Below are 138588 nucleotides of genomic sequence, written 5' to 3' on the forward strand. Positions count from 1 at the left end.
AGATCTATGTAGAAGACCCTTCCCTCAGGAACACAAAGAAGGGGGATTTTGGTATAAAGCAAGAAAATAGGATTTCTAAATGTAAGTCTGCGTTTCCCAAACAGCCTTATAAGACACATGCTTATATAATGTTTTACTATGTGTCAGGAATAGTTCAGCTGCTTTACAAGTATTAATTCATTGCCCTCGTAACAACTGTATGAGGTAGGTGTTATTTTCCCAGTTTACAGTTAGGGGAACTGAGCCACAAAGAGGTTATGCAACTTGCCGAGAAAGTCACACAGGCACATGGATGACTTTAAGCCCTGGCATTGCAGTGGGGAAAAACTATTCTACAAAAATTAGTGAAGAGAGCCCATCTAAAATGCCTTCTTTTGACAAAGGTTTTGGGTATCATAATAAGGACTTTAAACTTAGGTGACAACACTGTCATCCATGATGAGATACCTAAGCCTCACTTCCCAGGTGACCTCAGATCTTGTGAGCAGCCTCACTGGGGTCCTCCTCGAGGCAGTTCCTGTTAAGCTGCTCTTCTTTTCTTGCTTCCTTTCTTTTGACAAAGATCTGCTGAGCATCAACCATGCACCAGGCACAGTGCTAGGTCACCAGGCATAGTGCTAGGTGCTGGGGACACCAAGATAATTATAAACAAGTTGTAGGCTCGAGAGGTTCACAGTCTAGGGGTGAAAGTGGAGAAGTGAACCAATGGTCACATACATCCAAAAGAAAGGGATCTGCAAGGGTATCCCTGCCTTTCTTCACAGAAGTGAGCCTCACTTTCTCTAACTCAGAACTGGAGCCAGCACACTGAATTACAAGTGAGGCAAGTGCCACAATCTGTCCACTGACAAAGCTAAGCAGGGTGCCATTTGTTCTTTGTCTTTCTCCCTCCTTCACCACATCTCCCTGGTCTCTCCCTCTTCTTTTAACTTCTTGTCCTTCTTCCCTTCTTTTTTCCTATCGTTTTGCTTTTCTCTTAGTTATCTGCAGACCTTTTTCCAGGGCCTATCCCAAGCACTTTTTCTCTGAGCCTACCTGTCTTGTTAGTATTTTTAGACATCCAAAGGTAAGTCAAAGAATGGGTTGGGAAACACTGACCCAGATCTTGTCAAACTCATAACAGGTTATTTTGCCTCGTTACACCAGAATTTCCTGCCTCCTTGTGACCTCGATAGTGAAATGAACATCCCAACATGCTCCCTGGTTCCAATTCATTGTGGCTGGCATTGCTAACATGAGGAGCATTTCAGGGAGAAAAAGATCAGAGTAGGTACCAGAGGTGAGGAAGAGCAGAGTCTGGGCAACCTGCCTCCTGCCTTTGGCCCCAAAATGCCCTCTCTGCACTAGAACCCTACTCCCTTGACAAAGCCCAGATGGTGTTACTGGGAAAAGTGTAGCAGCCAGAGGGTACAGAGAAAGTGCTTTGTTTGGGGCTCTGAGAAAGGGGACTAAGGAAGCTGATGGTGAGAAAGATGAACAGACTGTCCTCCTACTTAATGCTGGTTGTTACCCAGTTACACGCCTGTAAAGAAAGCATCTTTAAAGAGAAGACCTTAATCACAATAACTTTCTTGCTTCTCTTTCATTAACTATCATTCTATCCCCCTTCTCCCTAAGAGACTTAAAGTACTGTCATTTTCAGAGTTCAGTTATTTCTAGGTCTTTTAGTGATTTTGCTTCTTGCTTTCAATTCATTGGAAGGCAGTGAAACCAGATGGCTCTGCCTCCCTTTCTGCTGCTTTGCAGAACTGGTTCTTTGCCTTCCTTTGTTTCCTTGCCTTCCTTTGTTTCATCGGCTTATCTGTCCAGAAATCCATCCATCAAACATTTATTGTGCTTATACTTTATGCAAAGCTCTCGGATGGCTACTCTGGAGGACACAAAGATGCAGAAGACACACTCAGTGCTTTCAGGAACTTACAATCTGTGGAGGAGACACATTTAAACATAATAAAATAAATACAGACACAGAAGAGATTTTGTGGAACTTACATTGACTTTTCTCTTTACCATTTTAGAAATGATATGGTTCTTTAAAAACAAGCCTCCTACATTCTGATGCTTTTTTCTCTGCTATGAGCTCCAGGAAGGCCGAGTTGATCCTTTAAGGAAAGAGTTTGTCACAGGCCAAGAGACAGGAATAGACTTTGGAATCAGGATGGACACCTCCAACCCCAAGATTTCAATCAGCAGAACAACATATGCCTGGGTCAGAATCAGGTCTGGCTCCATGCCAGACCTTAAAACCAATAGATATACATAATCCAGAGCATAGTAGCAGAAGCAACATTTCCTTCTCCAGGATTCCTTTGCACAAGTTACTGCCCTTTCCTCAAGAGCCTAACAGTCAAGAGCATCCAAAAGTCATGACACACTCATCCTTTTAAGAATTTTGTCACTGGGGGGGCGCCTGGGTGGCACAGTCGGTTAAGGGTCCGACTTCAGCCAGGTCACGATCTCGCGGTCCGGGAGTTCGAGCCCCGCGTCGGGCTCTGGGCTGATGGCTCAGAGCCTGGAGCCTGTTTCCGATTCTGTGTCTCCCTCTCTCTCTGCCCCTCCCCCGTTCATGCTCTGTCTCTCTCTGTCCCCAAAATAAATAAACGTTGAAAAAAAATTTAAAAAAAAAAAGAATTTTGTCACTGGATTATCTGGTTTGGGGTAAAAGACTTAGGAAAGGAGCTGGTGAAGAGTGGGGGTGGGTACACAGAGTAAACAATAGATTTGGGAACAGTATCTGGGGGCTGTCATGATATTTGGCACATAGTTTTTAAACCAAATGACAAAAAAAGGAAAATTCAGGGTAGATTCTCCATCTCTTCAATCAAGTCTATCAAAGGTTACAAAATCATTCTAGGTAAAATGGATAATAGAAGTTTCTATATAGTGGAGTTCAAAATATGGACCCCAAAATATCCTTTAACTAGGGGATCAGTCCATTCCATTTGGGGGTGTTCAAGACTCTACCTGAGTCTTGAAAGATGAATAATTCACAAGGTGCACAAAGTGGAGAAAGAAATTCTAGATAGAAGAGGGATGGAGGTGTGGAAGTGCCAAGTGATGGGACTGACGGTATAGTCGCAGAGAGAGTGAGAAGGCTAGAGGGATTGCCAGGTTTAGAGGATGCATAGTCCACATAAGTGAGTGATAGACTTCTAGAGGTGACATACTAGAATGAAAGAAGCTAAAGCCCAACCACAGGACCCGCCACCATGGGGGGGAAGAGTCAAGGGTCTCCAGAGTTTTCTCTCTCCACTGGGGCAGGTGTTTCTGGGATAGAAAGCTGCACAGGGAGACCACAGAAGAATCTGTTACAAATGTGAGTTTGGCAGAAGATCTACTTGGAACCTGGGCTGAGCCAGTGGCAACTCTGGTGGCTGCTTCGTGTCCACTCCCTTGGTGGTTCACAGAGGCTTCTCTGTTCCTCTCCTCTGCAGCACGGGACTATAATTTCTAGAGACTTGTTTGGGGAGACATTTCTTATTTATTAAGGGGTTGTTTGGACAGCATACAAACAGCACAGGTGGAAGCTACAAACCCACACACAGAATAAGTTATGACATTTGTATTTAAAAGTAAACAATAGAGGAATCTGTGCTACCAGGAGGGCTTCCCAGTCCAGTGTCCGGAGATTCCCGAGGTGTCGGCAGCCCTGAGCGTTCAGGATAAATCTTCTGGGAGAGATTTGGAACCAAGTGCCCCTGCTCCAAGCTTTTCTAATGAGGCCCAAACTCCTGCACACAAATCTGTATACACAAAGACGGACACACAGTGGGTGGGGGCAGGGGACGGCCTGTAAACAACAATCGCTTAAAGCAAAGTGGACCCACCAGTGCTTTCCCTGTGGCACTGGTGGTGGTTAAGTTCCTGGCACTCACTCTTCACCAACTCCCTGGCTCCCTTGGGAGGTGCGGGTGGGCCCCTGGGGCAGTGAGAAGTGGAGGGCTGCTACCTGAGGCCAGGAACCCAGTTTTGTGATCTGGAACTGCAGGGTGAGCATCTCTCAGCTTCCCTACACTACCCTTGCTTTACCGTCTGGCCTGCCAAGTGCTGCCAGACTCTCTCAGGAGAATGAGTGAAGAGATGTGTCCTCAGGGAAATCTGCCAACCTGGAGTCCCATGAACTGAGGGCAAGTCACGCACGAGCCACTCTCTAGCAGTGTGATGTCTGGGGAAGTGACCTCAGTTCTCTAAACTGCAAATTCCCCATCTGTAAAATGGGAACGAGAGCACCTACTGCACAGGGATATCATAAGGAATTACTGAAATTTTATATTGCCGAGGACCATGCCAGACTCAAGTTAAATATTCAAAGCCTATTTTCTTTCCTGCCTCTCCCCCATTTCTTCCTTTGTATTTTCCCATCTTCTATTTCCAGGTTTATGTAGCTGTTGGTGGTCATGTAATTCCAATGGCCCCCAAAATACCTCTTGGCAAATAGGACCTCTCCTACCCCATCAGAAACCATCATTGTGTGATCCTACACCCCCAGTACAAAACTGTACCCCTGGTAGAGTCAAAGGGAAGGGCCACAGGGACCAGGAGACAGTCTGGGCCTCTGGTGTTATCCGAGGTCAGGAGTGAGATCTGGGTAGCCTATGGGCACATAGAGATCTGACAGTCTCAGGGATGATGGTGAGATGCCATAATGGTGGAAACACATGTACACCAAATAGTGGTGTAAAGGTGGCTCTGAGCCGAGGCTGGCCAGAAGCTGGAAATTAGGGTGGTGGTGTTCACAAGCTTCAGCAGAAGTAAAACCATCCCCTGCCAAGAGTGGGGCACCCAAGAACATAAGAGACCTATCTTCTTAGCAGGCCTGTCCATCAGAAGGCCAGTTTGATTGGTCGCTGTCTACAACTCTGGTTCTGCAGAAATTTTCCTTCCATGTTTCCATCTGTATAGTCCATATAGTGACCCACCTAGTATATATTAAGAGTTTTGTAGAATACAGGCTGACCAGGACAGAAAACCCTCTGTTCTCACTTAGCACCTTTTATCGAGAAGTTATCTTTTATGGTCACTGGAGTCTTTTATAGGAATGCTGTGAGGTAGTAACAAGATAGGCAATCCCCCTCATTTTATAGATCAAGAAGTGCTGAAGGTAACACAGTACTCAAGTGAGCATAGCTGAAACATGGTAAAAGCTTGATCAGTTCAGGGCACTGGTCTGTTCCCTAAAGGCCAGAACTGGCCTTCCTCCTACAGGCGTTGGTATGGCTTGTCCTGGACCAACCTCTATATCCACACCCACTCTGCTGCTTTTCACACCAGTGTGGGTTTCAAGTCCTCTTTGAAGTTCACAATAGGCTTTGAGTGGGCCCACAGCTTTTCCCAGGAAGCCAGCCCCCCAGCAGGGTCAGGGTCACTGTCTGATGAGCCACTGTCACTGGAATCAGAGGAGCTCTGGAAGCAGATTTCACAGTAGGGCCGGTGGCAGTGGCAGAAGAACTCATCTGAACTGCTGGACTCAGTGTCAAGGTAGTTGCATGGAGAAGACATGGATGGACGGTCTGGGAATCCCAGGGACAGCAGCTGCCGCTGCTCAGGCACGTCTGGTGAAGCTCTGGGTAGGTGTGGGGCGGCAGGACGCTGTGCTTGGTCAGAGCCAGAAGGCTGGTGAGCAAAGGCTGCCTGGCTCCCTCTGGTACCCTGGGGCTCTGTCTGGCTTTGTTTGCTGCCCTCCAGGGTGCCCGGCTTGCCTTGTGGATCTGGGAATAGTGAAGGCTTCCTGGAAGAGGGTTTTGGTGCCCTGGAACCAGCAGTTTGGGGATCCAGGCAGAGACTGTCCCTATTCTGCACATTGAGCCCACCACGTGCCCCAGATACAGTCCTATTTGCCCGATGCCCCACATATGAGGGTATAGAGCCTGGAAAGTGTGAGCGAGCCCGCAGTGCTGCCCGCCTTCTCCTCACCATGTACGGGCTGAAGCCCAGCTCCTTGGAGAGGGGAATCTTCTGGGGGTTCTTCCAGGGCTGCTGTGTATAAGATGGGGAAGAGGGGAGAGGAGCCTCAGGGCCCAGGCCCAGATCTTGCAGGACTTCCTGAAGCTTCTCCCTGATCACTGAATTGACCCTTGACAGCCGCTTTTGGGGCTCCTCTGAGTTCTCCAGCTGCCCTTGTCTCTGGGGAACAGGGCCTTCTCCACCTGGTATGACACTCTGGTGGGGGTTCATGGGTACTTGGTCTCTTCTTTCTGTACCTCGGCTTTGCTCAGGCTGTGGCTTCTGGCTGCAGCCCAAATTTAAATGACCAGAAAAGTCTTTGAAGTTAGAAATTTTTTCCTTCTGCCCTGAGGAGGAGCTGGTGTCTTTCACAGCCCCCTCCAGGCTTTGTACACTTGAAGAGGGCACTGAGGTGCTCTGGGAGTCCTGGGCAACTATACTGGTATCATTCTGAGAGTCAGAGAGGCATTCCAAAGGCCCTTGAGCTACCAGGCTGTGGGCAGAGGCTGCAGTCAGGCTGTTCTTGCTGTGGGAAGAGGTGGGAGGGACGGCCCACTCTGGGGGGTCGAAGGTACACTCAGCCGACATCAGCCTCACTAGCTTCTCTTTGGCGTTGTTTACTTGTTCCTGCAGGCTTTCAATCATAGCATTTTTCTGTGAAATAAAAGCAAAACCATCAATAAAGGATGCCTCTGAGGGTTTTTACACTGTTTTCCACGGCGGCAAAAGAGTGGTATCAGAACCTTGCTTTAAATCCCAGTTCCTCTGTGTATTGGCTTGTGATCTTAAGCTCTGAGGAGGTAGCTCCATGAGGTGAAATGAGTTGATGTGAGTGAAGTGCTTAGCACAATAACTGACAAATGGTGCTCAACAAATGTGGCATCGTCTGTGGGAAGAGGTCGGAGGAGGCATAGCATTAGCTTTTTGTTGGCTGCTGCAGCACCCTCTCCCCTTTCCTCAGAGCTCAGGGGGTCAGGTCAACCTGCAAAACACCAGTCTGAATAATGTTTGAGATGGCCCAACTCTAGGTTTGTCACACTTTCATATAACACAGACAAATTTCAGGCGTATCTCAAGGGGATGAATGAATGAGGAAATAAGTATTTGCCTCTTGCTAAACAGACTAGAAAACTGGAAGAACAGAGAGAAGAGTGGAGAATCCTGAACCAAAGAGATAAGACTAGAGTTGGAGGGGGGTGTGCTACAAGAATTTCAGGATGGTGTTATCACCTCCTTTGGCTGGACCTTGGGGGTGGGAGCCAAAGCTACCATGTGGCACCATCAGCTGTCTGTATCTGCTAAAGAAGTGCAGGCACCAGAATTATTAAAGAAGCTTTTTATTTTGTTATGTGTTGTTTAAAGAGAATAGTTGGGACCAGATCCCTGACAGCTTGATTTAGTAGATCTAGAATGGAGCCCAGAAGATGAATCAGACTGGGGCAGTTCCACTGCTGAGCTGCCTACCTGCTGCATGGCTGTTAGTTGGTCAACAGGCTATTCCCAGGAGAGCTGGCAGTTGAGAGCTGCAGAGGCGTGCCCGTTCTAGCGGCAAGATCAGGGGCCGTGAAGTGGGAGGGAGGGGTGGTGGAGGGTGTGCCCCGAGCATCCTCTGGTGGTACAGCAGGTGATCGTCTAGCTCAGACCTATGTCCACCTGATGAAATTTCTGATGTTCAAAGGTAGCAGAGCACAAAAGAGAGCTGATGGGGCAGATGATGGTCAAGGGTTTAGGGGGTAATAACACAAACACTGAATTCTAGGAAGTGTTTGTCCAAATACCAAAATACTGCCTCTTTATTGCTATCTTCTTTAAAAGCTGAGGGTGAGCATCTGGACGTCCATATACTACGCCCTACAAATAGAAGAATACTTACTTTCTTTAGGCTCCCTGAAACAAGTTGCCTATGGACTGAACTGGTGGTTTTTTTCCTCAAGTTGATATGGGAGAGTTGCCCAGAAGTGACCCTTTAAGGGAGAAGCAACTTAAGTAAACGAGTCCAGCAACAGCCCTCTGGCAGCAACTCCGAGCAGACCTCCTGTTCCCTACTTATAAGCAGGAGGGTGATTTTCCGAATATTGGTACTCCAGTTTCATCCTGGGTTAGTCTACTTCTTTTATCATCCGGAGAGAGTCCAGGATCAGTGAGTAACTGGTGAATAAGCAGAAAGGATTCGCAGCTGAGTGCCTGCCTTCCCATCCTCCCTGTGCTCACCTGCAGAGTGGTAAGGCAGGGGTGTAGCTGGGCAAGTAGATGACTCAAGGACTCACCAGAAGCGGAGTAGATGAGTAACAAGGCGACATTCATTCAGGCTCTTCATGATATCTGGGTGGTGCCAGAAATCTCTCTGAGGATCTCACAGGTGTGACTAAGCTGGCTGCACAGAAGGGACCCCAACCCTCTTCCTCCTCACCATCCCCTCCCCCTGAAGCCCACCAGGCACATTCTCATACTACCTTCAGGAGGTCTCTACTCCCCCACAGGTAGGGGGAAGCCACCAGCTGATGACAGCTACCCCAGCAAGTAAACTCTGAATGCTGACTTTTTGTGCCTTATCCATAAATTTCTTTGAGTGTAGAAAAACAGGGTAAACATTGAGTTGGGAGGAATACTTTTCTCCCAGCAAACCAAACATCTGAAGCTGGCTGGTGACAGATTTAGAAACGTCAGCCTAAACAGTAAATTTCCCTTGTTCCAGAAAAGGAAGTGGGGCTCTGTCTTCTCCACGGCTGCATACTAATTAAAGGCATGGTGTGAGGCACTGCCACTGTGAGACCAAAATCTGACTTACCATGGCAGCTACATTTAAATGAACTTATTAATTATTGCTTTTGGCATATCTGGGGAAGCAAAACATCCACAGGTGTGTTCCATAGGGTGCAGGCCATAAGGAGAAATGGAGTCACACTCTTGTTTCTATGGTTCAAGGAAGTAAACTAGTAGGTGAATTTCCTCTGCTGTAGTGTGTAGAAGGGAGGTCCTTCAGCCTCCAAGAAGGTTCTATCTGCTGGTCTTTCCACAGCCTGGCAAGCCAGTGATGCATGCTGCTCAAACAGCCTCTGGGGGACCTCTAGCCATACAGTCAAGGGGGGGCAAGAGTGAGAAGATTGTAGGAAAGTAAGAGGAGGACACAAGGTGACAGATGGGGCTACGTAAGAGGGACCTGCAACCAAGGAGCATGGAGTAGGGGTCTGTGCACATATGGAGGCGGGAGGGATACTTGTGTTTATTGACCAGGCAGTGCTGGAACTGGAGATTCAGATACTGGAAGCTCTCTGGGCTTGTGAAGAGGCCTGGGGACAGGATGCTTGTTCTCAGGCCTGTTCTGGGAAAGATGTTCCAGGTGTAGGGCACTGAGGGGAGGAGGCCAGGATTTTTACTGCCTCTGCATCTGCTTTCTATTAGGGCCCTCCCTCCGCAGACTCAAGACATCTTTTTGGAAAGAGCAGATTCAGTTACTGCGTGGGAAACAGGGTAGTGTGGCAGAAATACAAAAAGCACGTCACAAATTACCATAAGGCTAAAGAGTCAGGCCACTTGGCTGTTCCAACATTAGCTGATTGTGAATAAAAACCATCCTGGATGTTCTCGCCAAGTTTCTAGCCTTCTGTTTAGCTGGACAAAAAATGCTTCTTTGAAGACCTCGCAGAGTATCAAAGGCAATGCTACTCCCTTGCCAGGTAGGAAGAAATCTGGCTTTGAAATAAAGTCCTGAATACCTCATAAATAGTAAAAATATGGAGAAGTATTACTCTGATGGATTGAAAAGCTCCAAACCAAGAGTGTGGAGGGAGGGAACAGAGAAGCACAGGCAGCAGGTGCTGGAGGACATTAATCCCTTCCCTGGTTGTGTTTCTTGGGTCCCCATCACATCATCCTCTCATGCATGGACAGCTGAGACCCAGGTGTCAGTCCAGTTACAAACAAGTGTAGTTTCCCACACAGCACCTACTCAGGCATGTTCTGTACTGAAAATAATACGAAATATAATTTTGTTAGAGCAAAAAACTAATTCCTCTGGGTCCTGTGTCTCCTTTCCGGGGCAGTGCAGCCTCAAGCTTTTCCAGGTGCTTTCTTCAAGCACACATTACACTGCCCTATTCTGGGAGAGGTGCCAAGCCTGGCTCAAGAACAGAAGGAAAAAGGGCTTGGGTTTGCCCAGTCCTCCCTTGGTGCTACTATGATATTTAGAGGCCCCATTAAGTTCTCTGTCCCTGCAACTCTTGATCTCAGGGTTGTGAGTTCAAGCCTCACATTGGGTGTAGAGATTACTTAAAAATAAAATCTTGAGCAAATAAATAAATAAACAAACAAATAAGCCCTCTACCCCATTTTTAGACACTGATTGACTTTCTGGGTTGGTAAAATGATTGCAATCTCTAGTTCAAACCTGGAAAGGACAGTAATGGGCCTCATAAGATCTTGGAAATGAGGGCACTACTCTAAGAGAGAATGTGTCATACAGAAAAAGGTAGGATCCACTACGACTCATGGCCTTTACAACACTGTTCCCCTGCTTGGAATGTTTTTCCCTGCACCTGTACTTAACCTTCAGCTCTCAGCTAAGAGCATCTTTTCTGAACATTTTAATTAGGTTCCCTTACCCTCACTACCCATTATTCTGTCTTACCACTCTTATTTCTTCCTTCATAATTCTTATCACAATTTATAATTATACATTTACTTGATCAACATTGACTTCCTCCAATAGACTGAGATCCATGAGGGTAGGGACTATATTTGTTTAGTTCATCGGCATTTTGCACAATGCCTGGCACACACTAGGCCGATGAATGAATGTAGTGGGTAAGCTGAGTGTCTGCAATGGGTGGGTCCCTGGGGAAATGCTGTTTTTTGTTTTCTGGTTTTTTTTTTGCCTGGGGCTGAGGGAAGTGGACGTGGCTAGGAAGTGGGGGAACGGAGGGCTAAGAAAGAATGTTAGCAATGAGACCTCTGGGGCCCACCACTGCATGACTGGAGTTCTTCCTGACAGAGAATCCACCAGGCAGAGGTCTAGCTTACTTCTGTGAGGAGTCTGTCCATGGAGTTTTTCTCTCCTCTAGTGTGGCAATTCTGCTCCTCACCATACTGCATATGGAAGCTTTTTCTGGGAGTGCTGAAATATTTGGCCATGCGTCTGATTGTTTGGTTTTCCTCTTCAAATGCCTTCCACTGTTTCAGCTGTTAAATAAAAGAACACATGTTATTTATTTAGTTACACTCCCAGAAACACATTCTCTCACTCTTTTTCAAAAATATCAAGGAATTACAGTGTCACAGATATGTACATATGTGTAAACTATTCTCTACTCAAAATGTACTTTACTCTGGCAAGTTCATAAACGGTAATGACAGAAAGTATAGAGAATGTTGAGGTCATTATTGCTTTAAAAAATGCCAAAGAAAGAAGCTGACAAGTAGATAAAATTGAATAATCTCAGCTTGCCCCATCTACCTGCCTGTTAGTGGACTGGTCAAGGCAAACCAGAGTTGAAATATACTTCTAGAGCCATATTCTCAAGCCAGAATTTAGGAGCTCTAATAGGGTTAAGCAGTCTAAACATTATATGTTTCAAATGAAACTGCTTTTGGTGGTAAGTAGCTGTTCTTAATTATTCTCATTTTTGGAGTAATAATGGTGTACTTACTGCTCCTGCCGGAAGACTTCTAACCCAAGTCAATAATCAAGTCTCATCCAGATAGAAAACCACAAATGTCAATAAAAACCCATAGAAATGATAGAACATTAGGTCTGAGATCTGACTGTCCTTTTTACTTGACAAATGAGGAAAGACTCAGAAGGAGTATGACCTCTCAAGGCCCTCCAGCTAGTTAGCAGCCCAGCCACAGCTGTAAGCAGGGCACCGTGCCACACCGCATGTCCTCAAGCACAGCTGATGAAGACAGAGACTGTTAACGTGGGGGTTCTAGGGAAAGTTTTTCAGGAGAAACTGGTTTTGAGAAACTATCTGGAAGCCTGGGCTGGTCTAATTTAATAGGGATGGAAGGGAATAGGGGCACTGTCTAGGGCCTTTGGGATACTGTTGCCATGTGGCAAATGCCGGTAACAGGAAGGCCAGGGGAGACCACAGTGCTCAACGCTTCTCTTTCTCCCTTAAGGAATTCTCCTAATGGAGAGTCCTGGTGATGTACACTGGGCACTTTGGTACCCTGGCTCTAGAAATGATGCTGAGGGGTCTGTGGGTAGCCTCACAGGGATCCTGGAATTTATTTGCTACCTCGCCAGACATTTATTAAGCTCTGCCTATGGAGTGTAACCCAAATGTGGTAAAGCTGAAAGGATTTAAAATTCCGCCATCAACTACAATACATTCTCACCCAAGTCTTGGATTCTCTGTTGATTCAGCATGAGTCCTTCATGGTATCAGGGGTCTGTGTGATATGTGCTGGGTCAGGCTAGGACCCTCCCCTTATATGCCCTTCTCAAAGTCCCCTTCCCCAGGGTTCTGTCAGCTAACCTTGATACTCAGGAGTTATTGGAGCCTGGCACCACAGGGTGACTCTATGGTCTTGAGTGGATAGAGCTGACCTCTAGTGTTATTCTCCCAGCACTCACCCTAGCAGTGCTGCAAGTATCTCTGTTCCTTCTCGGGCCCCCCTTGTTTTCTTAGCAGTATAGCTAAGTATAGCTTTTCCTTTCTGTCCCGTACCACCTCCTCTCTGCAGGGCTGCTGGAAGAATTGCTCAACATTGGTGTAAGGGCACCTCCAGGGCTTCTGGTCTGCCTCACACTAAGCTGGCTGGGTGGGGCCAGGGTGCCCCTTGACTAAATCCTCCTGTCTTCTGTGGAGATCCTGGTCGTTAGGACTTGACCCTTCTGGCTTTCTGAAATATGGCTACAAATGGCCCTCAGGTCACAATTTCAGGACCTCTCCATGGCACTTCCTCTAGGGGACAAGCATTTTCTTGTTTTCTCAGCCTCCGAGCTATGTGGGTGTAGTAGGCTGAATAATGCTTCCCCAAAGATGTTCCCCTCCTAATCTATGGAACGTGTGAATATGTTACTGTACACAGCAAAAGGGATTTGGTAAATGTGATTGAGTTAAGGTTTTTGAAAAGGGAAGATTATTCTGGATTATCTGGGCAAGGCCAATGTAATCACCAGAGACCCTCTAAGAGGAAGGTAAGAGAGTCCGAATAAGAGATGTGACCATAGAAGCAGAGGTCAGAAAGAGAGAGATTTGAAGACACCACACTGCTGGCTCTAAAGATGGAAGAAGCAGCCACGAGTCAAAGAATGAAGGCAGCCTCTAGAAGCTAGAAAAGGCATGGAAACAGATTCTCCCCTAGACCTTCCAGAAGGAACACACACCTATTGACATCTTGATTTTAGTCAAATATGACCCGTTTCAGATTTCTAACCTCCAGGGTTATTAAGATAATAAATTTATATTGCTTTGAGCTACTAGATTTGTAATAATTTGTTACAGCAGCAATAGGAAACTAAAACATTAGGAATTGGGATTAACTCTCAATTTCTAATAGGCAAACCAGGGCCTTCAGAAGCTCACCCCATGTGCCTCTCTCACCTCCTCTACTCTCCCCTTGTTTCAGTTTGTGCTTCAAAAAGTGCAAGGTACAGGGGCACCTGGGTGGCTCAGTAGGCTGAGTGTCTGACTTCAGCTCAGGACATGATCTCATGGCTCATGAGTTTGAGCCCTGCATCGGGCACCCTACTGTCAGCACAGAGCCTGCTTCGGATCCTCTGTCCCCCTCTCTCTCTGCCCCTCTCCTGCTCATGCTCTCTTTCTCAAAAATGAATAAACACTTTTTTTTTTTTAAGTGCAAAGTGCAGAAGTGTTATGGTGCTCCAAACATACCCTTTTCTCTCTCATGTACATCTGCCCCTGGGCATGATGTCCCCCCTCTAAAATGCCACCCACTGTCCTTCCCCAGTCTGCTCAGTGAACTGTTACTCCTCCTTTAAGACTGGGCCCAAACACCCCCAAATTCTGAGAAGGTATCACTGAGTTCCCAGACTGAGGCACCCCTTACTCAGCATTATGTAACATGCCTTCCTCAAACACCTAACACATGTATTATAAATCCTTTCACATCTGCTCCTACTAGACTCAGAGGTCGGGCCCCATGTGTTTAGCTACATGTTTCCTGCAGCTAATAAGTGGATGGACAGATACATGAGTAAATGAAGGAAGTTTTCTTTTACAAAGTTCATCCATTTAGTAGGGGCGCTGGGATGTATACAGATAATGATAAGGCAGTGTAGAAATTCCTAAATACCTTCATTCAGGAGCAGATGAAACACTTCAGGGATTCAGATGAAAAAACAATGTCCTATCTCAGGACTCACCTGCCTCTCAGAGCCAGAGGGATGGAGGGGGGAGATGTGTGTAAGGATGGGTCACGTTCAGGTCACAAAAGTACAGGCTAGCTCATTGCTGGTGATGACTTCAGTGTTTGGCATAAACACTTAGGCATTTCCTGAGGGCCTGTGTAGAGTGCTCTTTGGTCCACTTGCCTCTTCAGTAACGTCAGCCATTTCACTCAGCTCTCTAGCGCCACCTAGCCGCCCGTGAGGTATCTGTGCCTTTCCTTCCATAAGCCCCTCCCATCAGTCCAGTCTGAAGGTTTAGCTGCAAGCAGCAGTTTACCTCCTTGCTGCCTCCCCTCCCCATATAGCTCTCCTCACAAACCTTTTCCAGATTTGTTCAGCTGTCCTATTTTCCCGGGAATACACGGTGCTGGTCTCACAGGGAGAATCTTTCTTCTACCAAAGGCCAGAGGGGAAAATCAATTCAGAGGCACACAAAAAGCTGACAAGCCTCAGTTACTTTTATATTTTCAAAAAGAATCTACCTCCTAAACCTAAAATACAGTAAACTATAAAATACATTTTTTTTAGTCATGGTCAGCTCAAGAGGAGATAAAGCATGAGACAGAAAATAGAAGAGGAAAGACAGAGTAAGAGAATGGAAACTCAAGACAGCTAGGAAGAAAAGGGGGAGTGAGACAGAGAGACAGAAAGAGAAAGGCAGACGCTGCCTGTCCACCCAGTTCCTGTACCCCCCAATAACTCAATTTCCACTCCCACTTCAACAAACCAAGTGCTTGTTGCTTAGATCAAACCTGGAAGTTAGATTCCAAACCGAACCTTGTCCTGCATGTTTATGTCTGTGATGGGAGTGTACCTAAAGATTACCACTGAGGCTTCAAACACCAAAGAGAGTGGAAGTCTTGCATCTGAGACTTAGGCTTCAAAAGGGACAGAGGTGAGTGTAGAGAGGGAAGATACAAGTAGGGCCATATCATGGAGGTTGCAGATTCACTGTATTTTCAGATAGAGGTCTTGTTTAGATCAGAAAGGCTGTCCTCTAATAGTTCTTGGTGATTACTTCTGTCCCTAATTAATCTTGTTGTCTTTCAGAGATTCTTATTAGCTCTAAATTGTATCCCAGGTCTGTTCTCCGTATTTTCTTAACTGGCCTCTCATTTTTTAACATCTCCTTGTTTTCTGCTTCCTTAAATTAATTCACTAATTCAATATTTTGCCATATCCAACTGTCTATTCAATGCTTTTATTGGGATGTTAAGTTTAACAGAATATTTTTCATCCTTATTCAGTATTTCATGATCTAAGATTATGTCCTTTTCATGATGGTTCACTTTAGTTGAAAAGAGGCAGTATCCTTTGAATCCTGTTGCTGAGACAGATCAGAGCTCTTCTAAAAACTATTTTACTTCAGAGGATGACAGCTTCTCCAAGTCTTCAGAAGTTTGTAGTCCCGTTCTTGTGAACTGCAGAATCTCTTCATAGGTCCTTTCCTCCTAAATTTATAGTCTTACATGAGAAGAGCTATAGTTTCCTAGTATAGTATATATATTCTCTTTGCTTTTCACTCATGGTCACAATATGGCTGCCATAGCTCCAGACATCACAAACATTCAAGGTAGGAAGAAAGTAGACTAGGTGATGCCAGCCATGCCTCTGGCTTTTTTAGGAAAGCAAAAGCATTCTCAAAAGCCTTCCAGAAAACCTTTACTGTTCAAAATGGTATTACATGTGTACCACTAGTTATAAGGGAGGTTGGCAAAGCAAGTGTTGAGCTCTTTCAGCCTATATAGTGGAGGTGAGCAAGGAAGAAAGGGGTTAGCAATGGATGGATGGGTTACCAATCAACAACACTGGCCACAGAGCCTAAGGGGTGGGCTACACAAAAGATGCCTGCCCACTCTCCTTTCCCCATCTCCCAGAAGGGAACAGCCCTTGTTTTTCATAGCCCTTTTCTGCCAAATCCCAGACAAATAAGCTGGAGCACTCATGGTTTCCTTCAATCTAGTTCTTATAACATAGAGATTCAGCAAAAATCCCCCTGGTTTCTAGTACAGATGCAGTACCCATCCTTGGTTTTTAGTGCTGCTGCTACAGATTTTCCGTATTTGTTTATTCTGCAGAATATTTTAATGAGAATTTACGAAAGGGAAGAAGACTATGCCTGTGTCGGATCATCGTGCCCCAAAGTGCAGTCGTAACTCTACCTCAGCCAACACTTTAATTATCAGTTAGCTCCCTCATGAAGTCATTCATAGTCAACTTCAAGCTGCAAAGGGAATCAAGATAGGGTCTAAAGGGAGTAGAGGGATGAGATAGGCCTCGGGGAAGAAAAGGAGATATAGAGTGAAACAGGACAGGTGCCTAATGCCAAGTTCATTAACTCAGATATATGTGGCTCAGTGGTACCCTAGGGCATAACATGAATAATTTAACATCGCTTTCAGAGTCTATGAATTCCTTCTCCTTTCCCTCTGACTCCTTTTCTTTCTCTTTGCTGTCTGGATATTTCTGCTTCTATCTTCCTCCCTCATTTGATATTTTTTCTTAGCCCCCATACTATGAAACACATTTTTATTCAGTTTTTATCTCTCCTTATTGTAAAAAGAAATGATCCATATTTTCTTCTAATAAAAAAAAGAAAAGGCACTTTAAATTGCATAAATTCCCAAATGAGTTTTTCCTCTGTGATTCTGCAATCTCAGATAGGAAAGAAAGGTTCCTCATTCCAGGCTAGTGAAAGAAATGACGTTACCAAGGTGAAGAGGGGACTGGGGATGAGTGTGAGGTTGACTGGAGGCTAAGTGGAAAGGCAGGTCCGTGAGGCAGCCTGTCAGGGGTGCACACATGCTGCCGTGGCTGCCAGCCCCTAGGGCCTGCCCTCCTTGCTGACTGGGAGCAGAGCTGTCCCCTTTAGGGGAGCAAGGAAGGAAAGACAGAGAGAGCCAGCTCTCACTGGGAATCTGCCCTCCTCTGACTCTCCAAGAAATGGTACCCAAAAGTGTCAGTAGAAAACAAAGTGAGCAGTTTATCATGCCCAGTGAAGCCTGTGGAATGACAACAAGGACTGGCCTGCCACATTCTCCTTAGAGCATACCTGGGGAATGAAGATGAAGCAGTTGATTGTGGTTGTGCAAACAAAGATACCTCCAGATGTGAGTCCAAAGACCAGGTTGGGCCAGGAGTGCAAGTATCTGGTGACCACAAACAGAAGCCCAGCGGCCACTACTACGAGGTTGACCCCAACCATGATGGTTAAAGACTGATTCACAGGAGGAGAGCTGACGTGGTCAGTCAGGCCAGCCAGGTAGGCACCATATAGCAGCAGCAGGCCCTGGAGATGGAGAAGAGAACCAGGGGCTGAGAGGAGTGGAGTAACAGGCTTGGTGTCAAAGAGCAGTAGGGTTGGGCCCAACTTCCTCACCTTTAAAATAGGGATAATACTCTGGTTTCTCTTCAGATCGCATAAATATTTCACCTTTTACTAAAATAGGGATAATAAAACCTACTTCAAAGGGTTGCTATGAAGACATACTAGGTAGGATAGCACATGGGAAGACCTTTAAGGCAGCCCTTACACACCTAGCAGGTGCTAAATGTTATTTTCCTCCTCTTCACTGAGAATTGGTTTATTGGAGGTCAGCAAGTCAGCTATCAGACAGGACTCTGCTGGGACAAGGCACATGACAGGAAGCCCACAGGACAGGCTGCTGGGCACTAAGAGGGCACTGGGCACATGGTGCTGTTGGTGGTGATGATTACCACATCAATTGTGTGGTTCTGTGCTACATGGAACTGAGGGGCATGTATCAGCTGAAATAGCCCTGTGGTCTGCTTGTCAAGCCATGTGCCGAGGCAGGGGCAGTGCCCTGAGGACTTTTTTTTTTTTTTTTTTTTTTTTTTCTAATTTTCCCAAAGGCACCATCTGCTTGCCAAGCCCTGCACCTGCAAGATTGCATCTGTCTAGAAGGGATGCCTTTTTCTAATTTACACAAAGGATCTCTATAGGCTAGCAGCGGCTCTGTGCCAGTGGGTGTTTGTGGGAGATGGAAGAAGAGAACAAAGGCAGGCTGGGACCTAAGCAAGACTGTGGAGCAGGCACAGGCACTAAAGGTTTCATCTATACCCTTCATCCTCTGTGTGACATTCCCTGCCCCCTCCCCCCTCCAGGAACCCAGTGCCCTATTCTTTCCTCTTTCCCATGAATATAAAACTGCTCTCAGATCTCTCATTTGTACTACACAGAAAATTACTCACAGCACGTTAAAGGGTTGTTTCTCCTAGAATGAGCTGTATTTTAAACAGAAATCAAAGCTTTAATCAGCAATACATAATGTATAGATTCAACATATGTTCTCCTGACTATGTGCAAAATATCATGTTAGGTGCAGGGTAGCCAAAGGTGTTACAAAGAGGAATAAATCATGGTCTTGGCTTTCAAGAAGCGCAGTCTGATAGAAAGATTTAAATGTCCGTGTTTTGTCACACAGAATGTGAAGATGCCATGGGGAATGAGATGGGGGTGGGAAGTATCGATATTCAGAGGGAGAACTAATAATGAAAGCAAGGTCAGGTATCAGCAAGGTACCTGCCAGTGACTGCAATTGCACGACCTGACCAACTCCATCTTCAAGGACAGCCCAAGGATAATTTTTTGGAGGACTGGCTACGCCCACAGTGAAGGATTCAAAATGGCAGGGATGCCTTCTGGGTGCCCCTAATGCCCTGTGTTTCAAAAGGGGCCTGAGGGCCAAAGATGGTCACCCTGAGATCTTCAATGACCAGAGGACACATAAGTCAGGCCAGTGGGACCTGGGTTTTGTGTAACGGATACCATCAGGTGGCATCTAGCAGATTGGATCATTAGTAATTTAATCAAAACTAAATGAAATTAATTCTATGATTTTGAAATGTTCAAATCTCATCTATTAACATGTTTTAATTCCATTAAAACTCTTGCCATAAGGGAATGAGGTATGAATAAAGCCTCTCTATATCCATGACTTGTGTTTGAGTGAATCATACCCAAAACTTGGATGTCATTGGCATTCACTGCTGAGAAGTGGGGTGGGGATAGTTTCCAGGCTCAGGTAGGGGGTCCTGAAACTTGATGTGAAGATTTAAGTCATCCTCAGGAACTGCTCATTGGCCAGGGAGCCCATGGAGGGCTGGCTCAGTCAGTTTCCTGACGCTCAGCACTATTTCCCCCTTTTCTTTCTTTGTCCTTCAGAAAGATATTACAGTGAAATAAAATGGAAATGGGATTATATAAAAGGCAATGGAGAAAATAAATCAAGTTGAGTCACAAAGTGAGCTGCTGTGGGGGAAGTGCTGAGTTTCTGTTGTGGGGAGGACATGTTCTTCTATGGGGCTCAAGGAATCAAGAGAGGCACTGTGTTTTCAGAACTGTCCAGGGGGCAGTGAAAGATTAATAATAATAGTATCTATCATTTATTGAGCTCTTCCCATGGGCCAGGAGTGGTTGAAAACTCTTTTTTAAAAATGTTTTTTATTTATTTTTGAGAGAGAGAGAGTGTGTGTGTGCACATGTGCGCAAGCAGGGGAGGGGCAGAGAGAGAGGGGGACAGAGGACCCGAAACAGGCTCTGTGCTGATAGCAGAGAGCCAGATGAGGGGTTTGAACCCACAAACCTGTGAGATCATGACCTGAGCTGAAGTCAGACCCTCAAACCACTGTTCAGCCCCGGCTGAACATTCTCATCATGCACTAACTCTTTTGAAACTCTGAACAGTTCTGAGAGGATATTATCATCATCCCCACTTTATGTATGAGGGGACCCAGGCTTGGAAAGGTTAAATGAGGTTCAGGGTCAGCTAGGAAGGGATTGAGTCAGAATTCAAACCCTGTTCAGTCGTATTCTGAAGTTCATTTTCTTAACTATTAGCAAGAAACTAGAGATCAAGAACTGTTTACGTCTCAGTGTTCTCTTTTATTTATTTTTTAATGTTTATTTATTTTTGAGAGAGTGAGACAGAGCATGAGTGGGGGAGGGCCAGCGAGAGGGAGACACAGAATCAGAAGCAGGATCCAGGCTCTGAGCTGTCAGCACAGAGCCCCACGTGGGGCTCAAACCACAAACGGTGAAAACATGACCTGAGCCTAAGTTGGACGCCCAACCAACTGAGCCACCGAGGCACCCTCCAGTGTTCTCTTTTAAAAACATTTCTACCAGGGGCACCTGGGTGGCTCAGTCTGAGAGATGACTCTTGATTTCAGCTCAGGTCATGATCCCACAGTTGGTGGGATGGAGCCCCTCATAGAACTCCAAGATGGTAGTGTGGGTGGAACCTGTTTGGGATTCTCTCTCTCCTCTCTACCCTTCCCCCCACTCTCTCTCTCTCAAAAACAAAACAAAACCAAAAATAAAAAAACTCATTTCTATCAATGTAATATGTGCATATAATCAAAAAGCAACATTTCCCTATCCAACTCTGCCCATTCCCGGACCCATTTCTCAGAAGCAACCACTTGAATGCTTTCCTAGTGGTAAAATGAGTAAAGTTTACCTTTAAAGACCACATATTTCTTTAAAAGTTTCTTCTCCTCTGCCAGCAATCAGTCAACCAGGCCTCTCTGTCCTGAGAATCAACAGGCAGTCTCTTGCCACCCAGGGCTTGCCCTGTTCTTTGAAATAGGCCTGCCCACACCCCTCATAGCCAGATTCTCTGTTTCTCCAGGCTGAAAACCAGTTACTAGGATAGTTGGTTCTAAGAACCTCCTTTACTGTCCTGTGTAGGTATTCTGTACCTGTGGAAGTAACGCCCTACTTTTGCCATCTAACAGAGACAAATGAGGCTAATGTGGGAAATCGAGGGCAGTCTGGGGACACTTCGAGGCAGCTGGAACCACTTAAAGGACACCGTGGATGTTGCCATCTATCTTAGGGGCCAGCTCTGCTTCCAGTCAGAGTGAGAAAGGTCAGTGGAAGGCAGCAGGATGCCTTGACTCAAATCTTGAAAAAAACCCAAGAGGGCACTCAAGAGAAAAAATAAAGCTGGATACAATGTCTCCTCATAATTTCCCTTGCAGAGAGTTGGGGAGAAAACTGGTATTGCTAAATCAATTAAAAAATCAGACCAAGAAATGGGAGAAACAGTGGTTGTATTCCATATGATCTGGGAAAAACTGAATGAGGGAGACTAAATAGAGTTGGAAAAGTGACCCCAAGACAAATAAAAAGTAGAGAAATGATAAGGGTCATGATTTTATATCAACAGAGGTCTCCTTGGAGTTCAAGATTCTTTGCAGAAATCACCTTGTTAATTCCTGTGATTCCCTTTTCACATGTATTTTGTTTGTGACAGGGTGTATCCCAAGGACATGTGGTTACCAACCTTGCATACCAAAACAAGAGCAATCCAGACATCAGAGTACCGGGAAGCACAGAAGTGTGTGCTGGTCAGAGAGCAGGACACGTCTCTCCCTGTCACCTAGGAAGGACACAGAGTCAGGACTGAGGGAACCCACAATTACCAGGAACACACAGGAGATCTCTGTGAACATCCTGGAGTGTGACTTCTATGATTTCCCCCTTAATATGTAAAAACTCTAACATATAGGTGACTCCATTAGAATCCAAATGCAAGTTGACTATGGGTTAAAGGAGAAGACGATAAAGTCTGGCTGACATATGGATACTTGGTAGTGGTGGGGTTTACTCCCCAGTTAATGCTTTGCTACCACAGTGACTCAAACTAGTGTATCAGCAAAATTACAAAGGATTTCACATCATGTTTCTGCTATTTGTTAACAGTTGAAACTGTAAATATTAAATCTACAATGTCAAGAGTCCACTGTATTCTTCACCCCTTGTGAGGCTGGAGACATATAATACTTCCTGTTGACTGAACACTCTGTACTAGGCACAGTTGAGCCCTTTACCTGCATTGTTTCACTTAATCTTCACCACAGCCCTATGAAATAGGAAGTAATATCATCACCATTTTGCCTATGAGGAAATAGAGCCTTAGCGAGGTTAAATGACTTTCCCAAGGTCACATGGCTGGTAGGTGGGATTTGAATGAGGGCTCACTGACTCCACAGACCATCTCAAAATACTACCTTTACTTCTCAACAATTAGGGGAAGGTAACTTCCTGTAGCTGAAAGTCTCACTACTGATAATGTGGACGTGAAAGCAGAGATAACTGCCAGGCAGTTCCAGTGTGCCAACATCTCAGTAGATGCCATTGGAAGACATGTGGAGCAGGAGCAGTGGGAGGCAGCACACACTACAGACGAGGGGCAGGGCATTCACAGCAGCCACGGATCCTAATTCTCCCTCCTTTTGGGTCATTTAACTGCTTGTTAATGTTAACTGCTTGGGAGGATGACCCCAGTGTACCCACAGAAGCCAGTCCTCCCAGCTCAGGAACTAGATTCTCCAGCGATTGGGCCCCTCACCGTCATACTGACACCGAGAATCTGGAGGCACTGGATGGGATCAGTCAGCACCCACGTCACAAGCAGGATCACGTCTGCTATCACCAGGGCTGCCACCAACCCCAGTAGCTGCAGGTCTTTGATTATCTGCAAAAGAGTCAAGGTCATAATTTTCCTTTGCTTGCTGGCTATACAACACAGGGACTGGAGTACCCTATGTGCTCTGAGCTAAAGGCTCCAGGGTCAGCCCTCCCAGGGGGCTTCCTATCCAGCCATTAAAGATGAAACACACACTAAAGATGCGCTATGGTATTATGTCCATATCACCACCTTCACCATTAAACATCTTCATTTGTTTATTTTTTCCATATCCTGCCTTTCCCACAATGGATTAAGGGGTCTTATAAAATGAACATACTATTATTTCTATATATGTTGATATGAGCATATAGAGAGATATGGAAGTTTTCACATAAAACTGTAAACAACCACTAACCTGGAGGATACGATTAAAAGATAAGGGTGGTGGAAGAGAGATTACTATCATTTTCTTTATATGTATATGAATCATTTGACTTACTACAAAGAGGATGTGTTACTTTTGTAACTAGAGAAATAAAATTAATAAAGTATATGTACTGTAACAAGATGAAAAATTGAAAAAATATCAGGGAAAAGAGAAAATATGGAGACTTAGGATGAAAGGCCAGGTGAGGAGAGTACACAGCCTTCATGAATTGGGGCAGAAATATGGATCTGAGTTTTTGACAGCCAATGAAAAGAAGGAAGTACAACCAGTTACATGATTCATGGTGTTTGTAAGATAAAAACCAGTTGCTTCATCAAACTGCTCAAAACCAGTGATAATAAACAAATCTTCAAATCAACCAGCAAAAAAGACACAGTATGTGTAGAGGAACAAAGATAAGGATGGCATCAGATTTCCTATCAGATACAAGGCCAAGTGAGAAGACAGTGGAGTGAAAACTTCAAAATACTGAAAGAAGAAAAGAAAGCCTCAACCTATAATTCTATATCTAGCAAAAGCAGCCTTCTGAAACAAAGGGGAAATTAAGACTTTTTCAGACAAACAAAAGTTGAAAGAATTCAGCATTAGCACACCTGCATGAGAATGTTAATATTCTTACAGCAAAAGGAAGATGATACCAGATGAAAATATGGATCTATATAAGGAAATATGACCTTCATGGAAAAGTATGTGTTAATTTTAATTATTTAAATATCTTTAAAATATAACCGTTCAAACAAAAATTAGTAACAATTGTGTGGGGCTTATAACATATGTAGAAGTAAAAACAACACAAAGATCAGGAGAGGGAGAAATGGAAGCATGCTATTGAGAGACACTTATACTATATATGTGAATGCCAATTATAGCATTTTGCACACATCTTCCAAAACTGAAGAGGAGGGTAAACTTCCTAATTCATACTATAAGGCTGGTATTACCCTACACCAAAGCCAGAAAAATATTTTATAAGAAAAATAAAGCTACAGAACAACACCCCTTAAGAACATGAGTATAGGGGCGCCTGGGTGGCTCAGTTGGCTAAGTGTTGGACTCTTGGTTTCAACTCCAGTCATGGTTTCACAGTTTGTGAGTTCAAGCCCTGTATTGGGCTGGAGCCTGCTTGGAAGTCTCTCTCTCTTTCTCTCTGGCCCTCCCCTACTCTCTCTCTCTCAAAATAAATAAACTTTCAAAAAATTTTAAAAAGAAAAAAAAAGAACATGAGTACACACATTATAAACAAAATTTTATGAAGAGGAGGACAACAATATAAGAAGAGGATTATATATCATGACCAAGTGGAGTTTGTCTCAGGAATACAGGATTGGTTTGAGATCCTAAAATCATTTCATGTAATTCACCATATTAACTAAAACAATTTGAAAAAAATATGATCAATAGACACATAAAAAGCATTTGACAGAACCCAACATCAATTCTTTATTAAAACCCAGAAAAATGTGAATAGAAGGGAACTTCCCCAACTAGATAAAGGAAATCTACAATACATCTATAGCTAACATACTTAGTTTTGAAATACTGAATGCTTTCCCCACAAGGTCAAGAAAAATTCAAGGTTGTCTGTACTCTGCATTTCTTTTTTTTTTTTTTTAATGTTTATTTATTTTGAGAGAGAGGGAGAGGAAGAGCATGAGTGGGGAAGGGGCAGAGAGAGAGGGAGACAGAGAATCCCAAGCAGGCTCCAGGCTGTCAGTGCAGAGCCCGAGGTGGGCCAAAATCAAGAGTCAGACACTTAATCGACTGAGCCACCCAGGCACCCTAGCAGTCAGCACTTCTATTGAACATTGTACTGGTATTTCTAGACAGTGCCATCATACAGAAGATTGGAAAGAAACTGTCTTTATTCATAGATGATATGATCATCTATGTTGAAAATCTGAAAGATCTACAAAAAAGCTAATGGGAGCAATATATAGCTTAGGAAGGTTGGAGCAAAGAAGATCAGCATATGAAAATCAGTTGTATTTCTATATATTAGCAACAAAAAATCAGGAAGTGAAATAAAAAACAATAACACATATAATAGCATAAAAATACTTAGGAGTAAATCCTATAGAAGGTGTGAAAGACCTTCACTGAAAACTATAAAAAATTATTGATAAAAATTAGAAAAGACCTTAATAAATGAAGAAATATACTGTGTTCATGGGTTAAAAAACACAACATTGTTAAGAAGTTAGTTCTCCACAATTTGTTCTATAGATTCAATACATCTCAATCAAAATCCCAGCAGAAATTGGCAGAAACTGGCAAACCAAGTGAAAAATTCATATGGAAATTCAAAGGACCTAGATTTGAATAAACATATTAATATGCAAAAAAATTAACTTTGATTCATATTCACACCATATTCCAAAATTAACTCAAAATGGATCATATGCCTAAATGTAAAAACTAAAATTCTAAAACTTCTAGAAGTAAACACAGGAGAAACTTTTTGAGGCCTTAGGTTAGGCAAACATTTCTTAGATCTGATACCAAAATGTGATCCATAAAAGAACAAATTGGTAAACTGGATATCATCAAAATTAGAAATGTCTTTTCTTTGAAAGATACTCTTAAGTGAATGAAAAAAAGCACACAAAAAATTGGAAGAAAATCTTTGCAAAGCATATGTATTTGCTGACAGAATTGTATCCAGAATAGAAAAAGAACTCTCAAAACTCAATAATAAAAGGATGCCTGGGTAGCTCAGTCGGTTTATACCTGACTTCAGCTCAGGTATAGATCTCTTGGTTCAGTTTGTGGGTTTGAGCCCTCGGCATTGGGCTCTCTACTGTCAGCACAGAGCCTGCTTCGCATCCTCTGTCCCCCTCTCTCCCTGCCCCTCCCCAGTTTGCACGCGCCCGCGTTCTCTCTCTTAAAAATAAACATTTAAAAAACCCCTCAATAATAAGAAAACAAACAACTAAAGTTTTTAAAAAATGGGTAAAAGATTTGAACAGATATTTCACCAAAGAAGACATATGGATAGCAAATAACCATGTTTAAAAGATGCTCAACATTGCATTAAGGAAATGCAAATTAAAAATACTATGAGATACTACTATTCACATGTATTAGAATGACTACAAAGAACAACCAAGTCACATGTTGGCAAAGATGTAGAAATGAAGGACTCTCATACACTGCTGGTGGGAATGTAATAGGTACAACCATTTGGGGAAATAGCCAATTTTTTTAAAAGTTAAAAATACACTTACCATATGACCCACCCATTCTACTCTTAGGTTTTTAAGCAAGAAAAATGAAAACATATGCCTACACAAAGACTTACACAACAATGTTCATAGCAGATTTACTTTCAATAGCCCAAAACTGGAAAAAACCCCAAACATCTATCAACAGATGAATGGATAAACAAACTGTATGTCTACACATTGGACTATTACTCAGCAATAACACAAATAGAACCACTGGTGCATGCAATAATATGTATGAATCTTAAAACAATTATGCCAAGTAAAAGTAAAATAATTATAACAGGTAAAAAAAAAAGAGTACATACTGTATTATTCCATTTATATAAAATTTTGGAAAAATGCAAACTAGTCTATAGTGACAAAAAGCAAATCAATAGTTGCCCAGGAATAGGAATGGATATAAGGATGGACAGGAGAGGGAGATATCAAAGATTCATGAGGAAACTTCTGCAGATTTTACGCAACATTTCATGAGTGTATACATATGTCAAAACTTATCAAATCATATAGTTTAAATATATGCAGTTCATTGCATGTCAATTATGCCTCAATAAAACAATTTTTTAAATAAAAAGGAATGTGTGTTCTAGAGGTACAGATGAATTTCTTGTCCTTTAGGCAATTTTTTTCATATTATGGTTACTCACAGCTGAGCTTTTCGTAAGTATTTACCATGATTCAATAATGTTTGCAAAAAAAAAGAAATCATTGCAGAGAAGTAAACTCCAACTGAGTGATATACTGGGTCTGGGTAGGGCCTATAGCTCAAGGGTTTGATGATCAGGCTTTGAGGTTTGGGCAGAGAAGCTGATAAAATGGGGAAATGTTGTCAGGATGACTTCTGATGTCAGGGACATCTAGGTCATTTGGCTCGCACATAGCTTCTAGGGTGGATTCTATCTGCTGAATGGGTGTCCTCTTTCTTGCTCACTGCTCCAAGCCCATCCTTCTTAGTGCAGAGAATGGCATTTGGCATGGAGAACACCTGGGTTCCAGTGAAGGAAAAAGCTCTCCTTACTCACTACAGCTTCCCTGTAATCACTCTCCCTCACTCCATTTTCAGCTCACACTTGTGCCAAACAACAGTCTCTCTGGGCATCTTGTTCTCCCTCTCACTGGTGCCAGATGTTGGCCAGCTCACACAGTACCAGCAGTACCATGGCTTGGGGTGCATATGAAGCAGAACTATGTTCAAAGACCTATCTCCCAAGAGCACTGACACATGGCCTTCCAGGCTTGGGGACTTAGGAGGCCATACCACTCCAGGGTTTGAAATGAGAAGCAGGAACTACAGATTGCCATATAAGAGCCAGACCCATTAATCTGACACAAACTTCTCTAGCTAATAATCAATAATAAAGTTGCTGTTTGTAATCAAGTTGTGTCTACTTGCTGCTTACTCACCACTCTCTTGTCCGGGACCCTCTGGGTAAACACCTTGTAGAGTCGCCAGCTCTTCCCCAGAATGGGGCCAAACACAAGGGAGGTCCCAATGCACAGCATGGATAGTCTTATCTACAGGGAAAAGGGACAGAAGCAAGAGGCATGAGAGGGATCTTAATTGTTCTCCACATTCTACTCTGCAAAGCTTCAGTCCACACAGGGCACGGGACAGATGTGGACTTCACTAAGCAATACACAATGATCACCTCTGAGAGTACCCATTCAGAGGATAAAGGTAACCACCACCTATAGGAGATGCTGATTTAAAAAGATATCAAAAGTTGAACATTTTTCTCAAAACAAAAACTTAAGATTTAACCCACCTGAATGAGAGTTTCCATTGAGCCTCCCGCTAAAGCATCTCGATCTTGAATCCCGAAGAGGTAAACGCTACTGTAAGTCAGACAACTCCCAAGTAAGGTCACGATGTTCAGGTTGGGACTGGACATCTTCACAATCCTAGAGCGAATCAGGAAGAAGGACACTTACAGCCATGACCCTTTGCCCTGGGAGTGAACAGAGTTTCCCCACCAGTATAATCTCCAATGCAACCTCAGAGTGAAGGACCACTGGGAAGACACTTCTTTATAGCCCTGTAAAAAATTGTTATGATGTATTTAAATTTATTTTCTAAAGGAACTAAATTCTGGCATTTCTTGCTTATATAACTCCAAGTCTTTTAAAAGAAGGCCAACTTCCAGGTCACGATCTCGCGGTCCGGGAGTTCGAGCCCCGCGTCGGGCTCTGGGCTGATGGCTCAGAGCCTGGAGCCTGTTTCCGATTCTGTGTCTCCCTCTCTCTCTGCCCCTCCCCCGTTCATGCTCTGTCTCTCTCTGTCCCAAAAATAAATAAACATTGAAAAAAAAATATTAAAAAAAAAAAAGGCGGCCAACTTCTAAAAAACAGGTGGTATTAGGGAAGAGTTAAGATTTCTCCATGAAATTTCTGGTTGCTAAGATACTGCTACATTCAGGCAAGTGAATGAATAACTAACAGGTAGATACCTAACGAGATACAGTTTGGAGCCTTTAGAAGTGAGCTGGTAAACCACCGTTTGGAAAAGGTTTGGGATTTTTTTCATACACGATTTATTTGATATATACAATTGCTTTCCCTTTCTCTGACTGACTGAAAGAGAAAAAGGAAGCAAGGACTGAAAGCAGGAACTTTGAGAAGGCTCTTTTGTCAAATAGTTTTAAATGAGTTTACAGAACAATTCAAAGATTAGAGGGAGGTATGGCCAACCAGGGTCTCAGACATACCCTGGGCACCAACAGAGGCTCACGACAAGGTAAAAATGTGTGAAGTGGTTAACCTAAGGGGAAAACCAAGCTTACTCTGGACAGTGACTGATAACAATTAAGAAGTAAGGTAACTGTACTTAAGACTTTTAGTCTAAATAATGTATTCTACATAAATTCAATATTTCTATTAATAGTCACTTGATAATTATACTTAGTTATATTTTAATTTTAAAATAATAACTGAGGAGGAAAGCATTCTTATCTTTGTATCTGGATTACCTGGCTGGCCACTTTAAAGTCCAGAGTCAAGGCAAAACCAGCTACTTAGTGCAGCCTACTTTAACAACAGGCAAAGTACTCAGAGGCATTAGACAGTTTGGCAGTGCTAGACTTGCAAACATCGTAACTAACAATGGCCCAGCTTGATTATTTCGTGACTAGTGGCATAATTACATCCACACACACAAAACACCAAACCATCGCCCTGAATCTCAGGTCCCAAGTACAGACATCATAGGCCAATAAGTCCAGTTGAGCTTTACCCTGTCTTGTAGAAAAAACCTTGATTGTTTTTCTTCCTCTAAAAATGGGAACAAGTTTCATGTATTCCCCTTATAAAATGGGGACAAGAATAATACATGCCTCTCCCCCCACCAAAGAGTGGTGAGAATTCATTGAGGTAATAAAGCAAAGTGTGACACAGGACCTGGCACAGAGTAAGCTTATTGCTAACATTAGCTGATGATATTAATCTCACTGTCTTCATGCTTTAGAAACCTACAAATCACCTTTTCCTCTCCTATTTATCAACTATACCCAATCAATTGCCAATTTCTTTCACTTGAGATTTCAAAATCCTTATGCGTGGTCCCTCTCCATTCCTGCTACTACATGCACCCAGGATACAATCATGTTAGGAGCAATGGAAATGGAGACAGGTGGTGTGACAGATGGGAATCCTGGCTGTGCCAATCACAGCTGCATGACTTTGGGCAAGTCATTTACTCTAGCTTCCTGTTTCCTCATCTGTGTAGATAATATTATCCTTCATAGCCACCCACAAATTATTGCAAAGAGCAAATGAGGTATGTGGCAAACTCTCTTGAAAATTCTAAGGTGATGCAAAAGTATTAATTTTTAGATTTTTGGTGTAACATTTAGCTCTCTGTATCACCAATTTTTTCCTGTCCTAATACATTCTGCATATTACTTTCAGACCTATTTCTTAAAATACTACTTTCATCACTTAGGAAGAGAGCTACACATATACAGATCAATTTTGTTTACCTTAAGCCTCCTGTATACAAATTTAAAATCTAGCCCCTATCCTATCTATCCACTCATGTCATCATGTTTTCAAATTATAGACTTATGGACAGTAATCTTCATTAGTTTCTTTGGCTCTTCCCAGAAGAAGGGGAATTATGGGGTGAATATTGACTGCAAAAGTAAGAACAGTGTTAACCATCAGCTTCATAATGCATTTATTAATTAATAACTTAAACAGACCAGTGCTGGCACTGCTTTAGAAAAGGGGCCACCGCTGACCTGGGACTAGCTATTTGGTTCAGTCAAAAGCCTATGCAGTGGTACGACCACTAGTAGACTCTTCGAAGTCCAATAACTGAGGCTATTCTTCCCCATGGCTACACATAAGCATGAGCCATGAATATATGATGCTGACGTCCTTACCAAGCAGCTGCCCAAGTTTCATAGTCACACATGTCTGTATTGTTCAGATCACGGATGGGTTTGGGTAGGTTTCTTTCTTCATTCTTTTCTGGGACCATTTTATTTGAACACCGCTCTACAATCAGATCTTCTTTGTGTAATTCAGTACTGCATGAAACCCTGATTTAGAATCCCCTCCCTCCTGATTTAGTTAGGAGGAGCCCAATTTAGTTATTTTTTGACAAAATGTGCATTACATAATCCTCACATCTCAGAAGTTGATGCAAATTCATTTTCTAAATGGACGTTATGGACTTATATATGTATATTTTTATATTTTTTGTAAAAAATTTTTACTTAAAACTTGCATCAGAAAAAAAATGAATGGAAGATGGTTTACCTATTTTGTTTGGCAAAGTTAACACCTGTGAAGTTACTGAAAGGTGAAATCATCTATTCAGCAGATGAATTATGTATGTCTGAGGAATGTCTTTGCTACTTGAATAAGAATTCAAGCACCAATGTCACTTATATTTTACTGTTGAACTAAAATATGAAACCCACACATGCTGAATCTTTTAATCACCCACAAACACATACTTTCCACAAAACAAGACAATTTAAATATTATATACTTAATTATAAATATCTAGTCCCTTTGAGATTACCTATGTTGCGTTTATGAAGAGATAAAAACTTAGACTGTGTTACTAGCACTCAGAAACAAGGTGGGTTTTTTTTTTAAGGATTGTATAGTTATCTCATTATCTTTTCTCTTCATTTATTAATTGGTAAAGACTAGAACTTTCTTGATGTTTCTATTCTCGAGTAAGTCTCAATACAAAGATAAATATCCATCTGTATTTGTATAAACCTGGATTATAATTTTAATACTCTTTAATGAATTCTGATGCTTAAGTGACATCCACCAGCTCACAGGTTTGATATATGTATTTTTAATGTTTATCTAGTTTTGAAAGAGAGAGAGAGAGAGAGAGAGAGAGAGAGAGAGTGGGGGGAGGAGCAGAGAGAGAGGGAGACAGAGGATCCAAAGCAAGTTCTGTGCTGATAGCAGAGAGCCTAGTGCAGGGCTTGAACTCATGAATCACAGGTATGATATATATTTTTAAGTTTATTTATTTATTTTGAGAGAGGGACAGACAGACAGAACAAGTAGGGGAGGGCCAGAGAGAGAGGGAGAGAGAATCTCAAACAGGCTCCACACTGACAACATGCAGCCTGATGCAGGGCTCAAACCCACGATCCATGAGATGATGACCTGAGCCGAAACCAAGAGTCAGACGTTTAACCGACTGAGCCATCCAGGCACCCCACAGGTATGATATTTTAAAAGTCTTTATCAAATATTGGTTTCTGAATTTAGAGGTTTATTATAACTGCTATGGAGGACTGACTGGTCATCCTACTCTCTCTTCTTAATTATGGTTAAGAACTGAGTTTGGAAACATGGCTTGCAAATGGGACTGAGCGTACTTCTTGTGGCTATTAGAAAATTTTCCTAAAATGTGACAGGGCCATGGCTTCTAAAATGCTATATGAATTGATATAAATGATGTCAGTAAGCTTTAAACAAACCAAGTATAAATGTCTTTCCAAAAACAATTTTTAATAAAACAATTAAGATTAAATCATGAGAATTCGTTGAATTTCTTTTTCGATTCACTATTTTGGACCCATGTTACAGTGGGGTTATAAATCAATCTCATCTGGATATGTTCCAAACAGCTTTATCATTATGTTTTCTGGTTTGATTTAGCAAACACAATCATTTTGCTACCATGCTTATTTCTAATGTTTTAGGTTCAAAATCTAAACCCAATTCAAATTCTGCACATCTCAAAGCAATATCTGTGTGACTTCTAACCACTTATATTCTAACTCAGCATCATAATGGTGAGAGAAGACTGGCCCTGTCCCCTCCTCTCCTGTCTGGGCTACCATTCTAGGTGACCATCCTAGGAGCTTTCATTGACCTTTCAACCTCCAGAGTTCTAAATTCTTTGATCATAATGACTTCACTTTATTCCACTTTTAGATACCCACCCCCAGGGTCACACCCTGAGTGTTATGATCATTAAGAATGATTCCACCTCAGAAATTTTGAAAACTGACATCCCCCTCTTTGATCTCAATGTATCCAAAACCAAACTCTTAGTCTTCTCCCTTGACCTGTTCTTCCCACATTCTTCCCCAGTTCAGATAATGGCAATTCCATCTTTCTATTTGGTTGGACCCAAAATCTTGAAGTCATCTTTGATTCTTGCTCACCACCCACATCCAATCTGTCATGAAATCCTATTGGCTCTATCCTTGAAATACATCCAAAATCCAACTTCTTACCACCTCTGCTACCACCACCCTGATCAAAGTCTGACTTTGCATTTCTCATTTGGATTATTACAATAGCCTCCTAATTGGTCTTGCTGCTTCAACTTTGGACCCTTCCTAAGTCTATTTTCAACACAGCAGTCACAACAATCCATTAAAGGTAAAGCAGACCATGTCATTTCTCTGTTCAGAAGTCATCTGACTCAGAGGAAAAGTCAAAGTCTTTACCAGAGTGTACAAGTTATATTTTTGGCCCTCATTATCTATCTCATTTCCTGCTTCTTCCCTTTGCCCACTCCACCCCACACAGGCCTCCTTGCTATTCCTTGAAAACACCAGGCACTCAAAACTTCAAGGTTTTGAAGTGGGTGTTCTCCCGCTATAGAATATTCTAATTCATATATTTCCATGACTCATTCCCTCTTTCCTTTTATGTCTTTGTTCAAGTGTTACCCTCTCAATCAGGGCTACAACCCCATTTAAAATCTCACTCTTTTGCCTGGGTGGCTCAGTTGGTTGAGCGTCCAACTTCAACTCAGGTCATGATCTCACAGTTCATGAGTTCAAGCCCCACGTTGGGCTCTGTGCTGACAGCGTGGAGCCTGGAGACTGTTTCCAATTCTGTCTCCCTCTCTCTCTGCCCCTAACCCACTTGCATTCTGTCTCTGTCTGTCTCAAAAATAAACATTAAAAAAAATAAAAAAAAAGATTTTAAAATCGCACTCTTTCTCAGAATTCCAAATCTTTCTTATCCTGTTCTAGTCTATCTCCATCCCACCATAGTACTTTTTACTTTCTAAGGTATTACACAATTTTATTTTTATTTAAAAATTTATTTAAATTCAAGTTAGTTAATACATAGTGTAATAATGGTTTCAGGAATAGAATTTAGTGATTCATCACTTACATATAACACTCAGTGCTCATCCCAACAAGTGTCCTCCTTAATGCCCATCACCCATTTAGCCCATCCCCCTACCACACACCTCCCCTCCAGCAACCCTTAGTTTGTTCTTTGTATTTAAGAGTCTCTTATGGTTTGCCTCCCTCTCTGTTTTTATCTTATTTTTCCTCCCTTCCCCTATGTTCGTCTGTTTTGTATGTTAAATTCCACATATAAGTGAAATCAGATGATATTTGTCTTTCTCTTGACTTATTTCACTTAGCATAATACATTCTAGTTCCCATCCACGTTGCTGCAAATGGCAAGATTTCATTCTTTTTGATTGCTGAGTAATATTCATTTTATATATATACATATACATATATATACATACATACATATATATATGTGTATATATATATATACACACACACATATATATATATGTATGTTGTATGTATGTATGTATGTAGTTGTTTATCATCTTCTCCTCCCCACTGGAATGGGTCATGATGTACTCCCAGTACTAGAACAGTACCTAGCATATTGAAAACACTCAGTAAATACTTCATGAATGAATGAATAAGTCCCCTATCCTCTAGCCCTTTCATATGCTCACTTCTAATGCACTTGCTTGTTGACAGCCTACAGACCTCCATTTCCCTGTCTCTTCAGCTTCCTCACAGTCTCCTTTCTCGGCCCAATGTGAAACCTCTGGTTGGTCATCTGAACTGTTCTCTGAGCAACACCCACTTCCTTTTCCAAACAAGCTCCTTTGCTGCATCTGCCTGACAGAACTCCCATCAAAATTTCAATCGATTGTTTTCCTTTATATCCAAGCAGCTGGGTGTTGGGGGAGAAAATTATGTAACCTTGTAGACTGTTGCCACCAAAACCAATAGCCTCCAACACCAATCAGCAGGGCTAACTGTACTACCAGCTAACGTTTTTATTTGTTCTATGAGGTACTCTTTAACGTTTTGTGAGTGACCCACCTCATTAGTTTTAAAGAAATAAGAGCACATATCTGTCTGGATGATTTCTCAGTCTAGGTTTGGTGCCCTCCTCTATGGCTTTATAATACCCCAGGGTATATATGCATCAGTACAATTGTCATGTTATATTACTAGCTTTTTATGTTTGTCTCACTAGACAGTTTCTACCCCTCAAAAGCTGGGCTGTTTCTTACTCATCCGTATCTCAGCTCCTAGCATAGTCTTTGCAAAATGGCAAGTAATCCATAACCTTTTGTTGAATTAATGAATGAATTCATTAATAGATATGAAAGGCCCATCACTTCTTCCTTTCTTTGTTCTCTTCCCTAATCTCATTTTTCCTTGGCAATGCTCTCCTCTGTTAGGCAGAAGGATGAGGTTCTCATCCTCCCAAAAGTATGCCAAATGGCTCTAAAGCAGCAGAGATCTCTGACAGAGGGAGAGTCAAGATTTGGTTCAATGTCTGTGTGTTAAGACAAGAGGGTACATTCTGGGTTATGGTAGGAGTTTTAGATAGCCCCTCCTTGAATGGCTAAGAACTTCACAGCATTACTAAATACAAAAGGGCCAAGATATTTTGGTTGCTGTGGACATCCACAGACACTGGTTTTTGACAAATCTACACATCACAAACCATCACTGAAAAGCCTTGTCATTTGGGTGATCTATTCCTTTGCTTCCCCACTCAGCATGGTGCTGAGGAAGTCTAAAAATAAACGAGAGAAAGAATCCTAACAGGATGCTTGTGAAGCTTTTTGTGCTCCCATTCTCTTTGTTTCTAGGAAAGTGCAGCGTCTTGGGGATGTATATATTCATATATGCACACACACATGTGTTTACTTGTCTCCAATGAAATCAGGCCACTTGAAAGATTTCCTTCCATTGGCTGAAATCTTCCTGGAGAATTCCCCCAGGAAATGCTTTTGTCCAATATGTCTCTTACATCATGTGTCGAGGGCTATGTAGGCCCAGTGATATGATGACAGCCCTTGTCAAGCAGTTGACAAATGAGACCTCATCTTCACGACCACACAGATTACAGTCTCAGCTGACATCTGCTCAGAGGTTAACAACATGCATCCCATTTCCTGGCTTCAGAAAATCTGCTGATCTTGGACTGATTTGCTGCTTGCAGCTAGGCTAGGATGCATGCCTTCTCTTCACATGCTTGCAGCCACTAAATTATGTTTTGTAGCAAGCTAAAACTCTCAGCCCTGCTTCTTGTTCAGGATGGGCCTTGCCACTCTAAATTTGCCTGCTTTCCTCCAGTTGTAGTGTCTGCGTCATTTTGTTTTACATGGGGAGAGTGAACTCCTATCTCCTATTTTGTCAGCTCAGGCCTACAGCTGCTGAAGCTGGAGATGAACTGGAAGAACAAAGACATTCTGCCTGCAGGACAGCTGCATGATTAGTGGTGGTTGCACTTGCTGAAATCTACATTCCCTTCCTGCTCTTCCCTTCTCAGCTTATTGCAGAGACAAGTTTCTTTTCCCTACTACTGGCTTATTAATAAGCCAGTTACACTTTGTATTTCTGCCTCTCTACCTTAAGCAGGAACAACAGGCTGACCTGGTTATCAGAGAGGCTTTAGAATTTACATCCCAATCAATCAGTCCCCCAGTCAATCAATCAATCATCGAAATATTTAACTATTAAATGCAAAAGAAAACTTGCTAATGATCCTGCCCCCAAGTTACCCTTTAGCAGATTACCTCAGTGTTTGGATGTTTTGTGAGTCCAAACAAACACTTAGTGATCTTCCTGTGTCAAACATTAATTCAACAATTTCTAAATATCTATTTGTTAAAGTATTAAGAAGAACTGAAGATAGGAAGGCAAATATGATATAATTTCTGTCCTCAGCTCACTTGGACACCATCTCTCTGGTTTCCATATTTTTCACTACAATGACAATTTCTTTTTGTTCTTCCTTTTCTCTTTTAAAATAGAATAAAAATTTAATATTAGCAGTTGTTTTCTCAGTATCCACTGGGTCATTTAACAAAATCTATGTATATGAATGTATGTAGATATTTATATGTGAATATGCATATAGATTTCTAGTGAACAAATTTCAGAATATATAGCTCTCCTAGTCTATATAAATAGGCCTAAGGATCAATTTTTAAAAATACATCCTTGCAAATATTTTTAAAGCTAAAATGCAGAAATTTAGATATAAGACCAAATGCCCATTATTTCATTTTACCAGCACACATTTAGGACAGTAGTGAAAAAGCATATAGATAAATTCAAGATAAGCTGGTGATAAGAGGGGGAAAAGAGCCCTCAAGGGTACCCTTACTAGAAAGGAGCTTGTAGGGGCACTCGGGTGGCTCAGTCAGTTGAGCATCTGACTTTGGCTCAGGTTATGATATCACGGTTTGTGAGTTCAAGCTCCATATTGGGCTCTCTGCTGTCAGTGTAGAGCCCACTTGGGATCCTCTGTCCCTGCCTCTCTCTGCCCTTCCCTCGCTCATGCTCGCTCTCTCTCTCTCCAAAACATAAATCACCATTAAAAAAAAAGAAAAGAGCTTGAATGGCTTTAATGAGGAGTAATATGGCCACATTCCACATCAATTTTTTAAAAAATTAGTTTCTAAATATATTTTTGCCATGACTCATGCAATTGTAACATATTTTAAATGTGTTTTTATTTTATTTTATTTTTTAATGTTCACTTATTTATTTTTAAGAAAGAGAGGGAGATGGGGCACCTGGGTGGCTCAGTCGGTTGGGCGTCCGGCTTTGGCTCAGGTCATGATCTCACGGTCCGTGAGTTCGAGCCCCGCGTCGGGCTCTGTGCTGACAGCTCAGAGCCTGGAGCCCATTTCAGATTCTGTGTCTCCCTCTCTCTCTGCCCCTCCCCTGTTCATGCTCTGTATCTCTCTGTCTCAAAAATAAATAAATGTTAAAAAAAAATTAAAAAAAAAAGAGAGAGGGAGAGAGGGCATGGGGGAGGGGCAGAGAAAGTGAGAGAGAATCTCACGCAGGCTCTGCACTGTCAGCACAGGGCTCCATGTGGGGCTCCATGCAGGGTTCATGAACCAGGAATCGTGACCTGAGCCGAAATTGAGAGTCCGATTCTTAACTGAGCCACCCAGGTGCCCTTTAAATGCATTTTTTAAATGCCGGGGGTGGGGGCGGGTGGAAACCACTAGAAACACAAAAATCGTCTTCACTCATATAACCTCAGACCCACCCTACAGTGTAGGCCTGTGTTGTAATTTATAAAGCAGTGATTTCAGCTTCCTTTCTCCCCTCAGCTTTGGGAGAAGGCCTTGCCTGGGCCAATCCCTAGCAGGAGACTTGCAGCACTTCACAAAGGGCACAGCAGATGCCCTGATTTTAAGTAGAGCATAAAGCACAAGCACAATTGGCCCCATAAAACACCCAATAATGGGAGAGAAACTATAAACCAGAACACTATCATCTACCAGGTAACATGTACATTGATGTCTTTGAGGCATAAAACATTTGCCTGCCATGCTGGGAAGGTTTCCTTTCCCTCTTCCCCTCCTTTCTGGTCCTCAGGATTGTGGCAGGAGAACTTTGGGCCTGAGTGAGTCTGAGAGGAATCCTGACCAACTCTGCTGCTGGAATCATTCCCCACTGGGCCAGAATCTGGGAAGAATTCATGATGCTGGGACTGGGTTTTACCTAGCTTTACCTATCAGCACCTTCTACAGGGCCCTGAACCTAGTGGACACTTACTGTTTGTTATCCTGGATAAATCATTAGACTTAAAAGGCTCTTAGAAGTCCTGTACTTAAAAGAGATAAAAGGGAGACTGCTAGCAAGGTGCGATCTGCTTGCTCCCCACCACTCTGTCCCCACAAATTGCCTAGGACAGGATTGGCGTCTAAGGGTCATGAGAAACACCACTTAAACCAGTGATTGCCCCTGACTTTCTCATTTTACAATGACAGGATCTGCATGCAGTTTTACAGCCAGATGGGGACCACAATGGGACAGCTAATGCAGATGTCCTGATTCCTGGTTTCCTCCTATGTTCCTTCACTTCCCCCCTGGATTACCCTGGCCACCTGGGACCCTGTGTCCATCCTACTGATAATGAACTTCTGCTAGGGGCCTTTTTGATCCTGGTTTCTAATGTCCAGCAGCAGCACTGGGGGCCAAGCATTTTCACCTGCCTCCTCAACTGAGGCTCCTCAAAGGTGCCATTTGCTAGCATTTATCATCAAGAGGACAAAGAGGAAATCCTGAGTTCTCTGCAGTGCCTTCTGCTGGGCTCTGCCTGCCCTTTTCAATTCTGAGTGCTGGCCTGGACCTTGGACGTTGGCAGGGCTCCCTTCATGGCTCCTGGCTTTACCTACTGGCTGGAATCCCAGACTGCATTCTTGCCACAACTGGCTTTGGGCTTTTGGTTTCCAACACTGCCAAAAGTCTTCAAGTCTTAGCCCCAGAATGGCCTGGAAGTGTCTGCCCTAGGCTGTGACAAGAGTTGTGTATTCTATCCTGTAATCTGTCATGAAAGGAACAACTATTAGATAATCTGTGTGTTTAAGCAGCTTTCGTGGATTAACACTGAGGCTAACATGACGCAGTGGGAAAAGCATGGGCTTTTCCAAGTAGACAGACTAGACCAACTAGCTATGTATGGTGGGTGATTTGCTTAACCATGCTCAGGTGGTTTCTTTATCTGAAAATGGGGAAAATAATATTTATCCTCGTGAGTTCTATAAAGGTCAGAGATAACGTATCTAAAACAAAAAGCACATAAGAGGCCTGTAATAGAAAGTAACAACCACGAATTTTAAGTTAAATTGTCTGAATTTACACATATAGGGACTAAATGCTGATTTTAAGATGAGTTTGAAGTACTGAAGGATCCTGAAATACATCTGCTTATCAAAAATTACATTGTAGTCAGAATCATCTGAATGCATGTGTTTTCTATTCCTTAGAATATTGACAATGATATGGAATAATTTATAAGAGTGGCCAACATTGACTATACTTAATATTTGCTAGGCAGTTGCTAAGGGCTCTACACACCCCATTGAATGCAATCACAGAATTCTGAGATATATAGTATCATAACTCCTATTTTTAAATAGGGAAATGAGATTCAGCAAAGTTCAATAAAGCGATCTAGTCACATGCCTAGTGAGTGATGGGGCTGAGATCTGAAGTGGAGTTTGATTCCAGAGCCTGGGTTCTTATGCCATTTAATCTTTCACTGCTGACACACTTCACCTCTTGTGAACATTGTTAAGGAGTAACGCTTATCCCCCTCTCTCTGCTTTCTCACCAAGGTCTATTGAAGAAAGGTTTTTCCTACCTCTCTCTCCATGTGGGAAACTGCTGAGGACAAAGTTTTCACCTCCCTCTCCACCCCAGTACCCGCCCCCCTCCAACCTCCCAGGTAACAGGGGTGAGCACTCAGACTAGAGAGAGGCTAACAGGCCTGGACCAAGTTCTACCAAAAGGTCTCCAAGGTAGGAATCTCCACTCCTCTCTTCTCCTTCCTCACCTCTACCAGAGGTAGAGCTCTACAAGAGCTCTCTCTGCACCACTCCCTGGTCCCCATTTTAGCATCATGTCAAGTAGCGCTTTCTAATTTGGCTTTCACCCCAAATCCTTTCCGCAAAAAACCTTTTTATTTTGACATTATCTGAGACTCATAAGAAGTTGCAAAACAGTTTCAACCTTCACCCAGCTTTCTCCAAAGACAACCTCTTACATAACTAGATTACATTTACCAAAACCAGGAAATTGACAGTGGTGCAATGCTATTAACTATAGACTCTATTTGAGTTTCTCCAGTTTTTACATGTGCTCTGTGTATATGTGCACATGTGTATAGTTCTATTAAATTTATAATACATAGAGATGAATGCAACTACCACCATAATTAGGATGCTAAACTGTTTCAACGTGCAAACAAAACAAAACTGGTATCAAATTATCCCTTTATAGTCACACCCTTCACCCAACTATGACCTCTGGCAACCTCTCATCTGTTATTTATCACTATAAATTTGTCTCTTGAGAATACAATATAAATAGAAGCACACAGTGTGTAACCTCTTGAGCTTGGCTTCTTTTGTTCAGCATAATGCCCTTGAGATTCAGCCAAGTTGTTGCAAAGTAATAATAGCTTGTTCCTTTTTATTGTTGGGTAGTTTTCCATTATATGGATGCACCACAGTTTGTTTATCCATTCACCTGTTGAAGGATGTTTGTGTTGTTTCTATTTTCTGATTATTACAAATAAAGCTGCTGTAAACATTTGTTTTTGTGTTTTAATTTCTGTAGGATAAAACACCCAGGAGTACTATTCCTGAATTGCACAGTGAGCATATGTTTGATTTTATACAAATCTGCCAAACTTTTTTCCAAAGTAACCACCATTTTACATACCCATCAGCAATGTACGATACATCCAGTTTCTCTGCATCCTTGCTGACACTTGGTATTGTCAGTATATGTCAGTATATGTGCTTTTGGCTTGTGTGACACATGTAAGCCTTTAAGAGTAAAAACATCATTTGATTATTCAGTCCTGTGTATTTGTATGCACTCTAACTGGACCAAATCCTGGAGGGGATGGAGTATGTTTTAGGCTCCGAATTCTTATCAAGCACCTCCTATGTGCCAGGCCCCTTGGCAGGTGATAGGAAATATTGTATTTGACTTGAGGACCCAATTTATAGTAGAGGAGATGGATAAGTGTATAGGTAAGTATAATTATGAAACCATGTGGTAAGTTATACAGGTATATGTAAAGTGCTATGGGGATTGCTAAAGGAACTGTTCCTTAGAAAGGTGGTTCTGAGATTTTAGCATTGGTAAGAATCACCTGAAGAGCTTGTTAAAGTACAGATATGGTCATGATCCCCTAGAGTTTCAGATTCAGTAAGGTCTAGGGTAGGACCCCAAGAATTTCTATTTCTTTTTTTTTTTTTAATTTTAATTTTAATTTATTTTATTTTTTATTTTTTTTTCTGAAATTTATTGACAAATTGGTTTCCATACAACACCCAGTGCTCATCCCAAAAGGTGCCCTCCTCAATACCCATCACCCACCCTCTCCTCCCTCCCACCCCCCATCAACCCTCAGTTTGTTCTCAGTTTTTAACAGTCTCTTATGCTTTGGCTCTCTCCCATTCTAACCTCTTTTTTTTTTTTCCTTCCCCTCCCCCATGGGTTCCTGTTAAGTTTCTCAGGATCCACATAAGAGTGAAACCATATGGTATCTGTCTTTCTCTGTATGGCTTATTTCACTTAGCATCACACTCTCCAGTTCCATCCACATTGCTACAAAAGGCCATAGTTCATTTTTTCTCATTGCCACATAATATTCCATTGTGTATATAAACCACAATTTCTTTATCCATTCATCAGTTGATGGACATTTAGGCTCTTTCCATAATTTGGCTATTGTTGAGAGTGCTGCTATGAACATTGGGGTACAAGTGGCCCTATGCATCAGTGCTCCTGTATCCCTTGGATAAATTCCTAGCAGTGCTATTGCTGGGTCATAGGGTAGGTCTATTTTTAATTTTCTGAGGAACCTCCACACTGCTTTCCAGAGCGGCTGCACCAATTTGCATTCCCACCAACAGTGCAAGAGGGTTCCCGTTTCTCCACATCCTCTCCAGCATCTATAGTCTCCTGATTTGTTCATTTTGGCCACTCTGACTGGCGTGAGGTGATACCTGAGTGTGGTTTTGATTTGTATTTCCCTGATAAGGAGCGACGCTGAACATCTTTTCATGTGCCTGTTGGCCATCCGGATGTCTTCTTTAGAGAAGTGTCTATTCATGTTTTCTGCCCATTTCTTCACTGGGTTATTTGTTTTTTGGGTGTGGAGTTTGGTGAGCTCTTTATAGATTTTGGAGACTAGCCCTTTGTCCGATATGTCATTTGCGAATATCTTTTCCCATTCCATTGGTTGCCTTTTAGTTTTGTTGGTTGTTTCCTTTGCTGTGCAGAAGCTTTTTATCTTCATAAGGTCCCAGTAATTCACTTTTGCTTTTAATTCCCTTGCCTTTGGGGATGTGTCGAGGAAGAGATTGCTACGGCTGAGGTCAGAGAGGTCTTTTCCTGCTTTCTCCTCTAGGGTTTTGATGGTTTCCTGTCTCACATTTAGGTCCTTTATCCATTTTGAGTTTATTTTTGTGAATGGTATGAGAAAGTGGTCTAGTTTCAACCTTCTGCATGTTGCTGTCCAGTTCTCCCAGCACCATTTGTTAAAGAGGCTGTCTTTTTTCCATTGGATGTTCTTTCCTGCTTTGTCAAAGATGAGTTGGCCATACGTTTGTGGGTCTAGTTCTGGGGTTTCTATTCTATTCCATTGGTCTATGTGTCTGTTTTTGTGCCAATACCATGCTGTATTGATGATGACAGCTTTGTAGTAGAGGCTAAAGTCTGGGATTGTGATGCCTCCTGCTTTGGTCTTCTTCTTCAAAATTCCTTTGGCTATTCGGGGCCTTTTGTGGTTCCATATGAATTTTAGGATTGCTTGTTCTAGTTTCCAGAAGAATGCTGGTGCAATTTTGATTGGGATTGCATTGAATGTGTAGATAGCTTTGGGTAGTATTGACATTTTGACAATATTTATTTTTCCAATCCATGAGCAGGGAATGTCTTTCCATTTCTTTAAATCTTCTTCAATTTCCTTCATAAGCTTTCTATAGTTTTCAGCATACAGATCCTTTACATCTTTGGTTAGATTTATTCCTAGGTATTTCATGCTTCTTGGTGCAATTGTGAATGGGATCAGTTTCTTTATTTGTCTTTCTGTTGCTTCATTGTTAGTGTATAAGAATGCAACTGATTTCTGTACATTGATTTTGTATCCTGCAACTTTGCTGAATTCCTGTATCAGTTCTAGCAGACTTTTGGTGGAGTCTATCGGATTTTCCATGTATAATATCATGTCATCTGCAAAAAGCGAAAGCTTGACTTCATCTTTGCCAATTTTGATGCCTTTGATTTCCTTTTGTTGTCTGATTGCTGATGCTAGAACTTCCAGCACTATGTTAAACAGCAGCGGTGAGAGTGGGCATCCTTGTCGTGTTCCTGATCTCAGGGAAAAAGCTTTCAGTTTTTCCCCGTTGAGGATGATGTTAGCTGTGGGCTTTTCATAAATGGCTTTTATGATCTGTAAGTATGTTCCTTCTATCCCGACTTTCTCAAGGGTTTTTATTAAGAAAGGGTGCTGGATTTTGTCGAAGGCCTTTTCTGCATCGATTGACAGGATCATATGGTTCTTCTCTCTTTTTTTGTTAATGTGATGTATCACGTTGATTGATTTGTGAATGTTGAACCAGCCCTGCATCCCAGGAATGAATCCCACTTGATCATGGTGAATAATTCTTTTTATATGCCGTTGAATTCGATTTGCTAGTATCTTATTGAGAATTTTTGCATCCATATTCATCAGGGATATTGGCCTGGAGTTCTCTTTTTTGACTGGGTCTCTGTCTGGTTTAGGAATCAAAGTAATACTGGCTTCATAGAATGAGTCTGGAAGTTTTCCTTCCCTTTCTATTTCTTGGAATAGCTTGAGAAGGATAGGTATTATCTCTGCTTTAAACGTCTGGTAGAACTCCCCTGGGAAGCCATCTGGTCCTGGACTCTTATTTGTTGGGAGATTTTTGATAACCAATTCAATTTCTTCGCTGGTTATGGGTCTGTTCAAGCTTTCTATTTCCTCCTGATTGAGTTGGAAGAGTGTGGGTGTTCAGGAATTTGTCCATTTCTTCCAGGTTGTCCAATTGGTTGGCATATAAGTTTTCATAGTATTCCCTGATAACTGTTTGTATCTCTGAGGGATTGGTTGTAATAATTCCATTTTCATTCATGATTTTATCTATTTGGGTCATCTCCCTTTTCTTTTTGAGAAGCCTGGCTAGAGGTTTGTCAATTTTGTTTATTTTTTCAAAAAACCAACTCTTGGTTTCGTTGATCTGCTCTACAGTTTTTTTAGTTTCTATATTGTTTATTTCTGCTCTGATCTTTATTATTTCTCTTCTTCTGCTGGGCTTAGGCTGCCTTTGCTGTTCTGCTTCTAGTTCCTTTAGGTGTGCTGTTAGATTTTGTATTTGGGATTTTTCTTGTTTCTTGAGATAGGCCTGGATTGCAATGTATTTTCCTCTCAGGACTGCCTTTGCTGCGTCCCAAAGTGTTTGGATTGTTGTATTTTCATTTTCGTTTGTTTCCATATATTTTTTAATTTCTTCTCTAATTGCCTGGTTGACCCACTCATTCGTTAGTAGGGTGTTCTTTAACCTCCATGCTTTTGGAGGTTTTCCAGACTTTTTTCTGTGGTTGATTTCAAGCTTCATAGCATTGTGGTCTGAAAGTAAGCATGGTATAATTTCAATTCTTGTAAACTTATGAAGGGCTGTTTTGTGACCCAGTATATGATCTATCTTGGAGAATGTTCCATGTGCACTCGAGAAGAAAGTATATTCTGTTGCTTTGGGATGCAGAGTTCTAAATATATCTGTCAAGTCCATCTGATCCAATGTCTCATTCAGGGCCCTTGTTTCTTTATTGACCGTGTGTCTAGATGATCTATCCATTTCTGTAAGTGGTATATTAAAGTCCCCTGCAATTACCACATTCTTATCAATAAGGTTGCTTATGTTTATGAGTAATTGTTTTATATATTTGGGGGCTCCGGTATTCGGTGCATAGACATTTATAATTGTTAGCTCTTCCTGATGGATAGACCCTGTAACTATTATATAATGTCCTTCTTCATCTCTTGTTACAGCCTTTAATTTAAAGTCTAGTTTGTCTGATATAAGTATGGCTACTCCAGCTTTCTTTTGGCTTCCAGTTGCATGATAAATAGTTCTCCATCCCCTCACTCTCAATCTAAAGGTGTCCTCAGGTCTAAAATGAGTCTCTTGTAGACAGCAAATAGATGGGTCTTGTTTTTTTATCCATTCTGATACCCTATGTCTTTTGGTTGGCGCATTTAATCCATTTACATTCAGTGTTATTATAGAAAGATACGGGTTTAGAGTCATTGTGATGTCTGTATGTTTTATGCTTATAGTGATGTCTCTGGGACTTTGTCTCACAGGGTCCCCCTTAGGATCTCTTGTAGGGCTGGTTTAGTGGTGACAAATTCCTTCAGTTTTTGTTTGTTTGGGAAGACCTTTATCTCTCCTTCTATTCTAAATGACAGACTTGCTGGATAAAGGATTCTTGGCTGCATATTTTTTCTGTCTAGCACCCTGAAAATCTCGTGCCAATTCTTTCTGGCCTGCCAAGTTTCAAAAGAGAGATCAGTCACGAGTCTTACAGGTCTCCCTTTATATGTGAGGGCACGTTTACCCCTTGCTGCTTTCAGAATTTTCTCTTTATCCTTGTATTTTGCCAGTTTCACTATGATATGTCGTGCAGAAGATCGATTCAAGTTACGTCTGAAGGGAGTTCTCTGTGCCTCTTGGATTTCAATGCCTTTTTCCTTCCCCAGTTCAGGGAAGTTCTCAGCTATTATTTCTTCAAGTACCCCTTCAGCACCTTTCCCTCTCTCTTCCTCCTCTGGGATACCAATTATGCGTATATTATTTCTTTTTAGTGTATCACTTAATTGTCTAATTTTCCCCTCATACTCCTGGATTTTTTTATCTCTCTTTTTCTCAGCTTCCTCTTTTTCCATAACTTTATCTTCTAGTTCACCTATTCTCTCCTCTGCCTCTTCAAGCCGAGCTGTGGTGGTTTCCATTTTGTTATGCATTTCGTTTAAAGCGTTTTTCAGCTCCTCGTGACTGTTCCTTAGTCCCTTGATCTCTGTAGCAAGAGATTCTCTGCTGTCCTGTATACTGTTTTCAAGCCCAGCGATTAATTTTATGACTATTATTCTAAATTCACTTTCTGTTATATTATTTAAATCCTTTTTGATCAGCTCATTAGCTGTTGTTATTTCCTGGAGATTCTTCTGAGGGGAGTTCTTCCGCTTGGTCATTTTGGGTAGTCCCTGTCGTGGTGAGGGACCTGCAGGGCACTTCCCCTGTGCTGTGGTGTATACCTGGGGTTGGTGGGCGGGGCCGCAGTCAGACCTGATGTCTGCCCCCAGCCCACCGCTGGGGCCACAGTCAGACTGGTGTGTGCCTTCTCTTCCCCTCTCCTAGGGGTGGGATTCACTGTGGGATGGTGTGGCTCGTCTGGGCTACTTGCACCCTGACAGGCTTGTGATGCTGGGGATCTGGCATATTAGCTGGGGTGGGTAGGCAAGGCGCTCGGGGGCAGGAGGGGCAGGCTTAGATCGCTTCTCCTTAGGTGATCCACTTCAGGAGGGGCCCTGTGGCAGCGGGAGGGAGTCAGATCCGCTGCCGGAGGTTTGGTCCGCGGAAGCGCAGAGTTGGGTGTTTGCGCAGAGCGAGCAAGTTCCCTGGCAGGAACCGGTTCCCTTTGGGATTTCGGCTGGGGGATGGGCGGGGGAGATGGCGCTGGCGAGCGCCTTTGTTCCCCACCAAACTGAGCTCTGTTGTCAGGGGGCTCAGCAGCTCTCCCTCCCTTTGTCCTCCAGCCTTCCCGCTTTCTGAGCAGAGCTGTTAACTTATGACCTCCCAGACGCTAAGTCGCGCTTGTTGTCGGAACACAGTCCGTCAGGCCCCTCCGCTTTTGCAAGCCAGACTCGGGGGCTCTGCTTGGCCAGCGAGCCGCCCCTCCGCCCCGGCTCCCTCCCGCCAGTCCGTGGAGCGCGCACCGCCTCGCCGCCCTTCCTACCCTCTTCCGTGGGCCTCTCGTTTGCGTTTGGCTCCGGCGACTCTGTTCTGCTAATCCTCTGGCGGTTTTCTGGGTTATTTAGGCAGGTGTAGATGGAATCTAAGTGATCAGCAGGACGTGCGGTGAGCCCAGCGTCCTCCTAAGCCGCCATCTTGCCGCAACTCCAAGAATTTCTATTTCTAACAAGTTCCCAGATGATACTGATGCTGCTGGCCCAGGGCCCACATTTTGATGGAGAAGAATTTGTCTTAAAGTATGAATAGGAGTTTGTGAGGTGCAAAATGAGAAGAGTCATGAAACAAGGAAGAACATGAACAAAGATATGGTGATAAAAGTATGTGGTATGCTTGAGAAACAGCTATTACCTTATATAATGAAAGCACAAGTTACTTTAAAAGGAATAACCAAGGGGAAAAAAAAGGTTAGAGAGGGACAGAGCCAACACATAAGAGACTCTTAAAAACTGAGAACAAACAGGGTTGATGGGGGGTGGGAGGGAGGAGAGGAGGGGTGATGGGTATTGAGGAGGGCACCTTTTGGGATGAGCACTGGGTGTTGTATGGAAACCAATTTGACAATAAATTTCATATTTTAAAAAAAAGGGATAAGCAGAAATTGTAGATTAGAGCCAAACTACAAAAGATCTTAAATGGTTATCTAAGGAGTTGTATAAGCAGTAGAAGTTTATGTTTGAAAACCAGGTCTGCATTTGTAAAAAAAAAAAAAATGCTGGAAAGAGAGTAGTAGCTACATTGGAAATGGGCTAGACTAACTAGGGGGCTACTGCAGTAACCCAGATGAAAAGTAGATCAGGGCTACACTTGGGCAATGGAGATGGGCAACAGAGGACAGATTAAGAGACATCTGAGAAGTTAAATATCTGAGATTTGGTGACTAACTGGATGTGTAGGGAGACAAAGGAAAGCAGAATGAGGAATGTATGGAGGGTAGTGCTATTAACTGAGATAGAAACTACACAGAGGTAGAACAATATTAATGGTAAGGTTTGAGTCTGGTTTTTGGTTATGGAATCTGAATTGACTAAAGAATGTCAATCTCACAGTATCAACTGTGAAGTCAGAAAAAGGGATTTGAAAGAGGCGGGGCATGGGGATATGTTGTAAGAGGGATTAAGACTAGGTCAGGGGTATAGCATAAAACGTGAATGAAGACTGGAACTCAGGGTGATATCAACATTAAATGGGTAGGTGGAGTGCAGGAGCCAATGGAAGCAGCTGATAGGAAGCAGAAACATTTATGTATGGTAAAGCTAATAAAAGAGAAGATTTCAGAAAGGAGCAATAGAGGAGATGGTTAAGTGTTATATGGATTGAGGCTAAATAGGATGAAGTCTAAAAAGAGATCAATTAATTTAATGACCTGAGTAAGGGTCATTTCAGTGGAATCAGGGCATGGCTTGAAGAATGAATTGGAGATGAGAAAGTGGAGGTGGCTAGTGAAGACTACTTTTTTTTTTTTAATGTTTATTTATTTTTGAGAGACAGAGAGACAGAGTGTGAGCAGGTAAGGGGCAGAGAGAGAGAGAGGGAGATACGGAATCTGAAGCAGGCTCCAGGCTCTGAGCTGTCAGCACACAGCCTGACTCTGGGCCTGAACTCATGAACCGTGAGATCATGACCTGAACCGAAGTCAAACGCCTAATTGACTGAGCCACCCAGGTGCCCCAAGACCAATTTTTAAGATGGTTGGTGGTAAGAGGATGGTGAGGTATGGCCAATACCAATAATCTGTCCTGGAGGACTTCTAAAGTCTCAAGAGTAACACCAACAGTTTCCAGCAATTACTCAGTATTCATTTGTCTACCTGACTTGAAATATGCAAAACACAGAAAACTATTTGATCAACTTCTAATGAATTCATAGGGGATGAATTCCGGTGTTGTAATCACTCTGGTTTCTTCCTCAATAAATTTAGAGGCGCATGATTAGTTTAGTCTCATTGTCTTTTGGTTTCTGACCACTCCCTGAGCCCTACTATTAGCAAGAGATTCCACGGTTATTCTAGCTTCTCCCTTTTAATGGATTTAGACAATCCCTTTATGTATTTTGGACTCTCTTCAAAGGTGCTTCTCAAAGTCTTTTTTCCTATTTCATACCTAACCCGACAAACTCTGTGGGCTCCCTGCTTTCCTCTGGGGAGCTTTTTACATTCTTTGAAAGATGTCATTTTCCCTCCACTGTGACTGTCACATTTTTAAGTGCTTGGATTTTTCTTTTTTATTCTCAGTTACTCTTTCCCTATACTTCCAATAAAGTCTCTTAAAATAGTCTCCAATATCCTTCTGACTTTCAAAAGCCTAAATTTCAATTTTCTGCTAGTTAATACTCACATTTTGTCATAGTTTCTTTTTGAACATTGAATAGTTGAGATGCATTTTCTGGGATTATGGATTTAATTGTGTCATGATTAGTCACATTTATTGGCTCACGTGTGGTTACCTCCTAAGACCTACTCCTAGTCACTAGGCAAGAACCAAGCCAGGACATTTTCTCTAAATGTTGCTGGCTTAAAACTTCCTGTGATAGGAAAAATCCGATTTAAAAAAAAGTCATTAAAAAGCTCACCTCTACCTTTTGACCTGATTAGGCTTTTTATAATTCATATTTAGTTAAATTTCTGTTTTAAGTTTGTTTGTTTGTTTGTTTGTTTAGAGAGAAAGAGAGAGAGAGAGGGAGAGCACATGTGTGCACATGTGTATGGGGGGAGGGGAAGAAAGAGAGGGAGAGAGAGAATCCCAAGCAGGCTGTGAGCCATCAGCACGGAGCCCCATGCAGGCTTGATCTCATGAATCATGAGATCATGACCTGAACCAAATCAAGAGTTGGATGCTTAGCCAACTGAGCCACCCAGGAGCCCCTAGTTCAATTTCTAATACTTGGCCTAATTTCTAAGTTTCTAAGTGTTCAGCATTTCTATATTGGTATCATCAGCTTGGTCATATAGTCTATTAGACTGATTCTCAAACATTAGAATTCCCTGCAGAATTTTTTTTTAAATGCTGCTGGTGTTCTACCCCTAGATATTTTGATTTAGCTGGTGTAGGGTGAAGCATGGGTATTTTTAAAAGCTCCTGAGAGATTCTAATGTGAACCAACTTTGAGAAATCGTTGGTTTAAGTATATTTCTAATTAAAATAATAAGTTTAAAAATTGAAAAAGTATTTAGGGGTGGCTCAGTTGGTTAAGCATTCACTTTGGCTCAGGTCATAATTTCATGGTTTGTGAGTTTGAGCCCTGCATCAGGATCAGCACTGGCAGTGCAGAGCCTGCTTGGTATTCTCTCTCTCCCTCTCTCTCTGCCCCTCCCCCAATCATGCTTTCTCTGTCTCTCAGAATAAATACACTTAAAAAAATGTCAAAGGATTTGAATAAATATTTTTTCCAAAGAAAACATACAAATGACCAAAACGTACATGAAAAAATGTCCAACATTATTAGCTATCAGGGAAATGCAAACTGAAACCACAATGAATTGAGTAAAATCAAAACCACAAAACCACATTACATCCATTAGGATGGTAACAATAAAAAAGACAGATAATAATAAGTGTTGACAATGATGTGGAGAAATTGAAACCCTCATACACTGCAGGTGAGATTGTAAAAAGATAGAGCCACTTTGTAAAACAGTTCAGCACTTATATAAATACATTATAACCTAACAATTCCACCTCCAGGTGTACATACCCAAGATAAAGGACAACACATGTCCACACAAAAACTTGTACATGAATTTTCATAGTAGCATATTATTCATAATGGCTAAAAAAGTGGAAACAATCAAATACCTGCCAACTTATGAATGAAAAAACAAAATATAGAATACCCATTTAATGGAACATTATACAGCCATAAAAATGAATGAAGTATTATCTCCTACTACAACATGGATGCACTTTGTAATCATTATGCTAAGATAATGCTAAGTGAAATAGGCCAGACACCAAGGGCCACATGTTGTGTAATTCCAATGATATGTATGGTCCAGATTAGGCAAATCTATAGAGGCAGAAAATAAGGCCTCATGTTATATAATTCCAGTTGTATGTATGGCCCAGATTAGGCAAATCTATATAGGCAGAAAAGAGACCAGGAGTTGCTAGAGGCTTGCAAGGAGGAAGGAATGGGGAGAGACTGCTAATGGGTATGAGGTTTCTTTTTTGGGGTAATGAATGATCTGGAATTGGACAGTGGTGATGATTGCCCAATCTTGTGAATGAAATAAAAACTACTGAATTATATACTTTAAAATGTGAGTTTCATGGTATGTGAATTATATAGCAAAAGAAAAAGAGAACAAGTATATTCCCATTATTATCTTATATATCTAAGAAATGCTTACCCATAGAGATTTGAGTAAGACTCCCTTTGCCAATAACATTTCTATTGTCCTACTGTTTGTTGTAAGTCTCACACAAAACTAAGTCACCTCCTCCCTTTTCTTCTGAGAATCTAAAGTCAAGAGTAAAGTCTCATAATGTACCAGAATAAAACATCTGGCTTTGGTCATATAAGGAATATAAATAAATTCTAGAGAAGGAAAAGTGGAATGGCAGGGTCTTTATTGAATGAGGATAGATCATTCTGCAGCCTGGAAAGGGGAAGGCCAATGGGGATGTGAAAAAACTTACAAAATCATTAAGAGATCTTGAGTAAGGCAAAATGAAATCCTGGAATACTTGAAAGAGAAGATATCAAAGATTCAGATATGCAAATTGGGACATGAAAAATAAAGTAACAAGGTCACAAAACAGGCAGTGATTTAAGAACGATCATTATCTCCTAAGAGATGGTATGGGCAATAAAAAATAGGAAATGGTCCTGTAATAGATTATATGATCAAAATGAGTTATTACTAATAGGAGTTTTTCTTTCTTTGTCTTTAAAATTAAAAAAAAATATTAATTGTGGCAAAATACAGTAAAATTACATACAATAAAATAACCATAAAAATTATGATCCTAACCATTTTTAAGTGTACAGTTCATTAGTATTAAGCATATTCATATTGTTGTGCAACCAATCTCCAGAACTTTTTCATTTTGCAAAACAGAAACTCTATACCCATTAAACAACAATTAACTGAACATTAACTGAAACTCTGTACCCATTAAACAATAATTCCCCATTTCTCCCTCTCCCCAGTACATGGCAACCACCATTCTATTTTCCATTTCTTTGAATCTGATTATGCTAGATACCACATATAAGTGAATTCATACAGTATTTATCTTTTGTGATTGGCTTATTTCACTTAATATAAAGTCCTCAAGTTTCATCCATGATGTAGCATGTGTCAGAACTTCCTTCCATTTTAAGCCTGAATAATATTCCATTATATGTATATAGTACGTTGTGTTTATCTATTTATCTGTTGATGGACATTTGGTTTACTTGTTTCTCTTTACCTGAGAGGTGGACCCAATCACTAAGATTGACATCTAGAGGATTAACCTATCTTCTTTTCTTTTTAGGTTTATTTATTCTGAGAGAGACAGAGAGTGAGAGTGAGAGAGACAGAGAGAGAGAGAGAGAGAGAGAGAGAGAGAGAGAGAATGAATTACCGTGTGTGCATGCACATGAGTTGGGGAGGGGCACAGAGAAAGAACCCCAAGCAAGCTCCATGCTGTCAGCACAGAGTCTGACACGGGGCTCAATCTCATGAGCTGTGAGATAATGACCCGAGCCGAAGTCAAGAGTCAGACACTTAAACTACTGAGCCACACAGGCACCCTCCCTGTTTTTTAAATATCTATCTTCTCTTAATAAGGTGCTTGGTATTACTATCAGAGACAGAAACACTGTCAGAATTGGGACTCAAATTGTGGCTGAAGAAGTTATGCCAGAGGAGTTTGAATTCAGGAGCCCAGGCCATAAGATTAAGACACATAAGCCAGATACTGAGAGCATCAAAGTAAAGGCCGTAGTGGTAATTTAGGGATTGAACATACGAGGATGTCTAAAACCAGATCATTCTGAGGAAGAGTCAATAAAGAAATAAATTGAGAGAGAGAATCAAGCAAGGTCAGAGAGTGCACAAAATAAGCAGAAATCCCAGTGAGTGAGGGATTGGTATCAGAGAGATGCAGGCTAATGTACATGTCTAAGACTGAGGTCTAGGATTCTGGCAGGCAGTGGGCCACCAGAAAGGAATAGACTCTGAATAGTCACTGGCTGCTCACCCCCCCACCCCCAACCCTCTGAACCAGAGCATGCTGACCTGATAAAGGGGGAGAATAGAAACAGATAGACCAGGCCCTAGAAATTTATACTAAATTTAGAGGTAACTCCCAATATCCAAAAGGGCGTGGCTACTTTGATATCCATCCCTGCTGGTGTATCTTTAGGGGTTAGATTTGGTGAGGCTGCACGGATATCTATGTAGCAGGGATTCTTGGGGTCTAGAGAGTGTTAATTATGTTCTGAAGGTTGTAGTGGGGCCTGCTATAAAATGAATTTAGTACTAATTTAGAACACTTATTTTCATGTGCCTAGGGCCAAAGTATGCCCAGATTCTGGGAGTGGCACTAAACTGATAGTTGGGAGTTAAGGGGGGCTGGTTGCAAAAAGAAGAGTTTAGAGTTTAGAAGACAGTTCTTTGTAATTGTAGGACATTGATCTAATATGAAATTTCTCAAGATGGGAAATAATTTCTCAAGGAGTTACATAAACAATATTACCAGTCTTTTTTTCTTTTCTATTTTTCTTCTTTTAAAGAGTTCAGAGGAAGGGCGCCTGGGTGGCTCAGTCGGTTAAGCATCCGACTTTGGCTCAGGTCATGATCTCACGGTCTGTGAGTTCAAGCCCCGCGTCGGGCTCTGTGCTGACAGCTCAGAGCCTGGTGCCCATTTCGGATTCTGTGTCTCCCTCTCTCTCTGCCTCTCCCCTGTTCATGCTCTGTCTCTCTCTGTCTCAAAAATAAATAAACGTTAAAAAAAATTAAAAAAAAAAGAGTTCAGAGGAAAATCAATGAAGATAGCAATCTTTCTGGGGCAAAATATTTAGCATTACAAGTTTAAAATGTAAATTTTATATATGAATTCAATAAGGAATACATTTAAACCTTGCATTGCCACATAATCATCTATTTTGTGGAAAACAATAAAAATGATACACTTTTCCAATATGTGTCCATTAAAACCAAAAGGTTAAGTTTTACTTCTTCCTTTATTGACAACTTTGGATGCATTTTTAGGTTTTGGTTCCCAAAGGGCATTTGTCGGGGCACCTGGGTGGCTCAGTTGGTTAAGCGTCCAACTTTGTCTCAGGTCATGATCTCATGATTTGTGAGACTAAGCCCTGCATCAGGCTCTTTACTGTCAACACAGAGCCTGCTTCGGATCCTCTGTCCCCACCTCTCTCTGCCCCTCCCCCGCTTGCCTGCACTCTCTTTCTCACACTCTCTCTCTTGCTCTGTCTGTCAAAAATAAATAAACACCAAAGGACATTTTTCACAAATCTTGAAGCTGCATCTCGGTCCAGCTTGCCAGCCTTCCTCTTCTCTGCTATTTTCTTGACTCTGTTCATGTACAGTCTAGGTACAGATGTGTAGGAAAAAACAACATGTTTCTATAAAATTATATTCACGGATAAGCTTCTAAAATTTGCCAGTTCTTCTGTGCTGAGGCATGTTTTCTAGCAAACAAAATACACTAATAAATCTAACAGGGCAGAAAGGCAGTGGGGGACAGCTGCAGCCACAGCATCCAGGAGTGACAATGATTAATTCCTAAATCTGCTCAGTCAGATAGAAACAAAGGTCAGTGTGCATAGATTACAATCCTGAGCCTCACCTCCTCCCAACACACACACACACACACACACACACACACACACACACACACACATGAAAGAATAGCATCTTTCACCACTGAAATGGTAGAATTCAAAATGCCTGAAAAACGTTTACCATCTGACACACCCCCCTTCCCAAAAAGCAAGCTTTTTAGTGGGATGAAGATGGAATAAGGCATAGAATAGGATAAAAAACTGATTAATATCATGATACTTTCTAATCTTGTTAGCACCCAAATTATGTGAAATTTTGATGCTCAGCTACATTTATGAAAGCAAAGGAAACCAGAAAACTTAATAAATCTTGATGCAGTAATCTGGGCAAAGTAAGAAAGGCTATTATGGTGAAGCAGTTGAACACAGGTGGACATTTGATATTATGTAAAGAAGATATTTGGGAGCTGACACTATCCTCATGTTCAACAACCCTCTGAATATATGACTACTACCTATTCATGATTCTTATAATTGTAGATCCCTGACAGGTTGAACATTTCTGTTTTTGTTTAATAATCTTGGGTTAGGAAAGGCATTTTTAAGTGTACAAATTATAAATATTTAGTTCAATTATCACAAAGGATATATCTATGTAACTATCACCAGCATTAAGAAAGAAAACATCACATCGAGGGATGCAGAAGGGCATTATATCATAATCAAGGGGTCTATAGACCAAGAAGACCTAACAATTGTAAACATTTATGTGCCAAATGTGAAAGCACCCATATATATAAATCAATTAATCACAAACATAAAGACACTCATCGATAGTAATACCATAATAGTAGGAGACTTCAACACCCCACTCACAACAATGGACAGATCATCTAATCAAAAAATCAAAAAGGAAACAATGGCTTTGAATGACACACTGGACCATTCAGAACATTTCATCCTAAAGCAGCAGAACATACATTCTTCTCCAATGCACATGGAACGTTCTCCAGAATAGACCATATATTGGGACAGAAATCAGCCCCAAGTAATTACATAAAGATCGAGATCATACCGTGCATATTTTCAGACCACAACATTATGAAACTTGAAATCAACCACAAGAAAAAATTTGGAAAGGTAACAAATACTTGGAGACTGAAGAACACCCTACTAAGGAATGAATGGGCTAGCAAGCAGTTAAAGAGGAAATTAAAAAGTATATGGAAGTCAGTAAAAATGATAGCACCACAACCCAAAACTTCTGGGATGCAGCAAAGACAGTCATAAGAGGAAAGTATATAGCAATCCAGGCCTTCCTAAAGAAGGAAGAAAGATCTCAGATACACAACCTAACCTTACACCTTAAGGAGCTGGAAGAAGAACAGCAATTAAAACCCCAAACCAGCAGAAGACAGGAAATAATAAAGATTAGAGCAGAAATTAATACTATTGAAACAACAACAACAACAAAACCCAGTAAAACAGATCAATGAAACCAGAAGCTGGTTCTTTGAAAGAATTAACAAAATTCACAAACCACTAGCCAGTCTGATCAAGAAGAAAAAGGAAAGGACCCAAATAAGTAAAATCAAGAATGAAAGAGGAGAGATCACAACCAACACAACAGAAATAAAAACAATAATAAGAGAATATTACGAGCAATTATATGTCAATAAAATGGGCAATCTGGAAGAAATGGACAAATTCCTAGAAAAATATACACTACCAAAACTGAAACAGGAAGAAATAAAAAATCTGAACAGACCCATAACCAGTAAGGAAATCGAATTAGTAATCAAAAACTTGCCAAAATACAAGAGTCCAGGGCCAGATGGCTTTCTAGGGGAATTCTACCAAACATTTAAGGAAGAATTAACACCTATTCTCTTGAAACTGTTCCAAAAAATAGAAATGGAAGGAAAACTTCCAAATTCTTTCTATGAAGCCAGCATTACCTTGATTCCAAAACCAGACAGAGACCCCACTAAAAAGGAGAACTATAGACCAATTTCCCTGATGAACATGGATGCAAAAATCCTCAACAAGATATTAGCCAACTGGATCCAACAATACATTAAAAAAATTATTCACCATAACCAAGTGGGATTTACACCTGGGATGCAGGGCTGGTTGAATATCTGCAAAAACAATTAACGTGATTCATCACATCAATAAAAGAAAGGACAAGAACCATATGATCCTCTCAATAGAGGCAGAGAAAGCATTTGACAAAATACAGCATCATAAAAACCCTCAAGAAAGTAGGGACAGAAGGAGCATACCTCGACATCATAAAAGCCATATATGAACGACCCAACACTAATATCATCCTCAATGGGGAAAAACTGAGAGCTTTCCCCCTAAGGTCAGGAACAAGACAGGGATGTCCACTCCCACCACTGTTATTCAACACAGTATTGGAAGTCTTAGCCTCTGCAATCAGACAACACAAAGAAATAAAAGGCATCCAAATTGGCCAGGAGGAGGTCAAATTTTCACTCTTCGCAGATGACATGATACTCCATATGGAAAACCCAAAAGATTCCACCAAAAAGCTGCCAGAACTGATTCATGAATTCAGAAAAGTTGCAGGATATAAAATCAATGCACAGATATCGATTGCTTTCCTATACGCCAACAATGAAGTGACAGAAAGAGAAATCAAGGAACCGATCCCATTTACAGTTGCACCAAAAACCACAAAATACCTAGGAATAAATCTAACCAAAGAGGTGAAAAGTCTATACACTGAAAACTATAGAAAGGTTATGAAAGAAATTGAAGAAGACTCAAAGAAATGGAAAAAGATTCCATGCTCCTGGATAGGAAGAAAAAATATTGTTAAAATGTCAATACTACCCAAAGCAATCTACATATTCAATGCAATCCCTATCAAAGTAACACCAGCATTCTTCACAGAGCTAGAACAAATAATCCTAAAATTTGTATGGAACCAGAAAAGACCCCGAATAGCCAAAGCAATCTTGAAAAAGAAAACCAAAGCAGGAGGCATTACAATCCCAGACTTCAACCAGCTATACTACAAAGCTGTAATCATCAAGACAATATGGTACTGGAACAAGAACAGACACTCAGATCCATGGAATAGAACAGAGAACCCAGAAATGGACCCACAAACGTATGGCCAACTAATCTTTGACAAAGCAGGAAAGAATATCCAATGGAATAAAGACAGTCTCTTCAGCAAGTGATACTGGGAAAACTGGACAGTGACATGCAGAAGAATGAACCTGGACCACTTTCTTACACCATACACAAAAATAAACTCAAAATGGATGAAAGACCTCAATGTAAGACAGGAAGCCATCAAAATCCTCGAGGGGAAAGCAGGCAAAAACCTCTTTGATCTTGCCTGCAGCAACTTCTTATTCAACACGTCTCCAGAGGCAAGGGAAACAAAAGCAAAAATGAACTACTGGGACCTCATCAAAATAAAAAGCTTCTGCACAGCAAAGGAAACAATCAGCAAAACTAAAAGGTGACCGACAGAATGGGAGAAGATATTTGCAAATGACATATCAAATAAAGGGTTAGTATCCAAAATCTATAAAGAACTTATCAAACTCAACACCCAAAAAACAAATAATCCAGTGAAGAAATGGGCAAAAGACATGAATAGACACTTTTCCAAAGAAGACCTCCAGATGGCCAACCAACACATGAAAAAATGCTCAACATCACGCATCATCAGGGAAATACAAATCAAAACCACAATGAGATACCACCTTATACCTGTCAGAATGGCTAACATTAACAACTCAGGCAACAATAGATGTTGGTGAGGATGCAGAGAAAGAGGATCTCTTTTGCATTGTGGTGGCAATGCAAGCTGGTGCAGCCACTCTGGAAAACAGTATGGAGGTTCCTCAAAAAACTAAAAATAGAACTACCTTATGACCCAGCAATTGCACTACTAGGCATTTATCCACAGGATACAGGTGTGCTGTTTTGAAGGGATACATGTACCTCATGTTTACAGCAGCACTATCAACAATAGCTAAAGTATGGAAAGAGCTCAAATGTCCATCGATGGATGAATGGATAAAGAAGATATATATATGTGTATATATATATATACACACATATATATATGTATATATATATATACACATATATATGTGTGTATGTATATATATGTATATGTATGTGTGTATATATATATATATATATATATATATACATATATATATACACACACACACATACATACATACATACATACATACATACAATGGAGTATTACTCGGCAATCAGAATGAAATCTGGCCATTTGCAACTACATGGATGGAACTGGAGGGTATTATGCTAAGTGAAATTAGTCAGAGAAAGACAAAAATCATATGACTTCACTCATATGAGGACTTTAAGAGACAAAACAGATGAACATAAGGGAAGGGAAACAAAAATAATATAAAAACAGGGAGGGGGACAAAACAGAAGAGACTCATAAATATGGAAAACAAATTGAGGGTTACTGGAGGGGTTGTGGGAGGGGGGATGGGCTAAAAGGGTAAGGGGAATTAAGGAATCTACTCCTGAAATAATTGTTTCACTATATGCTAACTAATTTGGATGTAAGTTTTAAAGCATAAAAAATTAAATTAAAAAGAAAGAAAGAAAACATTACACCATCTCAAAATCTCCACTCACAATCATTATTCTTTTTCCCTAAAGGCAAACCACTATCTTGACTTTCAACACTATACTTTAGTTATGCTTGGTTTTGAATTTTATAGATGATCCATATAGCACATGCTCCTTTGTGGATGGCTTTTAAATTTGATGTTTGTGAGATTCTTCTGGAACTTGTCATTTTCGTTGCTGTATAGTATTCCATTGCAAGAATATACCAAGATTTATTTATTCTTTCTACTACTGAAAGACATTTGGGGTGATTACAAATAATATTACTGTGAATATTCTTTATACAACTCTTGGTACAAACGTGCTTACAATTCTCCTGGGTATAATTTAGAAGTGGATTTGCTGGCTCATAAGATATATGTGTTGTTAATTTTAAAGATAAGTCAAATTATTTTCCAGAGTGGTTGTACAAATTTGTACCAATGAGAATTTCATAGCTTCATATCCTTAACATTTTAAATTTAAAATTTTAAGCCATTTATTGTAAATCTCATAGTTTTTTTTTAAATGTTTTTTAATGTTTATTTATTTTTGAGACAGGGAGAGACAGCATGAATGGGGGAGGGTCAGAGAGAGAGGGAGACACAGAATCCGAAACAGGCTCCAGGCTCTGAGCTGTCAGCACAGAGCCCGACGCGGGGCTCGAACTCACGGACCGCGAGATCATGACCTGAGCTGAAGTCGGACGCTTAACCGACTGAGCCACCCAGGCACCCCGTAAATCTCATAGTTTTAATTTGCTTTTTCTCAGCCCTAAGCAACCACTCATCTACTTTCTGTCTCTATAGATTTATCTATTATGGACATTTCATATTTGGAACTATACAATTTATAGTCTTTTGTGATTGTCTTCTTTCACTTAACATAATGGTTTCAAGGTTGGTCCATGTTGTAGTATGAATCAGGGTTTCCTTTTTTTTTTTTAATTGTTGAATAACATTTCATTACATGGATATAGCATTTCATTAATCCATTCATCAGTTGAGGGACATTTGGATTGTTTCTGCTTTTGGCCTATTATGAATGCTGCTGTGAACATCCATGTACAAGTTTTTGTGTGAACATATGTTTTCATTTTCTTGAGTATGTACTTAAGCATCTAATTCCTTGCTCATATTGTAATTCTGCATTTAACATTTGGAGGAACTGCCAAATTATTTTCTGTATCAGTTGCACCATTTTACATTCCCACCAGCAGTATATGAGGTTCCAATTTCTCCACTTCCTTGCAAACAGTTGTTTTTCCTCTGCCTTTTAAAATTCTAGCCATGTTAGGGGGGCATTAAGTGATATCTCATTGTGGTTTTGATTTGCATTTCTCTCACGGCTAATGATATCAAACATCTTTTTATGTCCCTATTCACCATTTATAGATCTTCTTTGGAGAAAACACTATTCAAATTCTTTGCTCATTTTAAAACTGGTTATTTGTCTTTGTATTATTGACTTGTAAGCATTCTTTATATATTCTAGATACAAGTCCCTTATAAGAACTATGATTTGAAAATATTTTCTCCCATTCTGTGAGTTATTTTAGTTTTCTTAATTGTGTTTTGAAGCACATAATTTTTAATTTGGATGACATTGAATGTATTTTTCTTTTGCTGCTTGTGTTTTTAGCACCATTTACTGATGTCTTCTTGATAAAAAGAAATTTTTATTTTATATTTTGACTATTAGCAATAGTGCCATAAAGTCTTTTTTTTTTAAATTTTTTTAATGTTTATTTATTTTTGAGAGAAAGAGAGAGAGCGTGCAGGAGTAGGGGAGGGACAGAGAGAGACAGGGAGACACAGAATCTGAAGCTGGCTCCAGGCTCTGAGCTGTCAGCACAGAGCCCAATGCAGGGCTCGAACTCATGAACCATGAGATCATGACCTGAGCCAAAGTCAGATGCTTAATCAACTGACCCACCCGGGTGCCCCGGTGCCATAAAAAAATCTTAAGCAACTGACCTTTGCATTTACAGTAAACCTATCTATTCTCACCACAATGTCCATGATATAAAAGTGAGAATTTTTTCTAGAAACTATTAAAAAATAGTGCTGTCTCTGTTGATAAACTGGTATGTATCTTCCTTTCAGATGTTTCATTTTTTTAGGAAACTCAAAGATAATTTTTAAAACTTTTATTGAAGAAAAATAAACATAAAGTGTATATAAGTATAAAATTCAGTGTATTTTTGAAAACGGACACACCTGTGTAACCAGCATCAGGTTAAGAAATGAGCAAGCACTACCAGTGTTCCAGAAGGCTTCCTCTTGCTCCCTTCTCATCATCTCCCTCAACCTCCAGGGTAACTATGATCTGGACTTCTAATATCATAGATTAAATTTGTATCATTTTGTACTTCATATAAGTAGAACCATGAAGAGTCTAATCTTTGTGCCTGGTTTCTTTTGCTTGACATTATTTCTCTGAGTCATCTGTATTGTTGCATGTAGTTATAGATTGTTTATTCTTATGGTTGGATAGTGGGCAATCATTAAATATACCATGATGTGTTTAGACACTAAACTATTGATGGGCAGTTAAGGAGTTTATAGTTTGGGCCTATCAGAAATAGTTCTGTCCAGAAAATTCTAGAACATGTATTTCAGTGAATATATGTATGCAATTTTTGCTAGAATTGCTGTGACTTAGGGTATGAATATGTTGTTTCGTAGATTCTGTTTTTTGAAATGATTATTACATTGTATACTCCCACAACAATGCATGAGAATTCCAGATGTTCCCCATCCTTCCCAACACTTGGTTTTGTCTTTTTTTTTTTTTAATTGTAGACATTCTAGTGACTATGCAGTATTATCTCACTGTGGCTGTACTTTGCATTTCCCTGATGACCAATGAAGTCGAACACTTGTTCACTTGTTTATTGGCTATCTGGATATATTTTTTAATAAAGTGGCTGTTCATACCTTTTGCTCATTAAAAACAATTGTGTTCTCTGTGCCTTTCCTATCTGTTTGTAGTCCTTTATTCTGGATAAAAATCCTTTGATGACATATGCATTGTAAATATATTCTCCATTCTACGGCTTGCTTTTTCCTCTCTTGGTGATGTTTTTTAGTGAACAGAAGATATTCTTAACATTTACATAGAACAATTTAACAATCTTTCCTTTTATGAATAGTGCTTTTGTATTCTATTTAAGACATTTTTCCGTCCTAAGTTTATGAAGATATTCTCCTATATTATTTTTCTGAAGTTCATTGTTTGACTTTTGCATTTTGATCTATAGTCCACCAGCAGATGATTTTACTGAGGTTAGATTCAAGTTGCATTTTCCCCCCCATATGGACAGCCAACTGACTCAGCACCATTTATTAAAACGTTCCCATACACACTTGGCCCTTTCTGGATTCTCTCTATTCTGCTCCGTTGGGTCTGTCTTACCCCAAAAGCATACTTAGCATGTATTAATTACTAGCTTTTTAATAAATCTTAATATCCCAAAGTGGAAATCCTCTCACCTTGTCCATTTTTTTTTCCAGACTATTTTTGGCCCTTTGAATCTCCATGTATATTTGAGAATCAGCTTATTGAGTTTCACCAGAAAAGGAAAAAGTTGGATATTTATTGTAATTATAATGAATCCATATATCAATCTGGGGAGAAATTATATCTACACAATATTGAGTCTTCTATTCTATAAGCATTATATATCTTTTATTTATTTAGAACTTCTTTAACTTCTCTCAAAAATGTATTATTACTTTATATGTAGAGATACTGCATATCTTTTCCTAGTGTGTTAATAGAGTTCAATCAGAGAATAGAATCAGTAGGTGATATGTCACAGGCAATTGGCTTATGCCATTTTGAGGGCTACTTAAGCTGTCTTAAACTCCACTTCTAGCTATTTCTGTTCTTGAATTAAAGTACCCAAGGAACATGACTTTATTTAAGGGAGTGCTACAGGCACCTTTTCAAGTGTCTATTCTCAATAAAAGGTCTATTCTCAATAAAACAGCCAGTTTTCCTGTTAAAAGTAAGTCAGGTCATATCATGTCATTCCTCAGTTCCAAATCTCACAATGGCTCCCTGTAACACTTGGAGTAATGCCCAAGTCATTACATTGACCTACAAAACCTTACATGAGTTGGCCCCTGTTACCTCTCAGACCTCATCTTTTCCTACTCTTTGCTTCATTTACTCAGCTCCAGCCACAATGGCCTCCTTGCTTTTCCCTGAACACTAGGTATGCTCCATCCTCATGACCTTTGCATATTCTTTTCCCTCTGCATGGAATGGTCTTCACCTCATGCCTTGCTTCTTATGCCTTTCAAATTCATACTCAAATGTTACCTTCTCAGTGAGTCCTTCCCTGACCAAACTCTAAAATAGCAGCTACCACCCTGATATTCCCCATTCACTTTCCCTGTTTTACTTTTCTTTCCTGCACTTGTCATGAACATTCCATATATTTGACAGTTCACTTTACTATTTTGTTTATTGCCTGCTCACTTTTGTAGCAAAGCAAGGTCTACAAGGGAAGGGATTTTTTGGCTACTCGAGAAGGCTTTCTAAAAATACAGCACTCTGTTGCCAATAGGGCATCAAAAGCAGACAGATTTTAATGGTATGAGAAGACAAAAAGGATAGTTTAGAATGAGACCCCACAACAAGAAGCAATGGGAAACTGAGGCTCTGGATGTAATTCCTTGGGCTTCTGTGGGAAACAAACACCATGAAAGAGAAAAGGACGATGGAAAGCAATTGCTTACTTGTGACATAATTTTATGTAGAATTGCTACTGTATTAAAGTTAAAGGATGGAAACATCCATCTTCTAAGAACTTACCTTTATTGTCATAGTCTATATTCTAGCCCATTTAATTTGATCATTCAGGAAACATGGAGTATAGTCCAGGCACAATGGAGATACAGAGATGAATAAGATGTGGTCTTAAACTCAAGGAGCTCATTATCTGCTAAGAAAGATAGTGCTCTTCTTCCAATCCAGGAAGCTGTGATGGGTCAATAATGTGTTTAACTCCACAATGGGTGCACAAAGCAGGAGTGTGTCAACTTCATCTAGGGGTCACAGTGATTTAGGACTGACTACAGGATGGACAAACAGCGTCAGAGGGCTGTGTAGAAAATAATCTTACCCATTAACCCTGATCCTCATTAACTTATGCTGAATCACCCCTATTTCATCTTCCAGCCTGTACCTAATAAAATCGCATCTCTGTTTATAATCCTAGATCTTGCCACCTTATTTCTGTTCCTCACCTCTTTTTCAGCACCATTCCTGCATGCCAGTGGCTTTTGATTTCATGATATACCATTTACTTTTGGCTCTATGCTCAATTTTTTGGAAGTGATGGCAGACACCTTTTTTCCCCCCAACCGTGAACCTTAGCTTTCTTTTTGGATAAGTTCTTGCAATATCTACTCCTGTCTCTGCCTCACTTCACTCCTTGGCCCTGCAAACCTCTCCCCAAATCAGCTATATGGGTGGCATTTATTCTAGGCCTGACTGGCTCTTCCTTCTTGGCCAGTAACCATCAAACTAAGGATTGTAGAGAAGATACCAGAAATCTTTGTAGGGCACAGTATCAGTGCAAATTTTCTCATAGCCAACAAGATCAGTATTGTTTTCCTTTCTTCCCTGTCACCTTCCCTTCAGCTCCAATTACTCAAGCCACAAAGAGGGCAGACTTGAAACAATCAATATGAAAAGAGCATAGCTATGCCTGCAGCAAGGCATTCTTTTTTTGAAAAGCTATTTTAAAAAAAGTCCCAGGATGTATTTTTTGGACTTGTTCATGTTTTTCCACCTAGGTAATACATTTGAAGCTCCCAGGAACACTTAAATTACATTTTACACAGAATCCTGAGCACAGTAGGTGTTCAGCTCAGCAAATATTTACTGAAGTAACATCTCCACCCAGACAAAGACCAGGACTGTTATGACTCACTATAAAAGTGGGGAATCCCCCAGATTCAGATTCCTCTCCTTTCATGGCAGCCTCCTGTCTGTTCAAGCTTCCATATGGGCTCTGCATCATCCTCACAGGAGTTGGGGGCATGGGAACCAGCACAAACGCAACATGAAGCTCTGACTAGAGCTTTTGCCATGAATAATGAAGTACTCTGTCTCTGAGCCTCTTATGTCTTTTGCTAGCATCTATAAGATAGTAACAGGTTAACTTGTTAACCTCCAAGTAGAGCAAAAGCTCATCCCTACACAATTCTTATTCTTCAAATTTCTTGATTTCCCAGGAAATAAAATGCAAGATATTCAGGATTATTGGGCAAATGACACTTTCAATTCTGAGAAATAACAATAGGTAAATAACAACTAATATCTATACTCCTTATTGCAAGTGACAGTGAGATAAGCTCTTGGAATAAAAGTCCTTTAATTGAACAAGTTTAGCTTCACACAGAATTTCTGACATTGTCCTTATTTTCTGCATTACATAAGAGGCATGAGGAGATCCTCTGGACCTGAAATATCTACTTTGCTCCAAGTTAAGTGATTCTGGTCCTTATTGAACTACAAGAGGAATCTAGAAAAAAAAGAATGTATTCTCTCATAATAGTCATTCATATCTAGCACAGTTATCATATGGGTTTTAGGTCACCTAGCAGAGCCCTTTGAAGGACACCAGATATGGTGTACTTTTTTCCTTCATGAGAACCTTCTCAGAAAAAATAAGAATGTTTGTAGACTACATTTTGAAATAGCTGTATCAGGGGCGCCTGGGTGGCGCAGTCGGTTAAGCGTCCGACTTCAGCCAGGTCACGATCTCGCGGTCCGTGAGTTCGAGCCCCGCGTCAGGCTCTGGGCTGATGGCTCCGAGCCTGGAGCCTGTTTCCGATTCTGTGTCTCCCTCTCTCTCTGCCCCTCCCCTGTTCATGCTCTGTCTCTCTCTGTCCCAAAAATAAATAAAAACGTTAAAAAAAAATTAAAAAAAAAAAGAAATAGCTGTATCAAATACAACTGCCATGTAATAAACTGTACATAATTAAGGTACAGGATTTGGTAAGTTTTGATATATGTATATATCAGTGAAATACTTACCACAATCCAGGTAATGAACATATCCATCATCCCCCAAAGTTTCTACATGTCCCTTTGTAGTTCCTCCTTCCTGCTCATCGGTGCCACCTCCCACCCATCTGCAGGTAACCACTCATCTGATTTCTGTCACCACAGATTAATTAACAACAGGTCGGTTTAATTTTCTAGAATTTTTTATAATTCAATTATATGGTATGCAACTTTTTTTTTTTGCCTGGCTTCTTTTCCTCAGAATAATTATTTTGAGATTCATTCATGCTGTCCCAAGTATCAGTAATTCGTTTTGTTTTTTTTTTTTTTACTGGATAAAACCATTTTATGAACTGAGCAACTACTTGACCTAGTCAGTTTTTAAAAATTGTAGCCATTGTAATAAGTGTGCAGTGGCATTTAATTGTGGTTTAAATTTGCTTTTCCCTAATGACTAAATGGTGTTGACAATCTCTTTTCATATGCGTATTTGCCATTCATGTGTACTCTTTTTTGAAGTGTCTCTTCAAATTTTTCACTCATTTGAAAAACTGGATTATTGTTTTCTTATTATTGAATTCTCAGTAACCTGGATATAAGTTTTTATTAGATACATGATTTGCAAATATTTTCTTTCAGTCTGTTTCTTTCTCTCGTTTTCTTAAGATTTTCTTTAGAAGAGGGTTTAAATTTTTATTGTCCAATTTATCAATGTTTTCTTTTATGGTTTATGCTCTTAGTGTTATATCTATAAAATCTTTGCTTATTCCAAAGTCACAACATTTTTCTTATATTTTCTTAGACAAGTTTTACAGTTTTAGGTTTGATAGATCTATGATCCATTTTGAGTTAATTTCTGAATGTGGTGCAAGATATAGATCAGTTCATTTTTGCATGTGGATATCCAATTGTGCCAGGGCCATTTTTTGAAAAGATTGTCCCTTCTCTACTGACTTGCTTTTGTACCTTTGTTGAAAAGCTGTTTCCCTTATATATGTAGGTTATTTCTGAATGCTATTCTGTTTTATTGATATATATGTCTATTTCTATCTAGTACCAAACTACCTTCATTACTATAGATTTATAATAAGTCTTAAAATCAGGTGTCCTCCAACTTTATTCTTTTATTTATTCTTTTTTTTTTCTTTCCAAGATTTCATTTAAATTTAAATTAGCTAACATATACTGTAATATTGGTTTCAGGAGTAGAATTTATTCTATTTTATAAAGTTGTTTTGGCTATTCTATGTCCTCCATATTTCTGCATTAATTTTAGAACTAGCTTGTCAATTTATACAAAAAAATGCCAGCTAGGGTTGTGACTGTAATTGGGCTTAGTCTATAGATCAATTAAGAGAGAATTAACAATATTGAATCTTTCAACCCATGAGCATGGTATTTCTCCATTTATTTAAGATTTAATTTCTCTTAGCAGTTTTATAGTTTTCAGCATGTAAGTATTTCACATTATTTCTTAGATTAGCAATGTTTTGTAGTTTTCAGTATACAAGTATTACACATTGTTAGATTTATCCCTAAAGATTTCTTATTTTTGGTGCTATTATAAACGGCATTGCATTTATTTTCACTTCTCAATTTTCTGGTTTTAGTATTTAGAAATACAGTTGATTTTTATACCTTGATCTTGTAAACTGCAACCTTGCTAAACTCATTTATTAGTTCTAGTAGTTCTTTAAAGAATAGATTCTATTGAATTTTTTACATACACAACCAGGTAACTTCTATTTATTTTTCTTAATCTTAATTACACTGGCTAAAATCTCCATTGTTGAACAAAAGTTGTGAGAGTGGACATCTCGCTTTGTTTCTGATCTTAATGGGAAAACAATCAGTCTTTTACCATTAAAAAATGGTGTTAGCTATAGGTTTTTCATAGATGTACTTTGTTAGGTTGAAGTTCTCTTTTATTCCTGGTTTGTTGAGACTTTATCAGGAAAGTATGTTAAATCTTTTTCAAAATGCCTTTTCTCTGTCTAGAAAGATAATCATTGTTTTATGTTGGTCAATATGGTGAATTTTATTGATTGATCTTTGGATGTTAAATCAACCTTGTATTCCTGAGATAAATCTCACTTTGTCATGATGTATTATCCTTTTGATATTTCACTGGACTCAATTTGCCAAAATTTTGTTTAGAATTTTGGATCTATGGTCATGAGGAGTATTAACTTATAGGGCTTTTTTTCCTCTAATGTCTTTATTAGGTTTTGATATCAGGGTAATGCTGTCCTCATAGAATGAGTTGGGAATGGTCCATTATTTTCAGTATTTCAGAAGATTTTCTGTAAAGCTGATAACATTTCTTCAACAATACAGGCACAGATTAGCTGGGTGCCTCTGGCTCAGGATCTCTCACAAGGATGCAGTCACTGGGCCAGCCATTGCTGCAGTCCTCCAAGGTTCAAGTTGGGTAAAATAAGCTTACAAGCTTATTGCTATTAGCAGGCCTCAGAAGATTTGTTTTCAAGTTTATTAACATGGCTGTTAGTGAGCCTCAGTCATTGCTGGGTTCAGACTAGAAATATCAGTGCCTTGCCATGTGGGCCTCTCCATAGGGCAGCTCACACAACAAGACAGGTGGCCTCCCTCAGAGTGAGCAAGTGAAAGGGTGAGAGAGATCCAAGAAGGAAGCCACAGTCTTTTGGTAACCTTATCCTAAAAGTGATATCACATTAATAAGCGCATCAGTAAGTCCAGCCCATATTCAGTGAGAGGGGATTTCACAAGAGTGTGACTATCAGGAAGCAGAAATCATTGCAGAACATGTTAGAGACTCCCTACAATAGTTGTTCTCACCATTACATTATCTTCCTAATATTAGGTGATGTCACCTCTACCTTCCTTATTTGGGTAATATCTTCTTTTTTTCCCTCTGATCATTTGAATTAGCGGTTTGGTCAATTTTATTGATTTCCATAAAGAGTTTTGGTTTCATGCTGTTTTCTGATTTGTTTTGTTTTCTATTTCATCAATTTCCACTTTCATTTTTATTATTTCCTTTCTTCTACTTATAATAGGTTTCATTTGCTCTTTTTTGTTGTTTCATAAAGTAGATCTTTCTTCTTTTCCAATATGGAGTTTAGTGCTATAATTTTCCCATAAGTACTGCTTTAATGGCATCCAACAAATGTTGATATGTTGGTATTTACATTTTCACTCAGTTGAAAATACTTTCTAGTTTCTCTTTTGATTTCTTCTTGGACCATGAGTTACTTTAAAGTGCTCTATTTAGTTCCCAAATATTTCAAAATTTTCTAGAGTTCTTTCTGTTATGGATTTCTAATTCAATTCTATTGTAGTCAGAGAACATACTCTGTATGAACTGAATCCTTTTAAATTTAATAAGACTTTTTCTATGGCCTAGAATATGATCTATCTTGGTAAATGTACCATGTGTACTTGAAAAGAATGTGTATTCTGCTGCAGTTGGATGTAGGATTACATAAATGTCAATTAGGTCAAGTTGGTTGATAGTGTTGTCCAAGACTTCTATATCTTTACTGATTTTCTCTTGTAGACTACATTTTAAAATTTTACCAAAAATGTAATATCTGCAACTGAACTTGACCATTACCATTATATTTATTAACATATTTAAAAAATATTTTTCTTCCTCTGGCACTACACACATACACACAATCACAAATTTAGAGGCCACAAAACTGAAATGAAATGAAGCATCTAACTGTGATGCTGTACCTTTGAACAAATTTTATTATTGAAGAAAGCACTTTAAAACTGGGTTATTTTATCTTTCCTTGTCTGAACTTGTAAGCTACTTAATTGCAAAATGTGTTTTATTCACAGTGCCTCTTAATATTTTATTCTTTATCCCAAGTCATGCTCCCACTGCAAACAAGACAGCAGCAAAATCTTTAATGGAATGAAAGAAATATATGTGTTTCTACTATAACACTGTTTACAAGTGTTCCTATTTTAACAGGATATATAAATGCTTTAAAAACCTTGCATTCTACAAAACTGTGCATAAAAATAATGGATTATGGGAAAAATTGTATGGGGTCATAGCAGTTGAAACATATTTAACTTTGCAACCAAAATAATAATAAAAATAATAATTATCCAATTAAAATACTAGTTACTCAGCAAATGTCCATTACCATTTGTACCAGGATTACAGTTGATTTTTGCAACCTGAAATCTACAAGATGTAGGTACTTGAGGGCATTCACCTCCAATAGGTAACATTGTCATCTAAATTAAAAATCTGTTCTGGATCTTTGCTTTCTTCAACAATCAATTATTTTTAAACACATAGGAAATATCTCTCTACTTCTCCATCTACTCCTCCAATTTTATCAGATAGCTTCATAACATAGGAAGTACACCAGTTCTTGAAGCCATTAAACTAGTTTCTTCGCTTAAGTCTTCCTTCTTTAATTGTAGGAAGGCTTGCCCCTATATGCTTTAAACCCTTAATGTTCTGGGGGAAAATAACATATGAACCAATGATATTATTTTCTAATTTGCCAATTGGTTACTAATTTGCACTGTAGAAATATGTTGCAGCTGAAAAGACTGTACTCTGTAATTCTCTAACTTTGAAATGCATGATTTTCCCAGACATTCTCCTGGCAGCAGCTACTATTGGGATTTAAATATCTGTCTTCCCAGGATCACTGAAAATATATTTTCTGAGCACCTACAATGTTCAGAGTCTGTTCTGAATGATGGACACAGTGGTGAGCATGACAAAGTCCCTGTATTCATAGACTGTATATTCTGGTGGGGGATACAGACAATAAACAGGCAAATCAATAAATACAGTAATATCAGAGAGTTATACTTGCTATGAAGAAAATAAAACAGGGTGATAATATATGGAATGAGACATTGGGGCTGGATGGCCATTCTGTAGACAGACCACTTTGAATAGAATGATCAGGGAAGAGGTGGTATTTGATCGCCTGGGTGGCTTAGTCGTTTAAGCATCTGACTTCGGCTCGGGTCATGAAATCATGGTTCATGGGTTTGAGCCCCACATTGGGCTCTGTGCTGACAGCTTGGAGCCTGTTTCAGTCTTTGTGTCTCCCTCTCTCTCTGCCCCTTCCCTGCTTGCACTCTCTCTCTCTTTCAAAAATGAATAAACACTAAAAATTTTCTAAAAAATATATAGAGAGGTGTCATTTGAGCCAAGGACTATAAGATGAGAAGGAACTAGTCACAGGAAGATCTGGAGAAAACTGTCAGGCAGTGGGGATATAAAGAAACAGTAAGTGAAAGGCCTTGAGAAGGGAGTAAGTTTAGTGTATTTGAGGAACAGAATGAAAAGTGTCTAGGGCAGCATTAGGGGCATACTCAGCTCAGAGTGCCACTAGTCACTGCCATACTCTGGTTGACACAGCAGGTCAAGTCACTGTTGTTTAACAATTCCATGTCCTGCATGCCTCAAATGGCCAGTGGTGCCCCAAAATGCCTCCTAGACAAATCCAACTGACTGACCCTCAGCCGAGAGCCAAACCCAAGCAATGGAGCGCATTTGATCACCACAAAGTGTCACACTGGAGTGGTGCCAAACAAGTTTGACCTCTCTGAGAGAGCTGTTGAAATCTGATGTGGGCTCCATCCAGAATTCAGCTGTGGGCCACGGAGAGAGAGCTGGAAAGGGCTTCTCAGGTGGCAGCCTGAGACAGTGGGGGCAGGATGAGAATAAAGAGTAATGATGTGGGAGAGATGGAGTGGGCCCCGAGGGAAGGATCGAATAGCAGTGAAGGCAGAATTTTGCAAGTCCCTTCAAAAACAGTCTTCATTTGGTTTTCTTTTGCCAGCCTTGGGAGTCCTGGACACTTACTCTGATGAGCCAGTGACTTTCTAACCAGCCGGAACTATCTAACAGAACAGCCAGGTAGTAGGGCTTCACTATTTTTTCAGAAACCTTATCCCACTTAGGCTGTTTTCAACTTTAGTTTGCCATATACAAAATAACTAATTTTATCAGAAGGATCATAATTTCCTTTATGAGGAGAGACTCTTCATTCTCCTCTTTGGATATCCTTGTCGTAGTTGCCACAATACTGGACTAGATCTTTCTCTTCAAGAGGAAATTATACTGCAAGGCCAGGACAATTTCAGGGGAACTTTTCAGATAGCTTAATGCCACAGTAGGAGATAAACTTTGCTGATACCACCTAGCAGCTCACAATGCCAAAATGATACCAACCCTCTGGGTTTCACGATTCAGGCTATGGGGGATGAGAAACTAGGTATGGGGCTGCTTACCTGTTATTCCTGCAGCGAATTGTGAAGCCAAGAAAGAAGACTATCAAAAGAAGTCCACAGCTGAGAAAGGTCCAAACAACACCCAAGAGAACAGGAGATAATGAGGAAATGGTCTTACTGCTATAATGGGAAGAGGTCTGAGAACAGAATAAAGAGAAGGTGTTAGGAATGAAGGCTCTTTTACAGACCAAACACAAACTGTCCCATCATCCCCAAAGCCAGGAAATACATGTCCTGCATAAGCATTTCCTCCTTCTGTTCCACCTCCCCCTCCTCCTCCTCCTCCTCATCACCACTACCACTGCACCACCACCACTAACAACAACAACAACAACAACAACAACAACAACAACATGTATATTGAACAGCCCTGATACCTCATGGCTGCTCACTTACAATTGTCCTGCAGAGATCATGAAGAGGACTCCGATCCAGCTCCTGGCCAGGAAAACTGTCACACAATTCGGAGCAGTTTATTTCAGGCTCCATGACATCACATGCCCCTTTTGGTGTGTGCTTATTCACAGTCTTGGTTATCTGCCGGTGGGTAACCAGCAGATCTTAGACTAAAACACAAAAACAATTCAAATCTTTTCTTCAGAGGCACCATTTTGGAGCTGGCTCTTGGCTCAGAATCTGGGATGAAAACAACCCATTCAGGTGGAAGTAAAAGGCTATTTCACTAGGCTCGTTCATCAGACACCTTCCAGGCTCTCTTTGTGCCCTGATGCCAGTGCATACCATGTGAGGCAAGAGTGGGCATCCTGGTAACCATTAGATTACACAAAGTGATGATTCTGGCTTGCCACCAGATGGCAGTCACTGCTCCAAGTACTCTCACACAGGTCCAGAAGGAAAGGAAGCCAATTAAACCTGTTAACAAACAAATATTTATGTATTACATATATAAAAACAAATATATAATACAAATTATAAATATATTATATGTTAATATATAATATATAAATGGTTTATTATAGAAGTTTAAGAATATTATTTTATACATTTTAATTATAGTTATATTTTTATTTTATATAGGTATTTTATCATGTATAACAAAGGTTTAGCATATATTTAAATAAATATATTTTTAAGCTTCTATAATAAAAACACTTCAAAAACAAAGACAAAGGTCATCTAACAATTTATAGATATAAAATTCTACAGTCTCTTTTCAGATCCTTTATTTGGCTCAGCACTATAATAACTTTAATTTAAACATGTGAGGCTCATCTTCCTTTTTTTCCCTACTAGGAAATCCCCTGCCCTTCCAAGATTTTTCCACGCAGCTGATGGCTTAAGCTGTGTCTGATCCTGAGTGGCAGTGGACTCAGGTGCCCCATGCTGTCTGCATGAAATGTCTTTCAGTCGCTGGAGTTCTTGTTCACTTAGTGAGTGGAGGAACATTCTATATCCAGGCAGCTGGGGTCTCAGAACAATACACAAGCCTTTTGCCAAGAGTTTTTTTTGTTCGTTTGTTTTCAAACTATTAGACTATGAGAAGTAGGAGAGTCTATTCAGGTAATAGGGAGAGAAACTGAGGAGTTGTAGGAATTCCCACAGAGTGAATCAGTGGCCAGAGGATGGTGTTATTTCTCTTAGAAGATGCCTGCAATATGAATACTGTGATCTGAAAAGAAGCTCAATTTACAGAACAAAAGCAGAAATGCAGGAAGGCTCAAATTAGCCTCAGAAGAAAAGGTAGACAAGTCCCTAATTCTTTAAAGCAATCTACCCCTTGATAGCGAAAACAGATTAGAAATTTTACCAGTGGGAATTTAAAAAAGGGTGCCACTTTTGCTTTGTGTTTCTGAAACAGCTTAGTACAGTTTTCTTTTATTGTGGAGGAAAATTGGAACAGGAAAAAAAATCAATTATTATTATTTCAATAGCCACTGAGTATAGGATTTGTATTTAAGCCAGAACAATGTGACAGGTGTAGAATGCCATCTTTGGATTCTGCATGCTTAGGCATGAACAATATAGCACCAGGTGCCGCCCATTCATTGGCCTCTCATATGTTCCTGAATTATTTACCAGGTTCATCACAATGAAATCCCAAGAGAACTAAAAGCTACTTCTCCTATCAAGACATTTAAATTCTTGTACAGACTGTCAGTTTACTGAATGCAAAATTAAGAACTAAATATAAAAACATGGCTATTTGCATCATAATTTGGTTAAAATTTTATTGCTGAAAAAACTATTTATTTCCTTTTCCTCTTTTTAAAGTTAGACATACCCTATTGTGTCTTCTAGCATAGAGCAATATTGTAAGTCACAGGGAGGACTATATATCTGATGGACTGAAAGATTTATTTTTCACATATTGCCCTTTTAACAATACTGGCAAATAAACACATTTATATTTGAACCATTATTAAGTCTATGTTTGTGTATCCTACGTCTATAGAAGTACACATCAGCGTGTGTGTGTGTGTGTGTGTGTGTGTGTGTATAACCTCATTTGTTCTTACCACAACAGTGCCATGTGAGGTAAACACACCATACCTCATTTTTAAATAAGGAAATTGAAGAGTAAAGAACCTGCAGAGGCAGCACTTGAACACAGGAGTTTACATTTCAAGGTCAATGTCTACCTAGTGTATACCCTGCATGGGGCAAACTCTCTAAACAGGCCTCTCCCAAGAAGACACCAAATGGCCTGGTGAGTTTCTTCATGTTTAGTTCCCTGAGCTTCACTTCCAGAAGCTCCCTGGAGTATGGCACACAATAGTGTCTCTATGCCAGTAGTTCTCAACTGAAGCAATTTTGCACTTCCAGAGGATATCTGACAATGTCTGGAGACATTATGGTTGTCCAAACTGAGAAGACGGAACTACTGACATCTAGTAGGTAGAGGCCAGGGTTTCTGCTACACATCCCACAATTCATAATATAGTCCAAACGACAAAAAATTATCCTTCTCAAAATGCCAATAACGCTAAAGTTAAGAAACCCTGGTCAACATTGTGGATCCTAGAAGTGCTAACAATGTTAAGCTTATATCATCTTTGGGAGATTCTGTGAACATGACAGGGTAGTCCATCTAAATATAAATTTCCTAGGGGATAAATTCCCCTTTGGTTCCCTTGGACAGACTGAACTCACTGGCATGGAACTTTGAATGCTAGCCCCCCATTCAATCCATGGATATCCAGTGTAGGAACTTTATATACCATGATACTGGGCTCTGTCACGGGGCAAGCATTCAACTCCAATGTTAGCACACATTCAGAGATTCACACATGAGGAGCTGGTGAAACAGTGAATGGCTTAGTCACTGAGAGGAGAGTTGAATGATTTCAAAAACAGTTGAGTGGGAAACTGGGTGGGGAATAGTGTGTCAAACAGGGTAATGGTGAGTGACTTGACAAGACAGATACAGGATCTAAGGCACAAAGAGAAAGATCTGCCAGGCTCCTCCAAGAGCACCACCCCCCACACAGTCTTTAGAGGTAAATTGTCTAGGTCACAGACAGTAGCAAATCCAAGACCATGCATGGTGGGGCTTACAGTTTATTTGACAGATTACAGAGTCCTGCCCAATGATTAGGATCAGAAAAACAGATATTGCATTAGCTACACTGTTACCAAGTATAAGTCTTTTATAGGTTCATTACACTGAATGGTACCATATCTTTTCATAAAATCTCTCCTATTCTTCTATACATTATTTCTGGCTATTGAAAAACTAGTTCTACAACTACTGTCTTTTAAAAAGTTGTTTTGGGGGCGCCTGGGTGGCGCAGTCGGTTAAGCGTCCGACTTCAGCCAGGTCACGATCTCGCGGTCCGTGAGTTCCAGCCCCGCGTCAGGCTCTGGGCTGATGGCTCAGAGCCTGGAGCCTGTTTCCGATTCTGTGTCTCCCTCTCTCTCTGCCCCTCCCCCGTTCATGCTCTGTCTCTCTCTGTCCCAAAAATAAATAAACGTTGAAAAAAAAAAATTAAAAAAAAAAAAATAAAATAAAAAGTTGTTTTGCAGTTGGTAGGACTTCTGCTTCTGTTCATGAAGAATTAACTGCTACAGGAATTGTCTTCCTACTGTAAACAGTTTTAAAACTAGACAAAATATATGAAACTGTTCTTTTTAGACACTGGATAGCAGATATCATAGAACTATGGAAAACAAATGAGGTGAACCCTACAATTGACTGACATATATAAAACTAAATATAAAAAATATTATTTCAATGATTATAATTGGCCCTAAGTTACTGCCTGGAGGCAGTTTCCAGGTCATATCCCAAGGAAGGAAACCCAAATAGAGCCTAGGTCTTGCTTATGTAAGGAGAATAGATTGGAGTTTGGGGAGGTCAAGGCAGATAGAATTTGTTAAGGCAGAGGAACAAAGATGGAGATACAAAGAGAGAGAGGGCTTTGGAAATCTGCAGGGTATGTCCTCAGTCTTTCTCTGAGTACTGAACTAGGCATGAATGAGAGGAAACCACTTGAAATGGAAGACATAACCACTGGTAGGCAGTAGCTTAACAACTCTAGGAGCTCACACAGAGTTGGGAATACTTTGTGTTCCCACCAACCAGAATGGAGAAACCTCATAATATATGACATTCAATAGAATGACATTCAATAGAATGACCTTCAATAGAATCCTCAGTAAGGTCATATCTTAGTAGTGGAACTAGTCTACCACTACTAGAAGCGACTACTACTAGAAGCTACTCTACTCTAGGTACTACTGAGCTCTAGTCTAGTCTTTTGGGAGGACCTGCCCTAATAATGCTTAAAAGAAAGCTTCAAAAGGATCAAACTGATGCACAAAAAAGTGAACTGCATTCCAGAACACAACCCAATTCCCTTTAAAGGAATACAAGATCCATCACTCAAAAACATAAAATTCAAATGTCCATCTTCCAATACTAAATCACCATACATGCAAAGAAGCAGAAAAAATATGACCTGTAACCATACATTTAAAAAAATCAATAAAAACAAATACAGAAATGATATTATTAGCACACAAGGACCTTAAAACAACTATTATATCATCAAAGATGCAAAACATAACATAATCAAAATGAGGAGAGAAATCAACAATATAGAAAAGGCCCAAATAGAATTATAGAAATAAAAATATAATTCTGAAATTAAAAATACAATAGATTAGACACTAAAAAACAAACGTTGCTTAACTTAAAAGCAAAGCAATACAAATTATCCAAAATGAAGCACAGAGTGAAAAGCAATTAATACAAATGGACACAGCCTCAGTGATGTATGGAACGATAGGAAGTGGTCTAATATACATGTAATTGGATTCCAGGGGATAAAGGAAGGAGAACAGAAAAAAAAATATTTGAAAGAAATAATAATCAAAATTTTTTCACATTTGATGATAAGTATATACCTAGAGATCCAAGAAACTCAACCAAAATAAAGCAGAATAAACATTAAAACACACATACACATACTAATGCACCTTATAATGAAATTACTGAAAACTGGCAATAAAGATAAAATCTAATATGCAGCCAGATGATGTACAGAGGAATAACAGTAAGACTTAAAACAGATTTCTCATATGAAATTATGTAAATCAGAAGAAAACTGAAGAACATCTTTTTTTTTTTTTTTTCAACGTTTATTTATTTTTGGGACAGAGAGAGACAGAGCATGAACGGGGGAGGGGCAGAGAGAGAGGGAGACACAGAATGGGAAACAGGCTCCAGGCTCTGAGCCATCAGCCCAGAGCCTGAGGCGGGGCTCGAGCTCACGGACCGCGAGATCGTGACCTGGCTGAAGTCGGACGCTTAACCGACTGCGCCACCCAGGCGCCCCTGAAGAACATCTTAAAGTAATAAAAGAAAAATAAAGTGAACCCAGAATACAATACCCAGTGAAAACGTGTTTCACTGAAAAGGTAAAATAAAGACATTTATTTGTGAGATAAAGAAAATTGCTTAGCATAATACATTCTAGTTCCATCCATGTCATTGAAAATGGCAAGATTTTATTTTTTTTAAGTTTATTTATTTATTTTGAGGCAGAGAAAGCACAAATCAGGTAAGGATAGAGAAAGAGGGAGACAGAGAGAATCCCAAGCAGACTATGCGCTGTGAGCACAGAGCCAGGAGGCAGGGCTTGAACCCAAGAATAGTGAGACCATGACCTGAGCCAAAGTTGAAGGCTCAACCAACTGAGCCACCCAGGTACCTCCAGATTTCTGTCCTTTTGATGGCTGGGTAATATTCCATTGTGTATATATACCACCTCTTCTTTATCCATTCGTCCAGTGGACATGTGGGCTCTTTCCATAATTTAGCTATTGTTGATAATGTTGGTATAGACATCAGGGTGTACTTGCCACTTCAGTATTTTTTTATAAGCCTTATCATAATTAAAAAAATTTTTTTTAAGTTTATTTATTTTTGAGAGAGACAGAGCGTGAGCGGCTTAGGGGCAGAAAGAGAGGGAGACACAGAATCCGAAGCAGGCTCCAGGCTCTGAGCTATCAGCACAGAGCCCAATGCGGGGCTCAAACCCATGAGCCGTGAGATCGTGACCTGAGCTAAAGTCAGACGCTTAAGTGACTGAGCCACCCAGGCGCCCCCAATTCAGTGTTTTTGTATCCCTTGGGTAGCCATCTAGTAGTGCAATTGCTGGGTCATAGGGTAGCTCTATTTTTAACTTTTTGAGGAAACTCCATACTATTTTCCACAGTGGCTGCCCCAGTTTGCATTCCCACAAACAATGTAAGAGGGTTCCCTTTTCTCCACATCCTCACCAACATCTGTTGTTTCCTGTGTTGTTATTTTACCCATCTGACAGGAGTGAGGTGAATCTCATTGTGGTTTTGATTTGTATTTCCTTGGTGATGAGTGATGTTGAGCATCTTTTCATGTGTCTGCTGGCCATCTGGATGTCTTCTTTGGAAAAGTGTCTATTCATGTCTTCTGCCCATTTCTTAACCAAATTATATGTTTTTTGGGTGTTGAATTTCATAAGTTCTTTATAGATTTTGGATATTAACCCTTTATCCAATATGGCATTTACAAATATCTTATCCCATTCCATAGGCTACCTTTTAGTTTTGTTGATTGTTTCCTTCACTCTGCAGAAGCTTTTTATCTTGATGAAGTGCCAATAGTTCATTTTTGCTTTTGTTTCCCTTGCCTCAGGAGAAGTGTCTACTGAGAAGTTGCTATGGCCGAGGTCAAAGAGGTTCCTGGCTCTGGTCTCCTCTAGGATTTTGATGGTTTCCTGTCTCACATTTAGGTTTTTCATTCATTTTGAATTTTGTTTTGTGTATGGTATAAGACAGTGGTCTAGTTTCATTCTTCTGCATGTTGCTGTCCGGTTTTCTCAGCACCATTTGTTAAAGAGATTGTCTTTTTCATTGGATATTCTTTCTTGCTTTGTCAAAGATTAGTTGACCATATAGTTGTGGATCCATTTCCAGGTTTTCTATTCTGTTCCATTGATCTATGTGTTTTTTTTTTTTTTTTTTTTTTTTTTTTTTAATTTTATTTTATTTTTTTTTTTTTCTGAAATTTATTGACAAATTGGTTTCCATACCACACCCAGTGCTCATCCCAAAAGGTGCCCTCCTCAATACCCATCACCCACCCTCTCCTCCCTCCCACCCCCCATCAACCCTCAGTTTGTTCTCAGTTTTTAACAGTCTCTTATGCTTTGGCTCTCTCCCATTCTAACCTCTTTTTTTTTTTTTTTCCTTCCCCTCCCCCATGGGTTCCTGTTAAGTTTCTCAGGATCCACATAAGAGTGAGACCATATGGTATCTGTCTTTCTCTGTATGGCTTATTTCACTTAGCATCACACTCTCCAGTTCCATCCACGTTGCTACAAAAGGCCATATTTCATTTTTTCTCATTGCCATGTAATATTCCATTGTGTATATAAACCACAATTTCTTTATCCATTCATCAGTTGATGGACATTTAGGCTCTTTCCATAATTTGGCTATTGTTGAGAGTGCTGCTATGAACATTGGGGTACAAGTGGCCCTATGCATCAGTGCTCCTGTATCCCTTGGATAAATTCCTAGCAGTGCTATTGCTGGGTCATAGGGTAGGTCTATTTTTAATTTTCTGAGGAACCTCCACACTGCTTTCCAGAGCGGCTGCACCAATTTGCATTCCCACCAACAGTGCAAGAGGGTTCCCGTTTCTCCACATCCTCTCCAGCATCTATAGTCTCCTGATTTGTTCATTTTGGCCACTCTGACTGGCGTGAGGTGATACCTGAGTGTGGTTTTGATTTGTATTTCCCTGATAAGGAGCGACGCTGAACATCTTTTCATGTGCCTGTTGGCCATCCGGATGTCTTCTTTAGAGAAGTGTCTATTCATGTTTTCTGCCCATTTCTTCACTGGGTTATTTGTTTTTCGGGTGTGGAGTTTGGTGAGCTCTTTATAGATTTTGGATACTAGCCCTTTGTCCGATATGTCATTTGCGAATATCTTTTCCCATTCCGTTGGTTGCCTTTTAGTTTTGTTGGTTGTTTCCTTTGCTGTGCAGAAGCTTTTTATCTTCATAAGGTCCCAGTAATTCACTTTTGCTTTTAATTCCCTTGCCTTTGGGGATGTGTCGAGTAAGAGATTGCTACGGCTGAGGTCAGAGAGGTCTTTTCCTGCTTTCTCCTCTAAGGTTTTGATGGTTTCCTGTCTCACATTTAGGTCCTTTATCCATTTTGAGTTTATTTTTGTGAATGGTGTGAGAAAGTGGTCTAGTTTCAACCTTCTGCATGTTGCTGTCCAGTTCTCCCAGCACCATTTGTTAAAGAGGCTGTCTTTTTTCCATTGGATGTTCTTTCCTGCTTTGTCAAAGATGAGTTGGCCATACGTTTGTGGGTCTAGTTCTGGGGTTTCTATTCTATTCCATTGGTCTATGTGTCTGTTTTGGTGCCAATACCATGCTGTCTTGATGATGACAGCTTTGTAGTAGAGGCTAAAGTCTGGGATTGTGATGCCTCCTGCTTTGGTCTTCTTCTTCAAAATTCCTTTGGCTATTCGGGGCCTTTTGTGGTTCCATATGAATTTTAGGATTGCTTGTTCTAGTTTCGAGAAGAATGCTGGTGCAATTTTGATTGGGATTGCATTGAATGTGTAGATAGCTTTGGGTAGTATTGACATTTTGACAATATTTATTTTTCCAATCCATGAGCAGGGAATGTCTTTCCATTTCTTTAAATCTTCTTCAATTTCCTTCAGAAGCTTTCTATAGTTTTCAGCATACAGATCCTTTACATCTTTGGTTAGATTTATTCCTAGGTATTTTATGCTTCTTGGTGCAATTGTGAATGGGATCAGTTTCTTTATTTGTCTTTCTGTTGCTTCATTGTTAGTGTATAAGAATGCAACTGATTTCTGTACATTGATTTTGTATCCTGCAACTTTGCTGAATTCCTGTATCAGTTCTAGCAGACTTTTGGTGGAGTCTATCGGATTTTCCATGTATAATATCATGTCATCTGCAAAAAGCGAAAGCTTGACTTCATCTTTGCCAATTTTGATGCCTTTGATTTCCTTTTGTTGTCTGATTGCTGATGCTAGAACTTCCAGCACTATGTTAAACAGCAGCGGTGAGAGTGGGCATCCTTGTCGTGTTCCTGATCTCAGGGAAAAAGCTTTCAGTTTTTCCCCGTTGAGGATGATGTTAGCTGTGGGCTTTTCATAAATGGCTTTTATGATCTTTAAGTATGTTCCTTCTATCCCGACTTTCTCAAGGGTTTTTATTAAGAAAGGGTGCTGGATTTTGTCGAAGGCCTTTTCTGCATCGATTGACAGGATCATATGGTTCTTCTCTCTTTTTTTGTTAATGTGATGTATCACGTTGATTGATTTGCGAATGTTGAACCAGCCCTGCATCCCAGGAATGAATCCCACTTGATCATGGTGAATAATTCTTTTTATATGCCGTTGAATTCGATTTGCTAGTATCTTATTGAGAATTTTTGCATCCATATTCATCAGGGATATTGGCCTGTAGTTCTCTTTTTTTACTGGGTCTCTGTCTGGTTTAGGAATCAAAGTAATACTGGCTTCATAGAATGAGTCTGGAAGTTTTCCTTCCCTTTCTATTTCTTGGAATAGCTTGAGAAGGATAGGTATTATCTCTGCTTTAAACGTCTGGTAGAACTCCCCTGGGAAGCCATCTGGTCCTGGACTCTTATTTGTTGGGAGATTTTTGATAACCGATTCAATTTCTTCGCTGGTTATGGGTCTGTTCAAGCTTTCTATTTCCTCCTGATTGAGTTTTGGAAGCGTGTGGGTGTTCAGGAATTTGTCCATTTCTTCCAGGTTGTCCAATTTGTTGGCATATAAGTTTTCATAGTATTCCCTGATAATTGTTTGTATCTCTGAGGGATTGGTTGTAATAATTCCATTTTCATTCATGATTTTATCTATTTGGGTCATCTCCCTTTTCTTTTTGAGAAGCCTGGCTAGAGGTTTGTCAATTTTGTTTATTTTTTCAAAAAACCAACTCTTGGTTTCGTTGATCTGCTCTACAGTTTTTTTAGTTTCTATATTGTTTATTTCTGCTCTGATCTTTATTATTTCTCTTCTTCTGCTGGGCTTAGGCTGCCTTTGCTGTTCTGCTTCTAGTTCCTTTAGGTGTGCTGTTAGATTTTGTATTTGGGATTTTTCTTGTTTCTTGAGATAGGCCTGGATTGCAATGTATTTTCCTCTCAGGACTGCCTTTGCTGCGTCCCAAAGCGTTTGGATTGTTGTATTTTCATTTTCGTTTGTTTCCATATATTTTTTAATTTCTTCTCTAATTGCCTGGTTGACCCACTCATTCGTTAGTAGGGTGTTCTTTAACCTCCATGCTTTTGGAGGTTTTCCAGACTTTTTCCTGTGGTTGATTTCAAGCTTCATGGCATTGTGGTCTGAAAGTAAGCATGGTATAATTTCAATTCTTGTAAACTTATGAAGGGCTGTTTTGTGACCCAGTATATGATCTATCTTGGAGAATGTTCCATGTGCACTCGAGAAGAAAGTATATTCTGTTGCTTTGGGATGCAGAGTTCTAAATATATCTGTCAAGTCCATCTCATCCAATGTCTCATTCAGGGCCCTTGTTTCTTTATTGACCGTGTGTCTAGATGATCTATCCATTTCTGTAAGTGGTGTATTAAAGTCCCCTGCAATTACCACATTCTTATCAATAAGGTTGCTTATGTTTATGAGTAATTGTTTTATATATTTGGGGGCTCCGGTATTCGGTGCATAGACATTGATAATTGTTAGCTCTTCCTGATGGATAGACCCTGTAACTATTATATAATGTCCTTCTTCATCTCTTGTTACAGCCTTTAATTTAAAGTCTAGTTTGTCTGATATAAGTATGGCTACTCCAGCTTTCTTTTGGCTTCCAGTCGCATGATAAATAGTTCTCCATCCCCTCACTCTCAATCTAAAGGTGTCCTCAGGTCTAAAATGAGTCTCTTGTAGACAGCAAATAGATGGGTCTTGTTTTTTTATCCATTCTGATACCCTATGTCTTTTGGTTGGCGCATTTAATCCATTTACATTCAGTGTTATTATAGAAAGATACGGGTTTAGAGTCATTGTGATGTCTGTATGTTTTATGCTTATAGTGATGTCTCTGGGACTTTGTCTCACAGGGTCCCCCTTAGGATCTCTTGTAGGGCTGGTTTAGTGGTGACAAATTCCTTCAGTTTTTGTTTGTTTGGGAAGACCTTTATCTCTCCTTCTATTCTAAATGACAGACTTGCTGGATAAAGGATTCTTGGCTGCATATTTTTTCTGTCTAGCACCCTGAAAATCTCTTGCCAATTCTTTCTGGCCTGCCAAGTTTCAAAAGAGAGATCAGTCACGAGTCTTATAGGTCTCCCTTTATATGTGAGGGCACGTTTACCCCTTGCTGCTTTCAGAATTTTCTCTTTATCCTTGTATTTTGCCAGTTTCACTATGATATGTCGTGCAGAAGATCGATTCAAGTTACGTCTGAAGGGAGTTCTCTGTGCCTCTTGGATTTCAATGCCTTTTTCCTTCCCCAGTTCAGGGAAGTTCTCAGCTATGATTTCTTCAAGTACCCCTTCAGCACCTTTCCCTCTCTCTTCCTCCTCTGGGATACCAATTATGCGTATATTATTTCTTTTTAGTGTATCACTTAATTCTCTAATTTTCCCCTCATACTCCTGGATTTTTTTATCTCTCTTTTTCTCAGCTTCCTCTTTTTCCATAACTTTATCTTCTAGTTCACCTATTCTCTCCTCTGCCTCTTCAAGCCGAGCTGTGGTGGTTTCCATTTTGTTATGCATTTCGTTTAAAGCGTTTTTCAGCTCCTCGTGACTGTTCCTTAGTCCCTTGATCTCTGTAGCAAGAGATTCTCTGCTGTCCTGTATACTGTTTTCAAGCCCAGCGATTAATTTTATGACTATTATTCTAAATTCACTTTCTGTTATATTATTTAAATCCTTTTTGATCAGCTCATTAGCTGTTGTTATTTCCTGGAGATTCTTCTGAGGGGAGTTCTTCCGCTTGGTCATTTTGGATAGTCCCTGGCGTGGTGAGGACCTGCAGGGCACTTCCCCTGTGCTGTGGTGTATACCTGGAGTTGGTGGGCGGGGCCGCAGTCAGACCTGATGTCTGCCCCCAGCCCACCGCTGGGGCCACAGTCAGACTGGTGTGTGCCTTCTCTTCCCCTCTCCTAGGGGCGGGATTCACTGTGGGGTGGTGTGGCTCGTCTGGGCTACTTGCACCCTGCCAGGCTTGTGATGCTGGGGATCTGGCGTATTAGCTGGGGTGGGTAGGCAAGGTGCTCGGGGGCAGGAGGGGCAGGCTTAGATCGCTTCTCCTTAGGTGATCCACTTCAGGAGGGGCCCTGTGGCAGCGGGAGGGAGTCAGATCCGCTGCCGGAGGTTTGGCTCCGCAGAAGCGCAGAGTTGGGTGTTTGCGCAGAGCGAGCAAGTTCCCTGGCAGGAACCGGTTCCCTTTGGGATTTCGGCTGGGGGATGGGCGGGGGAGATGGCGCTGGCGAGCGCCTTTGTTCCCCACCAAACTGAGCTCTGTTGTCAGGGGGCTCAGCAGCTCTCCCTCCCTTTGTCCTCCAGCCTTCCCGCTTTCCGAGCAGAGCTGTTAATTTCTGACCTCCCAGACGCTAAGTCGCGCTTGCTGTCGGAACACAGTCCGCCCGGCCCCTCCGCTTTTGCAAGCCCGACTCGGGGGCTCTGCTTGGCCGGCGAGCCGCCCCTCCGCCCCGGCTCCCTCCCGCCAGTCCGTGGAGCGCGCACCGCCTCGCCGCCCTTCCTACCCTCTTCCGTGGGCCTCTCGTCTGCGTTTGGCTCCGGCGACTCTGTTCTGTTAATCCTCTGGCGGTTTTCTGGGTTATTTAGGCAGGTGTAGATGGAATCTAAGTGATCAGCAGGACGTGCGGTGAGCCCAGCGTCCTCCTATGCCGCCATCTTGCCGCCTCCCGATCTATGTGTTTTTTGTACCAGTACCACACTGCCTTCATGACTATAGCTTTGTAATATAGCTTGAAGTCCAGAATTGTTAAGCCTCCAGCTTTGTTTTGTTTTTTTTCAAGACTGCTTTGGCTATTTAGTGTCTTTTTTTGGGGTGCAGTTGTAAAGGAGATCAATGATTTGATTTCTCTTTCTGCTGCTTCATTATTGGTATATATTGGTGTATAGCAATGCAATGCATTTCTGTACATTGATTTTACACCTTGCAACTTTGATGAATTTGTGTATCAGTTCTAGTGATTTTTTTTGTGGAGTCTTTTGGGTTTTCTACATAGAGTATCACGTCATCTGCAAATAGTGGAAGTTTTGCTTCTTCCTTGCTGATTTGGATACCTTTTATTTCTTTTTGTTGTCTGATTGCTGAGGCTAGGATTCCAGTACTATGTTAAATAACAATGGTGAGAGTGGACATCCCTGTCTTGTTTATGACCATAGAAGAAAAGCTCCCAGTTTTTCCCCATTGAGGAAGATATTAGCTGTGGGTCTTTTGTATATGACTTTTATGATGTGGAGGTATGTTCCCTCTATCCCTACTTTGTTGAAGGCTTTTATCAAGAATGGATGCTGTATTTTGTCAAATGATTTTTCTGTATCCATCAAGAGTATCATATGGTTCTGATCCTTTATTAATGTGGTGTATCACTTTGATTGAGAATACTGAACCACCCCAGCAACCCAGAAATAAATCCCACTTGATTGTGATGAATAATTATTTTAATGTATTGTTGGATTCGATCTGCCAGTATCTTGTTGAGAATTTTTGTATCCATGTTCATCAGGGATATTGGCTTGTAATTTTCCTTTTTAGTGGAGTCTTTGCTGGTTTTGGAATCAAGGTATTGTTGGCCTTGTAGAATGAATATGGAAGTTTCTTTCCATTTCTATTTTTTGGAACGGTTTGAGAACAATAGGTATTAACTCTTATTTCAATGTCTGGTAGAATTCTCCTGGGAAGCCATTTGGCCCTGTTTGCTGGGAGATTTTTGATTACTGTTTTAGTTTCTTTGCTGGTTATGGGTCTATTCAAATTTCCTATTTCTTCCTGTTTCAGTTTTGGTAGTTTGCATGTTTCTAGGAATTTATCCATTTCTTCTAGATTGCCCAGTTTGTTGGCAGATAATTGTTCATAATATTCTCTTATAATTGTTTGTATTTCTGAGTTGTTGGTTGTGATTGTTATCACTTTTCATTGGTGATTTTATTTATTTGGGTCCTTTCTCTTTTCTATTGATAGGTTTGGCTAGGGTGTTATCAATTTTATTAATTCTTTCAAAGAACCAGCACTTAGTTTCAGTGATCTGTTCTACTATGTTTTTTTTCTATTGTTAATTATTATTATTATTATATTAATTTTATTTTTTAAGTAGGTCCCATGCCCAGTGTGGAGCCCCATGTGGGGCTCAAACTTACAATGCTGAGATCAAGACCTGAACTGAGATCAAGAGTTGGATGCTCAACCAACTGAGCCACACAGGCACCCATTTTTTGTTTGTTTCTGTATCAGTTATTTCCATTAGTCTTTATTATTTCCCTTCTTCTGCTGGCTTTAGGCTTTATTTGTTGTTCCTTTTGGAGCTCCATTTAGGTGTAAGGTTAGGTTGTATATTTGAGACCTTTCTTGCTTCTTGAGGTAGGCCTGTATTGCAATATGCTTCTGTCTTAGGACTGCCATCACTGCATTCCAAAGGTTTTGGGCTACTGTGTTTTCATTTTCATTTGCCTACATGTATTTTTTAATTTCTTCTTTAATTTCCTGGTTAGTCCCTTCATTCTTTAATAGAATATTCTTTAACCTCCATGTGTATGTGGTCTTTCCAAATTTTTCCTTATAGCTGACTTCAAGTTTCATGGTGTTGTGGTCTGAAAATATGCGTGGTATGATCTCAATCTTTTTGTATTTGCTGAGGCCTAATTTGTGACCCAGTATGGATCTATTCTGTAGAATGTTCCGGTGCACTTGAAAAGAATATGCATTCTGCTGCTTTAGGATGAATGTCCTGAATATACTTGTTAAGGCCATCTGGTCCAGTATGTTGTTCAAAACTATTGTTTCATTATTGATTTTCTGCTTAGATGATCTGTCCATTCCTGCAAGTGGTGTGTTAAAGTCTCCTAGTATTATTGTATTACTATCAGTGAGTTTCTTTATGTTTGTTAGTAATTGATTTATATATTTGGGTATTTTAAGTTGGGGGCATAAATATTTACAATTGTTTGATCTTGTTAGATAGACCCCTTAATTATGATATAATGCCCTTCTTTTGTTTTAAGTTTATTTATTTATTTTTGAGAGAGAGAGAGAATGAGCAGGGTAGGAGCAGAGAGAAATGGAGACAGAATCCTAAGCAGGCTCCACACCATTAGTGTGGAACCTAGTGTGGCGCTTAACTCACGAACCCGTGAGATCATGACCTGAGCTGAAATTAAGTTGGAAGCTTAACATACTGAGCCATCCTGGCACCCTGATATAATGCCCTTCATCTCTTGTTACAGTCTTTGTTCTAGATTTCTAGTTTGTCTGACAGAAGTATGGCTACTCTGGCTTTCTTTTGGCAACCATTAGATGGTTCTCCATTCCCTCACTTTCACTTTGGAGGTATCTTTATGTCTAAAATGAATCTCTTGTAGGCAACATGTAGATGGGTCTTGTGGTTTTTTTTTTTTTTTTGATCCATTCTAATACACTATGTCTTTTGATTGGAGAATTTAGTCCATTTACATTCATATTGATTATTGAAAGATATGAATTTAGGGCCATTGTGTTACCTATAGAGTTGGTGTTTTGGAGATGGTCTCTGTTCTTTTCTAATTTTTGTTGCTTTTGGTCTTTCTTTTCCACTCAAAGAGTTCCCTTTAATACTTCTAACCAGCAGAGCTGGTTTAGTGGTCATAAACTCCTTTCATTTTTGTTTGTCTGAGAAACTCTTTATCGCTCCTTCTATTCTGAATGACTGCCTTACTGGACAAAGTATTCTTGGCTGCATATTTTCCCCATTCAGTTTGTTGAATGTATTATGCCACTCCCTTCTGGCCTGCCAGGTGTCTGTGGAGAGATATGCTCTTAACTTGATTTGTACTCCTTTGTAGATTAGGGACTGCTTTTCCCTTGCAGTTTGCAGGATTCTTTCCCTAATTTCTGTCTTTTCAAATTTTATCATAATATGTCTTAGTGTTGGCTGGCTCTTGTTGATTTTGATGAGAGTTCTCTGTGTCTCCTGGATTTGGATGTCTGATTCTTTCCCCAGATTAGGGTAATTTTCAGCTATAATCTGCTCAAATAAACCTTCTGCCCCTTTTCCCTCTCTTCTCTTCTGGGGCTCCTATGATATGAATGTTATTATGCTCTATGGAGTCACTGAGCTCCCTAAATATATATTTGTGATTTGGTATTTTTCTTTCCCTCCCCTTTCAGCTTTATTATTTTCCACAATTTTATGTTCTATACCATTTATTCATTCCTCTGCTTCTTTCATCCTGTGGTTATTACATCCAGTCAGTTTTGCATCTCAGTAACAGCATTTTTTATTTGGGCCTGACTAATTTTTAGGTCTTTTATCTCTGTGGTAAGGGTCTCTCTGGTTTCTTCTATTTTCTCAAGCCCAGCTAGTACCCTTATGATAGTTGTTTTAAATTTTGGTTCAGGCATTTTACTTATATCTGTTTTGATTAGCTCCCTGGCTGTGACCTCTTCTTGTTCTTTCTTTTGGGTTTAATTCCTCCATCTTGGCATTTTGTCTAGGTCTCTACCTTTTATGTGTTAGGAAAGCCTATGGATGGTCCTATTTTCATCACTAGGGCTGAAGCTATGCAGCACTCTATGACCAGTAGACCTGGTGCGTGGGGAGAGCTGTTTATGCTGGTGTTCTACGGGAGGGGCTTACTGCTGCTCTAGCTCTAATCACACTTGCCCTATTAAAAAAAGGCACCTGCAGGGGCCCCTGGGTGGCTCAGTCAGTTGAGCGTCCAACTTCAGCTCAGGTCATGATCTTGCAGTTTGTGAGTTCAAGCCCCACATCAGCTTGCTGCTGTCAGCACAGAGTCCACTTTGGATTCTCTGTCCCCCTCTCTCTGCCCCTGCCCTGCTTGTGCTATTGCCCCCCGCCCTGCCCAAAAAGGCACCTGCAGAATGCAAGGGGGTAGGCTTTGGATTAAGCAGCTCAAGCCTCCACTCTGTGTGCTGTGCCACTTTGCTGAAGTCCTTCGTGCTGATGGGAGGAGTGAAAAGTGGTGTTGACCCAGTCTCTTCCCTGGAGAGGGGAGTCTGTGCCCTTTGCTGCCCAGAAAGCCCTCACAGAAGAGCAAACAATCTATCCTCTTGTGTTCCAGGCTTCTATCAGGTCCCTGCCTTCACCGTGTCTTGTCCATGCTATCAGTGGTGCAGTGTTCCTATGTTTTATCTCAGGCTACATGTAACTGGGTTTCAAAACTCCGATTTTTAGAGATCCAGCCAATGTGGACCTGCACTGATCCTCTGGGGCAGGGTCTTGTTGTGCTGTGGCTGGTACTAGTTTGTCCCAGAAAAGCAGTCACACAACCATGCAGGGCCTTAGATTCTATGGAAAACTGTAGCAAAAAGCTGGCATCCAGGTTAGCTGCCCTCAGCAGGTATGTTAATGAACAGGGCAGCTCAATGGCACCCACAGTCTCTTTTGTACCTTTAGAAGCAGTGTTGACTCTCCAAAATGCACTTCAAGAAGGGAAACTTTCTCTTCCAGTGAAACCCAGGGGATCCTCAGACCATGCTGTCCACTCCAAGACCTCAGCCCTCCTTTTCTACAGGAGCACAGTTATGCCTGCCAGGCTTGACCCTGGTAATGGTGCCAACTTCTAAAACTTCAGACTTTCAGTTCAGCTGCTTGTAAACTTTTGATAATCAGCTCCTCCCATTTTCCCAGTCAAGGGTCTTGGGGAAGTGTTTTCCTTGTGCAATCCTCTGCATGCTGCTTTCTCTCTCTCCCTCTCTCTCTCTCTCTCTCTCTTTCTCTCTCTCACACACACACTCTCACTCTCTCTCTCCTCTCTCCGTGATCAGGGTTCCCTCTCCTCCACAGCACCTGCAATTCTTTTCTCCCCCAAATCACATTACCTCCTACCTTCCATGATGCGGCCTCTTTTCTCCCTCTAGTTGTGCACATTGTTCTTTCAGTCCTCAGATCAATTTTCTGGGTGTTCAGAATGATTTGATAATCATCTAGCTATTTTTGAGGGACAAGGCAAGCAAATCTGAATATGCTTTGGATAGTGGATAAGTATATCCACTATATGAACTCCTCCCCCCCCGGGAATGAAGCAATTGTAAATGAGGTTGCCGAGTTTGGCCATGTAAATATAAAATATGAAAGGTTAATTCCATATTGAAAATTATGACAGCTCTCTACATTAATCTCTCTCCTGTTCTTACAGGAAATATTCAGTGTCATCTGACAATGGTCAGTTAAGCAAACAAAATTTGGGGAGGATTTGGTTCTTCCCTTTTCATCAGCAATTTCTCACATGTAAGGTAACCCTTCTAGAGTATTTAGAGCTCTCTGTTCAGGCCCAGCTCCACCATCTATAGAACCTTCTCATGTACATCCTCTCCTGAACCTTCCCTCTTTGTTTTTTTTTTTTAATTTTTAATGTTTACTTTTATTTTTGAGACAGAGAGAGACAGAGCACAAGTGGGGGAGGGCAGAGAGAGAGGGAGACAGAAGCAGGCTCTAGGCTCTGAGCTGTCCACACAGAGGCCAACACAGGGCTCAAACCCACAAACCGTGAGATCATGACCTGAGCTGAAGTCCAGTGCTTAACCTACTGAGCTACCCAGGTGCCCCATGAACTTTCCCTCTTTGATATAATTCCATTAGATGTTCATATTTTAGTGATTCCTGACAGTTTTCTTTTGCTGCTTTGGTGTGCAGTTGTATTTAAAATTGTTTTTAAATTCATAGATATTTTTAAAACTCAGAAATGTACAAGAAAGAAAATGTTAAACACCCAGAATTAAGTGCTAACACCTTGGCATATTCTTTCCAGACCCCTTCTTCCACCCAGCAGCACCCTCACCTCCTGAGAAAAATCAATCTATTGCTTTTGTATAATAATACTTAGTTTTTAAAAATAAGGAATATCTAAATTTTTTAAAAAGAATGAGAAAGTATCTATATACTGTTATGATTTCCTGGACAAAATGTTAAAAAAAAAAAAAAGCAAGATGCAGCAAAACATATATAGTGTGCTGCCTTTTATGTAAGAAAGGAGATGAAATCCACATAGGTCATTGGATTATTTTCAAAAAAACAATGAAAGACCAAAAGCTTTACCTATAAGGGGAGGAAAAGACCAAGGGGGAGATGACAGGGAGGTAAAATAGACCTCTCATTGTTTATAGTTTGGGCTCTAAAACCATGTAAATATTTTACTTAATTTCAAAACAAAATTAAATCATAAATAAAATCAATCTCTAAAAATTAAATACAAATTGAAATAAATTAATCTACCAATATCAAGTTGATGGTATAACCACAGAAAGAATTTAAGTAACAGTAATTTGATTATTCTTCCAAAGGACAAAAAAACACCCACAAAGAAATATTAAAATGCATCAAATGGGTAATATTCCTCTTATTTGGATGGGTACACACACATATATACACATATATACATATAAGTATCTATTAGGTAAAGGAAATGATTAATTATGGCTATGTTATTGGGAACCAAAATTTTCAAAGTGAGAGAAAAGAGATTCACATAAAAAATAAGTTAAGTAAATACCTTTTTACCTTAAATTTAAATTAGAAATACCAGTATGAACTTAGAATTGATTCTCCTCTTTTTAAAATAGTAATATTTTTTAGTCTGTTAATGGAGGCTTGGGAGTAATTACAACCCAACAATAATATACTCTGAGTGCCCAGACTGTGGTCTCTAAAACCACTCACTAAAAAAGCATCAGATTTCTTTAGTGAAATAGCCAATTTAAGTTATGGAGATGGAAATATACAAGATCAGTCTGGGACATCTTGTCATACTAGAAAATAAAAAAGTATTAGAGACTATAGCATCGTGTCAAAAGGACACAGGAATCAGCTGGTTCCCCCTGACCAATGACAGGATAATTTGAGCACTAGAAAGAATACCAACTGTAATACACTGAAACATATATGGCACATAGTAGGTACTCAGTAAATGCTTATTTAATGAATGAATTCACTTAGCATTGTAAGTATTAATAAGATATTGTTGATGGTGTAGTCTACAACATTGACTTAGTGGCTCTTCCATAAGGACATATAGTGTAAATTTATCTTCCTCTCAAATACTAGGAAAAGTTAACCCTTTTCTGGAACATTTTTATGTCATACATAGTATGTATCTCTCTTTTTTGGCCTCTGTGAAGCATGGAACCAAATGTGTGGCTCACTTATAACAACTATTCAATGTTAGGTATCTCTGGCTTATTTTATTACCCTTTATCTATTTTCCCTTTGTCCTGTTTCCTTGCTTCTTATTTTTCATCCCACTACATGTTGTATATTAAAAGCAGAGGAAGAGGGGCACCTGGTGGCTCAGTTGGTTAAGTGTCCCCCTTCAGCTCAGGTCATGATCTCATGCTTCATGAGTTCAAACCCTATCGGAGCTCTGTACTGACAGCTCAGAGCCTGGAGCCTGTTTCTGGTTCTGTGTCTTCCTCTCTCTCTGTCCTTTCCCCACTCATGCTCAGTCTCTCTGTCTCTTTCTCTCTCTCTCTCATAAATAAACATTTAAAAAAATAAAAATGAAATAAAAAGCAGGGGAAGAGGCAGTTGGAGTAATAGGGATGTTTCTACACAATGTCAGCAAAGAGATACATTATTCAAAGCACTTTGGGGAGAAGATGGTGGCGTAGGAGGATGCTGGGCTCACCGCGTCCTGCTGATCACTTAGATTCCACTACACCTACTTAAATAACCCACAAAGCCGCTAGAAGACTAGCAGAACTGATTCTCTGGAGTCAAGCGCAGACGAGAGGCCCACGGAAGAGGGTAGGAAGGGCAGAGAGGCGGTGCATGCTCCACGGACTGGCAGGAGGGAGCTGGGGTGGAGGGGCGGCCCGCCGGCCAAGCAGAGGCCCCGAGTCTGGCTTGCAAAAGCGGAGGGGCCGGACAGAGTGTGTTCTGACAGCAAGCGGGACTTAACATCTGGGAGGTTATAAATTAACAGCTCTGCATGGAGAGCGGGAAGGCTGGAGAACAATGGGAGGGAGAGTTGTTGAGCCCCGGAGGACAGAGCTCAGCTTGGTGGGGAACAAAGGTGCTCGACAGCGCCATCTCCCTTGCCCATCCCCCAGCCAAATCCGAAAGGGAACCAGTTCCTGTCAGGGAACTTGCCTGCACCGTGCAAACACCCAACGCTGCGCTTCTGAGGATCCATCCCTCCGGAGGGGCTGACTCCCTCCCAGTGCCTCAGGGCTCCTCCCGAAGGGGATCTCCAAAGGAAAAGGGAGCTGAGCCTGCCCCTCCCGCCCCTGTGCACCTTGCCGATTAACCCCAGCTAATACGCCAGATCCCCAGCACCACAAGCCTGGCAGTGTGCAAGTAGCCCAGACAGGCCACACCACCCCACAGTGAATCCCGCCCCTAGGAGAGGGGAAGAGAAGGCACACTCAGTCTGACTGTGACCCCAGCAGTGGGCTGGGGGCAGACATCAGGTCTGACTGCGGCCCAGCCCACCAACGCAAGTTATTCAAGACAGCAGAGGGGAAGTGACCCGCAGTCCCGCACCACTCCAGGGACTATCCAAAATGACGAAACGGAAGAATTCCCCTCAAAAAAAATCCAGGAAATAACAACAGCCAACGAACTGATCAAAAAGGATTTAAACAATACAACAGAAGGTGAATTTAGAATAATAGTCATAAAATTAATCGCTGGGCTAGAAAACAGTATAGAGGACAGCAGAGAATCTATTGCTACAGAGATCAAGGGACTAAGGAACAGCCAGGAGTAGCTAAAAAATGCTATCAATGAGCTGCAAAATAAAATGGAGACAACCATGGCTCGGATTGAAGAGGCAGAGGAGAGAATAGGGGACCTAGAAGATAAAATTATAGAAAAAGAGGAAGCTGAGAAAAAAAGAGATAAAAAAATACAGGAGTATGAGGGGAAAATTAGAGAACTAAGTGATGCACTGAAGAGAAATAATCTACGCATAATTGGTATTCCAGAGTAAGAAGAGAGAGGGAAAGGTGCTGAAGGTGTACTTGAAGAAATAACAGCTGAGAACTTCCCTGATCTGGAGAAGGAAAAAGGCACTGAAATTCAAGAGGCACAGAGAACTCCCTTCAGACATAACTTGAATTGATCTTCTGCATGACATATCATAGTGAAACTGGCAAAATACAAGGATAAAGATAAAATTCTGAAAGCAGCTAGGGATAAATGTGCTCTAACATATAAAGGGAGACCAGTAAGACTCGTGACGGATCTCTCTACTGAAACTTGGCAGGCCAGAAAGGAATGGCAGGAAATCTTCAATGTGATGAACAGAAAAAATATGCAGCCATGAATCCTCTATCCAGCAAATCTGTCATTTAGAATAGAAGGAGAGATAAAGGTCTTCCCAAACAAACAAAAACTGAAGGAATTCATCACCACTAAAACAGCCCTACAAGAGATCCTAAGGGGGATCCTGTGAGACAAAGTACCAGAGACATCGCTACAAGCATGAAACCTACAGACATCACAATGACTCTAAACCCATATCTTTCTATAATAACACTGAACATAAATGGACTAAATGTGCCAACCAAAAGACATAGGGTATCAGAATGGATAAAAAAACAAGACCCATCTATTTGCTGTCTACAAGAGACTCATTTTAGACCTGAGGACACCTTCAGATTGAAAGTGAGGGGATGGAGAACTATTTATCATGCTACTGGAAGTCAAAAGAAAGCTGGAGTAGCCATACTTATATCAGACACTAGACTTTAAATTAAAGGCTATAACAAGAGATGAAGAAGGGCATTATATAATAATCACAGGGTCTATCCATCAGGAAGAGCTAACAATTATAAATGTCTATGTGCCAAATACGGGAGCCCCCAAATACATAAAACAATCACTCACAAACACAAGCAACCTTATTGATAAGAATGTGGTAATTGCAGGGGACTTTAACACCCCACTTACAGAAATGGATAGATCATCTAGACACATGGTCAATAAAGAAACAAGGGCCCTGAATGATACACTGGATCAGATGGACTTGACAGATATACTGAAAACTCTGCATCCCAAAGCAACAGAATATACTTTCTTCTCGAGTGCACATGGAACATTCTCCAAGATAGATCACATACTGGGTCATTGAACAGCCCTTCATAAGTATACAAGAATTGAGATCATACCATGCATACTTTCAGACCACAATGCTATGAAGCTTGAAATCAACCACAGGAAAAAGTCTTGAAAACCTCCAAAAGCATGGAGGTTAAAGAACACCCTACTAAAGAATGAATGGGTCACCCAGGCAATTAGAGAAGAAATTAAAAAATACATGGAAACAAACGAAAATGAAAATACAACAATCCAAACACTTTGGGATGCAGCAAAGGCAGTCCTGAGAGGAAAATACATTGCAATCCAGGCCTATCTCAAGAAACAAGAAAAATCCCAAATACAAAATCTAACAGCACACCTAAAGGAAATAGAAGCAGAACAGCAAAGACAGCCTAAACCCAGTAGAAGAAGAGAAATAATAAAGATCAGAGCAGAAATAAATAATATAGAATCTAAAAAAACTGGAGAGCAGATCAACGAAACCAAGAGTTGGTTTTTTGAAAAAATAAACAAAGTTGATAAACCTCTAGCCAGGCTTCTCAAAAAGAAAAGGGAGATGACCCAAATAGACAAAAATCATGAATGAAAATGGAATTACTACAACAAATCCCTCAGAAATACAAGCAATTATCAGGGAATACTATAAAAAATTATATGCCAACAAACTGGACAACCTGGAAGAAATGGACAAATTCCTAAACACCCACACACTTCCAAAACTCAATCAGGAGGAAATAGAAAGCTTGAACAGACCCATAACCAGCCAGGAAATTGAATCCGTTATCAAAAATCTCCCAACAAATAAGAGTCCAGGACCAGATGGCTCCCCAAGGGAGTTCTACCAGACATTTAAAGCAGAGATAATACCTATCCTTCTCAAGCTATTCCAAAAAATAGAAAGGGAAGGAAAACTACCAGACTCATTCTATGAAGCCAGTATTACTTTGATTCCTAAACCAGACAGAGACCCAGTAAAAAAAGATAACTACAGGCCAATATCCCTGATGAATATGGATGCAAAAATTCTCAATAAGATACTAGCAAATCGAATTCAACAGCATATAAAAAGAATTATTCACCATGATCAAGTGGGATTCATTCCTGGGATGCAGGGCTGGTTCAACATTCGCAAATCAATCAATGTGATACATCACATTAATAAAAGAAAAGGTAAGAACCATATGATCCTGTCAATCGATGCAGAAAAAGCATTTGACAAAATTCAGCATCCTTTCTTTTGGGACAGAGAGAGACAGAGCATGAACAGGGGAGGGGCAGAGAGAGAGGGAGACACAGAATCGGAAACAGGCTCCAGGCTCTGAGCCATCAGCCCAGAGCCTGATGCAGGGCTCAAACTCACAGACCGCGAGATTGTGACCTGGCTGAAGTCGGACGCTTAACCGACTGCGCCACCCAGGCGCCCCAGCATCCTTTCTTAATAAAAACCCTCAAGAAAGTTGGGGTAGAAGGAACATACTTAAACATCATAAAAGCCATTTATGAAAAGCCCACAGCTAACATCATCCTCAATGGGGAAAAACTGAGAGCTTTTTCCCTGAGATCAGGAACACGACAGGGATGTCCACTCTCACTGCTGTTGTTTAACATAGTGTTGGAAGTGCTAGCATCAGCAATCAGACAACAAAAGGAAATCAAAGGCATCAAAATTGGCAAAGATGAAGTTAAGCTTTCACTTTTTGCAGATGACATGATATTATACATGGAAAATCCAACAGACTCCACCAAAAGTCTGCTAGAACTGATACATGAATTTAGCAAAGTCACAGGATACAAAATCAATGTACAGAAATCAGTTGCATTCTTATACACTAATAATGAAGCAACAGAGAGACAAATAAAGAAACTGATCCCATTCACAATTGCACCAACAACCATAAAATACCTAGGAATAAATCTAACCAAAGATGTAAAGGATCTGTATGCTGAAAACTATAGAAAGCTTATGAAGGAAATTGAAGAAGACATAAAGAAATGGAAAAACATTCCATGCTCATGGATTGGAAGAATAAATATTGTCAAAATGCCAATACTATCCAAAGCTATCTACACATTCAATGCAATCCCAATCAAAATTGCACCAGCATTCCTCTTGAAGCTAGAATAACCAATCCTAAAATTTTTATGGAACCACAAAAGACCCTGAATAGCCAAAGTAATTTTGAAGAAGACCAAAACGGGAGGCATCACAATCCCAGACTTTAGCCTCTACTAAAAAGCTGTAATCTTCAAGACAGCATGGTATTGGCACAAAAACAGACACATAGACCAATGGAATAGAATAGAAACCCCAGAATTAGACCTACAAAAGTATGGCCAACTAATCTCTGACAAAGCAGGAAAGAATATCCAATGGAAAAAAGACAGTCTCTTTAACAAATGGTGCTGGGAGAACTGGACAGCAACATGCAGAAGAATGAAACTAGACCACTTTCTCACACCATTCACAAAAATAAACTCAAAATGGATAAAGGACCTGAATGTAAGACAGGAAACCATCAAAACCCTAGAGGAGAAAGCAGGAAAAGACCTCTCTGACCTCAGCCGTAGCAATCTCTTACTTGACACATCCCCAAAGGCAAGGGAATTAAAAGCAAAAATGAACTACTGGGACCTCATGAAGATAAAAATCTTCTGCACAGCAAAGGAAACAATCAACAAAACTAAAAGGCAACCAACGGAATGGGAAAAGATATTTGCAAATGACATATAGGACAAAGGGCTAGTATCCAAAATCTATAAAGAGCTCACCAAACTCCACACCCGAAAAACAAATAACCCAGTGAAGAAATGGGCAGAAAACATGAATAGACACTTCTCTAAAGAAGACATCTGGATGGCCAACAGGCACATGAAAAGATGTTCAACGTCGCTCCTCATCAGGGAAATACAAATCAAAACCACACTCAGATATCACCTCATGCCAGTCAGAGTGGCCAATATGAACAACTCAGGAGACTATAGATGCTGGAGAGGATGTGGAGAAACGGGAACCCTCTTGCACTGTTGGTGGAAATGCAAATTGGTGCAGCCCCTCTGGAAAACATTGTGGAGGTTCCTCAGAAAATTAAAAATAGACCTACCCTATGACCCAGCAATAGCACTGCTAGGAATTTACCCAAGGGATACAGGAGTACTGATGCATAGGGGCACTTGTACCCCAATGTTCATAGCAGCACTCTCAACAATAGCCAAATTATGGAAAGAGCCTAAATGTCCATCAACTGATGAATGGATAAAGAAATTGTGGTTTATATACACAATGCAGTACTACATGGCAATGGGAAAGAATGAAATATGGCCCTTTGCAGCAACGTGGATGGAACTGGAGAGTGTGATGCTGAGTGAAATAAGCCATACAGAGAAAGACAGATACCATATGTTTTCACTCTTAGGTGGATCCTGAGAAACTTAACAGAAACCCACGGGGGAGGGGAAGGAAAAAAAAAAGAGGTTAAAGTGGGAGACAGCCAAAGCATAAGAGACTCTTAAAAACTGAGAACAAACTGAGGGTTGATGGGGGGTGGGAGGGAGGGGAGGGTGGGTGATGGGTATTGAGGAGGGCACCTTTTGGGATGAGCACAGGGTGTTGTATGGAAACCAATTTGACAATAAATTTCATTTATTGAGAAATAAATAAATAAATAAATAAATAAATAAATAAACTTAAAAAAAAACAACAAAGTACTTTGGCCTCAGGTTACCCACTAAAAGAGATAAGACAGAACCACACGCAAATGCATTAAAAATGTATTTATTCAAACCACCACCACCACCAACAGCATTGTATTAGATAGTCACTAAGAATCCTTCTGGCCCCAATGTTGCCTGAGATATTAGTTCTCCATTAGCTATGTGAATATAGGCAGCAGATACACAGATAACTATAAACAGCAGGGAATGTCAAATGCATTTTTAATTGCCTTTGAATGCACTGCATTATGTTCTGGTAGCAGGTTTACAAACATCCTGAGTATGGGGCACTTATACTAATAGTAAAATTCACTTCCATTCCCTGAGCATGTACTGCTCTTCCTGGGGGTAGCAGGCAGGTGCAAACAAAGGCAGAGAGGATTCAACCTCCCTCAAGAACTACCTGTCACATAGATCTACACACAGGAGATGGCTCAGAGCTGTAGATACTTTCTAAGAGAGCATAAGTATGAGATTAGGGTGGGAAAATATTGCATGTATAGGAACAGATGTTTGGTTAGGGTTAAGTCACAGAATGGTGGAGCAAGAAGCAACCACAAATATCATAAAGACTAACCTCTTCATTTTATGGGTTGAGGAAACAGCCCTCAGAGGTTGAGAGGCTCAGAATCACCTAGTGTAGGAAGAGAATCTAGGTCTCCCAAGTTCAGTACTTTTTCTATACTACTTTAAAAGCCTTTAGGGGTGCCTGGGTGGCTCAGTTCGTTAAGCGTCTGACTCTTGATTTCAGCTCAGGTCATGATCTGATGGTTCATGAGATCAAGCCCTGCACTGGGCTTCAGCACGGAGCCTGCTTGGGATTCTCTCTCTCCCTCTCTCTCTGCCTCTCCTCCTCTTCCAATCTCTCTCTCTTTCTCTCAAGATAAAAACAAAAAAAAAATGCCAAAACAACAACAAGGAAGTTGTGGTTGGCCTTTCACACATTTGGGACAGCTGAGCAAGGCCTGAACTTGGGGAATAGGCAGGGTTGTAGGGGTAAGAGCTCTAGGGCTGCTGTTAGCAGATTGTGGAGGAGGTCCAAGAGAGAAAAGGAACACAGTGGAAGGAGAAAGAATATTCTCTTGGGAGATAATAAGTTTTGGAAGAACTTGTACATTTTCTCTCCAACAATGTAAATAAGATTTGAATTAATCTGCTTTCTTGGAGTCTCTGATTTGCCATATAAAACAGGAAGAAATGGTTAAGTTTCTTTTTGAAGACTTTGAGGTGCCTCCAATTAAGTTTCATGGTTTCTGAGTGATTATCCCAAAGACCCTGGGGCAGGGCCCATGTAGGGAATCTTGATTTACTGGAGGAAAGGTGGGGGGGGGGGGTGGGGAGAAATGGCTGCTGCCAACACATCCTTCTTAGGAGATTTTAAAAGCAGAATGAAATCACTGGGTGTCCCATGGCAGGGATGGGGTGTGGGCGGGGAGTGAGGAAGGGGAGTGGACTTGATTCACTCCCTTAGTCTGGTGTGGATCTCAGGGAAAGCAGAGCTTTGGGATCCTTGGGATTTGTATGAATTCTCGAACTATACCACCATTCTTTCCTAATAATCCCTGTATCCCAAAGCCTCTCTCTTCCTGTGCTTCCTAGCCCACACTTAGTGATCTTTCAAAAATCTGGAGAACATTTTTGCTCAACATTATAGCGGGCTATCCTGAGCTTTTAGTTTCATATTACTTGTAATTTTCTTCTACTAAACCTGATTTCTCCCTTTGCTATATAGTGTTTAAACGTTTCTGGCTACTTGACAGAATTACAGTGAATCAGACTAGCTACTAGATTCGGTCCACTATAAGATATAGGAAACAGTGTTGTAAGTAGTAAGTTTACTATAAACAGTAGGTCAACTGAATACAGGGCACATCCCAGGGCCCTTGGGCCAATTCAACCCTCAATGCCAGTACTTGGAGTTTGGCTTCGCTTTATATATCCTCAGACCATTGTCAGTAATAAGTGGCACTGGAATGGATAATACTGAGGCTGAATTTAAGTCTCAGATACATCATTTTCCATATGTGGTGACTTAGATTAGTCACTTCTCCAATTCTTAGCCACCTCCTCTATGAAATGAGGATAATACTATCTATACCTCATAGGTTTTGCTAATGATTAAATCAAATGGGATGTATGGGATGTATGGAAGCATAACTGATATACACTAGATCATCAATAAATATTGATTTATACAGAAGGGTCATTTGTACAGAAGACTTGAGGGTGCATAACTGAGGTTATCCATCTTGTTTCTCTAAATACTCTAACAGAAGTCCAAGTTCTGAATCATTAATATCTTCTAACATTACAATCTTTATACTATAATGATCTTTATACTATACTTACAATTAGATTTTGTAAGAATAATGAATTATATATCCTCAATGGATATATATCCTCAATGGCAAAGACCATGTTCATTAATTCAATAAATATTGATCAACTATTATGCAATAGTCACTGTGCTAAGAGCTAAGGATGCGGCAGGGAACACGCCAACATGGTCTTGCTCTAGCACCTAGCATGGTGCCTGGTACATACTAGGCAATCAATACATATTTGTTGAGGTAGACCCAGAGACATTTTCAAGACATCACGGAGCACAGGAGTCCTAGATGTCTAGGAACAACCCTCAGGATCATCTAGAGACTTCTATAAGTCAGGAGAAGCAGGAAGTTTGATTCGCGGAGGGCTAGAACATCCCCCTCTGACTACAGTGGGAGCATCTCCTGCTTTTAGAACCCTGCCCTGATGTGTTTTGCTGACTCTCTCTGTGCTCTCAGTTATAAGCTGGCACAACCACACACAAACTGGGCAGTGAGTCCCCACTGCCTTATAGACAGATCCTAAGAGACCCCTTATAGATGGATCCTGGAGACCTGTTAATATTCCACACTACTGCCAGGGACTGGAGCTCGGGATTAAAGAACCACCACCACTCCCCCTAAAAAAAGGGCAACACTAAAAACAACATACTAAAACCCTCACCAACTTCTCAGAGTTGCATTGTTACCTAAAAGCACTTACATACTATTATGCAAATTATAAGTGCATGATTTCCATAAAAACCAGTCACAAATGTCAAATGGTGCTCATTAATATGCAATAAAATTCTCATTTGAAAACTATTAAGAGCCAAGAATGAATTCCACTTGGCTGCCCTCCTTTAATGAGAACTGCTGTGAAGCGCTCTATGCTATTACTCATCAACAAACAGTAAGGTGTCACAACAAAGCAAGCTTCAGAAGGCTACAGGAGGACTTGAGAAAATGATCATTTGACACTTCAGAGGCTAGTTTTATTTTTAAAGTTTTATTTTTTTATTTATAAGAGAGAGTGTGCACAAGCGAGCTCACAAACTGGGGAGGTGCAGAAAGAGAGAAGGAGATACCAAATCTAAAGCAGGCTCCAGGCTCTGAGCTGTCAGCACAGGGCCCTACGTGGGGCTCAAACCCACAAATCGTCAGATCATGACCTAAGCTGAAGCTGGATGCTCAACTGACTGAGCCACACAGCCTCCCCCAGAGGCTAGTTTTAAACAGCTCAATTCTATGCTGCTACAGCTAAGACTTCTCCTTTTGGGTACTCAGAACATAGGCTTAGTGAACTCATTAACCTACTTTACAAATAGAGCCTTGGTGACACTGAGTACTCCTTTAAAGGATGTTTGTGAGGGTGCCACACAGCTGGAAAAAGGTAAATCAAACTTTGTTCCTGAGGTTCAGTCAGTTGGGGAGACTGAATGTCCTCCTCCTCAAAAGAAGTGGAGGGGTGCCTGGGTGGGTCAGTCGGTTGAGAATCTGACTTGGGTCATGATCTCACAGCTCATGAGTTCGAACCCCACATTGGGCTCTGTGCTGACAGCTCGGAGCCTGGAGCCTGCTTTGGATTCTGTGTCTCCCTCTCTCTCTGCTGTCTCTCTCTCTCTCTCTCAAAAATAAATAAAAAATGTAAAAATAAAAAAAGTGGAGCTCCAAGGCCTTTGGAATTACTGGGGCTCATCCCTGAAAAGCCTCCTGGTCAGAATTTTTATGAGTGAACTTTCATGCTGTGTCTCTAAACTCCAGTTTCAGCTGGACACTGATTTTCTCTAAACTGTTGTTCCGTGTTGCTGCGCAACCCAGTATACTTATGTGAGAGCAATTCGGCCTGTGAGGATAAAGAGATGGAAAATATAAGCCATCAAATTAGACTGTTCCTTCTGTAGCCACTTCTTAATTAACAAACTGTCCTAAATGTGGCCTAGAAGCAGGGGGTAGAGAATGGGCTCTTCTAGGTATATTTTGACTCAGTGGTTATCAAACTTGTACATCAGAACCATTTAGAGAGCTCCTTCAAAAACACTGATTGCTTGCCCCCACTTCCAGAGTTTCTGAATCAGTAGGGCCTGAGAATTTGCATTTCTAGTAAATTCCCAAGTGACGCTGTAGCTGTTGATCTGGGTATCATACCATGAGAATCCCAGTCCAACTAAAGGAAACAGAGCTTTCATCAAAGTTTAAACCACACAAACGCTTGGAATAATCTGGAATTTATTACTCCAAGCTGCTGTAATAAGGCTCATGTACACATTTTGAGTCATTTGACTTGTTCACTAGAAATTAATTTCAGAGAAGTACTGTTGAGAAATTAGACCCTTAGAACAGCACTCAGTTCTTTCATTCTTTAAACCAAGATTCTTAAGTATTTTTTTGGACATGAGATACTGATGAAAGCTATAGACCCTCTCCTGAGAAACGTGCAAATATAGAGTATTTTACATGCTAAACCACAACCTCAATCATCCCAAGTGAAGAGGCTCATTTCAAAATACAACTTAGTTGAAGCCAGGGATAAAAGAAAGTTGTTTGTTTTTACTGAAATATAGTTAACACACAATGTTACATTAGTTTCAGGTATACAACAACTCTATGCTCTATGCTCACAAGTATAGCTACCATACAACTTTATTACAGTACCACTGACTACATATTCTCTATGCAGTACCTTTCATCCCCATGATTTCCATAGCTGGAAACCTGTACTTCCCACTCCCCTTCGCCCATTTTGCCCATCTTCCTACCCACCTCCCCTCTGGCAAACACCAGCTTGTTCTCTGTCTTTGTGGGTCTTTTTCTGCTTTTTTATTCATTTGTTTTGTTTCTTAGATTCCACATATAAGTGAAATCATATGGTATTTGTCTTTCTCTGTCTGATTTATTTCACTTAGCATAATAACCTCTAGCTTCAACCATATTGTTGCAAATGGAAAGATTTCATTCTTTTCATGGCTATGTAATATTCCATTTGTGTGTGTATGTGTGTGTGTGTGTATTACATCTTTTTAATACATTTATTTATCAATGGACACTTAGGCTGCTTCCACATCTTGGCTATTGTAAATAATGCTGCACTAACATGGGGGTGCATTTATCTCTTAGAATGAGTGTTTTCATTTTTTTTAGCTAAGTACCCAGTAGTGGAATTACTGGATCATATGGCACTTCTATTTTTAATATTTTTAGGAACCTCCATACTGTTTCCAGAGTGGCTGCACCAATTTATTTATATTCCCACCAACAGTGCACAAGGGTTCCTTTCTCTCCATGTCCTCACCGATACTTATTTTTTGTCCTTTTGACATTAGCCATTTTGACTGCTGTGAGGTGATATTTCGTTGTAGTTTTGATTTGTATTTCCCTGATGTTGATCATCTTTTCATTTGTCTGTTGGATATCTATATGTCTTCTTCAGAAAAATGTTTAATCAGGTCCTCTGCCCATTTTTTAATTGAATTGTTTTTTGGTGTTGAGAAAAAAGTTTTTAATATTTTTTCTTTATATTTTTCTCATAAATAAAATATTTCAATAATATTTGAAAATATTAATAATAATATTATTAATTATAAATATAAAAATAAAGCAAGGTACACTAAGATAATAAGAGCTAAGACAAACTTTGTCACTAATTAAAATATTTTAATAAAAACTTCCAATATGTTTATTCTTTAATACAATAAGCTTTGCCATTTATTAGAATTGTATTTTTATTCTTAAGATAATTACTGACATAAATGAGTTAAATATCTATTATGTTACTATTTGTTTTATTTTTCCAACTTGTTCTATGTTCCTTTTATTGTATTTTTTTTACTCTTTTGCTCTCTCATTTTCCTATACATTAGCTTTTCAAAAACAACTCTATTGAGGTACAAATTCCATGTAATAAACTGCTGATATTTAAAAGTGTTAATTTAATAAATTTTGACATATATGTGTGTATATATATATATACATATATATGCATATATATATATATATATATATACACACACATATATATACACACACACACACACACACACCTGTAAAACCATTCTTGTATTCAAAATAATGAACAGGTAGTAATAGTCTCAACTTTGTTCCTTAAAAGATAGTTGTTTTTTCTTGTATTGATGTGATGAATCACGTTAATTGTTTTTGCAGATATTCAACCAGCCCTGTATCCCAGGTATAAATACCACTTTGTCGTGGTGAATAATTTTTTTAATGTATTGTTGGATCCGGTTAGCAATACCTTTGTTGAGGACTTTTCCATCCATGTTCATCAGGGAAATTGGTCTATAATTCTCTTTTTTAGTGGGGTCTCTGTCTGGTTTTGGAATCAAGGTAATGCTGCCTTCATAGAAAGAATTTGGAAGTTTTCTTCCATTTCTATTTTTTGGAACAGTTTCAAGAGAATAGGTGTTAACTCTTCCTTAAGTGTTTGGTAGAATTCCCCTGGAAAGCCATCTGGCCCTGGACTTTTGTATTTTGGCAGGTTTTTGATTATTAATTCGATTTCCTTACTGGTTATGGGTCTGTTCAAATTTTTTATTTCTTCCTGTTTCAGTTTTGGTAGGGTATATGTTTCTAGGAATCTGTCCATTTCTTCCAGATTGCCCATTTTATTGGCATATAATTGCTCGTAATATTCTCTTGTTTTTATTTCTGTTGTGTTGGTTGTGATCTCTCCTCTTTCATTCTTGATTTTACTTATTTGGGTCCTTTCCTTTTTCTTCTTGATCAGACTGGCTAGTGGTTTATGAATTTTGTTAATTCTTTCAAAGAACCAGCTTCTGGTTTCATTGATCTGTTCTACTGTTTGTTTGGTTTCAATAGTATTAATTTCTGCTCTAATCTTTATTATTTCCTGTCTTCTGCTGGTTTGGGGTTTTATTTGCTGTTCTTTTTCCAGCTCCTTAAGGTGTAAGGTTAGGTTGTGTATCTGAGATCTTTCTTCCTTCTTTAGGAAGGCCTGGATTGCTATATACTTTCCTCTTATGACTGCGTTTGCTGTGTCCCAGAGGTTTTGGGTTATGGTGCTATCATTTTCACTGACTTCCATATACTTTTTAATTTCCTCTTTAACTGCTTGGTTAGCTCATTCATTCTTTAGTAGGATGTTCTTCCGTCTCCAAGTATTTGTTACCTTTCCAAATTTTTTCTTGTGGTTGATTTCAAGTTTCATAATGTGGTCTGAAAATATGCACGGTATGATCTCGATCTTTATGTACTTACTTAGGGCTGATTTGTGTCCCAGTATATGGTCTATTCTGGAGAACCCTCCATGTGCACTGGAGAAAAATGTATATTCTGCTGCGTTAGGACGAAATGTTCTGAATATATCTGTTAAGTTCATCTGGTCCAGTGTGTCATTCAAAGCCATTGTTTCCTTGTTGATTTTTTGATTAGATGATCTGTCCATTGTTGTGAGTGGGGTGTTGAAGTCTCCTACTATTATGTTATTACTATCGATGAGTTTCTTTATGTTTGTGATTAACTGATTTATATATTTGGGTGCTTTCACATTTGGTACATACATGTTTACAATTGTTAGGTCTTCTTGGTCTATAGACCCCTTGATTATGATATAATGCCCTTCTGCATCTCTTGATACAGTCTTTATTTCAAAGTCTAGATTGTCTGATATAAGTATGGCTACTCCAGCTTTCTTTTGTTGACCATATGATCCTTACAATAGATGCAGAGAAAGCATTTGACAAAATACAGCATCCTTTCTTGATAAAAACCCTCAAGAAAGTAGGGATAGAAGGATCATACCTCAAGATCATAAAAGCCATATATGAACGACCCAACGCTAATATCATCCTCAGTAGAGAAAAACTGAGAGCTTTCCCCCTAAGGTCAGGAACAAGACAGGTATGCCGACTCTCGCCACTGTTATTCAACACAGTATTGGAAGTCTTAGCCTCTGCAATCAGACAACACAAAGAAATAAAAGGCATCCAAATTGGCCAGGAGGAGGCCAAATTTTCACTCTTCGCAGATGACATGATACTCCATATGGAAAGTCCAAAAGATTCCACCAAAACGCTGCCAGAACTGATACATGACTTCAGAAAAGTTGCAGGATATAAAATCGATGCACAGATATCGATTGCTTTCCTATACGCCAACAATGAAGCGACAGAAAGAGAAATCAAGGAACCGATCCCATTTACAGTTGCACCAAAAACCACAAAATACCTAGGAATAAATCTAACCAAAGAGGTGAAAAATCTATACACTGAAAACTATAGAAAGGTTATGAAAGAAACGGAAGAATATACAAAGAAATGGAAAAAGATTCCATGCTCCTGGATAGGAAGAACAAATATTGTTAAAATGTCAATACTACCCAGAGCAATCTACATATTCAATGCAATCCCTATCAAAGTAACACCAGCATTCTTCACAGAGCTAGAACAAATAATCCTAAAATTTGTATGGAACCAGAAAAGACCCCGAATAGCCAAAGCAATCTTGAAAAAGAAAACCAAAGCAGGAGGCATTACAATCCCAGACTTCAACCAGCTATACTACAAAGCTATAATCATCAAGACAGTATGGTACTGGCACAACAACAGACACTCAGATCCATGGAATAGAACAGAGAACCCAGAAACGGACCCACAAACGTATGGCCAACTAATCTTTGACAAAGCAGGAAAGAATATCCAATGGAATAAAGACAGTCTCTTCAGCAAGTGATACTGGGAAAACTGGACAGTGACATGCAGAAGAATGAACCTGGACCACTTTCTTACACCATACACAAAAATAAACTCAAAATGGATGAAAGACCTCAATGTAAGACAGGAAGCCATCAAAATCCTCAAGGAGAAAGCAGGCAAAAACCTCTCTGATCTTGCCCGCAGCAACGTCTTACTCAACATGTCTCCAGAGGCAAGGGAAACAAAAGCAAAAATGAACTACTGGGACCTCATCAAAATAAAAAGCTTCTGCACAGCAAAGGAAACAATCAGCAAAACTAAAAGGTGACCGACAGAATGGGAGAAGATATTTGCAAATGATATATCAGATAAAGGGTTAGTATCCAAAATCTATGAAGAACTTATCAAACTCAACACCCAAAAAACAAGTAATCCAGTGAAGAAATGGGCAAAAGACATGAATAGACACTTCTCCAAAGAAGACATCCAGATGGCCAACCGACACATGAAAAAATGCTCAACATCATTCATCATCAGGGAAATACAAATCAAAACCACAATGAGATACCACCTTATACCTGTCAGAATGGCTAACATTAACAACTCAGGCAACAACAGATGTTAGCGAGGATGCGGAGAGAGAGGATCTCTTTTGCATTGTTGGTAGCAATGCAAGCTGGTGCAGCCACTCTGGAAAACAGTATGGAGGTTCCTCAAAAAACTAAAAATAGAACTACCTTACGACCCAGCAATTGCACTACTAGGCATTTATCCACAGGATACAGGTGTGCTGTTTTGAAGGGACACATGCACCCCCATATTTATAGCAGCACTATCAACAATAGCCAAAGTATGGAAAGAGCCCAATGTCCATCGATTGATGAATGGATAAAGAAGATGTGGTGTACATATATGTGTGTGTGTATATACACACACACACACACACACACACACACACACACACACAATGGAGTATTACTTGGCAATCAAAAAGAATGAAATCTGGCCATTTGCAACTACGTGGATGGAACTGGAGGGTATTATGCTAAGTGAAATTGGTCAGTCAGAGAAAGACAAAAATCATATGACTTCACTCATATGAGGACTTTAAGAGACAAAACAGATGGACATAAGGGAAGGGAAACAAAAATAAATAAAAACAGGGAGGGGGACAAAACATAAGAGACTTTTAAATATGGAAAACAAACTGAGGTTTGCTAGAGGGGTTGTGGGAGGGGGGATAGGCTAAATGGGTAAGGGGCATTAAGGAATCTACTCCTGAAATCATTGCTTCACTATATGCTAACTGATTTGGATGTAAATTTTAAAAAATAAAAAATAAGGTTAAAAAAAAAGAAAAAAAAGAAAGGTGTTTTGGCTATTCTAAATACTGCACATTTTGACATGAATTTTAGAATGAAGTTATCAATTTCTACAAGAATATCTGGGATTTTGATTAGGACTGCATTGTATCTATAGATGAATTTGGGGAAAAAACAAAATCTTAGCAATATTAAGTCTCTATCCCATTGTCTTGGCTTAACTGGTAAAACAAAATACCATAGACTAGGTGGCTTATAAACAACAGAAATTTATTTCTCACAGTTCTGGAGGCTGGAGGTCCAAGATCATGGTCCAAAATGGTTGAATTCTGGTGAGAACCCTCTTCCAGTTTGCAGATAGCGGACTTATTGCTGCATCCTTACATGATGGAAAGAGAGTTACTTAGTTCTCTGGCCTCTTCTTAAAAGGGCACTAATCCCATTTATTTTTATTATTATTGTTAATGTTTATTTATTTTTGAGAGAGAGAGAGAGACAGAGTGTGAGCAGGGAAGTGGCAGAGAAAGAGGGAGACACAGAATCCAAAGCAGGCTCCAGGCTCTGAGCTGTCAGCACTGAGCCCAACGTGGGGCTCGAACTCACAAACTGTGAGATCATGACCTGAGCTGAAGTCAGATGCTTAACTGACTAAGCCACCCAAATGCCCTTGTTAATCCCATTTACAAGGGCTCCATCCTCATGACCTAATTAGTTCCCAAAGGCTCTGCCTCCAAATACCATCACATTAATGACTAGATTTTTAACATATGAATTTGAGGGGGACACAAACATTCACTTCATACCATCCATGAACAAGGTATATCTTTCCATTTATTTACGTCTTCTTGCTCTAAGAAAGGTTTTGTAGTTTTCAGCATATAGCTCTTGAATAATTTTTATCAGATTTAACCCTAAGTATTTCATATTTTTGATGCTAATATAATTTTTAAAAAATTTTAAAAGTTATTTATTTTTGAGAGAGACAGAGACAGGATGAAAGTGGGTTAGGGGAAGAGAGAGAGGGAGACACAGAATCCAAAGCAGGCTCCAGGCTCCGACCTGTCAGCACAGAGCCTGATGCGGGGCTCGAACTCATGAACTGTGAGATCATGACCTGAGCTGAAGTCGGACGCTCAACTGACTGAGCCACCCAGGCGCCCCACTAATATGTTTTACTTTCAATTTTTATTGTTTAACACTATAGATATATATATAGATACAAATATCTATATATATCCACAATTGATGTTTATATATTGATATTGTATTTTGTAACCATGTTAAACTCTTTTAATAGCTACTAGAGTAGCTCTTTTGCAGATTCCATTGAATTTTCTAAATAGATGATCAGGTCACATGAAAATAAAGATGGTCTTACTTCTTCCTTTCTAAACTGGATGCTTTTCATTTATTATTATTTTTCTACCTCATTATAGTGGATAGGGCTTCCAAGACCATGTTGAATAGAATTAGTGAAGTAGTCATCATTGTCTTGTTCTCGATCTTAGGGAGAAAGTATTTGGTCTTTTATCATTAAATATGTTAGATGCAGATTTTCCATAGATTCCCTTTATCAGATTAAGGAAGTTATTTTTTTTTTTGATGTTTTATTTATTTTTGACAGAGAGAGACAGAGCATGAGCGGGGGAAGGGCAGAGAAAGGGGGGGGACAGAATCTGAAGCAGGCTCCCGGCTCTGAGCTGTCAGCACAGAGCCCGATGCGGGGCTCGAACTCACAGACCATGAGATCATGACCTGAGCCGAAGTGGACACCCAACCGACTGAGCCACCCAGGTGCCAACCCCCCACTTTTTTTTAAGAAGATATAAGTTTATTGAATACACTGCAAGTGAGTAGTGGCAGAACAGCAAAGGAAAGACTGTCTGCCACCAGGCAGTGGCAGGGGACCAGAGTTAAGGGGGGAAACTGAGAAAGTATGGGAATATATAGAATTTTCCTTTTTTGGTACTTGTGCCTGGTTGTAAGCAGCCCATTGGTCAGCTAGGGCTTATGAATATTTCAAGGCGGGTCACCTAATGAGCCTGTTTGCATTCAGTTCAGTAGTCACTGTGTGCTCTTTTACCTTACTCAGGTTTCCACTGCTCAAGCCTGTTTTGCCTAAAAGCAACATTCCTCCACATTCTTCCCTGACAGACTGACAATGACAAATATTTGGCATTTGGGCAAAGGTCTCATCTTTAGTAGCTGCTTCATGCTGGACAAGGGAGGATGTGCTGCCCCCACCTAAACTTGTGGGTCCATCAGGGGTTTTGTGCAGTTCGAGACCAGAGCATGGTATTATATTAACATGCTTATAGGCAATGTGAATGAAATTCTCTGGTGGCCAGGTCCATGGGATTTAGGGAGAGGGGACCCTCTGATGGTATGGGCTGGAATCCTTGTTGAGTTATCATTCATATATGGAATTGTTGGATTCATTCAGACACGTAGGAACATATTTTACTTGTAGATCAAGACAGTGGCTGGATCTGCAAGAACAAAGGAAAAAAGCAGAGGCAGGGCGGCGGGGCAAGGGTGCAAAAGAACCAAGATGGCTGAGAGTCAACCAGTGTCAGGAAAGGATCCCAACTGAGTGCACAATATATGCAGATTTTCCCTGGACAAGCTTTCACTGCCAACTGCGTGACATACTGGGAATGGAGACCTCAGGGGAGTGAGGGGGAGGGGAGGGGGGGGAGGGGAGAGGAGGGGAGGGGAGGGGAGGAGAGGAGAGGAGAGGAGAGGAGAGGAGAGGAGAGGAGTCCTTTGCCAGGTAGTCTGACCTCAGGTAGTCAGACCTTCAGGCCACACTGGGGAGCCGAGCCATCCTGGCCAGAAATATTCAGTTGTCTGAGAAGTACCAGGGTTAGACCTCTGAAGGGTGGAGAAGAGAAAGGAGAGGGAGGGAAGGATCTCTCCCCAAAGGGCAAGAGGGGAAATCCTTCACTCTTTCAGGCAAGGACAGTCCAGCTGGTTCCCCCAGGACTTCTGATCCTCACTGAGAAGTAACCTCAGCCCGATGCTGTCAGTTCCCCAAGGAACACCAGAGTCGTCCACTGAAGGAAAGTCCTGAGAAATTCCCAGAGAATCCAAGGAAAGTCCTAGGCTAGCAGAGCGACCAGTATGGGCTCCACCAAATGTAAGGGAAACCAATTGGGTGTAGGCCAGCAGTGCAGGTGGTGAAAGAATTCAATTCACAAAGGAGACAGAAGTTTATCGAAAACACTATGAGAGAACAGCGGTTAGGACAGCAAAGGAAGAGACTGTCTGTAAGGACGTTCTCTATTCCTAGTTTGCTGAGACTTTCTTCAATAGATCTGGGCTTTCCCATTGTCTAATATTTCTTGAATGAACTTTTGTAGTTTGTCTCTTTCAAGGAATTTGTTCATTTTATCTAAGTGGATAGAATTATTAGAATAAAGTTTTTATAATATCTGCAGAATGTGTAATGATGTCACCTCTTTAATTTATAACATTAGCAAACTGTATCTGCTCTTTTTTTATCCTATCAACCTGGCTAGAGGTTTACTGCTTTTATTGATAGTCACAATTAATCAACATTTGCTTTCATTGATCTCTACTTTTTTTTTTTTGTCTGTTTGTTTGTTATCCATTTTATTGATTTCTGCTCTGCTATTTATTACTTTCTTCTGCTTCCTTTAGGTCTCATTTGCTCTTTTTTATTCTAGTTTCTTAGCATGGAAGCTGACAATATTGATTTGAGACTTGTCTCTTTACAAACCCTTAACCACTATAAACTTTCACCTAAGTACTGTTTTTGATACTTTTCACTTTCATTCAGTCCAAAATAATTTCTGATTTCCCTTTTGATTTCTTCTTTGACTCATGAGCTACTTTTTTTCAAGTTTATTTATCTATTCTGAGAGAGAGAGAGAGTGGGAGTGAATGTGTGCACGAGAAGGTGTGGGAAAGAGAGAGAGAGAGAAAGAATCTCAAGCAGGTCTTGTGCTGTCAGCACAGAGATGGATGCAGGGCTTGAACTCACAAACTGTGAAATCATGACCTGAGCCAAAACCAAGAGTGGGATGCTTAACTGACTGAGCTCCCCAGGTGCCCTGCCTGACTTGTGAGCTATTTTGAAGTGCACTGCTTATTTTCCAAACATTTGAATATTTCTGTTATTGATTTCTTTTTTTAAAGTGTCTACTTATTTATTTTGAGAGAGAGAGAGCACATTGGGGAAGGGCAGAGAGAGAGGAAGAGAGAAAATCCCAAGCAGGTTTTGTGCTTTCCACACAGAGCCTGACACAGGGCTTGATCTCATGAACCATGAGATCATAACCTGAGCCGAGATCATAACCTAAGCCAAGATCATAACCTGAGCCGAGATCAACAGTCAGATGTTGAACCAACTGAGCCACTCAGGCACACCTATCATTGATTTCTTAACTAATTGTATTGTGGTGAAGAATATACTTTGTATGACTTGAATCCTTCTAAATGTATTGAGAATTATTCTGGGGACCAGAATATGGTCTATGTAAATGTTCCACATGCACTTGAAAACAATAGATATTTTGCTATTGATAGGTATAGTGCTCTATGAAGATCAATGAGGTCAAACTGATTCTGTTGGCTCCTTCTTCCATATATTTAATTATTTTCTGTCTTCTTGTTATATCCATTACTGAGAAAAAGCTAATGAAATTTTGGACTACAATTGTGAATTTTTCAATTGCTCCTTGAAGTTGTATCATTTCTACTTCATGTATTTTGAAGTTCTGTTGTTAAATGTATATTTAATATTGTTATGTCTCCTTGACAAATCGACTGTCATTATGAAATTATTTTTGTTATCTTTAGTAATATCCTTTGCTCTGCAATCTAATATTGCTTTTCAGCTATACTTTGATTTTTTTTTACAGTTTATTTATTTATTTTGAGAGAGAGAGAGAGAGAGAGAAGAGGAAGAGCAGAGAGAGAAAGAGGGAGAGAGAGAATCCCAAGCAGGCTCTGTGCTGTCAGCACAGAGCCCAATGAGGGGCTCGATCCCATGAACTGTGAAATTATGACCTGAGCCAATATCAAGAGTTGGATGCTTAACCAACTAAGCCACCCAGGCAAACCTCAGATATATTTTGATTATCAGTGTGTTAGCATAGTAAATCTTTCCCATCCTTTTCTCTAATCCATTTGTGTCATAATATATGAAATGTGTTTCTTGTACATAGCACATTGTTGGCTTTGCTTTTTTAAAATCCAATATGGCATTTTCTGTCTGTTAGTTGAGGTGTTAAGATCATTTACATCTAAAGTAGTTATTGATATATTTAAGTTTAAATATATTTATTATGTGGCTATTGTCTTTTATTTGTCTCATCTCTTCCTTATTCCCTTTTCCTTCCTTTTCTGAATTCTCATAGGCAAATTCAGTATTTTTATGATTATACTTTATCTCTTTGTTGGCTGATTATTAGTATGCTTCTTTGTTTTATTTTCTTTGTGACTGTTTTTGTGTTTACAGAGATATCTTAATTTGTCACAATCTATCTTCAGATGATACCATATCACTTCACATGTAGTGTAACAATATACTTCCATATCGCCACTCAGTCTTTGTGCTCATCATCATATATTTCCTTTTACATATGTTATAAATCCCACATTATTCTTTATTTTTATTTAAACTGACAGTTATATTTAAGAGAGGTTTAAATCTTAAGACAAATCATTACATAGTTACCATGTCTGGTGCTTTTTTTTTTTTTTTTTTTGGTATAGATTTATATTTCCTACTGATACCATTTTCCTTTTATTGAAAGAACTTCCTTTAACATTCTGGTACTGCACGTCTGTCAGTGATTAATTCTTTCAGCTTTTATATATCTGCAAAAGTCTTCGTTTTGCCTTTGTTTTGAAAGATACTTTCACTGGGTATAGAATTCTAGGTTGGAAATGTTTGGTTTTTTTTCCCAGTACTTTAAAGATATTTTCCACTGCCTTTTTGCTTGCATTGTTTCTGATAGAGAAATCACTGCCATCCTTATCTTTGTTGAAAATATCTCACTCACCATCTCTTCAAATGTTTTACTGTGCCCTCACAGCTTCCAATTACACATAATATTAATTTCTTATTCCTCTAAATATTCTTGAGCTTTGTTCTAAGACATAGTTAATTGGGAATGGTTTGGCCCTATAGGGTCTTCTTTTAAGGTGTTAGGCAGAATCAGAGTAGTGCTCATTGTAGGGCTAATTATTCCCCACTCCTAAAGCATTATCTCTCAGAGCCCACTACCCAATACCCTCTGAGTTACTAGCTTTTTTAGTATGACCAGTGGGAATAGGCACTATTCATATCCCTGTGTGAGCAGCAAGTACTGTTCCCCCTAATCCTTTTGAGTGGTTCTTTTTCTATCCCTAGGTAGCTTCCTTGTAGGCATGTGCTGACCAGTACTCAGCTTAATACTTCGTGTACTCTGTGATGATTTCTGGAATTCTCTCTGTTTACTCTCCATGTTGATACTCTGTCCCCTAAACTCCAGCTGCTTTGGTCACCCTGGAGTTGAAACTGTCTTCTCAACTCAAGGAGTCTGCATTCTCTCTTTCTGCACCATATTCTGGAAAATGTTATCTTGGTATGCCTGCTTTTATTTTGTTTCACTGAATATCAGAAACCATATAATAAAAATACAGTAGTTCTGAGTCATTTTCTTTTCTCCAATGAATATGTTCTTTAGCTTCTGCTAGGGTACTATAATATAAACATATTACTTTAATCCAATCACTAACTGATCTGATTGGGAATTAGATTTCAATTTCAATAAGACCAGGTCTATTTCTCCACTAACTTCTTCTTCTCAGATATAGTCCTTTAGGAGTTCCAACTGAAAGCTTAGGATGTTTGTATTAGTCAGGGTCCTCCAGAGAAACAGAACCAATATTTTATATATAAGTAAAAGAGATTTATTATAAGGTTTTGGGTCATGCAATTAAGGAGGCTGAGAAATTCTGTGATCAGCTATCTGCAAGCTGGAGACCCAGGAAAGATAGTAGTATAGTATGAAGTCCTGCAAGCCAGAGAGCTGATAGTATACATGCCAGTCCAAGTGTGAAGGCCTGAGAACCAAGAGCACCAAGGACAGGAGAAAATCAATGTCCTAGGTCAAACTGTCAGGCAGAGAAATTTCACCCTTCCTCTACCCTTTTGTTCCATTCAGACCCTCAATGGATTGGATGATCTTCACCCACACTGGGGAGGGCCTACTGCTTTACTCAGTTCACCAATGCAAATGCTAATCTCTTCTGGAAACACTCTCACAGATATACCTCAAAATAATGTTTAGCCAGAAATCTGTGTATCCTGTGACTCATTGAAACAGATATGAAAGTCACCATCACACTGCTTTTCAGGCCCTTCCACCTTGGTGGGCCACACTCCAACTTTTATCTCCCCAGCACAGTAAGACTGCAAGTAGCTCTGGTTAGTTTCTTGGCTTTTTTAGCATCTGCTTTCTGTTTGGCTTTTTCAACTTTTGGTCTATGCTACTTATAAATGGAAAGCAACTTGAAAGGAAAATTGTCTAGATCATTGGGCCTCTCTGCCTCTTTTCTTTTCATAATCAGGCATCTCATATCCTTGCTCGTTTAGTGTTCTAGAACTCCTTCCCCCCCCACCCTTCCCTGGCCCTTTCAAACTGTAGGATATTCTGCTCAGCTTTTCTGACTCTTAGCAGCTGCTTTTTGCTTGGGTTCTTAGCTTCTCCTCACCTGCTACTTAGGAAAATGTCTCAAGGGAAAAGCAGGACACTCACTGAGTTTCCCTTTATGAGGTCTTAGCTCTCAAGTTCTGGCTTCCTTAGTGGGTCTCTTATACCCTCAAATAATTTTTTGTTGTTTATTTACTTATTTTGAGCGACAGAGAGAGCATTAGCAGGGGAGGGGCAGAAAGAGGGTGAGAGAGGATCCCAAGCGACCTCTGTGCTGACAGTGCAGATCCTGACACAGAACTCCAACTTATGAACCATGACCTGAGCCCAAATCAGTTGGATGCTTAACCAACTGATTCATCCAGGTGCCCCCTGTCCTCAAATAAATTTTTAAAATCTAGTTTTTTTTAGGGGCTCCTGGGTGGCTCAGTCACTCGGCTTCGGCTCAGGTCATAAACTTGTGGTTCATGGGTTTGAGCTCCACATCGGGCTCTGTGCTGACAGTTCAGGGCCTGGAGCCTGCTTCAGATTCTGTGTCTCCCTCTTTCTCTGCCCCTCCCCCACCCACTCTCTGTCTCTCTTTCCTTCAAAAATAAACATTAAAAAATTAAAAATAAATAAATAAATAAATAAATAAAGATTTAAAAAAAATTTTTTTTAAATAAAATCTAGTTTTTCTAGATGTCCTCTATGGGAGCAGTAGCCAGATGCAGATGCTTAATGTCTTGTAATGTATTTAACCTGAAAATATTTTTACTGACAAGACCAAACTGTTTAAAGATAATCTTTACAGACACAAATGACAGTGCAAACAGGATAAGATATAACTATCCTTACTATTAACTATGAGACCAATTAAGAGACATTACAGAATTCCTAAGTTATAAAAGACAAACCTATTATGGGGACTGGTTTTACTATCATTATTACTGGTCAGTGTGTATTTGAAAATTAAAAGTTTCTATAAAAGTATGTATTAACACAAAGGCTAATGTTTATTCTACAGGTTCATACATGCTCAAGCTAAAGTTAAAATTTCTCCTTAGAAATTAATTGCAACAACTTCTATTCTGGTTTTCTTTTATTCCTTTAGTTTTCAGTCTTGGGCATAGAAATACATTTCAAAGCTACTGAGTAAAAGTTGCGACATGTGTTATAGGTGCCAATAGCAAAATGTTTGCTACAGAACTTCATTTCTTTCCCTCTTTTGCTAACGTTTGCATTCTGAACATAGACTCACAACTGGGTTTCTAATAAGAATTAGAGATCACAAATTTCTATAAAGTGTGTATGAGCTCCTAGGTCTTTGGTCACACAGCAGCCTTTAGCTGAGGGTTTTAAAATCTCATTTACTTCTTACTATTTTGTTAGTTCACATTTTATATTTTACTTGTGTGTACTCACCAGCTTCCCTTAGTGCTTCTCTGGTATTTTCTCCAGCCCTGGTGTGGTGGGAATCCCACTCCTCTCTGGTCTGGTGGACCAGATTAAAGTTTTACATGCAAACAAGAACAAAACTAAAAATGAAAGCCAAGTAGTGCTGGGAAGTTCGCTCCTAATACCAGGTTTGTTAAAAACCATTTGTTTAAAAATGTTCACATCTGTTGCTTGGCACTGATCCTTAAGCTCCAAGCCCCCTACCTTCTTAACTAATTAGCCTCATGTCAAGTAATCAGGTGTAGTTGATTGACTATATACTCATAAAACTCCCCAAATCCCAAATCCCTCAAAATAGAGGAAGACAACTGCAATAGAATCGAAGAACTTTTCTCAATTCCACTGTTAAAGAAAAGGCATAAAAAAAGAACATGGCAGATAAGGTGTTGTGAAAAAGCATTGTAACAGCCTATTTTCTCTGAAAGCCATCCCCCACCCCCACCCTGCAACTGATCACGCTGTTCCTACAACATATGAAGACCATGTATAATTCCACAGCATGGAATAAATGAGCAAGGGGAACTGTGAACACTCTGGCCAACCAGAAGCAATAGAGACACAATGCAGCCAAGACATTACAGACCCCATTTCCCACTGAGCTAATATAATCCACAGTTGGCAAGGAGGAATTCTCACTGCAGGGCTCTCTTGCCTAAATACACAGGCTTCCCTGGTGAAAGGCAGTGGGAGAGGGGAAAGAAAGACAAAAGAAGAGAGGCAAACAGTTGCTGTAGGGGAGCCCCACAATGAGAAGTAAAATTGTGTGTATTCCCTTTGACCCAGAAATGCCAGTTTGGGGAATCTTCCTCTGGAAATGGAAACCAAAGTGTAAGGATAAATGTAAAATGTTTACTGTGGCATAATTTGTTGTATATACATTAAAAAAAACCCAACAACAACCAGAGGAAAAACTGGAATATCTATCAATACAGAAATAATGGGAAAAATTATGGAACATCTACAAAGGAATATTAAGTAGCTATTAAAAATAAGAAATTGGGGGTGCGCCTGGGTGGCTCAGCCAATTGAGCATCTGACTTCGGCTCAGGTCATTATCTCACAGTTCATGAGTATGAGCCCCACATCAGGCTCTGTGCTGACAGCCTAGAGCCTGGCTTCAGATTCTGTGTCACCCTCTTTCTCTGCCCCTCCCCTGTGCATGCTCTGTCTCTGTCTCTTGAAAATAAACATTAAAAAAATTTTTGTTAAGAAATTGGGGGGCACCTGGGGGCTCAGTCGGTTAAGTGACTGGCTCCTGATTTTAGCTCAGGTCACAATCTGATGATTTGTGAGATCAAGCCCCACATGGGGCTCTGTGCTGATGGCGCAGAGCCTTCTTGGGATTCTCTCTTTCCCTCTCTCTCTGCCCCTCCTCCGCTCATTCTCTCTCTCTCTCTCTCTCTCTCTCAAAATAAATAAACATTTAAAAAAAGAAATTGGATCAATTAAATTTATTTGCTTAGAATAATGTACATAATATGACAAATAAAATGAAACAACAGCATAACTGGTATGATATGATCTCATTTATATAAAGAAATAGAAAATAACTCTGCATATTTTTTTGAACATAGAAAAGGCATGAAAGAATCACTTAACTTTTAAGAGTGGTTTTGTCAGGAAGATGGAGGAAAAAGGAGGTGGAGATTAATAACATTTTCTTTACAGATGACTGTCTTACTAGATTTGTTATAATGAGTGTGTATTGCTTATACAATTTAAAAATGTAATAAATTTAAAACATGAAAAGGATTTATTGACCTTATAATTACAAGTAATGCCAGACCCCAAAGTTCAGTGGGGTGTGTTGTTCTTTGGCATTTGCTTTAAATTGATCCTGGTGGGGAGGGGTAAATAGTAACTTCTGCTGTAGTAGAGAAGCCTCACCTGTGTCTCTCAACAACAGCCAATTAAAGCACAAACTTGACAGTGCCTCTGGAGGAAGCCAGTGGTTGTGAAATGATAACTACATGTACCTCTCCTAAGCTTCAGCCACAGAGCTTCCCAAGGGGCTGCCTGAGCCAGTGAGCAGCCGGCAGAGGCACGGATGAGAATAGAACAAGCTTTTGTCTGGAAAAATCCCACTACTCCAACTACTGACAGCCTTTGTTAGCTCCTGTTCCATGCTTCAGAGAGGAGATACATAGGCTGGCCTGCAGCCTCTGCAGGGATAAATATTAAGTTAAATAAATTAAACTCTGTGGGAAAGATGCCGCCGCCCAGTTTTGAAGTGTTCTGTGTTAGCACTTTGGTGGAAGATTCTTTGAAGACCACTGGAATACAGTTGTAGGCCTTCCAGTTGTTACCCACAGGATAGCATTAAGGCCCTGGAGAAGTGACACTTCTTGGCTCAGTATTTGGAATTTGGTTTCATGAGAATAGAAGCTTGCAGATCTTCTGGGGGCAACAGATACGTAATATTCAATAATAAACAAAATAATATGCAGAAGCTAGCAGCCTGTGAAGAATTAACTTTTATGATCACTCATTCATCTTTCAACATCTTTTTTTCTCTTCTTGTACAATCCTACTGTCCTCTCTCCATGACTCTATCTCCCTACTTAACCTCTTTAATAGATCTTTTATTCAGTGTTTTTCTGATTATCAGAGAAAGGCTATAGTGTTCATGGAAAATATGATTAAGTTTTTTAAATGTTTATCCATTTTTTGAGAGAGAGAGAGAGAGACAAAGACTGAGAGAGAGAGAGAGAGAGAGAGAGAGAGAGAGAGAGAGAGAGAACATGAGCAGGGCAGAGGCAGAGAGAGACGGAGACACAGAATCCAAAGCAGGCTCCAGGCTCTGAGCTGTCAGCACTGAGCCAAACCCAACGTGGGGCTCGAACCCACAAACTGGGAGACCATGACCTGAGCCGAAGTCAGATGCTTACCCGACTGAGCCATCCAGGTGCCCCTGATTAAGTTTTTTCAAAAAAGTAATCATTTATAATCCTACTACTGATAATATTTTGGAATCATTTCTTTTTGTCTTTATATTTAACTTTTTAAAGCAGGTCTGTGTTTGTGTAGCTTTGTAAGTATAGATGAATGTCTCACATATATATACCTAATATTACAAATTAAAGAATATGTGGAAGTGGAGAAGGGGTTTGGACAGCATGTTACTGTTGTCATCGCACAGTTGTGGTGTGGCTATGGGTTTTGGTGCGTCAAGCCAGTATTAATATTCCACAGACTGACTGTGATAGCAGCCTTCATGTCTCAGCCCTTCTTTTCTCCTTACAGCTGCCTTGGAAGTCAGCAATATTTGCATGTTGAGATCCCCATGGGTAGTTATTTGAACTCCTTTCATCCCAGTATTCACTTGTAGATAAGTGGGTACCTAGGATCACATCATCACTATTCTTTTCCCTTTCTTGTCTCTTGATATTATCTTCCCTGTTCCCTCTTTACTCCATCTTCTGGGTTTATTCTACCAGCATCCAAAAGCAGGCAGCTATCATGAGCCAGGGCACAATCAGAGAATCATCAAAATGTCCATTTGGAAAAGATACTCAATTAAGCATGCATTCTGTTCGTGTGTTCAGAGTACCTACTACAGCTAATGTGGCCTTTGGGAGATTCCATTTCATGCAGAAAACCAGGACTATTTCAGATTAGAGGCAAGAAGGATCCTTGGTCTGGAATCTTGCTAGACTGTACTTTAGACCCTTACCACACCGTCAGTGCAGCCCACATCTTCAGGCCCTTACCATTTTCCTAATTAAGATATTTGTTTCTGTCTTCTCTCTCAAGGTCTCCCCAGTTATCCTTGGAGAATCAGGATGGATAGGTGGCAGTGCCCAGAGCACTCTTTCCTGGGTGTTCCCACTGTCACTCTGGAACAGGCACCCATGGCAGCAAGAGAGTAATTTCAACCAACAAAGCCCTGGACAGAATCATGAAATTTCTCTAAGAGGCCCTCCCATGCTATTTCTGGTCCTCATACCAAGAAAGCACTTCTCTCCATCAGAACTCCTAAGCTTTCTGCTAATCTATGTCTATGCAAATCTCCTCACTGCAGCACTGAAAACTGAATTCACCTGAGCCATTTCTTCCACAATGATCTCTTCCTTATCACAAACACCAAAAAGTACAGATGCCAATAGGCTTAACACCTCTCCCTATTTCCCTCCCTATTTTCATCATGAGCTAAAAAGCAAACATTCTGGGGCACTTTTGAGAAGGAACTTGCAATATGAAGAGAGAACACGTGTGGAAGGGGGCCAGGCAGTCCCGTCTATAGGTTATCAAGCTGCATCACCTTAACCTTCTACTGGCAGTTGCCTCTTTCTAGTCACTGCCCAGGAGTCTGGTCAAAGCAGGCCCGAGTTCTGCATTGATGGTCTGCCAGCCTCACTGCTTAGTTCTCTGTTGCTTGGCAACCCACAACTGAAATATACTGACCCAGATTTGGGTTGAGGTAATAAAGGGGTACTTAGACCCTCTCAACTCCCCCTACTGAGGCAAAGTGGCCATGGAGAAGAGCCAAGGATGTAGCACACAGCCTGTGAATTCAATTTGACTTGGCACATTTTCAGTTTATGCTATGCAGGGCAAGAAGGTGGTTGGTGAGTCCTGTTTCTGGTCAATCCTAGGAATAAACTGAATCTGTCCTCCCTCTCATTTACCTCCTTTAGAATAGACCTCACAGTCTGTAGACTGGACTGGACACAGCAAAATATTCTGGAAGCTCCTTGGGCATAAACAGACCTCAAGGCCTTGCTTGGGCTGGTTGCACGTCTCAGGAATTGCTCAAATTTTGATGAGTCTCTGGTCAAAAGTTACATGGTTCTCTACAACAAACAGACTAAAGTCCACACTCCTGTGTTCTTGACAAGCTGGCCTATAGTTCTCCTGCTTTATCTCTTACTGCAAACTGCCCTGACCTGACCCTCCCCACCTCTTCACCTTACTCAAGCCACACCAGCACTTTGGCCCTAACTCACATACACACTGAAGTTACTCTTTCAGGGAATGTTCTTCCACATCACAGTTGCCAAAGTCCCACACCTCCTCTAGAACTCTACTCAAAAGACACTCTTCCTTGGAGGAAAATAAGAATCCCCCGTGGAATAGCTAGCTCTTTGCTTTCTACCTGGAAACCCTGACTAGCCTACACCCTTTCCTCCATAGTTTCATAACAGGCGTGATAATTATAGCACTCAGTATAGTTTCTGTATATAGGCCTTGTCTACATCAGTGTCAAAGGGACTCTGTCTTTTACAGGCTGGTTCCTTTGTGCTTCTCTCTGAAATGAATGCATCTGACCTTCATTAATCCCTCCTCGCTCTAACAGGTTCTTTCCCACAATCCCACCTTTAGCAGTGCTATATTCATAAGCCATTCGGTTTTCATCCATTTTCATCAACACACACAATCTTTCTCCTGATCCAGGCACTATTAATGCACATTTTTCTGTTTGCTCATCCTCCCCCAGCTCTACCAAAGCAGGGTACACTGCAAGCTGGGGTTCAAGAACACAAGATATTCTCTGGCCATATCATCTATCTCTGAGTACCTCATGATTATGACAAGTGCCTCAGAAAAACACCTTGAGAAGTCTAGATGGAAACCAATGCCCCATGGAAACACATAAATATTTTATCAGGCTCCGAACAAGACTCTTGCTCATAAATATTTAAACTCCTTGATAGCATAATGTTCAGTGGCTGATTAGAGTCAACTTGTACTGGGGTGGGGAGCTGAGAGGAGGAAGGGAATAGAGCAGTAATGGCAGCAGGTGTTCTACAGAGTCCCTTTCAAGGATCTAAAAACACTGAAAATGCTCCTGAGGTCTCTCCAGTTTGCATGGACATTCATTTTCCAAGTGCTCTTCCTCTGGAATAGGAGGTAGGTCAGTGCCCAGTGGAGCTGTCTAGAGAAGACACTCACTATGCTGCAGGCAGGCTGCTACATCAGTCACAGCCCCAATAACCTTGCCATAGTTCTCTCAGCACTGGTGACATAGAGATTTTCAAAGAAAGTACATAGGATTCAAGATGAGGCAGACCCTGTAAGAATGGCAGCTTTATTTAGAATAGCTCCAAACTGGAAACAACCCAAGTGCCCATCAGTAGGAGAATGGATAAATAAGCACATGGTAGATATTCATGTAATGGAATATTAGAACAAAAAGAAATTAAAAACTGATATACTTAACAACATGGAGGAATCTAAGACACCATGTTGAGCAAAGAGAAGCCAAATGCAAAAGTATACACAGTGTGAATACATTTATATGGATGGTCAAGAATGCAAAACTAATCTATGATAATACAAGGGCACCTGGGTGGCTCAGTCAGTTAAGTGTCCAACTTCGGCTCAGGTCATGATCTCACGGTTCGTGAGTTTGAGCCCCGCATCGGGGTCTGTGCTAACAGCTCAGAGCCTGGAGCCTGATTTGGATTCTGTATCTCCCTCTCTCTCTGCCCCTCTCCCACTCACACTCTCTCTCTCTGTCTCCCAAAAATAAGTAAATGTTAAAAAAAATTTAATCTATGATAATACAAATCATAACAAAGTTTGCATCTGGATGGTAGGAATGACCCAAAAAGGGCATGAGGGAAATTTCTGGGATTGAAGTTTTTTGTATCTTGTTTAGAATGTGGGTTTGTCAAAATTGGCCAAGCTTCCAGTACAGGTTTCAGTTTAGAAGCACTGTGAGGATAATAGAGGCCACTGATCTCCAAGATCATCGCTTACCAATAAAATATTGATTGACCCAAATTACCTAAAAGGACTTCTAGTATTTTACCAAGGGTTCTGCAACCTTCATGGGAGTTAATGCCTTGTTTGTGTCATTTAATTACCTAATTAATTCAAAAATTATTTATTAATTTCTTATAATTTGCCAAACAGGAACATAACCATGAACACAACAAAAAATTTCTCGTTATGGAGCTGACATTTGAGTGGGAGATATTGGACAACTGACAAAGAAACAGAAGTACTATATAATGCCAGGTAATGATAAAACAACGAAGAAAAAAGCAGGGTCAGAGGACAGAGACTGACAAAGGGCTGTTTTGGATCACGTGGTTAGAGAAGTCCTGATCAAAGAGGTCACATCTGAAAAGAGACCTGAATGAATTGAGGACAGAAGCAGTGCAAGTATCTGAAGGAAGAGTGTTCAGACAGAAGGAAGAGAGAGAAAGGGGAGAGTGATAGAGTATGAGGTCAAACAGGTCAGATCACATAGGGCTTTGGTAAACCTTTCAAGAGAGGTGGATTTTATACAAAGTATTAAGGGTACCATTACAGAGTGTTAACCAGGGGAGTGATATAATCTAACTGATGTTTTAAGAATGGGGAAAAAGGAAGAAATGAAGAGATATGTCCGACTCTTAGGGAAGAGTCAGAATAAGACCCACATTTTTTTCCCTTCACAATATTAATATCCTTCACACACACCTTCTGATTCAAGCTCGGTCTGGGGCCAGATCACATATTTCTGGATTTCAAACTCTGATTTTCATTAACAAGTTTATATCCCAAGATAGTCATATGTTTATAAAAAGTGAGGTAGGTAACTTTTCTGTATGTACGAAAAATTTTCATAATAAATTGTTGGAAAGAAAAAGAAAAAGAAGGAGAGAGAGAGAGAGAGAGAGAGACAGAGAGAGAGAGAGGTAGGGATTTGCATCCTTTATCAGGCAAAATTCACCAGCAACTAAATATGAATGTTAAAATTCTCAACACCTCTCCACAAAATAAAGGTTCTGTTTTTTAACTAAATGTGGAACATTCCTTCCAATTTTCAAATCCAACTTCTCTGCCCAAGTTAGTCCTTGTTCCACTGTCTCTTAGGTAAGTCAGAGCCTCAGTACTTCTTTCTAATCTCTCCCCCTGCCCCGATTATTCTCTGAAAACCTACAAGGGAGTGCAATGTTAATTAGTGGCGTGGGAGGGCAGAAAAGTCCTCTGACTCCCCCAACCCCATCTGGAAATGTCCTTATGTTCAAACAACAAAATGCAAATATTAAAATCCTCAGCAGGAAACAAATTGTAAGCACCTATTGTTCTCCCCAGAGAATCTCCTTCCCTCATTCATTATTCTCCCACTCTTGAGACCCTAGATGGCTTCATCCCATTGGCCCTTTAGATCCTCCTAGGCCACAATTCTGCTTTCACTAAGACTTGATGTTCTCTATCCCCAGGCTACCATAACTCTGCCTCTGACAAGGCTCAACTCTAGACTTTATTGGGGAAGAGGGAGAAGCTAAAAGCTGGCGGTAGAAGAGAAGGGGAAATACAGGGAGCACTCCAGAGACAGTGGTGGCCCAGAAGTGGAATGAAGCTGCCAAAACAGAGACCAGAGAGCCTTCTATCCCCACATTTCCGGATCCGTAACTCAAGAAAGCCTGCCAAGGCATTTTATTCTCCAGAATCAAACTGCCTTACACTATATACAATCACTTTCTCCGCCATTTACCTCCACACGCATTTACTCCAACTGCAACAAAGGAAGAAGCTACTGTTTTGCAAGCTTGGCTGCTACTCAGCCTGCAGGGAGGCTTTCTGTGTTGAATATCGCCATTGATGGCGAAAAATTAATTTTCCTTTGCAGGCCTCGCTGCCTAATACAACACTTTTTCCAGCTATTAACCCCCCACCTGAATATCTCTCACTTGGACCTAGGGATGCAATAATTTAATGCTATCCTCTATATCCTGGCTTAAAGGACCACACCAAGAAAGACATTTCATTACAGGCTAGGACATAATTTGTCTACTATTCATGCATGGTTGTACCTAGAAAACCAACAAAAGGAAGAGAAAGCGCACACCTCTCTCCCCACAGATTTCTGTTCTGAAATGTTAACAAAACTCAAATTTCAAGAAAAACAAGGTTCATCTTCTGCAGTAGCACGAGTATACTTAGAGATGCACTATTCAAACATCGAGTTCTAACAAGTGGCCTCTAGCTTCTGATAGAGCTACTTTGGAAACAGGTGCCCGCCAGGGTAGAAGGATGCTGCAGTTCCAGGGCGACGCTCCTCTGCCCCGAACAAGGCAGTATGACAGGCAATAAAACTTTCTCTGTTCGGGACTTCACACTCCCGGTGAGGGAGTCCATCCTACCCGCCAACCACCATGCATCCCGGGTGAACGTGCCCCTGCAAGGCAGATTTGGGGACAAGTTCGGCGAGGAGGCTGTGGAAAACTGGTCCCAGATCTCTCAATTTCAGCAGTCTGTCGCTCATTCAACAAAACAGAACAGCCACAGCGCCCCTGCCCACCAAATACCGGTACCCTCCCCTCTCCTCTCAGGAAACTGCCACTGGCATTCCTGATGAGCGACCCTGGCAGGGCTCGCCTGTAGTTCCGAAGATAGTTTCCTATCCGTTTCCAAAGAAACTGCCCAGATTCTGGAAAGGAAAGAAAGCCCTGCCCCCTTTCCACTTTTCGAAGGTAAGTGTTTGATGTTTTGTGGATATATAGTGTCCACAGAGAGGTCCTACAAAATCCCGAATTTGGGATCCTCAAGAGCGCGCTGCTCACCTCACCAGGTCTCCGACCGCCGAAAAGCTCCAAACCCGCGTCTGGCAGCGGGACGCCCGCGGTCCGCGGGTCTCTCGCGGGTTCGCGGAGCTGGAAAGGACCGGGAGGGACGGGGGGCAGGGCAAGGGCAGGCAGCCGCGCCCATCGCCGCGCCGAGGGCCGGGCGTGGGGGCGGCTGGACGGCGGCGCCCGCCTCTGCGGTCTGCGCGGGGCGCGCGCTGCCCTCCCCGGCCGCCTCCGGCCCGGGCGCTGGTGGGGCCGCGCCTCCCGCCCCTCCCCTGGCACCGCCCCGCGTGGCGCGCCGGACCCCGCGCTCGGCCCAGGAGGCCCGCACGGCGAGGACGCACGGATTCGCAAACCGGGCGCGCCGGGCTCCCGGCGGGCCTCGCGGTCTGCCGCCCGCTCCGCCGCCCTCCTCCTGCCGTCCGGCTCCGACCCTCGGTCGGCGGGAGCATTACCCTAGCCGCCTCGGCCCGGCCCTCTGGCCCAAACTCGACAGGAACAAGGCTGGAAGGATTCCATGCAAAAGTTCCCTTTTTTATTTCTGGGATGGAGTCACCAAGTAGTGTTATTTTATGCTCTCTAGGTTTTCCAAAGTCTTTACGTTGAGTTTGTACTCATATCATAGTCAGAAAGATGAAGTTGGGGCACCTGGGTGGCTCAGTCGGTTAAGCAGCAGACTTTGGCTCATATGGTGATTTCACGGTTTGTGGGTTTGAACCCCGTGTCAGGCTCTGTGCGGACAGCTCAGAGCCTGGAGCCTGCTTTGGATTCTCTCTCTCTCTCTCTCTCTCTCTCTCTCTCTCTCTCTCTTTCCTTCCCCCATTTGCGCTCTCTGACTCTCTCTCAAAATAAATAAATAAACATTAAAAAAAAAAAAGACCAGAACATTACCTTTTCCAGAAATGTTAAAAGGAAGCCACAAAGGAGATGTCCCTCCATTCAAAGGTGTGTGAGCCTTTGTGTCTAAAATACCCTGAAGAAGTCATAGGGTGAGATCTGGAAAGGGTCTCTGGAAACTGTTTAGACTTTTCATATTTTCGTTTTATTTTAAAATCTCAGACGTATTTATGCTGGTTGGGAAATGCCACATTTTTACCATTGCCTTGAGGAAACCCTTGGCTGGCCACGGAGTCAGGGAGGAAAGCCAGCTGGGGCCACTCCCACCCCAACAAGTCCGCGGTGACATTCCTAGATGTCTCATACACAGTGTTACTTAACCAGAAGAATTCTTTTCACAGGAAGGGTTTTACTAAGGGGGGAAATAAGAGGAAAAGGGGAATGCCAAGAGTTATCTCTTGCCCAAGAGCAAGAATTAGGTCTGAAGTTGTATTCAGGACTCTTTCCAGAGCTCTCATTCTATGCCCCCAGATACTTTCATTTGGAACATGAAACTGAGGGGGACCCATCTGATCCTCCTCCTTGGTGTTGCTATAGTTAAGAAGGTTTTGGGGTTCCTCTTTTCCTTAGGACAGCAGACTGCAGAGAGCAGAACCACATCTTTGGTTCCGTGGTTCTACATTCAGGATTTGTCTTTTTGGTCTCTGTGGAGCTTTTATTTTACCTCAGAACTTCTCTATGCTTGTAGCTCATTATTCTCACTATCCCCTTTGCATTCTGCAAGATACTGGAATCTTTCTTTGAATGTGGTTCCCACCTGGAGTTCCAGCGTTCTCTTTCTTGGATGGGAGTATTCCCAACTCCTCACTTGCCAGACACAGAAGGTTTTCCGTCTTTCACCAAGGCCTGCACTACTTACCTCAGAAATGATTCTGGAATCTTTCCCCTCCTCCACATACCCATGTTGCTGCTCTTGTTAGACTTTTATTACCTTGGGCTGAATCACTTTAATAGTTTCCTAACTGGTTTTCTTGCCTCCTGTCTCTCCTCACCCCCGACACAGACCTAAGAGTGTCACTCTCCTAATAAAACAAACAAAACATTCCTCCTACCTACCGCCCACCCCATCCCACTGTTGCCAAACTTGCAGTAACTCCCCTCTGCAATTGGAGTATAGTCTAAACTAAACTACTTTCACAACTGTGAACGAGCTTCCTACCTTCTGTTCACTTAACACCTGTGTTCCAGTTATATGAAGCTGAGTCAATTGCTCCTCTTTGTATGTATGTGTGTGTGTGTGTGTGTGTGTGTGTGTATATATATATATATTTGTCAAGTTAACTAACATGCAGTGTATACAGTGCGCTCTTGGTTTTGGTTTTGGGGGTAGATTCCTGTGATTCATCGCTTACATACAATACCCACTCATCCCAAGAAGTGCCCTCCTCAATACCCATCACCCATTTCCCCCTCTCCGCCCCCCATCAACCCTCAGTTTGTGCTCTGTATTTAAGAGTCTTTTATGGTTTGCCTCCCTCTCTGTTTGAAACTATTTTTCCCCTTCCCTTCCCCCATGGTCTTCTGTTAAGTTTCTCAAGTTCCACATATGAGTGAAAACATATGATATCTGTCTTTCTCTGACTGGCTTGTTTCACTTAGCATAATACCCTCCAATTCGATTTACAGTGTTGCAAATGGCAGGATTTCATTCTTTTTTTTTTTTAACATTTATTTATTATTGAGAGACAGAGAGACACAAACCATGAGCAGAGGAGGGGCCGAGAGATGGAGAGACACAGAATCTGAAGCAGGCTCCAGGCTTTCAGCTGTCAGCACAGAGCCCTACGTGGAGCTCTAACTCACAAACCGTGAGATCATGACCTGAGCCAAAGTCGGACGCTTAACCGACTGAGCCACCCAGGTGCCCCAGGATTTCATTCTTTCTCATTGTCAATTGCTCCTCTGTGAATTCCCCCTGGATTTTTAATGCCACTGTTTATTTTGCTCACGCTCCCCTTATCCTGGATTTCCCTTTATCCCCATCTTTGCCTGTTGAATTGCTCCCAGACCTTCAAGATCCAACTCAAATGCCTTCTACTTTAATGAAGTTCTTCCAGATCTTCCCAGTCAGATCTGTGAGATCAATGAATGTCTCTTTCCCAGCACCCTGTGTTTCTGTTACAACACTAAGTTCAGCTGTATGTTATAGCTGGTTGTGTCCTCCTGTCTCCTCACTGTCAGGGCCTGCAAGGCAGGGTGTGTTTCTGACTCATCTTCATCCCCCATGGCAATTGGCCACACACACATTTTAAAATAAATAACTATTCTTTGGTTGTATGTAAACTGTGTGCTTATTATAAAAATTCAAGTACATAAAAGTATAAGAAAGGAAATAAAACCCCACACCCTGGAAGAACCACTGTTAATATTTCAGTGATCATATATTCATGCATCTCTTTATGCACATGTCCATCTATATAGGCCCACATGGAATCATTTTGTGTGTGCTATATTTTCTTTCATACACACTCCTTTCTTTCTTTTTTTTTTTTTTTTAAATTTTTTTTTTCAACGTTTATTTATTTTTGGGACAGAGAGAGACAGAGCATGAACGGGGGAGGGGCAGAGAGAGAGGGAGACACAGAATCGGAAACAGGCTCCAGGCTCCGAGCCATCAGCCCAGAGCCTGACGCGGGGCTCGAACTCCCGGACCGCGAGATCATGACCTGGCTGAAGTCGGACGCTTAACCGACTACGCCACCCAGGCGCCCCACATACACACTCCTTTCTAATCTTTTCTTACCTGACTCTCCCCCTTACTACTCTCCCTCACTCTCAAATTATTTAAAAAGTTAAGCATGCCAACATAACTTCCTTCCTATATAGAGAGTTGTTTTTTGTTGTTCTTTTTATTTATTTTAAAGAATGAGGTGTCATAGACTTCTGTGCTTCTTGCTTTTCTCATAAATAATGAGTCTTAAAATCCCTCCAATTCAACTACTATTACTTGAATTCACTCTTTTATTTTAAAGGCTGCATAGTGGGGCGCCTGTGTGGCGCAGTCGGTTAAGCGTCCGACTTCAGCCAGGTCACGATCTCGCGGTCCGTGAGTTCGAGCCCCGCGTCGGGCTCTGGGCTGATGGCTCAGAGCCTGGAGCCTGTTTCCGATTCTGTGTCTCCCTCTCTCTCTGCCCCTCCCCCGTTCATGCTCTGTCTCTCTCTGTCCCAAAAATAAATAAAAACGTTGAAAAAAAAATTAAAAAAAAAAATAAAGGCTGCATAGTGTTTAAGATATGCCAAAATTTGTTTACAAGTTCCTCTATTCATGGCATTCAAATTCTTTAAAAAAAAATTGCCACTGCCATGAATGTTTCAATAAACATCTGTATATGTATATCCAAATGGCTTGATACTTTAATTTCTGAGGGATTAATTCCTAAATATGAGATCTATTTAAAATGTTAAATAGGTTGCCTTCTAAAAGGCTGTAACAATTTGCTCTGTATAGCTTTAGCCATTCTGATAAGTGAATAGAGGTAGTTTGGTGTTCCATTATTTGTATTTCACTGATTACTAGTGAAGCTATTTTCTCCCGCTTTGGATTTTCTGTTCTGTAATTGCTTTTTCATATACCTTAATTCATTTTTCTTCTTGAGTTCCTGGTCTTTGTCTTTTCAAAGTGTAAGAATTGCTTATACATTACAGATGGTAACTCTTTAATATGTTGTATGTGTTTCATGTACTTTCCCTAATCTCTTGTTTATCTTTTAACTTTCTTTGGAATTTTAAAAATCAACTACAACTTATTCAAGTTGACATCAAATTAATTTCACATGCCTTAGGATTAGAGACAATACATTACTTAGGAAACCAAATGGATTTTGCAACTTCCTTGGGAAACCAATCTTCTATTTCAGTATTTCATAATTTATTCCAGAATTGTTATATCATCCTACTTCTTAATGCCATACTCAGTCACTATTAATCCACTTTGCCCCATTCACAAATGTATTTGTGTTTATATTATAGCACAAATTTTCTATATATTGTTATCTGTCAGAGTCACATTAAATAGACTATTTTGATCATCAAAATTGTGTTTAGCGAAGTGTTAACACATTTAGTGGTTATTGTTTATTTTTTTCTGTCCCAAATTCACTCCTTTGGGAAAATGCCTCCTGCTGTCCCTCCCATGAAATTCTAGAGGTCTGCCAATCTTGGAACTCCACTCTTTTTTTGACCACAATAGTGGTAATAACCCATACTAGAACAAATGGTCTCCCTGTTGCAGGAATTTGAATACTGAATTTTAGGTTGGCATTATCTTAAAATGATTGTCCTTAATTCCGGCACTAAAATCCTCAGATATACCCTGTTGCTTTTAATTTTATATATTTAATTATTTTCTTAGTGGTTGCTCTGGGCATTGTAATTAACATGTGAACTTAATGTATTTGGAGTAATACCAAATTCATTTTCATAGCATACAAAATCTTGCTCCAACAAAGCTCCATTCCCTCCTCTCTCTTTTGTACTATTATTTTTACACAATATTATTTGTGTTATTTTATACATTATAAGCCCATCAACACAGTTTTATAATTTTCTTCATGTGGATTCTAGTTACTGTCTAGTAAGTAACCTTTTACTTTAACCTAAGGACTCCTTTTAGCATTTGTTGTGGGTCAGGTCTGCAAACCACAAACTGTCTGGTTTTGTTTTCTTGGAATGATTGACTTTCTCCTTCATTTTTGAAGGACATGATTGCTAGATGCAGAATTCTTGGTTGATGGTTTTTTCTTTCTGCACTTTGATATATCATCCCACTGCCTTCTAACCTCCATAGTTTCTGGTGAAAAGTCATCTGTTAATCTTGATGAGGCTTCCTTGTATTTGAAGAACCATTTTTCTCTTTATGCTTTAAAGAATCTGTCTGCTTTTCTACAGTTTGACTATGATGTGTTCAGGTATGGATTATTTTGTACTTATTGTACTAAGAGTGTGTTGAGTTCTTTTCAAATTTGGGAAGTTTTAAGCCATTGTTTCCTCAAATATTGTTTTTGCCCTTCCTTTCCTCTATTCTTCTGAGATTCCCAAGATGCTTATGTTGGTACACTTGATTGTGTCACACAAAGTCTTTGAGACTGGATTATCTCAATTGATTTATCTTCAACTTTCCAGATTCCTTCTTCTACCTGTTAAACCTGTTAAGCTTCTCTTGTGAATTTGTCATTTCAATTATTGTAATTTTCAACTCCAGAATTTCTACTTGGTTCTTTTTAATAATTTCTGTCTCTTTATTCATATTCTCTATTTTGTGAGACATTATTCTCATTCTTTTAATTCTTTACATACAATTTCCTTTTATTCTTTGACTGTATCTGTAAAGCTGACTTGAAAACTTTGTCTAGTAAGTTCAAAATCTGGACTTCCTCAGGAATAGTTTCTTTTGACTGCTTTTTCTCTCCCTGTGTATGGGCCATACTTTCCTATTTCTTTGTGTGTCTCATAATTTTTTTGTTGAAAAATTGGGCACATTAAATTATATATTGTAACAACTCTGTAAATCTGATTTCCTTCACCAACTTCAAGGGTTGTTTTTGTTTATTTTATTTATTTATTTATTTATTTTTGTTGCTGTAACTATCGCTGTTGTTTGTTTGCTTGTTTAGTGACTTCCTTGGCTTATTTTGTGAAGTCTGTGTTTTTTGTCCTGTGATGTCACTGAGGTTTCTGCTCAGTTAGCTCAGTAGTCAGCTGATTAAATAGAGATGTCCTTCAATGCTTTGAAGCAATAAGTTTTCCATCCTTTGCTGAAGAGGTGTGTGTGTGTGTGTGTTGGGGCAAGACTTTAATGCTCTAGCAGTTTACAACTCTGATTTAGCCTTCACCTCCTGCATTTCAGAGTCTCCAGGTCACCCAGAAGTGAAAGTGAAAGGGTCTTCTCAGGTCTTTTCTGGGTATGCACACAGCTCTGCATATATATTTGGCCTTCTACATCTCCAGAAACGTGTGAGAACTCTTCAAATCCCCCTAAAAAACGTTTCATTCTCCAGATTTTTCTTTTTTTTTTTTTTAGGCCAGTCTCATTCTCCTCAACTCGTTCTGCTATGTCAAGAGGCTGTGATATTAAAAAATTGTCACTGATCATTTTTGACGAACACTCCGGGGATAGAGCTTCTCTCAGTGACTAAGGTCTGAGCCAGGTCAGATAAAGATAAGCCCTATGAATGGGACTTTTTCTGGGAGGTATCAGATGGTCACATAATGACAGTTCTGTGATTATGGGCTGTTTGGATGGGGCTTTGGGGAGAACTCCAACTCCATTATGCACCCTCCATTGGCTGCTAGACTGCTGCTTTCCACAGCTATCATAGTTGTAAGGCTGTTGGTCTTTCAATCTACTACAGGACTGTGGTGAGGCAACTGGGAATAGGACAAATTAAGATGCTAGAAAGCTTATTGTTCTTATTGAGAGATTCAGCCACTCTATTTCAATAAATATTCTTTGGATTGTTGCAGGTTTTTAAAATTAATTTCCACAGTTCTGAAAACATTGATTTTGGCAATTTTTTGTAAGTGTTCTTGTTACTTTTATGAAGATGTGGATTTTTGGAGGCCCTTTTCCACTATTCTGGAATGCTTCTCCCATTGTAGTTAACTTATCACTAAGTATTTTATAGTTTTGTCACTATTTTGAGGGTAGTATTTTTCCCATTTACATAGTTGGCTTATATAGGAAAAATTAGGTTTAAAAAGTTATTTGATATCTAGCCATCTTATCCAACTTTATTTTAACTCCATTATGTTTTTTAATAGAGCCTTTCAAAAATTCTAGATAAATAATCAAAACCAAATAATTTAGTATTTTCCCAGTATTTACAATAATTTAACATTTTTTCTCATTTTTTTGCATTTTCCAACTCTACAAAACAATAGCGAACAGCAATGATGGGAAATTTCCTGTTTCATTATCAATTTTAACAGAAATGGCTTAATAGTTTCCATGTTTAGAGTAATTGATATTACTTTTTATTGAATGTTTCTATCATATTTAATACTTCTCTTCTTCCAACAATGAATGTTGAATTGAACTTCAATTTCACAAGGTTTTGGGGAAATTTAAACTTTTAAAAAATGTTTACTTATTTTTGAGAGAGACTGAGACAGAGCATGAGCGGGGGAAGGGGCAGAGAGAGAGGGAGACACAGAATCTGAAGCAGGCTCCAGCTTCTGAGCTGCCAGCACAGAGCCTGATGTGGAGCTCCAACTCGCAAACTGTGAGATCATGACCTGAGCCGAAGTTGGACACTTAACCAACTGAGCCACCCAGGCACCCCTAAATTTAAGTCTTAATGTTACTCTGGGCTATTGCTTAAAGGTAACTTGTGAAATATCTGTCTCATAACCTGGAATTACTTGGGCACCCAGCTGAATTATAAATTGAGATATTACTACAGAGACCTTGAAGAGGCTAGAGAACACACCCATGCATGTTTTAATGGAAACTTTCTGAAGATAAAATTTCTGTCAGAATGATTTGTGACATTAAGGATTCTACTTAATTGGAATGGGGGGATTCAAGGTAGATCAGAAAGAAAGACATCCCTGCATCAGACTGGCGGATGTGTTTGGGATAGGCAGAGTCATTGTTCTTGCTGTAGACTCTCCTGGTATTACTTGAAACCCAGAACATTGAATCAATGAACTGGAATTAGCAGTGGAACTCTGACTAGGTTAAGCCCTAAAGATCCCCTCTTCCTGTCCCCCATGCTAACCCTTCTCATGAAAAAGGTAACTTCTATTTTTCACCTTCCTGATTCCTCATCTTAACTCCCTTTTCATTTTGTTTCATTTGAAAATTAAAATAAGTCTCCAGAATTTTTACCTTGAAATTCACCTGAAAGTCATAGAATCCCCAGGCCTCATCCTTTTTAGCCAATTAGTAGCAACAGGCATTAAGAC

General features: G+C 40.4%; 1 protein-coding gene across 1 annotated transcript; it reads right to left on the reverse strand.

Annotated features, from left to right (window-relative positions):
• Nucleotides 1–3461: 3461 nt before the first annotated feature.
• GPR156 (G protein-coupled receptor 156) lies at nucleotides 3462–74264 on the reverse strand. Its single transcript, XM_043594262.1, has 9 exons — nucleotides 73790–74264; nucleotides 73394–73530; nucleotides 28173–28308; nucleotides 27811–27921; nucleotides 22675–22800; nucleotides 21607–21702; nucleotides 17349–17585; nucleotides 10963–11121; nucleotides 3462–6597 (listed from the first exon to the last, which is right to left on the reverse strand). The coding sequence occupies exons 1-9, from the start codon at nucleotides 73880–73882 to the stop codon at nucleotides 5263–5265; spliced, it is 2430 nt and encodes an 809-aa protein (XP_043450197.1). The 5' UTR covers nucleotides 73883–74264; the 3' UTR covers nucleotides 3462–5262.
• Between the last annotated feature and the right edge of the window lie 64324 nt (nucleotides 74265–138588).

The sequence above is a fragment of the Prionailurus bengalensis genome, chromosome C2, assembly GCF_016509475.1.
Source record: "Prionailurus bengalensis isolate Pbe53 chromosome C2, Fcat_Pben_1.1_paternal_pri, whole genome shotgun sequence".
NCBI lineage: Eukaryota > Metazoa > Chordata > Mammalia > Carnivora > Felidae > Prionailurus > Prionailurus bengalensis.

Bases quoted from the DNA above. Each gene is read 5' to 3' on its own strand.
- GPR156 (XM_043594262.1), bottom strand. From the start codon at position 73,882: ATGGAGCCTGAAATAAACTGCTCCGAATTGTGTGACAGTTTTCCTGGC. The intron at 21,703-22,674 runs GTGAGGGGCCCA...TGTCCTTCCTAG, and splicing joins TTCTCGGTGTCAGTATGACG to GTGACAGGGAGAGACGTGTC. The intron at 6,598-10,962 runs GTAAGCTAGACC...TTTATTTCACAG, and splicing joins TGGACAGACTCCTCACAGAA to AAAAATGCTATGATTGAAAG.